General features: G+C 32.6%; 3 protein-coding genes and 3 long non-coding RNA genes across 7 annotated transcripts; 2 read left to right on the top strand and 4 right to left on the bottom strand.

Annotated features, from left to right (window-relative positions):
- Window positions 1-29,946: 29,946 nt before the first annotated feature.
- LOC127737493 (arylacetamide deacetylase-like) lies at window positions 29,947-50,365 on the bottom strand. The gene is made up of 7 exons (XM_052248225.1): window positions 50,337-50,365; window positions 45,243-45,381; window positions 42,448-42,558; window positions 38,501-38,621; window positions 33,290-33,353; window positions 32,517-32,638; window positions 29,947-31,200 (listed from the first exon to the last, which is right to left on the bottom strand). The coding sequence occupies exons 2-7, from the start codon at window positions 45,375-45,377 to the stop codon at window positions 30,548-30,550; spliced, it is 1,206 nt and encodes a 401-aa protein (XP_052104185.1). The 5' UTR covers window positions 45,378-45,381; window positions 50,337-50,365; the 3' UTR covers window positions 29,947-30,547.
- A 13,503-nt stretch (window positions 50,366-63,868) lies between these two features.
- LOC127737489 (uncharacterized) lies at window positions 63,869-73,937 on the bottom strand. The gene is made up of 3 exons (XM_052248223.1): window positions 73,579-73,937; window positions 69,238-70,051; window positions 63,869-64,225 (listed from the first exon to the last, which is right to left on the bottom strand). The coding sequence occupies exons 1-3, from the start codon at window positions 73,689-73,691 to the stop codon at window positions 64,034-64,036; spliced, it is 1,119 nt and encodes a 372-aa protein (XP_052104183.1). The 5' UTR covers window positions 73,692-73,937; the 3' UTR covers window positions 63,869-64,033.
- LOC127737492 (uncharacterized) lies at window positions 71,592-72,312 on the bottom strand. Its single transcript, XR_007999572.1, has 3 exons — window positions 72,168-72,312; window positions 71,748-71,999; window positions 71,592-71,663 (listed from the first exon to the last, which is right to left on the bottom strand). It is a non-coding gene; the product is annotated as an uncharacterized LOC127737492 (long non-coding RNA).
- LOC127737491 (uncharacterized) lies at window positions 71,992-85,087 on the top strand. Its single transcript, XR_007999571.1, has 4 exons — window positions 71,992-72,118; window positions 72,434-72,517; window positions 72,602-72,762; window positions 84,016-85,087. It is a non-coding gene; the product is annotated as an uncharacterized LOC127737491 (long non-coding RNA).
- LOC127737490 (uncharacterized) lies at window positions 77,982-92,827 on the bottom strand. 2 transcript variants are annotated; one of them, XR_007999570.1, is made up of 2 exons: window positions 92,397-92,827; window positions 77,982-81,587 (listed from the first exon to the last, which is right to left on the bottom strand). It is a non-coding gene; the product is annotated as an uncharacterized LOC127737490 (long non-coding RNA). The 2 variants fall into 2 exon arrangements; XR_007999569.1 differs by lacking the exon at window positions 92,397-92,827 and adding an exon at window positions 83,287-84,022.
- A 12,132-nt stretch (window positions 92,828-104,959) lies between these two features.
- Window positions 104,960-131,362, top strand: LOC127737488 (protein unc-93 homolog A-like). The gene is made up of 5 exons (XM_052248222.1): window positions 104,960-107,143; window positions 120,316-120,449; window positions 123,153-123,266; window positions 123,912-124,176; window positions 130,290-131,362. The coding sequence occupies exons 1-5, from the start codon at window positions 105,955-105,957 to the stop codon at window positions 130,520-130,522; spliced, it is 1,935 nt and encodes a 644-aa protein (XP_052104182.1). The 5' UTR covers window positions 104,960-105,954; the 3' UTR covers window positions 130,523-131,362.
- Window positions 131,363-144,179: the final 12,817 nt, after the last annotated feature.

Raw genomic sequence — 144,179 nt, 5'->3', positions numbered from 1 at the left:
TACACAACCTGTGTGTTTTGTTCATTTACAGATTTAATTTTGTCTAATCCAATTGAATTTTAATATTTAAAAAAGGTTTGCAGATAATATTTTTACAAATATCCATAACCATTATAAAGGGTCAAAGTACAGCCAAACTCAGACAAGAAATGAGAGCTGTGCATGAGGGGGATACATTCCTTAATTTCATGTGTTCTCAAAAGTTTGATATCTTAGCCTAAAATCAAACAATATTCTTATTTTCATTCCACTACCAAAGTATTAGCTAATGGGCGTACATACAACAGTTAGACTTTACAGCCATAGAAAACAAACAGGAGGAACACACATAAATTATGGAAATTAGCATAATGAATAGTATTAAAACTTTAACTTACCTTTTATCGTGGGTAAATTTAAATTCATAATTATTTGGCGTTCAAGTTATTTCATTTTAAATGCTTTTTATATTGCAGTGTGATCGATTACTTCATGGTTGATCAAGTTCTTGCAGCAAATATTACAATCACAATCAGAAAGATACCATATCACATGAGTTTTCTAAGTAGTCCCCCAAGACGCATTGGTATGACCTTAGCCGACCTCTCCTTAATACTGTCTGCTTGATAAAGCAACAAATTCAAATTTTAAAACTTTTGTTCCACTCCGCCAAGGAATGAACCGACGAACTCGCCTACTAGAGAGATGATTTATTATATTGCATTTTGAAGTTTCTAACAATTAACAAAAGAATGAAAATAAAAGAGAATTAAACATAAAACAGGAGTGTCAGTATATTTTTTCACTAATTTTATGTTTGACAAAATTCGATTCATAAATCCTCATAATTTAAAACCGCAATTATTCAGAAAATTACATGGTGTAAAATCAACAGGTTTAGTCAAATAGATTTGGAACATGATACATTGGTGGGAAGTGAAATAACTTAAACAGTAGTTTTTAATATCCCTTAACATGATTACTAAAGGGATACTTCGCAAAAAAATGAAAAATTGATATTATGTTGATTATGTATAAAAAAGCACAAATTCATAAATATTAAAGTTTAATTCTGCTAGATAAGAGATCACCATCGATTTTAAATTTAGAGTATCACTTCTCCGCGTGCGGCCATTTTGACATCATCCCCGAATAGAAACCACGATATATCTATAAACCACAAAGGACCAAAAAAAAGCAGTAACCTAACGTAGCCGTAATTGAGTGTCGATATCTTGTCAAGCGTACGGTTGTTTTACCCGACAAGGAAAGCATAAACAGAAAAAAGATTATAATAGACATGGTTGTGCATGCAACCTTTCCTAACTAACTTGATACGGAAAATTTAATTATATATAATTTTTTTTGAATAACTAGTACTATGGTCTGTCGTTTTGAAACTGTTTTTTTTTTTTTACTAAGTTTTTGAAACAAGAAATTTAAATGGAAATTAGTTAAAAAGTTCAAAGTGATAAATAAGTGTTCCGTGTAAAATTGTTTTCGAAAATCTAGTGTGTTCATAATTCTTTTATGTAATAATCTTATTTAAATAGATTCGGACCCTCCCTTATCTGGTCACCAGCATGGCTAAATGAATTGTTCCCAGAGGTATTGTAATTTGACACGTCCAGGTATTCAAGCGATTTCCTGTCGGGCTTTAAAACTCTTATTACACAATTACATAAAGCAAGTTCGTGCATCACTTCACCTCTGAGGGTATTGAGAAGTGTACACGGCCGATAACTTGTAACTTTCCATTTTGAAACTATCAGGTGAATATACATCATTGTCTTGCGTGTCCGATAGTGATATACTAGTCTTTACTAAACCATAGATATAATAGCCATATGGCTAAACTCTGATTGTCTCATACGCTGGTTTATAAATAACATTTATGGTGTAAAGAATATTTATGAAAATCTAAATAATTCCAAAAAAAAGATTTGATAAAAATAAAAATATATTTATATATTTTCCAAACGTAAATTGGGGCAAATGTAAGTAATTACTCGTTGTCAATAATTATGGACATTTTGAAAAATACAAATATTGATTTAACAAAATGTACGCACTTGTCGATCATTGGATTATACGCCTAGATAGAAGGTTATGGAACTATAGATAGTCGCAATTTAGAATATATACATGTATATTGAATATACGAGAGAAACATCCAAAACCAATCTGATTTAAATACAGGTCGATATCTAACTTGCTTTGGTTCATCGAAGTTATGCACATAGTAAAATCACAGATTTTTATTTCAATTAGATTATTTTGAACAGTTTGAGAAAGTCATCATCTCAATGGTTGTGTATTATGTATAATAATGTGAACATGGTTCTAATACCGGTAGTACCTCATGTCAATTTTCCTGTTCCGACATGCATGTAATATATATGCCACTGGACGTACACTAATGATCCCCAAAAAGCTTATTTGAAGAAATAAAGAAACTTCACTCCGAATAGACTGGTAGTAGTTGTATTAACGTCTGGTCAGCTAGAGGGTTGATTAATTTATTTAGTTAGCTTAAAAAAGGGGGGATAAACCATTCCTAATATTGCACTTATGCATAAAATATTAAATGAGAGTAATATAAGAGAAAATATAAATACGAAAAGTCGCGTATCTGGTAGAAAAAAGTCTTACCATGAACTATAATAGGATTTTACGTACGATTGCAATTCTTAATCGAAATAACGGACAGTCGTTTAAATACATGCATGTACGCTGTGATCAAAAGGGGTGTCGCGGTTGCATAGTATTCATCAAAAATCCTTTTCAATTTTACTTTATACTTTCCTGTTATTTTTATAAGTTAACAGAGACATGTATACATCTCTAGTTAACGACAATCAACTATATAAGTATCTGAATCTGATGTGACTTACCGTTCATCTCTTTCTTTTTTCTCGTTTAAAAAAAAATATTTTGGCAGGAATATCATATACATTGTAAGATATACTGTTCCCAGGTTGGGGAAGGGGGAGGAGGAGGGGTTGGAGGTCAAGTCTATCGAAAGTTACAAAATAAGAACGTTGTATTTATGAATTTACAAGAAGAATTCTGTTCTTGGACGTAGTTTTCTTTTTTTTCCCAGTTCAGTGATTTAAATTGAGAAAAAAAACCTAGTAAGAATTTAAATCGTTCCGGCAATATCCCACCTAAGACGCCTTTAAAATCATGAATGGTCAGGCTTCACAATCGTCAGAATTTTCTTTGCATTGCTACATTCTTTATCGGTAGTTCCGGGTATTACAGAGCTACTTGTATATTACCTGAATGTGGTTAGGTGAAGTCCCATGAGGTCTTACGTATACAGGTTTACATTTATAATGGTTTCTGATATAACAATTAGGTTTTATGACATTCACGCTTCTGCATGTTCTGTATACCAATTTCTTATTTTTTTTTCAGACCGAATGAGGATGTGCATATTTTCCAGGAAAAATATTGAGTATCAAAGCATCAAATTAATTTCGGGATTTTTTCCTTTCTTGGTATTTAATCACAAAAGTTTAAAGAATATACTGCTTGTCTGCTTTAGGAGTATCTTGTCAGTTAAAAAAGACGTATGTGTGTCTCTGGTTTAGAGTGGGTTTATGAATGAATGATAAGTCTTGCAAAGGTACAAGATAAAAGCATATTTAAAATTAATTCTGCCGGTCTGTCTCCATTTAAAAAAGGAAAGTTGACGTTAGATTGATTTTGTAAAATATTTTGAACATCGTTGGTCAAATAGCTAAAGAATTTCTACATTGTGAGATTTAGAATATTTTGATAAGGGCATTCCCGTATAGGTCAATGTAGATGACCCGTAGATCGCTTTGGACGGATCAAACTATATTAATGTAACTGGTAATTTTATCTGCACATTTAAATATCCAAGGTTACCGATGATAATATAAAATAGTACAGTTTTGATTTATACGCTCGTTTTCGTGGGCCATTTTTATTTATAAAAATATTAAATTTAAAGTAATTCAGAATTTCGATGTTACAACAAAAAACTCACCTATTAATTTAAAAACTGAGCTAACGTAAAATATTAAAAAGATATATAACGGCGATTCAGGTATTTTACCACCATATTCCTCCCAAAATGATTTTTAAAAAATCTGTCTCAAACCGCTGTACTTCTGTTTTATAGTTGTTTTTTTCTTCATGTTTTTCATACCTGCAACGGTGAACCCTTGAGGCCAAACAACACTCTAGTGAAGATCAAAGGATTAAAATTACATAATGCTAATCACGCCTTTACCAGGTGGTGTCAGTATAATACATATGCATTGTATTTACACAGTTCTAGACTGAAGCATGGATTTGTATAGTAAGACACCCTCGACTGAAGTAATATGTGAGAATACAAACATTACCAGGTGGTGTCAGTATAATACATATGCATTGTATTTACACAGTTCTAGACTGAAGCATGGATTTGTATAGTAAGACACCCTCGACTGAAGTAATAGGTGAGAATACAAACATGCATTTCTATTACACTATCAGTTATATGTGTTTGTTCGGCATATCCGTCGGAAAAAAATCATAAAAACATTCTATTGTATGATTTAATTTTATAACTATAATCATATCAGAAATCCTTAAAATATAAATCGTACATTTTAATTTTAAAAGATGCACGGCTGATCACTTTTCTTTCTGAATTATTAGTTGGTTAATAGCTACGCCAAAAGTCGTCGATGCGCTTTAAATCGCGTTATTATATGATTAGACGTTGCGCACGGTATCGGTGCTTCTTTGAAAAAATGCGTTAGATAGCGGGTTAATCCAATTCACGCTCTTTTCCTACACAATATATATCCATGATCAGTATATCATTCGAAAGGAAATAAACCACAGAAATCAATAAAATAGATGAATTTGTGCTATTTATATCATGTAAAGAAAACCTTTGCTCATTTCGACGGCTATAACGTCATTTTAAGGGTGTCCCGCTGTTACAATTTTGTTTTGTTTGTGTCTTTGAAATCACAATGCGGACTAGTTCGTAAGTTAAATGAGATAACATTTTACAACAGTATTGTATACAATTGATGAAAAATAGCGTCATAAACGTTTTTAACTGTGAGTGAAAGAAGATTGTCAGGAGCGTTGAGCTTAGGAAGAGAAAAAATGTCCCATTCAGCTGCTCAGCTCCTATGAAAACTTTCGGCCTCCACTATTACAAGATATAACAGATGAAAGTGGCTTTTAATATTATCAGAAAATTTATACATGTCCTAAAGAAGCTTTATGAAGTCATCACTATATAACTGCAGTCTTACTTTCAAAACATCGTCAGTTTTCCCGTGTCCAATAAAATGTCCCGATGGATAAAATGACGCATAGAGTAACCCAGAGGCTGTTTATTAAACGAAATTTTATTTGATCCCCAATTTTGAACACTCTTTAACCGATATGAACGGAAAATACATTTCATTTCTTCTAAAATGATGTGATATATATTTTTGTTTGAGCTGCAGGTATAAAATACGAAACGAACTTAGATGTCCAATAACATGTCCCCATAACTGTAATTTGACGTTCACGTCATGATAACGCTTAATATTTTGCATATTTGGCATACAATTAATCTTATGAAATGATCTGATCTATATTAAATAAAGTTCTTGTTTAAATATGCATCAAAGTAGATCTACATTGTATAAATAATTCAAATATGACGAAATATTTAACTCGGATGCTTGACAAAGACCAGGCTCCGAGGCCAAAAATGTGAGACAAGTTCACATACGATCCCAGTCTCACTTTTAGAAAAAGAACATACAGTAAAAATGAAAATGCATCCAAAAATGGGCTCACCTTATTGTTTTCCCTTAGCCAGATTATAAACGACTCAAACCCAAGCTTTACACCCTGACCTTAATTCCTAGCGTTGCAATTAAAGAATCGGAACTATATATGTGAATCAATTTTTCTAGTCAGTTTGCAGAGCCGGGATTTTGTTTTCGTACTTGTATTCTTAGCTCCATGTAGTAGTATAAATATAGAAATGTTTACTGTGAGTAGAACAATCTCTTATCATCTACCTAGCAACATATGTATGAAAAGGAAGGTCACAGTGTTACTTCTAGAAGTAATGTGTGGAATAATGGAGTTTGTTGTCTCGAATCTCCAACAGAATTTACTGCTACATAGGCATGCGATGGACGAGTATTAAAATGTTAATTGAAACTTGTCTTTTACATTAATTTGAGTGTTAGGGTAATAGTTGTCCGATAAATATGATGGATTGCACGCAACTATGTATGTAGCAGGTCCAGTGTAATAATTTAAAGACACTCCCAAGTACATTTTAACCTAGTTTAAGTTCCCTTTAGAAAAAAGTCACCATGCACTCTACCCCATATCTTCCAAAAAAAACAAACCTATCCATATTTCTTGAAAGTGTATATTTTGTGGGAAGTACAGCATTGTTTGCATGCATAACCAATTTATAGAAATACTAAAGAAAGAATATTAAATACAATAAATATACTGCATTGAACACGCTGTATGTGTAACAAATTGACACCATAGTTCCTTTTTTTATCACTAAATCAACTACAAAATGTCTGCTGTGTGTATCGGCGGTTCTCTCTGAGCACTTCGGCTTCCTTCAACAATAAAAATTGACCGCCACGAAATAGCCAATCGTGCTGAATTTGGCGTTAAACACAAATAAATCAATCAACCAATCTGCTGTGTGGAAAAGTTCATTTTTGTGTATAGTAGATTTATTTTTTCTCTTCGCAAAACGTCACAAAAATGGCTGGAATATTGCCTTTATACTTGTTAAAAAATCAAAATCACTCAAAACCGAAACCCGAAACCCGTAACTTGATAACCCGTTTGAAAACGGTCTAAAAATGTCAAAGAAAATTAAGTGTTAACCAATACCCAGTTATATTTTAAAATTGGAAGCGCTAAAAAACCCAATTCATAGTATAAAACGTACATGAAATGCACTCCTGGTCCATAGTACTTCCTTTCAGAAAACATTGATCCATGTATATTTACGAAAGCAGCTACTTAAATAATATATATCTTGTCACAACAAATTGAGTATATTTTTTTAAAATCGGTTTCACTCTGCTGTTGGTCAAATATCAGTTGATGTAGCTTTATTTGGGTCCATATAAAAAGGGGTAGAGTTTTTCATACTTTGCCAAAATGCTATAATTTCAAAAACATAGTAAAAAGTATGGATCGCCGACCTTTTTTTAGAGCTTTTAAAAGTTTGTGGAAAATGTTCAGATTTTGTAAGGATTATACACGGGAAATGTAAATTTATGCGAATATAAAGAAAACTAAAAGATAGAGTTTTAAATAATATATATATATGAGAAGACAGCTCTTATAATGTGCTCTCCGAAAGCAAAAAATAAAACACGGAATCCCCATATTCGTTTTCTTACTTCATCACAAAATAGGTAAATGTTTTGTAAATTCCTTTATAAAATAAATTATAAACATTCTGGATTATTTACCTGATAAAACAACCATGATTTAAAAATTTCAATCAATGAAACCTTTTTTTTTAAATGAAAAAGATGTAACCATAAAATAAGCTCATTATTTATTCTTTTCAAAGAAAATTTCACAAATTAATTTCATTTATTCATCATTCAATCTTGCTAACAATAATGGTAAAAATTTTAAATCGATTATTTGTAGTTTTCTGCAATAAAATAATTAATAATTTAAACCCCGTTCTACCTTCAAATATTGAAAATCAACAATGGCAGCACAAGTACACGTATTTCTATTTCATACGTGATGCATATTCCATAAAGTTTTTCCTAAGGGATTTATCAAAAAATATTGCCAATTTTAAACAATTTCCACAAAATTGTTATTGATGTCAAAATCGTGAACTAATACGCATATGATGATGATTCATCGAGTTAAACCGATAATATATGAAATATGAATTATAACACTAGTATAAGCGACTTTTATTTTTAGAAAAAAATGAATACAACGGACCTCTTAAAGTGGAGATAAAATGAGATTACAAAAAGAAAAATATCAGGCTATCGTCTATCAACATCTTTCAAATAATCAAATTAAGAAGCATTTGAATATTAGCTAAATTTTAAAAAGACAAATTGTGGGAGAGAAAATACCAACATCAACAACGTGACAAAAAGAAACTAATAATAAAAGGGAAGAAACAGAAACAAGAAACAAAGTATTAACAATTTTACTAGCCAAGATTGAAGAAGTTTTGCGGCACAAAGAACATTACTTAATTTTTAGAAAAAGAAGAAACTGAAAATACAGATATATATGCACATAATATTTTGGAAGCACACTCTTCATAAGTGAAAAACGGTAGTGTCAGTTTTTCCCTGCATTTGTTTCGCTTATTGTATCAAAATCAGTTTTGAAGTTTCAAAACATTCTGGATTTTGAAAATGAAAGACGCTAAATAATATACAAAAAAAGATGTTAAATCTTCTCACATACAAATGATTCAAAACGTCAAATTGTTATTCAGTGCTAAACATTGCTGTTAGGGGCAATTTTTCATGAGTGTTTAAAATATTTTTTTTAAATTTGGATATCAATGTTTGTATTTATTAATGAAAAATGAAAATACATAATGAATCGAAGCGACTACGAAAATCTCTGCAAAATAAAGACTTCTTAAAAGAATGTAAATTCTATGGTTACTTAAAGTGGCATTTTCACATAAGTAAAAAACTTGTATGCTTGAAACGTTCTTTGAAACAACGTCAGCATCCTTGTTTTATTGGGACGTCGTGTAACGCTCAGTGGTACCAATACCGTGCGCAACGTCTCAACGAACAAGACTTAAAATGAGATAAAACCACTCCCAGCATGCAAAAAGACTTAAACTACGTCACAGAAGACAGGAAGTTCGAATAAATAAAAATAATAATTCCCAATTTTCTTCTTTACTAATGTTCATATCCAAATAAAACTTGGGGAATATGTTTTTTATGGTATTATGAACATAATAAGATGATAAGTAAAAAATCGCGAATTTTCCCTTTTAACAGTTTTTAAAAGAGACAAAATGCATTTAAAAGTGTCATATTTGACTAATTTTGTCAATGATGTTTATGTCCATAGCTTTAATGTTTATTTCAATTTTAACTAATAGACAATATAATAATACAAACTATTTATTTGGACGACACTTGTACATTTACAATAAATGGTTATAACAATTTACTAAATGAACGAACTAATACGAATCATTATAAAATATAATGATAATAACAAATAATAATATGTGGTAGTACGCTAAAATGTAACAAAGTGTCCGCTTCAGCTTAGAGCTTTCTCGTATTGTAAAGAAATCATTAATATATTTTGCAGTTATTCCAGCATGTTATTTATTTTCTTGTTTTTCCCCACATAATCTAATAAACCGTAAAGTATCAAAACTTAAACTTACCGCTGCCATTGTGTTGCCTAAATTTGATAGAGTTGAAAAATATTAAAAAGAGAGCGCCAATCCGAACAAGCGAAGACAGGTTTGACTGTTTTCTGTAAATTGAATAACCTACTTATATCATCACGGCTAGTAATCTACACACGCAGAACAATCGGTTCTGCAATGAAAACCGTGAGAGGATTTTCCGGTTATGCTTGAGTGGAGTAATTGTCACCGCTTCGAAAGGTATGTACATTTCTAAATCGAAATTTTCTAGTTCAATTGATCAAAATATTGAAAATCGGAGAATGCTATGCTGTGGTGAATACTTTAACGAAGAGACACATGTATCATTTACTGTTGTGCATGGAGTAAAACTCCTATAAAATCAATCGTCCCACGAGTAATTGATGAAAAAAGTGACATTTCAATTTTGAGATGGTTCTATTAACAGACCTACAAGTTCAAATTTAGTTTTTTTTTCTGTCAACGGGATGGAATGTCGTTTTAGGCGGCGTGTACGCTGTCCGGAGTTGAAAGACGTCGTAATTGATCTAGAAACTACCAATTTTCATTATTTCATGCGTGAGGGGATCGGTTCTGATTAAGGACATCGTGAATGCGTGAGAGGAAGTGCAATTATAGTCAATCATAAATTTAAACCACTTATATTTACGTTGCAGCCATTTCCATATTCATTGTCAATTTATATTTAGTATGAACTTCAATAAAACTGTGCAAGTTACTTGCCTTTCTTTGAAAAAAGTAAAATCACAAAAATACTGAACTCCGAGGATAATTAAAAAAAGTCCCTAATCAAATGGCAGAATCAAATGATAAAATTGAGAATGGAAATGGGGAATGTGTCAAAGAGACAACAACCCGACCATAGAACAGACAACAGTAGAAGGTCACCAACAGGTCTTCAATGCAGCGAGAAATTCCCGCACCCGGAGGCGTCCTTCAGCTGGCCCCTAAACAAATATATATACTAGTTCAGTGATAATGAACGCCATACTAAACTCGAAATAAAACACATCAAACGAATGGACTACAACTGTCATATTTCTGACTTGGTACAGGTATTTTCAAATGTAGAAAATGGTGGATTGAACCTGGTTTTATAGCGCTAAACCTCTCACTTGTATGACAGTCGCATCAAATTCCATTATATTTACAACGATGCGTGAACAAAACAGACATAATAGGTAAAGTTGTCAAAATAGGGGTCAGCAGTCATCACCGTGTCACAATCTCAATTAGAACAAAAACAAACAAATATTTAACAAAGAAGCATAAAAAAGTATCTATCAAATTTAACAACCACATCCATTGCTTACTTATATATGTATTTTAAATCAACCAATAAAGGATTGAAATATTTGAAGGCCTGTGACTGAATGGCAAGGTTCACATCAACTCTAGTGTAGAGTCGCGTGTTTGACGTCAGAATGTAAACGTCACACAGTAAGAGATATAAAATAATTTTGTCGTTGAAGTGATTGTTGCATTTTTCGATATAAAGATATGTTTGCACTTCCCCTCACGCATTCACGATGTCCTCAATCAGAACCGATCCCCTCACACATGAAATAATGAAAATTGGCAGTTTTTAGATTTATTAAGACGCCTATCAACTTCAGACAGCGTACACGTCGCCCAAAACGACATTCAATCCTGTTAACAGATTAAAAACTAAATTTGAACTTGTAGGTCTGTTAATAGAACCATCTCAAAATTGAAATGTCACTTTTTTCATCAATTACTCGTGGGACGACTGATTTTGTAGGAGTTTTACTCCATGCACAACATTACATGATACATATGTCTCTTCGTTAAAGTATTCACCACAGCATAGCATTCTCCGATTTTCAATATTATGATCAATTGAACTAGAAAATTTCGATTTAGAAATGTACATACCTTTCGAAGCGGTGACAATTACTCCACTCAAGCATAACCGGAAAATCCTCTCACGGTTTTCATTGTAGAACCGATTGTTCTGCGTGTGTAGATTACCAGGCGTGATCATATAGTTTTCAGTTACACCGAGATTTCTATTCATAGAATCCCGATTATTACCTTTGAAATGTTATCAAATCTGAATGGAAAGGCGTGTCTATTCTATGTTTTTAATATTCATGTATGTGTAGGAGCATTTATCCAAACTTCAAGATTTATCATTATGTTATGCACTTCATGTTAACTGTGCAGATTGGTATAATCTTATAACTTTTTCATAACTTTATACTTCTTTTGTTCAGTTCTCTCTTTTTTACAACGTCAATGTGTAAAAAGGTGATTCTTTTAACGAGAGGCCTTTTGTCAAGTAGGACACTACAATTACACCACTACGAAACAACAAATTATATCTTCAGAAAATAAAATGGATTTTATACAAGTACATCATGAAAAAAGATATATGTTCAAACAAAAATTTCAAAAATAAGATAACTTATTCAAATTATTTTGCTGGTTATGCCAAACAGCCCTTTGAGTTCCCGTTTCTAACGTTTCGTAATTATTAAGTGACTGTCGATATTCCAACCCTTTATGGTCCTTTATCGCTTTATTGATACACTTAGCAGAACCTAACTATCTGGTCTTCGGTCTTATCCACTTTCTGAAGAAAGAACTTTATATTTTATTCTGATTATTTTTTTCTTCCTCCAATTTGGTTTCTTGGTCGCTTTTCATTTTGGTAAGATATTTGGATCAAATTATTGCATCGAACAGTAATTGCGCTTTTGAAAGGCATCCTGTTCGACCAAACACTTTTCCCTATGATCATAGTTTTTTCCTCGTACACTGATTTTTATTGTTATCGCTTCTCCTCAGAAAACATAAAAGATATCGGTGAATTTTTTTCTATAAAATGATCCTTACATCCTCAGGATGATCTGTCCAATTTTAACCAGAGCTACCCAGTTACATACCATTTTGTATGACAAAAGTGTGGTGTGGGTGTTATATATAGACCATAATCATTCAAGACCTATACGGTCTTCTAATGTGAGGTACTTGACCAGTCTTCTGGTATAATATTTAGGTAGAGGTCAAAGGCTAAGGTTGTGTTCAAAATTTTGAACTTTGCTTGTGATTGTATCTCCTCAGAAACCGTAAAAGTTTTCGATATAAGGTTTTAGTAAAATTGTTAGTGACGACACATGACGCAACACCAATACATTCGGGTCGAAGTGCTGAGAAGCTTCTTATAGGTGCGGAATTTTCTCCATTTAAATATAAAAAAAATGTTTGGTAGAATGACTTCTTAACTATACTGATAAAGACTTGTGAATCAATGCAAAACAGGCTGTCTTTGGACACTGACAGTTTTTTGTTGTATCTTTTTTTTTCGAAGGTTACTTTTTTACGACGTCATGTTATTAAAAAATTCGTAAGGGTTCGGCGGAACCCAGTGTCTCGCCTACTTTTGCTGTTAGTCGCAGGCTCAACAAAAATGGGGAAATAATTATTAAAAATTTTTCTCTAGATACTATCTTTTGAATGTAAGAAGCTTCTGTTCAAGTTTGGTAAGAATCCAGGATGATTTATGAATCTAATAAATGTTTTAAAAACTTTAACTGCAGACTGTATGTAATGTTAACTGGAAGAAAAACTAAGTCTTTTTATAAGTAATATACATAAAAACAGAAAATTTTTTTTTTTACAAAATTTCCTTCTAGATACTAGCTTTTGATCATAAACAAGCTTCTGTCCAAGTTTGGTACAAATCCAGGATATTTTAAGAAACTTATTAAAATTTTGAAAACTTTAACCACAGAGTGAATGTAATGTTAACTGGAAGAAAATCTAAGTCCATTTATAAGTAAAATACGGAAAACAGGATTTTTTTTTACAAAATTTACTTTTGAATACTATCTTATGATCATAAACAAGCTTCTGTCCAAGTATGGTACAAATCCAGGATAGTTTAAGAAAGTTATCAAAATTTGAAAAACATTAAGGAAAAACTAAGTCCATTTATGAGTAAAATACGGATAAACAGGATTTTTTCTTTTACAAAATTTACTTCTGGATACTATCTTATGATCATAAACAAGCTTCTGTCCAAGTATGGTAGAAATCCAGGATAGTTTAAGAAAGTTATTAAAATTTGAAAAACTTTAACCACAGAGTGAATATTTGTGGACGCCGCCGCCGCCGCCGCCGCCGCCGCCGACGACGACGACGGAATGTAGGATCGCTATGTCTCGCTTTTGCGACAAAAGTCGCAGGCTCGACAAAAAATGTTATGCATATATGTAACACTCAGAAACGTGTCCTTCCCCCCAAACGTGTCCAATTCCCCCAAACGTGTCCACATGACGTCACTGAACTGCAAAACAAGTCTTAATGTAAAAGGGCGCCAAAGCGTGTCATTTGTATGAACGCCCAAACGTGTCCATTTTTTAATAAACACCTAAACGTGTCCAATCCCCCAAACGTGTCCATATCAACCTTCATTTTTTTTCTTTAAATGAACTATCATTCGTGTCCATATTATAAATACGTACGTTATTTGGTTATTGCTTTTCATTAACGTAAACTCATTTTACTATTTCATTAAAAAAAAAAAAATTACTTTAGGTCTTTTTTTAACAGTATAACGGTTAAAGTGGGGCGTCTGCTCAGCTATGTAGGATGTAAATGTAAGCAGCCACGCTAAGTTAATTTGTGGATATTAAATCAGATACTTCGTGTAGGTAGAATGTCCCTTTCTCTGCAGATTAAAACCTTTCTGACAACTCTTTCATGGTGCCATCCGTTGTATTTCGGAAGGCAACAATTTTGTCCCTATTGATTTTTTTCTAGTGGCAGTTAAGATTTCCGCAACTTTTATTTAAAACGGCCTCTAATACAAAACTGAGATTGAAGAAATGTTTTACTGAAGTGATAAAAAAACGATCTTTACTCGCTCTTAAATATTATTAATATCCAAACTAGTGTTAATCCCGAATACCCGTAAAAATTTAGGCCCAATCATAAATTCCATGTATAATAATAGAACCTATCTACAGTATTAATTGATTGTTAATTGATTGATTGATTGATTGCTTAACGTCCAGTTGCAAATATTTCATGCATATTCAGGACGAGAACAAATTAACAATAAATAAAATAGGCAGGTTCTGTAATAGAGGCGTCCGGGATGAAGGTCGAAGAAATTTAAACTGCCACGGGAAATGAGGGTATATTGGATTGGGACAAAAATTTAGCCATGAAACAGGTCATCTACGGACCCCTCGAAGAGTTGCTGCAAGGGTTCTTAACGTGCAAAGAGCGAGGCATCGGATGTAACGTCCCCATTCTGACCGGACGTGGTTGCAAATTTGTATATCCCGCACAGCCTAACGGACGTCCCACTTTGGCAGGGTTTTACTGCCGGCCGGAGGAAGACCAATGGTGTTCATACTTCTATTCTTGGGGATCATTAATTGTTAACATGATGTCGTTCAAATAATGCATGAAATATTTGGCACTGGACGTTATGTCTCTCGTTTGTGTGTCTTTAGTAATGCTCGAAACCTAAAAAAAACCGAAAACCAGTTAATGATTTGGCCGAGAGCTTTTAAAATATCAGAACTGTTGAAAAAAGGGAAGTCAATTTTGCAAAAAGCCCGCCGTATAACACAGGATTATTATGAAAATGCATCGTCTTAGATTTTATTTGTACAAAATAATTCACTAAGTAAACGATTAATTCAACTGTACTAAAATGATTTGTATGTTCGCTTTAAATATGCATGAATTACTTGCAACTGGACAATAAACAATTACAGTCAAAAGTTAATTTATGTGTTACTGATTAAATTTGCAATTATGATAATCATTAACAAACGGCGTTGAACAAACTAATGCTAATAAATAAGCACTTCATCAAATGTGTCCCCCATCATGGAATTGCCGTTAACATGTACATACATGTATAAGCGCTAATAGACGTGAGACGTTCTGGCGTTTAACAGTGGACACGTTTTTTGGCGAATAACAATTATCGGACACGTTTTGGGGGTTATGAAATCGGACACGTTTGGGCAACATTTAATATTACGGACACGTATAAACCAATGAATTGCAATGTTTATGTTTTCTTTCTAATTACGCATGACATATTTGCCACTGGACATTAAGCAATCAACATTCAATAGTTAATTATGTGTTGCAATTATGCTTAATAAAAAATAACTTGCGTTGAACAAATTAATGCTAATAAATTAACACTTTATTAACAGTGAAGCACCGTGAAAATTTACGGACCGTGCGATGGCTGTATAGCCAGTCAAGGTCTTAAAAAACTCCCATCAACAAAATTTACAAGATGAAATGTATTAAATTTTTAATTGTGAAATTAAAATTATCTGAACTTTATATAAAAGATTATTAATTCCGCTGCAAGTAAAAAATAACTTTTTATTGTGGGATTCTTTTTTAACCTGATGTCTATTTATATGAAAGCAGAAATGACTGTGCACAGTGTAGCTTGTCTTGGACATTTATCGATACGGATTACTAAACTTTCCTCCAGATTTCTTTGGGTAGCTACTTTGATTTTTTAAGAATTCAACCGAACTCGACGTCTTTTATCGTATATAATTGCCGTTAACGTTTTTGACTTCACGGAGTTATATTGGCGCTAAGAGTTTTGAGACGTTGTGGCGTTTTTATCTGGACACGTTTTGACGAATAACAATTATCGGACACGTTTGGGCGATTTATGATTTGAAGGACACGTTTGGGGAGAATAGACACGTTTGGGGGAATCGGACACGTTTGGGGGGAAGGACACGTTTGGGAGTGTTACATATATGTTGAAAAATTCATTTAAACCTTATAATTATCAACCTCTGAATAATTAGTTTTTAATTGTTAATTTGTTATTGTCCTGAATATGGACTAAATTAGCGAATGGACGCTATACAACAACAATCAACCAATCTTGCATTCGCCTAAAGTTTGGTTATAGCTTTATGAATGTACTATCAAATAACCTTTTCTTGTCTTCATCAGACAGATCTCTTTGTGTGATATCTGAAATGTTAATATGTAAATTAGTTTAGTTTTTCTTGTTTCTTTGTTGTCTTGACGACGAATATCAACACTAATGATTTATCCCCTACAATAGAAAATTAGTGAGTTGTACTAGATAAAGATGAATAGATTTATATGCATAAATGTGTGCATATGCATGTAAAGGATAGCTTGACACATGTTTAATCACCCCTAAAGAAATAACTGATTTACGCATACCATTCTCGTTTCAACAAGTTGGCATTTAAATGATTTTATTGTATAAATCTAAAATGTGTTTAAATAAAATTCAATTTACAGTTATGATGAATTATCGGCTAGGTAAAAAATACTTTTAGCACTGTATATTTACCTACTGGTTTGGTGTTGAAAACGACAAACTCCGTTAATATTTTTTTTTATTCTACATGTATTGTCTTAGGTATAAGCAACGAGAGCAAGAGTCTGCAATTCAAACAAATGAATAAAGTATTTAGAATTAAAGCTTTCTTTCACACAATTTCAATTTTCTATTTGTTGTTGTTTTCTTCTTAATTTTATTGTGTCAAATGATTATTCTTCTGATAAAATCACAGAAGGTTTCATAATCTGAATCTTAATGCAAAAACCTTAATTGTATTATTATTTTTAAAGAATATGGTATGGTTTTTGTTCTGTACCCTTATAAATCATTTGAAACATATGCTTTTGCCAGCACAGTCGATTTTAAAAATGAATTTAATTTCTGTCGAATGTTTCCTTAAAACTGCCCCAGGGATTTAAAAGAGTTTATATAAAGTCATTTATTTTCCATGGTTTACATTCATTATTGATATGTATCAAATACTATGAAACCGACACGTGTTTTGGAATTACTTTCACCCTGTACAAAAAGGTTGAGAAGGCAAATACTAAAATAAACATTTGGAGTGTTAAAACCACAGAGACATCAAAATCATATATAAGGTCTACTTTGACGGAATTGCAAATTTGTTATAATTTAGAAATAAGACTAGAATTGTCCGCGAAGCAGGACAAACTTCATTTACTATTCCCAATCAGGATTGATGACGGATACTCTGGATGGTGGTGCTCCACCCTCTTTATGTTAACCACATATCTTCGTGTTCTTCCATAATTACCGACACGTTCATACCAAACACACCCTTTCAAAAATATTAACGCGTTAAAAAAAATGATCATCCCTTAAGCTTGTCTAGTTGTCAGTATAATATTTAGGAATGTTGTTTTTTTTAATTTTGTTTTTGTAAGTATTTTATATTTTTTCATATTTCAATAAATACATGTATTATAACGAGTCAATTGAACGATCATCTAAATCTCATCTCGATAAAGAAAATCTATGCCTACGAACGAACTTGTTCATTACTATTATTATAATCAACATTCAAATTCAACAACAATTACCGTTATCTTGATGATATATTTTCGTTAAATTATCAAGAATTCTCTATATATACTGCCGAAATTTGCTCAAAAGAACTTACTTTAAATAAATCAGATATTAACAGCAATAACTGTCTTTTCCTAGATTTAGATATTTCAGTTTTACACGAGAAACTCTACACAAAAATTTTCTACAAAAGGGACTATTTTTCTTTCCCTATTATTAATTTTCCTTTTATGGACGGTGATGTTCCTTTGACACCGTCTAAAATTTCTCAACTCGTTCGCTATGCCTGTGTCTGTATTGACGATTTGGATTTCAATGAGCGTAATCTATGCATCACTGGTAAATCATTAAGTCAGGGATTTTGTTACCACAAATTACATAAAACCTTTACTAAATTCTTCCATAGATTCAGAGATTTGGTTTGCAAGTACTTTCAGAAAACTTATTTCAAACGGAATAGCACATCCTAATGTTTACGGTGATGTTGTTTACCGAGCCCGGACATTTAGATACGATCCGGGTAAACTAATCAATCCTTTAAATAAACTTATTCTAAAAGGTTACCAATTCAGCACTGTAATTAGGAATAAACTCATCATAGATACCAGGATTGAAATTTTGGTCGCCAGACGCGCGTATCGTCTACAAAAGACTCATCAGTGACGCTCGAATAAAAAAAAAGTTAAAAAGACCAAATATAGTACGAAGTTGAAGAGCATTGAGGACCCAAAATTCTTGAAAGTTTTGCCAAATACAGTTAAAGTTTGTACGATCGCGGAAAATAATTGAATTAAATTGGATTAAAAAATTACAGACAGTCTACCCTCTCGGTCTTAATGATAATATCATGGGAATTGGTAATATATCAAGAACCGATTCTTTTAACATTTTGGATATAGTTTCTAAAACTGTTCGTAAAAACCGTTCTCATGGTCGTAGAAAAAATCGCAATCAAAGAAAATTTCGGACCAATCATACCAATATTTCGGACCTAATTTCTATTTCAAAAAACAACGGCAGACGTTATCTGTTAACAAAGCTCTGTTCATTACCGGTTGATAAGTTAAATAAAATTTTAGAGGATTGCGGCACGGTTTCATATGGCAGTCCTGGGTATGAAATCGTTCAAATTATAATGGCATATTGTTATTCTAAACTGTTTCCCAAAATTGATCGCCCTGAAGATCATAAAAAACAATTTATTAAAATAAAGTATGTCAATAAAGGTTTTGATTTTGTAAATATTGCCGGTATTTTTAACGACCATTCTGTTAAAGAACAAATTCCGGGATATTTTGATAATACTGAGCTCCCTCTTATTTGTTATATTTACTAGAAATCTACCCGGAAATTTGTGTTTAATTATAGCCAATTGTGTAAAGATGTTAATATCAGTGAAAATACACCTACTTCATGTAATTGCAGTAATTCCGAATACATTTATGGACCCATTTCCCATGTTATAACAGGAGATCTTAACATCGTTCATGACCGAGAGTTAAAATCATTCCTCAGTAAAGGACCTAAATATCGTCCCCCGTCAATTATTAATTGGAATGAGTGTCGTAATATCATCCACGACTCACTCCATACATACTGTTTGAAATGGATAAAACGGGAAAAAGCTGACAAAAAATCTTTGGACTCTTTTTTTAAATCAGTAATGAACATAGTTGATATACGTATTCAACATTTTAAAGAACATTTTACTCTTAACAATAACCACAATAAACCTATTTCTCGTATCAAACATGAACTAAAAGAACTAGCCAAGGAATTTGTTTTTGTCCCGGCCGATAAAGCTGCTAATAATATTATTATTGTTTGACGTAAATTTTACATTGAGGTTCTGAAAAAAGAAATCACCAATTCACCAACATTCCAACTGACTCCATTTTCAGAAAACGACATCTGTAACAAACATAAACTTTTAGCTACCGCTTTACAAGCAGAACCAAATACAATGAAAGTCCCAACTATGTATTGGCTTCCGAAGCTACACAAAACACCTTACAAATATAGATTCATTTCGTCTTCAAGCCATTGTTCCACTACTAAATTGTCTATTCTTCTTACCAGTACACTTGGTACAATCAAAAACCTGATAATAAATTGTTCAAATAAGGCCTTCGAAAATAGTGGAATTAATTACTTTTGGAGTGTCAAGAACTCGTTGGAAGTACTTGATAAATTGCATGCATATATTAGTGATTTTGAATCTGTTCAAAGTTTTGATTTTTCTACCCTATATACCACATTGCCTCATATTCTCATTAAGAAAAAATTCACACACCTAATTAAATGGGCATTTAAAAAGTCAGAATGTGAATATATATGTTCAAACTCTTTTAGGTCATTTTTTAGTAGCAATAAACAAAAAAACTATGTCAATTGGACATGCTTTGATACTATATATGCCCTTGAATTTTTACTAGATAACATTTTTGTTCGCTTTGGAGATTCCGTATATCGTCAGGTTATCGGAATTCCAATGGGGACTAACTGTGCACCACTTATTGCGGACCCTTTTTTTGTATTGTTATGAGTTACAATTTATGACAAAAATCAGTAAAGACCCATCGAAACAACATCTGATACACAAATTTAATAATACTTTGAGATATTTGGATGATATTTTGGCTCTCAATAATGACGACTTCAGTATGTATACTAAAGAAATTTATCCTGTTGAACTTACTTTAAATAAAGCTAATACTAACAATGACCACTGCCCTTTCCTCGATCTTGATATCTATATCATTAACGGAAAGCTTAATACTAAAATATATGATAAAAGAGATGATTTTTCATTTCCTATCGTTAATTATCCATTTTTAGATGGTGACGTTCCCTTGTCACCATCTTACGGTGTTTATATATCTCAACTTGTACGATTCGCTCGTGTATGTAACAATGTTTTAGATTTTAACGAGAGAAATTTATGTATTACTGAAAAATTATTACACAAGGGTTTTCGATATCACAAACTAGTCAAAACATTTACTAAATTTTATCATCGGTATAAGGACATCATCATTCGTAAATATAGCTCAACATGCAGACTTCTTATACGTTCAGGTATTTCACATCCAATTTTTTATGGAAATATTCTTTATAAAGCACAAAAATGTCAGTATTCACCTCTGAAACTAACAAAACCTTTAAATAGACTTATTAAGAAGGGATATAGTTACGATACTGTTGTCAGGTCATTAAAGATTGCATATTTTGGCGTTAATATTGATTCACTTATAGGGTCTTTGCATCGGCACTAAACACATTTATTTAAAAACCAGTTGTTGGCATGACACGGGTTATGCTCTTCTCATATATGTTATGATGGTATGATACTAAACCCCTAACGGGAAGGATTGTGCCTGATATTCATATGATGAAGACATAATCTTTCAATCAGTTTAATTGAAGTCTGGAGCTGGCATGTCAGTTAACTGCTAGTAGTCTGTTGTTATTTATGTATTACTGTCATTTTGTTTATTTTCTTTGGTTACATCTTCTGACATCAGACTCGGACTTCTCTTGAACTGAATTTTAATGTGCGTATTGTTATGCGTTTACTTTTCTACATTGGCTAGAGGTATAGGGGGAGGGTTGAGATCTCATAAACATGTTTAACCCCGCCGCATTTTTGCGCCTGTCCCAAGTCAGGAGCCTCTAGCCTTTGTTAGTCTTGTATTATTTTTAATTTTGTTTCTTGTGTACAATTTGGAGTTTAGTATGGCGTTCATTATCACTGAACTAGTATATATATTTGTTTAGGGGCCAGCTGAAGGACGCCTCCGGGTGCGGGAATTTCTCGCTGCATTGAAGACCTGTTGGTGGCCTTCTGCTGTTGTCTGTTCTGTGGTCGGGTTGTTGTCTCTTTGACACATTCCCCATTTCCATTCTCAATTTTAAGGTTATCTATTTACGAGGTAGAAAAGCTTTAATGTTACTTTGAATAGTGTTCTTATTGGTATTAATATTGATCTTGTTATCAGTAAATTAAAAAAATACCAAATATTATTGCTATAAACATATGCACTTTCACGGTACTATACCTGTCGATGCATATATTTTGGCATTGCACAAGGTCATGTTTTTCTCTGACTGTTAATGACGTCTTTACACTTAATCCATTGGATGTTGGAAGTGTACTGATTGATATTTAGTCTTAGATACATGATTTTTTTTATTAGCTGTCAGTAATTGCGAGTACTCTCAGATCTGTACTTTATGTCTTATTTGTTATTAGGGATGTATAAATACCCTGCAACGTCTGGTCTGTGTCTCTGTTAGATTTTTTTCTTCTTTTTATCGATCTAATGAGTTAAGCCCTTTTCAACTGATTTTTATAGTTTGTTCTTATTTTGTGCTGTAACACCACTGTCCAAGGTTAGGGGAGGGTTGAACGCTCACAAACATGTTTAACCCCGCTTATTCTTTATGTGCCTGTCCCAAGTCAGTAGCCTGTAGTTCAGTGGTTGTCGTTGGTTCATGTCTGTCATATTTGTTTTTTTTTCGTAAATTATTTTGTTATAAATTAGGCCGTTAGTTTTCTCAATTGAATTGTTTCCTATTTTTCATGTCGGGGCCGTTTATGGCCGACTATATACGGTATAGATCGAGTTTTCTCATTGTTGAAGGCCGTACAGCTGCCTATAATTGCTTACATCCATTTCATTTGAACTTTGGTGGATATTTGTCTCATTGGCAATCATACCACATCTCCTTATTTTTATATTGAATAATAATAATAAATATACAAAATTAATGGTAAGGATATATATATGGAAGATGATTCCTGTATATATCCCTGTACAGTACTTTCTACTGATATCGCTACCAGTTGTCAACATTTTAAGATATAAAGATAGAAAATTGTCTTCGCCAAAGTGAATTGGAACAAAAGAAACGAGACCTAGGATAGACATTGATACAAGCTAACACAAAACGCTTAAATTGGTTTCCTCATTTTGTTTGTTTATGTTTGCATAGGTAAGACTGTGCAACATTTGCATATTGCCAACAAATGGGTTCCAACCTATAACTTTTACAGAATTGTCCATTGTCACTAACAGACCTTCAAAGCCTTATAGTTTGACGACTTGGGTTTTTTTAAAGACAATTTCTATGTAAATGCCCCAATGTATAGAAATGTATATGGAAACGCACGTGAACCCTCACCCCTGAAATGTCTAGAAAACATGAAAAAATCCCTTTTGGGATGGTTATATTAGATACATTTTATCAATAGAAATTTAAATAAATCATATTTCAAAGTATCTAGACAACCATGTAGGTATACATTTTCTTGTTACAGTAATATGGTAGACAATGTACTATGTTAATCTATACTGTAATCTATAATGCATCAACCAGAAACATCTATTTTTGAACATGTGCTCTCTGGAACTTTGTTAGATATTAATCATAGTGAAAAGATATTAAAATTTCAATGCGAGTACAATTACTACATGTGTATGTTCACAAGTACATTACTAAATATCTTCACAATCATTATGTGAAATGTACATCTGATGAAGCAGGTATAAGTGGGATTGCGTTCACAAAGTGCTTGTATCACTGAACTTTGTATCAAAAATTTCTAATAGAATAAGAGCAATAAACCTTGGATTTATTAACGAACCAGAATGTCCAACTTAATGCCATATGCCCATCTCCATGCTTGTATCTTACAATATATAAAGTAATATAAACATCTGATGAGGATGCAGGAGGAGTTGTTTCTACAAAGTGCATACTTTTCTTGGTTCAAGGGTCATAGTTCAGATATACTCCCGTGTACTTCAAAGTTGACACATCATAATCTATACGTATTCCAAGTTTGTTTTAAATGAGGACAAGACATAAAAGCGAGATCGGAAAGACGGATGGACAAATAGACGGACATCCTAGCTGGTACTTATCTACCTCCAAGACTTACTTCGTTGGGGTAACAATAAAGGAGTAATAAAAATTTAAAAATAAAAATAACCAAACAAACTAAAAAAAACTCGTAAATTTCTTTAAATTAGACGCATATACCCAAGGTCAATAACTGTAAAACATAAAGGTTGAAATTCTTGTCCGACATATCCTGTTATTAAGGATGAATCTTTCACTGTGATGTGTTCATACTAAAAATATATTACTTAATTTTTTTTATTTATGATAAATAAACCGAAGAAATCGACACTCATTTCCCTGCGTTGTACATTTAACAATGTCGAACAACAGTATAACGAAGTTAACCAATATGGAGATTTTAAAGCACATGGATGATGGTCAAATTGAAAAATTGACACCGAGCTTAGTTTTTTTGTGTAGTACATTACTAGTTGGAATTCCCGGAAATTTGATTGTTTTAGTAATTTATCGACAAACCTACAGGGATTCAGTTTACAGAACACTTATTTGGAGTTTGGCATGGGCAGATATTCTGTTTTGTATTACTGGCACACCTTTTAATATAAGCAGAATTATCCGATATTTTACGTACACGGAAAGATGGGCTTGTCAATTATTTACCCTGATTTTCGTATTTCTTGTCATGGTTTCTTCAAGCCTTTTGATAGTGCTATCGATACATCGATATCGGCAAATCTGTATTCCTTTCGGTCGACAAATCACCTTAAAGAATATCAAATATTTCGTATTTGGATGTATTGTTATTGGATTATATTTTTCCATTCAAGATGTAATCTTACAACCTACCATGGAGTTAAAATTATCACCAAATCTCACCGCCTATCATTGCCCAGTGAACTCTCGTAAAACAACGTATGGATCTGTACACGACTATCTTCTTGTAGCATATTTTATAGCGTGCCTTTGTACACTCGTACTTCTGTACTCCTTGATAGCAAGAAAACTGTATCTTCAAAGAAAAAAGAAAGAATTGTATATTGGCATGAACAAAACTGTACAAGAATCAAAAGACCTTTCCGTTAAAATGACAAAAATAACATTTACTATCAGCGTTATCTTTGCAGTCAGCTATATTCCTATTATAGCAATAAAAGCCTTCGGAAAGCATTTGGACTGGACCAGTCTAACAAAGTCGGAAAGTTTGACAATTGAGTTGTTTTCTCGGACATACGTTTTAAATCATGTGACAAATCCATTCATTTACGCTTTTTTCGATCACAAATTTCGCAGACATATAATCGATTCTTTGGTTTGTCGAACATTTCCCAAAGATGATCCGAAGGAGTTCAAAACAGAGAGCAAAAGTGGAGCGAGTACATCTGTTGATACAAATACGAATAATACCTCTGTTTAATTGGAATCGAAAACATTTCATGTATTGGAACTTTCATAGCCGATAGACTATTTATAATATTATAGTACAGTTGACTTATTTTAATATATATTATATCAAAATATTGTTGCCAAGTGTTTTTTGTTTTTGTTTTTGGTGATTATATGACATATATAAAACAAGCAGATGTGGTATGATTGCCAATGAGACAACCATCCTCCATAGACCAGAGACGTAGATGCTCGCAATTACATGTCATCGTACAGCCTTCAACAATGAGCTAAACCCATACCACATAGCAAGCTATAAAAGTTCCTGACATGACAAACTAGATGCTCTAAAGAGCCTGTTTCGCTCGCCTAAGTCTATGCACATCTTCAGCAATGGTCACTCACCAATATTGTATATATAATGCATGACGAAAATCTCTTTTTTTGTAACTCATGTATTGCTGATATTTTTTTTCTGTTCATAGTTTCTCTCCATTTTCTTTAGTTTTTACCCAAAACACAAAAACGGTAAAATTAAAATAACAGTTTTAAAAACACTACTAGAAGTCAAAAACGCAAAAATAAAATGACAAAAATCCTCTTAAGGAATTTGCTATTTAAATTTCTATCTGTTAATTTTAAAGGTGTCAGACCACCAATTAAAAATCGCTATCTGTTCAACCAAATTATGCAATTTTCACAGCTTTCTAAATATTTTACCTTAAGTTTAACCTCATAGAAACCAGGTATATCCTGAATAGTACATGTATCACCTTTCTACATGCCAATTTTCAACCTACCTTCAAAGTCTTATAAGAAAAATCTGACCTTCGGAACACAGGTACTAGCAAACTATCCCCGGGTTTTCTGGAAATCTTAAATTAGTATACTATGGAGCGCATTAATCCTGAATTTTTAATGCCAACTCATAGACAAGTACATTTTGGCTCAAAATGGTTTAAATATATTTCTCTTTCACCAAAAGTTTCATTTCTGCAAATTTGTTGGTTAATTTAAGTAAACAATGACATCAAAAGCACTATTTTGTGTCAGAGTAGGGCTACTTTTACTTACGTTCTAAATTGGAGGGAGTAATTGGTGGTCTGACACCTAAAGTTTTCAAGATAAAAGGCAAAAACACAAAACATTAATAAAAATTGTCTATGAGGAGTCGACTGACGATTTCGGCCATTTAGATTATTTGTAGATCTTGTCTTACTGGTCATTTTTTTTTTTAAAGTTTTTCTCTATCTGGGATAACAAGAAAAGAGCTGTAACATTGACAGCCAACTGCGTTTACTGTATGTTGAAGCCACTGTCAGTCTTGTTTGGCCTGTCACATTCTGTGCCTATTTTCGAATCTATATAAATTCATTAATTTGAAATTGACCTCTGTTTTGTCATCAGTAACAACATATTAAAGTTTGAAAAGCCTTGATTGAACGATTCATTAACCCGAATAATTCAGTCCCTCCCCGTAATCGATCTCTCCTACTTACGAGGTTGATATAGCAATCGTAGAGCTGCGAAATATAACGACTGAAATATTCGGCTTTACTGTTCATAGACTATTAAACGGAAACAGCATAAAGTGCAATTTTCCAATCTATCAAGGACCATAACTCCTGAACGAAAAAAGTGAAAATCGCCAATATTGAACTTGACCTCCATTTTGTAATCACTAACAAAATGTTAAAATTTGAAAAGCAATGGTTGAACTGTTCATAGATTATTATACGGAATCTATATAAAGTGTCATTTTCCATTATATCAAGAACAATAACTCCTGAACGGTACAAATGAAAATCGTCAATATTGAATTTGACCTCAGTTTTATCACCCGAGTAACACCATGTGAAAATTTGAAAAGCATTGGTAGAAGCTGTTGACCGCCGCCCGCCGTAATATCCAAAATTATGAACTAGATTTTTTCCTTTGGAAAATCCAGTTAAAATGGTAAAGTTCGTCATTTTAAAGCATTTTAAAAGTAGTACTCGTATAAGAAGTTTTCTGACGGATTTGATTTGAATAGATAGTAGTTAGATATCAACATTTTGAACATTTCTGCCCAGTAAAATTTTCTCTATCTATAGCGGTTTTTAAGATAATAGACACAAATTGCATTTTAACCCTATGTTCTATTTAAGCCGTGTCGGTCATGCTGGTTTTCGGACAGGATCATCTTACATTTTTTCAAACTAGTTACATTAAGGATGATTGTTGCCAAGTTTGGTTCCAATTGGTCCTATAGTTTCAGAGAAGAAGATTTTTATAAAAGTTAACAGACGACGGACGCCAAATGTTAAGAATAGCTCACTTGGCGCTGTGATACCAAGGTGACATTTAAAACCCAGAAGTCGAAGAAAAACTGAAAACGCTATGTCAAAAAAAGGAAACAAAATGTAGAATTCATGAGAAAACCAACGGCCTGGTTTATTTACAAAACAACATACAAGAAACAACCACTGAAGAACAGGCTCCCGACTTACGCCGGGCACATACAGAAAGTGGCGAGGTTAAGAATGTTCACGGGCGCCCAAACAACACCTAACCTTAGACATAGGTGAAACACCACAGCATAAGAACAAACTATAAAAATCAGTGGAAAGGGACTTGACTCTTTAGATCGATAAAACGCACAACTAAACCAAATGACAATAGCACTAAAGACACAAAATACAGATCTAAGAGTACTCGGAGTTACTGAAAGCCGATGACAAAAAAAGAAAATCATGCATCTAGACAAAAAATCAATCTGTACACATCAAATGGATTTAGTGGAAAGACGTTATATACAGTCTAGATAAAAATGACCATGTGCAATGCCGAAATATAAGTATCGACAGGATGTGAACTGTAAGTGCTTATAACTGTGTATCAAAACATATTTAGTTATGTATTAATTTAATGATATGATAACCAAATCAATGTAAGTACCGATAAAAACAATACTGAAAAATCTTATTTCAGTGTTAAAGTGAAAACGGGCTCCAAAAACAACATAATCGGAATAATTTGGATGTGACATCCTTTTAGTAATTACTTTTCTATGAGCACAGCGAAACTTCTAACCCAAATCTTTGTATCTATAAAAGAATCTAGTAAAGGTTTAATGGATTTTGTGGTAACGAAATCCCTGACCTATCAATTTACTAGTGATACATAGATTACGTTCATTAAGCTCTATAACGTCACTACAGACACGGGCATAGCAAACGATTATATAAACACCGTATAAAGATGGGAACAAAGGAACATTACTGTCCAATATATATTCTCTCAACATATATATTACGAATGAATATATGTAAAACAGTGAAACGGGAGGAGATTAAGTAGAATATCTTTTAATAGGATTTAATGTTTTAATCGTCAAAATGTAATTATTCGGAATTAAAAGTATTTAGTGCATTTACAGCCTTTATTACTCTCCTCTCAAAAGATTTTTACTTTAACATGTTAATGAGTGTTATACAAATACTTCGAGCTTCGCTCTTACCCCATATGCAATTTACTGACCCCATATATGTATATCGTATTAGGTCATTAACACACTGTGTAACGAATTTATCTTACCGACTATCTTTACATCTGGCATTTAGACTACTGGACTATCAAAGTGATCAAGTCTTCAATATAAAAGAACCTTCTGCCAATAGTCTATACAAAAACAAATGCCAACAATAACAACTTGTTAGCTTTTAATGTGTTTTCTGCATTTATTTCAATCGTTCATCATCAATTTCTTCATCTGTTGTCCGGGTGAAACGTTTCAGATTTTTCCTCAATGCCATGTTGTTTTTTATAAAGGGACGTAACACCACTACTAACCGTGTATTAAAATAAACCACATCTGCTAACCCCATATTAAATATACATGGTCTACATGCGGTCGTTTTTAACCAATGATATTCATAGAAATGTATAGGCTCACACCACAAATTACATATACTCAGTCTGAAATGTAGTCCAACAATGTTAGATCTGCAAATTCTGTTTATTGAATATTGATACAACTGTATGGCAAGTATTTTCATCCTTGATATATTTTGATTGTCATTATTATGAACAACATATATTATTCATAACATGTAATATTTTTCAATGCAGTAGTAACTTCAAATTTAATTTGCCTTTAGTTGTTTACAGATAAGTTGCTTCTTACGCTCAGGGATAATGATTAATGTTTTCAACCTAAAACCTAGGCGTCATTATGTACCAGGTACAGTTTATGATTTCTCATTAAATTACCTACCTGCTATTATTAAATCAGAATGAGGGTATTCACAACATTTTTTTACCTGAATATTTACGACCACTCTCGGAACTGAGTTCTATGCATAATTTATGGTCGCAAAGCCCTGATGCATATCAAAATTCTAATCAGTTCTTGAAAGCTTTCATCTCGGATTTTGCCCTTACAAACATTTTAGACATGTCGGCTTAGAAAAAGATGACACAAAAGAAAGCTCATTCTAAAGCGTCCTTGTTCTAATAGCAGTCGTGATTCATCTGTAATAGCCAAAACCACGCAAAATAAATATTTTTCTTCTACAAAAACGTTTGGGGGATTCTAACATTCGCACTGGTGAAGCATTTAAGTAAGGAAAAAGTTGAACATTTTGATAGTATTTAGAATATTTGAAATTCTTCTAATCCACTTGTTGTTTTACAACTTTATTGACATAAAGCACACGGGTCGACAAAATTGAATTTTTACCGGCAAATATGCAAAACAGAAAACACACTTGTAATATCAATATCTTATTGGGTAAGGGTTGAATTCTATACTATTCCTCAGCCTGCATGTGTCAAGTAATTTTGAAATGTATTAAGTACATTGTCTTATTGACATGCATTAAGGAAATAATTGAAAACCAATATAAGTATATTTTATTAAAGTAGAATGTACAAGCGATAAAAAAAGTCTTTTTTAAATTTCGTGCATCCGAAGCGCTTTCCTGGATTTACCTTCACCTGTAACGCTCAATCATACAAATCTAAAAGCCAAGGATGAACAAAGACCTGAAAACGTGTGGAGCTTGTTATAAGACATGTCAGTACGGAGGCACAGATTATTTATTGGGCTGATGGTACATTTAATATATTGTAATTCAGCAAATTTGCAAAAAAAAAAAGCATTCGTCATTCCAGACTTATCTATACTAGTATGAGTATCAAATTGAATACACAAATACAAAACCTTCTAACCTCTCACCCAAAACACTTACACACACACATATATACACACACACATATATACACACACACACACACACACACACACACACACACACAAATACATTATTCGACGATTAATATAATAAATGAGAAATGAGAAAAGTTAAACGTTTACATATTTCCATGCATTTATTTTTCTATAGTATCACCATCATATGTGTATATTATATCACACGATTATAATTAGTTTGATTATTTCTAGCCAAATAGCGATACTGGTCATTCTTTAAACAAAGTTACATGTTATTCTTGACATATAAAGATAAGTTGGTATTTCCTTCTTTGAACGCCTCATAGTAAGAAAACCAAATAAATCCATGATCCATTCCTTTATAGTTTTCATGTTTCACATCATGACCGATGTTTCTCATCCTAGCTGCTAAAATATACCCCTCATCTCTTAATCCGTCAAGATCGCAGGTCATAATTAGAGTTTTTGGAAGCGTTTTCAGTTGCTTGTCCGTCATCATTAAAGGTGCATAATATGGATTAAGTAGTATTTTCTCAACTTCTTGCACATTTGGAATAGAACTTTCTACGTCATCATTTGGAACAGTTTGATATTTTTCTGGAAGTAGTTTCGGATCAACCAATTTTCTATACATTTTCTTTGATGCACTTGTCACGTGGCTATTGTTGACAAACGAAGCAGTGTAGTTTAAATGACCAAAGGCGTACATATTTAACCAAAATATCATCAACCCTTTTGTGACAAGGGTACATTCTTGTCTTTCATGAACATCAAATTCTTGGAATGATGATAAAGTTAAATCTAAAGCTTGTAATGTTGGGTAGATAAGAACTTGGAACCGTAAGGGAGGTAATTTCAATTGTTGTTCTCCTATCTTTAACGAGACAGCCATAGCTAAATTACCACCTGCACTGTCCCCTGTTCGGAAAAAAAATCATCACTTTAAAATTTTAACAACTCATCCATAGCTACACATTTCATTATTGATTAGATGAAAATCTTTGTTAACTATGTATATGTTCTAAAACATAGCTAAATGTCAAATTGGATTGCTAGGTTAGAGGCAACTGTAATTTAACGTTGTCCAAATCTCATAAATTTTATCAAGAAGATACACATTTAAATAAAAAAAACTGAGGGAATTGCATGAACTTTTTGTTTGTATTATCTATTCATCCTGTGTATTAGGACTTAGAGTTTCAAATATTTGGGCCTCGAAGATCATTTGATTGACATTAATTGTCAAATTACGCAACTGGTGCAGTAGATTAAGGACACTTCAGTTTACCGATGTTCAGATCTCGTAAATCGATTAATAAGATACAGTTTTTGTGTCTGGATCACATCCCTTCAAGTGAAGTCCATATAATTTGAACATTCACTAGCGTACATTTGTAACGCATTAATTGAGATAACACTTAGGGTTGATGAGAAAAGGGAAGTTGACAATTGGAAATCTGAAATCATCACATTAGTGGTGGGATTCGTGTTGCTCAGTCTTTAGTTTTCTATGATGTGTTTTATGTACTGTTTTGTGTACTGTTGTTTGTTGGTCTTTTTCGTTTTTAGCAACGGCGTTGTAGGTTTATTTTCGACTTATAAGTTTGAATGTCCCTTTGGTATCTATCGCCTCTCCTCTAGTCGTAGATTCTAGTATGAAATCTTCCATATGTGTCCATGTCAAGGACAAGATCAAGATACGAAACAAATCATCTAGTTTCGATAGTACCTTTAATCTCAAGTTCATATTACTCTTCACGAGTTTCTGTACACTTATACATCCATGGCTTTCAAGAAATTGATTTCTAGCGTTCTTGATGAAGGTAAACACAAAAAGCGCTTTTGAAATAAAATTGATAAAGTGTTTTTTTCATTTTTTTCTTTGGGATATATGACATGTAAGAGATGCAAGCACTCACTGAAATGATGATATTCAGTGACAGAATATCATCAGAATATCATCAATGTATCTTAATGAGAAATTACAGAACTTTGCTAGATTCTTCTCTTTTTGTCTTTAAGAAGGCTCTTTACGAAACAATTTTGCATACATGTATATTATTTATATTATATTCATGATATTGATGGAATCGAAAGAAAAAACATAATTAAAATAATATAAAAAAAAAAATAACGAACTGAACGGTACAGGTATCCTTTTCATGTAGTATTTTCTGAAATTTCTTAAATTTTGAAAGATGATAAAGACGCTGTCGGCTTTATCATTATTTTACCTGCCAGACCAATTCGTTTAGTATCAACTCCGTGGTCCTTGCCCTTTTGCAGTAAGTAAAGTGTTGCCTTTACACAGTCGTCAAAGGCAGCAGGGAAAATGTGTTCCGGCGCTTTTCTGTATCTACAAAAAAGGCTACATAAGTCCGTCATTAATACAAAATGAGAGTCGAAAGATACCAAAGGGATATTCAAAATTCTTCCTTGTAAGCAGCAACAGTCTATCAAGGAAATCATGAAAGGAAATGCAAGCTCTGAAATATCGTATCAACTGGGAGATATATACTCCATATGCAGGTGCTGCTGGAATGTTGCTACATAGAAATGGGAAGTTCACAATTGGGAAGCTGAAATCACCCCTTTTGTCTTAAAGCTTTGTTCTCAACCGACACCTCATTGTCAATTTCTAGATGTAAGTCAAGATATGGGGCAGACTTAACTGTATTTGTTACAACTTTCTTTTAACATTAACACTTACATTTCCTAAAAAAGGACTTAATATGTTCACATGTTTTTCTCATTAACCGTCTTTTTATCTGGTGATATTACCCCTGCCCTGTGTTGTAATTCCAAAGACATAGTGGGGTCGATTTACTTAAAGATCATTACCTGGTGCTTTTTTATTATTATTTTGATTATTTAAATTTTTTTCCTATTTGAAATGGAATGAAATACATAAAACAATTAACTTTTAAACTTTTGAATTCATACCAAAACACACGAGTAATTTATTATTGAATAATTACGTATTGTTAGATAATGATACTATACTTACTCAACAAATATTATGACAAAATCAGTGGTAGATGACAGTCTTTTCATTACATTGTCATATTTATCTGAAAGACATTGGACGTATTTTTATCATGTAAAAACAATTTGATGATTAACACAAAGAATCCCAAGATAAAATAAAAAAAAAAAAAAAAAAAAAAAAACAACCGTAAAATTTACAACTTTTTATTGATCATTTGGTAATGAGTCTGATCAATGAAGGTAATTAGAAAGTGGAGTCAGAACAATGGCTCGGTCGTCGTCTAGTATAAAAAGGCCAAATCCATGTAGATGCAAATATATTTTGTGCGTCCGAAGCGTTTTCTGGATTTACCATCATCAGGAACGCTCATACCTAAATATTTCAAAGCCAAGAATGTATAAATACGTAGAAACGTTTGGGGCTTCATGACCAAACGGGATCTATAAGATGTAATCAAATTAATCTAAGGTCATCTTTGCCCAAAGGAGATGGGGCCTAAGTTTCTTAATAGACCAAAGACAATTAATTCTATTTGAATTTATGATTGGAAACCCTTGTTACAAATCTATAATATATTCAAAACAAACTTTTAACTTTCATCTTGGATACCGCCAGTCAAAGTCTTTTCAGTCCTGTTGTAATTGAAAAAAAGATACCAAAGAGAAACTTTATCATCAATCAGTTAAATCTAAAACAAACTTCAAAATTATCTATCAATCATCATTTACACCTATACAAAATTGATTGTGACTACAATTTTTAACCATTAACACACTATGCAGGGTCTCATTATTGACAAACTCAACCTAGACGCCTTGATCTGATTTCACGCACCTGTGCAAGCGCTACAATCAAATACGCTGACCACATTATAACTAGTGGCCACAACATTGTCAACTATTCTTCTCCACGAAATGTGCTAACCAAGCAGCTAAAAACTAATAGCAAGAAAATCATAAATTGGCAATACAAGTCACAGAAATCGCCCTTACAAGTAACACTTTTGACTATAATTTAAATTATTATACCTTACATATTTGATAATTATTCTATTGGGAACACATTATCACGTGACATGGAATAGATCATTTAATTTCATTTGAATGCAAGGAAGGACGAATAACCCTACAAATTTACACCCAGTTGGGAATAACCCTATTATTTATCGGCCGATGGATTACCCTATTATCCACCGACCGGTGAATAACTGTTTAAGCATCCTGATTTGTATACGAGTTATCTCCCCTCACAATGACGTCACAGACGTATAGCAAAATGACAACGCCAATGGCCAGGTTAGAAGCCCAACGTGTGAAGGCATTGCATATAAATAAAGAAGATGTGGTATGAGTGCCAATAAGGCATTGAAATTCATCTAAGGCCGAGGATATTCCTCATAAACGGTCCTTTTCCAGGCCATCACTATTTTGCAGAAAGGATCAGAAAGAGTAAACGTTTGTTGTACATACGAGAAATTAGACACTCTTAAACACAAAATAATTTTCTTACGCGAGTATTTTAGCAATCTGTTACTGCATTACAGGCCATATTTGTATATTATAGATATTGACTTTAAAGTCCAAAATATTCTATTGTTTTTTCTTATGTTGTGCTGTTACACCACTGTCCCAGGTTAGGGGAGGGTTGGCGCGCCCGCAAACTTGTTTAACCTCATCACATTCTGTATATGCCTGTCCCAAGTCAGGAGGCTGAAATTCAGTGATTGTCGTGTTTTGCTCTATATCATTTATATGTTTTTTCTTGTTAATTTTTTCGTACACAAATCACGTCGTTAATTTTTCGTTTGAATTGTTTTACATTTGTCATTTCGGGATCTTTTATAGCCTGCTATGCGGTATGTGTTTTGATCATTGCCAAGAGACGTACGGTTACCTGTAGCTGCTAGCCTTCTACGTGCACATACTTAAAGGGAAATGGTAGTTTTACATTTCAACCAAAGAGCAAGAACTCGATCTTCCCTCACTAACAGGGTACTTAAATATAATAGTATGTGGAAAATAAAATTATTTTGTAATCTGTTGAGAGAAAATACAATGCAAGTCCCGCTATTCATGTTGTAGTATGTAAAGATCTGTTGAGAGAACATGCAATGTAAGTCCACTATTCATGTTGTAGTAAGTAAAGATGATCCGTTGAGAGAACATGCAATATTAGTCCCTTTTATTCATGTTGTAGTATTCAAAGATCTATTGAGAGAACCTGCAAAGTAAGTCCCTTTATTAATGCTATAATATTAGATGATCTGGTGCAATGTACGTCCCTCTTTTCATCCTATAGAATTTAATGATCTGTGGAGAGAAAATACAACCGTAAGTCCATCTTTTCAAGCTATAGTATGTAATGATCTGTTGAGAGAACATGCAATGTAAGTCTCTCTATTTATACTATATTAAAGATGTGTTGAGAAAACACGAAATGTAAGTTTCTCTATTCATGTTGTAGTATTGAAAGATCTGTAAAGAGAACATTCACATTCAATGTAAGTCCACTATTCATGCCATTGTATTTCAAGGTCTATTTAGAGAACATGCTAAGTAAATCTCTCTATCAATGCTATAGTATTTGATGATCTGTTGAAAGAATATGCAATGTGAGTCCCCCTATTCTTGTTATATTATTAGTATTTAAAGATCTGTTGAGAGAGCATGCTATATAAGACCATCTATTCATTCTGTAGTATTAAAAGATCTATTGAGAGAACCTGCAATGTAAATCCCTCTTTTCATGCTATAGTTTTTAAAGATCTGTCGAGAGAACATGTAATGTAAGTTCTTTTATTTTTGTGATAGTATTGGTATTTAAAGATTTGTTGAGGGAAAACGCAATGAAAATCCCTCTATTTATGCTATCGAATTAAAAATATTTGTTGAGAGAATCTTCAAATATCAGAAAGGTAGAAGTGCTGCCTAATCCAAAATCTTCTGGATGCATGTTGCTTCTTTGTTCGTTATTTCTCCTGGTTTGTACGTCTGTTTGACACAAACAGAATTATCCATGAACTGTGGGAATGCTGCTACATAAATATGTAAACTCACATTTTAAAAATATCCTTTGTCATAAAGTTCATGTTTTAATTGTTTAATTGTTTAATTGTTTTTTATTGACCATCACTGTAAGAATCTTGATGGAAGTTCCATTATGTTGAGCAGCCTTTACTGTATCTCCAGTATCCTTTATTTCACGTTCATTAAAAAGGACACGATCTACATAGTCACCAAACTTTGAATTTATTCAGTGAATGGACAGGCATCATCAATTTAGAAGAACTTGAAGTTAAAGGGCAATGCTAGCTTAACGGAACTTGCAGTCAAAGGACAAAGGTAGCTTCAATTCGTTTTTTTTTTGATAAGCGCTGTATTTATTTCTCATGTGACATTTGAATGCGGACTGTCAGAGAACGTTTTGTTTATATCAGAATTTTCATGTACCTTCCGTTTATTTATTAAAGTTGTACCGATTGTCTCAACATCTCTTCGTGTTTAGAATGATGAATACCGACGTGAAGGTAGAGAAGCCTTAATTTAAGTACTACAAAATGAATAGAAGGACTTCATACATTTTCTATCAACAGATCTTTACATGCTACAGCATGAATAGGGGACTCACATTGCATGTTCTCTCGAAAGATTTTTAAATACAACAGCATGAAATGACTTCATACATTGCATTTTCTCTCAACAGATCTTTACATATTACAGCACGAATAGTGGACTCACATTGCATGTTCTCTCAAAAGATCTTTAAATACTACATCATGAAATGACTTCATACATTGCATGTTCTATCAACAGATCTTTATATACTACAACATGAATAGTAGACTTACATTGCAGGTTCTCTCGACAGATCCTTAAATACCACAGCAAGAAATGACTTCATACATTGCATGTTCTATCAACAGATCTTTTACATGCTACAGCACGAACAGTGGACTCACATTGCATGTTCTCTCGAAAGATCTTTAAATACTACAGCATGAAATGACTTCATACATTGCATGTTCTATCAACATATCTTTACATACTACAGCATTCATTGTCTCTCGACAGATCGTTAAATACTATAGCATGGAGAAGAGAGGTGAAAGCTACCAAAGGAAAATAAAATGATAACGCCATGGCTGAAAAAGAAACAGACATACAAACAAACAACAGTACACCAAACACAGCATAGAAAACTAAAGACTGAGCAAAAAAAACTGGGGGTGATCTCAGGTGCTCCGGAAGGGCAAGCAGATCTTGCGCCACATGCGGCACCCGTCGTGTTGTTCATGTAAGTACAAAGTCTAATTCGGTAGGTCACATTCGGGGAAAAGGGGACGGGATTGTAGTTACGACAATTGGAACATATCCGTCGTCATCTGTAAAACGGATATTCCATAACGGTCAACCAACTCGTGATGGCGTCCGTAAAATTTACGAAGGGATGATTTCAACATCACTACTTGGAACTCTTGGTTTAGAAGCTTCCTTGTGAGCTGCAACACTCTATCAAGGAAATCATGAAAGGAAATACAAGCCCTGGAATATCGTATCAACTAGGAGATATATACTCCATATGCAGGCGTTGCTGGAATATTGCTACATAGAAATGGAAAGTTCACAATTTGGAAGCTGAAATCATCTTTTTTGTCATAAAGTTTTGTTTTCAACCGACCCTCATTGTCGATTTCTAGATGTAAGTCAAGACATGAGGCAGACTTAACTGTATCTGTTGTATCCTTTATCTCAAGTTCGATGGGATAGATGCGTTTAACATAGCCACCAAATTTTGAATTTTTTAGTGAGAGAACATTTTCTATATAGCTGAAAGTGAAGTTAAAGGATACTGCTAACTTCTTGTCTTTCTTCCTAAGAAGTTCCTGTATGAAGTCAGTCTCATATGAATAAAGGAACATGAATAGAGGGACTTAAATCTTTCAAAACCATTAACCAGAAGTGTGCAATCTCTCGTTTTTTATATAGATTAGACCGTTGGTTTTCCCGTTTGAATGGTTTTACACTAGTAATTTTTAGGGGCCCTTTATAGCTTACTGTTCGGTGTGAGCCAAGGCTCCGTGTTGAAGACCGTACTGTGACCTATAATGGTTTACTTTTATAAATTTTGACTTGGATGGAGAGTTGTCTCATTGGCACTCATACCACATCTTCTTATATCTAATCATACTATTTCTGATTAGGTATTTTATGTTAAGAACGATTAACAAACCTGCGTCTAAAAACACCCAGCCACCACCATGGAAATATACAACAGCGGGTATCATTTTTTCTTCAGATGTTGTTGGATAGTATAAACGAACTTTAACTCCATCAAATACATTATCTACTATCTATTACAAATAAAAATAAATATATCTTTCATTACGCATATAATACTGAATGCTACAGTTCGCAAAATGTTTCGAGTAATTACCACGTCTTTTTAATAAAATTTGGAGGTTTTTGCAAATATGTACATAGAGTTAAATTAAAAAGTCTGAATACATCTAGTTTTGGCCTTTCACAGCGACCCCCAAAACGTTTTAGAATTCATATTTGTGTAGTTTTTCCTTTCTTGAAGAAGATTGTAAAATAACTGAACAATGCTTGAATCGACTTTTATTGTGCAGATATTTATTGCCCGTTTATTGTCCAAATCAATCAAAAATTGTTACCGGAGGGGAACACTGCATAAAGATTTTACCAAACTATTCAATACCAATATAAAAATAAGGAGATGTGGTATGATTGCCAATGAGACAACTATCTACCAAAGTTCAAATGAAGTGGATGTAAGCGATTATAGGCAGCCGTACGGCCTCCATCAATGAGAAAACCCATACCGTATAGTCGGCTATAAAAGGCCCCATATAAAAAAAAATATGAGAAAATTAACGGCCTAATGTATAACAAAATAATTTACGAAAAACAAAACAAAGTACAGAACTGAGAGTACTCGCAGTTACTGACAGCTAGTTCAAAGCCAATAACAACTAATAAAAAAACATTCACCTAATACTAAAATATCAATCAGTACACATCCAACACTCAATGGATTTAGTGTAAAGACGTCATTAACAGTCAGACAAAAACATGACAATGTGCAATGCCAAAATAAAGGTACCGACAGATTGAAGTACCGTGAAAGTGTATAAAAATTATGTGTATATCAATAATATTTTAGTTTTGTTTTAATTTACTGATAACAAAATCAATATTTACACCAATAAAAACAATAATCAAAGATATAATTACCCAGTTGAATTGGTAACCTTTTAGAATAAGTTTATTTAAATGATTGATAGATTTACCCGGATCATATCTAAATTTCCGGGCTCGGTAAACAACATCACCGTAAAATTTAGGCCTTACGGTTGCCTATAATGCTAACTTCCACTTTATTTGAACTTTGGTGGATAGTTGTCTCATTAGCAATCATACCACATCTCCTTATTTTTATATTCCGCTTGAAAGAGCTTTTCTACATGCATAGCCAAACTTGCAAACCAAATCTTTTTATCTATGGAAGAATTTAGTAAACTTTTTAAGGTTTTTAGTAACGAAATCCCTGACTTAATAATTTACCAGTAATACATAGATTACGCTTTTGAATTCCAAAACGTCACTACAGACACGGGCATAGCGGTGGAGTTGTGATTCCAAAAAAGGAAAATTAACAATAAGGAAAATAAAATCATCCCTTTTGTCGTAAATTTTTGTGTAGAGTTATTGCTGTTAATATTTGATTTATTTAAATTAAGTTCCTTTGGGTAAATTTCGGCAGTATATTTAGAGAATTCTTGATTATTCAACGAAAAAATATCATCAAGATAACGGTAAGTGTTGTTGAATTTATCAAGTAAATGGAATTTAGACGGGTCTTTACTGAGTTTGGCCATAAACTGTGATTCATAATAGTACAGGAATAAGTCTGCTATTGAAGGGGCACAATTGGTGCCCATAGGAATACCTACAATCTGTCGAAAACTTTATTGCCGAAACGTGCATCAATGTTATCAGGAGAAAATTAACGGCTTCAATCGTATCATCAAACCTCCAGTAAGTATATCTAGCACATTAATCTTTCTCATTTGAGAAAAGGGCTTTATATCACTTGCAGTATATTTATCAAACGACCATTTATTAAAATAGAGAAACTTTTGTCTGATAAGATTGTGTGGAAGTGTAGTATAAAGAGTGGAAAAGTCAAAACTATCAACAGAATCTAAAAGACCATCAAAAGCACATAATTTATCTTAAACATCCAAAGAATTTTTTACACTCCAAAAATGGTTAATTCCACTGTTTTCATGTTTTATTACAAAAATTATTGATAAGTTCTTTGATAGTACTGTAGTTAAGGAACTAGTTAAAAGCACGGAGAGATTGGTAATATAACATTTCCTAGAGGCCGAGATGAAACGATAGTTTACTTGTTTTTTTGTGTAGTTTAGGTAACCAATACATAGTGGGGACCTTCAAATGTTCAGAGGAGGCATTAAGCTGAGCTGTGGTAGATACACGATTATTTAGAAACGAAACAAATGCGCTTCAAAATACAGGAAAGTATTTAATTTTCAAATGCATAAAAATATCTACGTCCTGCCAGGCTTTTTAACGTTCCTCGTTGCATAGGTATGCCTGTTCTCCGAGTAAAAGAGAGGCGAAAGATACAAAAGAAACATTCGAACGCATTAGTCGAAAATAAACTGACAACGCCATGGCAAAAAAAGAAAAAGACCAAAAGACAACAACAGTACACAAAACACAACATAGAAAACTAAACACTGAGGAACACGAACCCCACTAAAAACTGTGGGTGATCTCTAAATGGCTCAACTGTAATATACGGTAGAAGTAGTTCCTAACCCAATTACATATTCATACATCTGCAATGATATGAATGTTGTATCAAATATTATATCGATTCCTGAAACGTAGTTACTATGATTATGCAATTGTAACGTCATAAAATAGGCTGATGTGTCTGTTAACGTCTCACAGAAAGAATGCATTATTTTGGCAAATCTGGAATTGTTTGCATAAATGTCGAGTGGAATCGTCAGAATAACAGTGATTACCTCTGTATCTTGTGCAGTACGATAGTTTTCACTCTCAACAGGTTAATTCTGAATGTTTGATTTGTCTCGACAATAGAAATATCATATACAAGTCGATGTAGTGGTATAATCTATACGTAAGGTTGGCAATACATGGCCGTTTTTACACAACAACATTTACTCAGCTACCGAGGTAGACTTATCACCGGGTGTGTACATACAAGCACCTGAAATCACCCCCAGTTCCAAATGGAAGAATATTCTGTTGTAATATTTCCTCTGGAACAAATATTACAGTATTTGTTCCGGACGGAATAAAGATTATAGAATATGTGTTCCAACAGGAACAGATATTTTGGCATTGTTTATAACATTGTTCCCAGTGGAATTTAAGCGGAGTAAATATACGTTTACATGTGAACAGACCAATTTGATGATGAATAATGTATTGACTTAATTGATTGACTTATTGTTGTTTTGAGAATAATACATGCATATTCTTCCCTTAGTTTATTTATTTTGTATTTACATTGTATCATAGATCAAATTTATCTGTCCTGTGTATGTTCACTGATGTTAATAGGTCTTTTGATTGAGTTAAGCCATTTCTATTTATATTTTATAGTGTGTCTTTCTATGTTGTGATGTTACACTATTGTTTCAGATAAGGGTGAAGGTTTGGTACCATTAAAACGTTTAAAACCCGATGCAATTGTTTGCACCTGTCCTAAGTCAGGAATCTGATGTTCAGTAGTTGTCGTTTGTTGATGTGGTTCATGAGTGTTTCTCGTTTCTCGTTTTTTATATAGATTAGACCGTTGGTTTTCCCGTTTGAATGGTTTTACACTAGTAATTTTTGGGGCCCTTTATAGCTTGCTGTTCGGTGTGAGCCAAGGCTCCGTGTTGAAGACCGTACTTTGACCTATAATGGTTTACTTTTATAAATTTTGACTTGGATGGAGAGTTGTCTCATTGGCACTCATACCACATCTTCTTATATCTATTGGGTTGCTGTCAGGTTGACGTTCACCCCACATCTCATATTATTGATATGCGAAATAAAAAAAAAACAACATTGTATTTTTTTAAAATATTTGTTTGTTTTTAAATAACCCACCTTGATATCATTAATTGGCTTTGAAATTAACCAGTCTACTAATGGATAAAATCCTAAACCGCTCCGTGTTACATTAATTTTGGAAAATCCAAATATACCAGCAATCCTTGCCTGAAATAGATTATTCTTTAAGATGTAGCTAAAGCTGTTTGGAATTTGATTCCAGCTTAATCGATTGATACATGGATATCTGAACTAAATGTTTTTTAAGTACTTTTATTTATGAATTATATTGTTGTAAAACAATGAATCTGTACTGGTACGTTGTGATAAGTTACATTTACCCACTTTTATCGTGTTTATGGGACCTAACTTATCATGTTCAAAAACACAAAAGTGGGTGGGGGAGTTTTAAATATTTTTTTCAAGTTAGCGTTGGTAGAAAAAAACTCGTCAAAGATACAAAGCTGATTATTTGGTACTGGCCTATCATCTTTCAATCTATCATGTGGCATTGTCTAGCTGTCTTCTACCTACAGAATGGCCAATGGCTTACTTATAATAAGGTCTTTTTTTGTCATATAGTTCCTTATGTTGTAGCTTATTATTGGATCCCTTCCTTACAGATTTTGGATTTGAACTTCTCTGGTGCAGGTGAATCCAGAAAGTGCTTCGGACTCACGACCTTTATATAGTGTTTATTTCATTAACCATCTCTGGTTCAATACAGCTGATGGTGGACCCCGAGAGTATCATCAGCTCCGTAATCACTGCTTCGGTATTGACATGATTTATAACTTATTCTTATTAAAAAGTCTCCGTTCACAAATCAAGAAATTCTTATGAAACAAAGGTTCTATCTTCCTTCGTTGATTTATTTTGTTTAGGTCCTTTTGGTCTCATAGCTCCTAACATTAACGTTGCAGTATTCACGTACCTCTGGCTTTCAAATGTTTAGGTTGAGCGTTCCTGATGAAAATGAATCCAGAAAAGAGTTATATACAAATTTTATGTAGGTGGCGTTGTTTAGCTGTTTGTCACGTACACAGTGTTGGTGCCTAACTAGCTTTCAATCGTACAGTTGGCGTAGTTTAGCCGTTTGTCACTTTCAGAATAGGTGGTGTCTTACTAACTTTAAACCTATCACGTGGTATTGTCTAAACGTTTGGCACTTCCAAATTGGTTGTTGTATTGATATCATTCTACCACGTGGCATTTTCCAGCTGTTTGCCATTTACATGATGGTTGTAGTCTTACTTATTTCAATCAATCATGTGACATTATCATTCTAAACATCCGTCACAGCTGTTATTAAAACCTTTTGGCATTTTGGGTCCTCATTGCCATTCAACTTTGTACTTGATTTGGCATTTTAACTTTTTTTATTCGAGCGTCACTGATTAGTGTTTCGTAGACGAAACGCGCATCTGGCGTACACCATTTTAAGGCTGGTATCTTTTAAAAAAAAAAATTCTAGAATCGTTGGTGACTTAATAAATTTCAAACAATCATTAGGCAGTGTGTAGCCGTTTGTCACTTATAGAATGGAAGGTGACTTACTAACTTTCAATCTATTACGTGACATTGTCTTGCCGCCTGTCACGTATACAGTGCAGTTGCTTACTTCTATAATTTGAAATATTCAAGATAATCTAAGAAAAAAATCACTGAAAAACGAGAACTTGAATGACGCCATAAATCCACATCATTTACGTTACATAGGAATAACTATATTTAGGTCCACGATAGCTTTACCAAATCTTATATTAACCTCTCATGATTTTTCCCGCGGTGAATATAATGTTTTACACAAGAAAATTCCGTATGCTTTAAGCCAATGAGAAATTAGAAAATTTATAGTCATATAATAAATCAATATATCAAGTGGCATTGTCTAACTGTCTGTCCCTTATAGAAAGGTTGGTGCTTTTATTTCAATATATCATGTGGCATTGTCTAACTTATAGAATGGTTGGTGCATTTATATCAATATATCATGTGACATTGTCTAACCGTCTGTCACTTTTAGAATGGTTGGTGCTTTTATATCAATATAATTATCATATGACATTGTCTCACCGTCTGTCACTTATCTATAGAATGGTTTGTGTCTTATTGCCTATCAAGGAATCACGTGGTATTATCTTGCAGAATGGTTGATGCCCGGATATAATTCTATCATATGACATTGTCAGCCACCGTCTGTCCCTTACATAATGGCTTGTGACCTATAATATTTAATTTTATCAGTTGGCATTGTCTACCCGTCTGCCACTTACAAAATGGCTAGTGTCTTACTATAGTTATTGTCTAGCTGACTGTCCCTACAGATCTTCCAAATTTGTATTTAATTTGGCCTTCCAACTGTTTTGATACGAGCACTATGATGAGTCTTTTGTATACGAAACACGCGTCTGGCGTACAAAATTAAAAGCCTGGTGATTTTTTACATGGTTGGTACCTTACTTTCATGTAATATTCTGAAAATTAAAATGTATTATTTAAGAGAATTCTGTATTTGTATCTCCCAGTTCTGTTTTTGCCATGGTGTTGTTGATTAGTTTCAGTCTTCGACTTGTGGGTTTTGAATATCCCCTTGGTATCTTTTTTCTCTTTTTCCAAAGTCTTTTAAATGCGCACATCAACATTAAACTATAACAGAGTTCTCATTACGAATTAATCCTTATTTGCTATACTATTCTAGCTGGCTCCGGTGTCCTTTCCCGTGCTGTACCTCGAGGTCACCTGGCTGTTTTAAGAGCATACGTGATTGTGTTATTATAGACCTTCCTTCTTTTACAAAACTCTACTATGGAATTTTTTTTTTTTATTCGGAAAGCTGAACTATATCTTACCACATCATTTATGATTTTAAATGTAGAATATGTAAATCGTTGTTTCCATGGTTCCGCTGCATTTTCCGGGAGTGGTATGTATAAATAGTAAGCAATGCAAACTATTATAACTGTACATGTCAACCAAGATGGCATTGTTCTGTCAAATAAAACAAAAATTAAACAAAAACATATCCTAATAAAAACATTTTATCTGTACGAGGTATTGAGCCTTGAGTATTAAAAATCTTCAAAAATAATTTCCTTAACACGAACAATCAATGTTTAAAACATGTTTACGACATATTTATGAAGCGGTCAATTGCTATTTCATTGTACGATTACATATAACTATGTTCATTAGAAATTATGCTAAGTAGTTTGTTCGTTTCATATAATCGTGTATATAATTGTAATGTTTTGGTGGATACATGAGGTCATTTAACACATTACACATTTAACACATTACGACGGTTGTTAATCTGGTTTGCTTGTTTTCCTGTTTGTATTAATATGTGAACATTATACACCTATTAACTGTTTATGAGATGAGGGTAACTAGCAAGTTTGTTGTCCCTGAGATACCAACTATTGCTCGAGGCGAAGCCGAGGTCAATAGTTAGAATCGTTTTCATAACAGCGTAGACAACCGTAAAACTTTTGTTGGTAATAATACTGAATCATTTACCTCTAACTTGTTTGCCATCGGCTATCGATAACAATGATTTTATGCTCACTCAGTCTATCAGAGGCCTTCCAGTGGGGATTTAAATAATGATCACTTGTTGCACATTTCGATACATAAAATGAAACTTTCATTCACAAAACTTTAAAGATTGTTTTAAATATTTTTATACCATCACATACAACAGTTTCATTTCAAAGAATAATAATGTTCAGAGCTGATATCATTAGATAATCCAAAAATACGTTTATTCATTGAAAACACTTAAAAATTAAGTTGATGGGGTTAATTCGCAAAATATCTTATTGATTACGAGAATAAGTACTTCTACGTTGTAATCATTTTAAAAGAGTGGCCTACTATCTATTCAATGCATACATGTAGGTTTTGTTTGTGAAGAGTTCCGGATAATTAAAAAATCATTTTATTTTTTTGTTTAATACCTTGATTTTTTTTACATAAATCGTTACATTCATTCAGATGTTTATCAGTTTGCCTTGGCTATTCAAGTCCTACACAACGTCTCACGAATTTGGTCTTTTTCTTACAAAACGTATATTCTTGTGATGTATTCTTTTGTTGAAGAAAGAATGTTTCCCCTTTTTTTATTTTTGTCGTTTTTTTTTTGTCTCATTGACGTATTAGACAACCGGACTACCCCTTTCTTCATATTTAAAAACAGAAGAAAGATAATGAACATCGCTTTTATGGTCTACTTAATATCGAAGTCAGAATGTGGTATTTTTAAAGATGTTGTTAATTAATCAAAAACAACAAAAAACAAAATAATTTGAATGTTTATATTGGAAAAAGTAACGTTTTGTAAATCATTACAATTATTTCATTTCAAATGAATATCAAGGCTGTTGCATTTTTCCGCTGCGAGCAAATTTTTACTTTTGACCGCATTTTTAAAATTAATTTTCTTGTTGTAATCCTGTTGGACGCTGCGCTGTGTAGTTTATTTTTCTTGTATTGTTTAATGCCAAATATAGTCAAGACAGACAAAAAAAGTTGGAAGGTTACATGTTAAAATAGAGAATGGAAATGGGGAATGTGTCAAAGAGACAATAACCCGACCAAAGAGTAAACAAAACAGCCGAAGACTACCAATTGGTCTTCAACACAGCGAGAAAATCCCGCACCCGAAGGCGCACTTCAGCTAGCCCCTTAACAAAAATGTGTACTAGTTCAGTGAAAATGGTCGTCATACTGAACTCCTAAACAAATAGATGAACTAAAATTAAAAAAACATACAACCTGAAGACTAACAAAGGCTTCTGACTTGGGACAGGAGAAAAAATGCGGCGGGGTTAAACATGTTTAGTGAGATCTCAACCCTCCCCCTATACCTCTAGCCAGTGTAGATTAAACAAACACACAGCAATACACCGCTACATATTGTACCAAAGTCGGGCTGGGGAGGGTGCATGTTATACTGATTTAACCCACTGGATTGTGTGCCTGCACCAAGTCTGGCCAGGGAGGGATTGCATGTTAAACTGCATGGATTAGCCCCACTAAATTTTGAGCCAAACGTCCGGCTATCCGGGTTTTGTGTTGTTCATTGTTTATTTAAACGTCTATTTTTACTATTTATGGACAGAACTCGATGGTCTTTGTTGTTGTGGTCTCTTTTAATTTTCCTACCTTTCATCTTTTTATGTATTATTGTCGTATAACAGATCTAAAGCCGTTTAATTACGAAACTATCTGCAATATATTTAATAGTCCTAAACATACATGACAAATTTGACACTAGACGTAACGCAAACAAAAATCAATACACCAATGTATCTAAAGTCACAATTGATACAACTTTATATAAAAATAAGGAGATGTGGTATGATTGCTAATAAGACAACTATCCACCAAAGTTCAAATGAAGTGGATGTAAGCAAGTATAGGCAACCGTACGGCCTTCAACAATGAGAAAAAACCCATACCGTATAGTCGGCTACAACAGTCCCCGACATGAAAAATATGAAACAATTCAATTGAGAAAACCAACGGCCTAATCTACAACAAAAGAATTAACGAAAAACAAATTTCTGCTCTTTGGTCGGGTTGTTGTCTCTTTGACACATTCCCCGTTTCAATTCTCAATTTTATGATAGATATAACTGCATATAAAAATAAGAATATGTGGTGTGATAGACAATCAGACTAATCCCTTCCAGTGACCAACAGACGTAAGCAATATAGGTCACCGTACGACCTTCAACAATAAGCAAAACACATACTGTATAGCATGAAAGCTTCAAATGGCCTTGTCATAACAAACACGAAAGTTGAGTGGATGCAGAACAGAGCGAGAGAAAAAACACGGATACCGCATGGAAACTGGCAAATGGTCCGCAATATTACCAAGTCTTGGTTTTAAATTATTTGCAAGTAAGCTTAAGGTGTCAATAACAAATAATCACTCACAGAAAGACGGGCAAATCCCGCATTAAAAAAAGAAAAAAAGAATATACGAACTACAGTGCGCAGTATATTATATACATATTTTATTTGCGATCATAAAATGTACGAAGTCGTCCATTACTATATAAATTGGGTCGATTAAAAAAAAAACTGAATACGTTTCTGTTGCCAAGAGTTTTCACAAGTATAGTAGTTAGCAGAAAAGTTCCCCAAACTATACATTTTACCTATCCAATAACGGGTAAATGCAAATTTCACAAGGCTTGATCCAAATAGCTTTTTTACTGTCTAATAACTTGCAAGTACGAAAAAGACAGGACAGAAGTATATTTTGTCTATATGTTTTGTATTTGCACACTTTTTAAAGTTGATCATGCATTCGTTCTAAAATAAAATTTTGACCAGATAAAAGTTAAAAGATGACATAATTGGACAACCGCAATTGTTAAATCGCTTTGACGTCCGAAAAAAGATAATAATCAACACATACATTGTAACTTTTAAAGCCAGTTAAATCCTTTTTTTTTTTGCTGAAAGAACGTGCGATATCATAAAAATTGATTATCAAAACATAACAAAAACACAAGTAAAGAACTTTTAAGTATTCAATATAAATCAAAACACAAAGTCTTTCGAATTATTTTTATTTAGTCGTTGAGACCCTTTGGTGACCCCACAGTTTAAATGTCTATAATAAGTACGTCGTGAGCAGTGTGCGTTACAGACGAACGTTCACCTAATCTGGCCCAGTCAATGGGATATTTTAGCGCGCCAATCAATGGTCTCGTCTACACTGTTTTGCACATGATTCTAGTATCAAAGGGACAACAAACTTGCTATTACAATCATAACCAGTCATTAAATGTTTTATTATACCGAGCAAAACAACTTTCTAAAAAGTCTATATACACCACATGGAGAAAAAAATAGTCACATAAACATGCACCAGATGAACCATCGGGTTTTTTTTTGCCCGTGTGGTATTTGTGAATATTTTATTCACGGTAATCAAGACCAGGAATCCTTGTGTAAAATTTCCCGTGCATATAATAATCGCTAGCTAAAATATATTACCGTACACCAAAGCAATCACAGATTGTGAAGACGACGACAGACCCATACCATACTTTGTTATGTTTTAGTTCTTCAAATGTGTAGCGTAGATTTCTTTTTCTTTTTTAATTGCTTCTTTTGTAAGTAATATAATAATTTGAAATTACGACGACCGACACATACAGATTATACCGTTTGTGATATTTTAGAGCTTTTAACGTTGCAAAGCGCACAAATCCAAGCAGAATAGTCGATGACGTCATTGTTGTTCAATGAAAAATTAGTATGAAAAAGTACAAGAAATATGTTGATCAAACTATTGACCGGGGTAATAGTCTTTGAAACTATTGACTGGCAAATAGTCTGTGGAATGAAATAGCACAAATATTTCATTCTTTTTTATAAAGAAAAAACATACTGTCAGAGGTATAATAAAATCCGTTATGCCGTTTCGTGTATAAGTTAAAGTGTATGCATTATCAATTTCAACACACTGCAAAAGAAAAAGGTACACTGAAATTTTTTGTTATAAAACGTACTTACCAAAACGATATTAGCTTTTTCCAATACTTTACTTGAAGCATACATGTGCTGCGACATACTTGTGTACGTTACGAGTTCAATAGTTCAATGAACTGCATTAAGTAATGATCAAAATGCAATCGGAACTACTCGGCCTTTCTGGTTGCACGAAGAAATAACTTATTGTACTGCATAGCGAGAATGGCCGAGTAGTAACGATTGGATCAAAATGGATTTTAGCAAAATTAACCCCAAAAAGATGATATTCCGGTCAAGGTTAGAAACGAATTGTTTATGTGCAACTGCCAAGTCGCATCCAGAGCAGCGAAATTACAGGTATCAATGACATGATCTTTATACATATATACAATGTATACATGTAGATGCATTAAATACATAGTATAGTGCTTTGATATAAACAAACTAACCTTGTTATTGACAAAAAACAATATGAATGTTCCTATATCATGAGGTATATATGGCAAGCAAAAGTGGACAAAAAGAGCTATTTTCTAATATTAAAAAATGATTTTCTAATATTAAAAAAGGGATTTTCTAATATTAAAAAAGGATTTTCTAATATTAGAAAAGGATTTTCTAATATAAGAAAAGGATTTTCTAATATTAGAAATTGATTTTCTAATATTAGAAATTGATTTTCTAATATTAAAAATTCATTTCTTAATATAAGAAATTCATTTTCTAATATTAGAAATTCATTTTTTAATATTAAGAAATCGTGTTTTTCTTTTTTAATTTTCTAATATTAAAAAATGATTTTCTTATATTAGAAAATGATTTTCTTATATTAGAAAATGATTTTTTAATATTAGAAAATGATTTTCTAATATAAGAAAACGATTTTTTAATATTAGAAAATAGATCTTTTTGTCCACTTTGGCTTGCCATAGGTATAACGTTATACGGTACGATAAGATGAATGCAATGTATATTCTGTTTACAGGAAAAAACTAGGACATATCTAAATTAAGACATTTTGTTATCTGCCCCTGTCATGGCGGCACCCACGAAATTTATTAGCTAAAGAAAAAAAGTAGTATGTCCACTAGGAAAAAGTAATTTGTCGGGAAAAAACAATGTAAACAGTAAACAACTTAAAAATTACTTCTACTTTAATTCAGAATGTTGAGTAAATAACAATAATTATATGATTACATAATCAACGTGATTTGTGAGAATAGTGATTGTTTACATCGGGACTTGTCAGGTACGTACTCGATAATATGGCGACTTTAGAAGCTATTGTCGATCTTAAGTCTGTTGTCATGGGTATTGATTCAAAGGTAACACTCTTTACATCAAGGCTAGACTCTGTTGAACAAAATTTAACGCATCTAATTACCGAGGTCAGGTCAGAAGTTGTGCAAGTAAAGTCAGATCTTAGTACTACACAAACTGAGGTGGAAAAGCTTAGACTAGATCACAATGAGCTAGAGAGAGGTATAGGGTACATAGAGTCACAACTCAATACTCTAGAAATGGAAAAAATGGAATGTCTGAAAAAAAACATTGACGACAAACTTTTCGCATTGAACAGTCAGGGGTACTACTTAAACAAGTGATTTCAGAATCACTTCTTCAAGTGATTTAGGCTGTGAAATATTAAAAATTTTCACAAAAATGGACACAGACTTTTTAAAATCACTGAAACAAGTAATTTGAGAAGTTGAAATGTAATCACTTCAACACGTGTTTATAACATTTTCTTGATATTTTTCCCGCAAGCTTGCCTTTTTTATTGGTAAAAAGACAAGAATTCCATTGAAAAAACAACTATGTACATGCAGAAATTGTCTTTTGCTTGATTAGCCTGTCAGTTTTACAGTTTATCTAAAATATGCAAAAACTGGAATAATTTGTAGATCAGGACATAACCTTGAAGTAGATCATTATAACTCTTAAGAAAACCAATCAGGTTACCTAATATTGTTGACCTTTGTCTGATAGTAAGAGTAGTTAATGAATATTTGATTATAGAAAAAATCCCAAGGGTACTTTTAAAAGCTTTAGCGCACTAACTTACTGTCCAAGCGCACTGGTGAAATTGATATACAAAAGAAAGGGATAATTAGTTCTATGTAGGAAAATTATAGAAAAGTTTGTCAAAATATGGAAAATCAACGAAATTAGCATTTGAAGATCAAAGGAAACACCAAAATCACTTAAATAGGTGATAACTGAATTTATCAAATCACTGAAATAGGTGATAATGAAATCACTTGTTTAAGTAGTACCCCTGACTGTTGAAAGAAAATCAACTTTTTCTAGAGAAACATGAGCGTAAATACAATATTCTTATTTACGGTATAAAACAAAAACAAGATGAGAACATATGGGAAGTAGTAGACAATTTCTTTGTGAAGGAGCTGGGGATAGAAAAGTTTAAAGCAGAAAGTTTCCCCCTTGCAAATGCCCACAGGATCCCATCAAGAGCCCCAGTTGTTGGCCAAAAAAGACCAGATGCTATAATTGTGAGGTTTATGCACTACTCAGACAAACAATTAATAATAGAAAATGCATACAAAGTTGCAAATAAAAAAATCAGAGTAGTAGACGATTTACCCGTTATAATGAAAGAGGCACGAAATGATCTGGCAAAAGTTGCATATAAAATAAGAAATGACGAGAAATTACAAACCAGAATAAAAGTAAGAGGCATAATCCTGGTTCTAGAAACACGACTTAACTCAAAGGATGTGTGGAATACGCGCAAAACAATTAATTGTGTCAGATGATACTAGTACATGTATGACTGTGACTACAGAAATTGTAAATACAGGCTGATGCGATCTTGTGCTTTTCTTTGTTGTTTCTATGACTGAAAAACTTATCATACAACTTTAACATATTAAAATGTTCAATCTTTTGTAGGACTTGCTTGTCAGTAAGTATATTGCTGTGTTAAATTTGTTTTTGCTTGTGTGTTTTTTCCATTATGCTTTTGTTGAATTCGCAATCATATAGTATATACATAGGCTGCATGTTAGTTCATAGTCTTGTTATTTAAGCTTTACTTTTTTCTTTAGTTTTGGCCCAAAAAATATGTGTATTTTTTATCATCATTCTTTGGTACATACAGGAAGAACCTAATATTATAAAAAGAAAATGTTTTATTTAAGGAATCGTTTATAAAAACAGATTTTTTAATCTGTAAATGAAAAGGAAAAATTAAAAAAATGATGTAAAAATTATCTACCAGTAAACAAATAAACTCCATTCTTAATATTTTAACATTCTAATAAAGTGCTTTCATATGATCAATCCTGTGAGATTTGTATTAATGGGACAACAACCCAACAACACCCCGTAAGTCAAAGGAACATATAGTGTTAAACATGTGGTGTTGGGCTCTCAAAGGTTTATATTCTTTGTACTAAATTGTTGATATTTCAAACTTTAAATCACAAACTATAATGAATACGTTATAGATATTTCATATCTTTTGAATAGTTTTGTGGTGTTTCGTAAATTATACCATAGCTTTTGTTGAAACCCCCGGCAATAACCTCACGAGACGAAGTCGAGTGAGGTTGCCGAGGGGTTTCAACAAAAAACTATGGTATAATTTACGAAACACCACAAAACTAACCAAAATATATGAAATATCTGTTTTAACCTATTGCATATGTTGTTGTTTAAAAATGTATATTTCATATATTTTTGTTTATTAACTTCAAAAATAATTTTGATAAGAATCGGTCAAATTACCCTTTTAGGACCTTACACATTAAGCTCCGCCTACTTTATAAAATACGCACGGGCTTCTGAAACAGCGCGGAAATCAGTTGGACAAGATTTTTCGACAGCGATGGATGCACATCTACATTGGTGACGGGTAACGTTACAGACTAAAAACTGTTGAAGGAATTATATGTTCTGTATGTATATGGACGCAAGATATAGTTTGAAAGATTTCTGGAACCCAGATTTAAAGTTGAACTGCAAAGGGTTAGTTTTTTATTTTATTTTATCAAAATATTTGAAATGTTTTTAAGTTTTTGGTATTAATTTATAATTCTGTGGAAATTTAATTCACAAGATTCTTTCTGAGAGTTTGGATGAATCATTCCATGTTTTAATTTGTACCAGAAGCCCAAGTTGTTCATTTAATTTAATCTAATTAAAAAGGATTTCAAAATGATCACGATTAAAGATCATTAAAATCACATGTAGACTATAGATAATTTAAACAAAAGTTCACCTTTATTTAGAGTAACCAGACGCTTTCTATTCTTAACGGCCCAACATTATAGTTATTACTTAAGCAAATCGTTAAATTAAGATGTATATAAAATCGGATACGGATCCTGGATTTTGAAAAGGAGGGGGGGTCTAGCCATCCAATATTTGGAGTAATAAAACGAAATATCTATGCATTTACCATATATAAAGCTTCTTGAAAGGGGCATGCCTTCCCCCTTCCTCCCCCTTAAAAAGCCGCCACGGCAAATTTCAACCTTTACATGTAGCTATACAGTTGATCCTAAGGGACTACAATCCAAGTATACATCTCAATAACCGAAAATCGAATTATATTTTCAAGTATAATATAATAATATATTTATATATACTTTTTTTTTTAAACTTTGTTCTTGAATCGAATTTTCGTTCATTTAAAAATATAGGACAACGGAGTTGGTGTATGTGGGTTCGATTCCCACCCTAGGCATTCATTTATATCGGCTGGTGCAAAGCGGGCGGTTTAGCTTAGTGGCCCCTACACTGACTCTGTTGTTCCTATTTAAAAAAAATCAGGCGGCCTCGAATAGGCCTTGCTATCTTCCTTTTTTTCTTTTCGAATACCAAATACAACAAAACCATGGTATAATTGTGAAAATTATACCATAGATAGCTATGGTATAATTTTCGGTTATTGAGATTTATACTCTTGTTGCATTCCCATAGGTTACATTGTACAGCTATAGGTTAACTTTCTTTACCTAGTATGTTTTACATCAGCATCTGCATTTTTTTATCAAAATGAAGATTACATAGTACTTGAAACCCTGTATGTACCAACCATGTTTCTCCATCTAAATACTAAAATATACTGTTAGAATTATTAGTTTTAACATGATTTTTGAAACGCTATTCATTGCTCTAACATAATTTAATGCTTCTTTTTGCTGTTTGTTTAGCTTTCACTCTAATTGTTATTGCTTTTTTTCTATACTCATGTTTAACATGTGCATTACAAGAGCCACTACTTTGCAAGTTTATTAACCTACATATATACTATTTATAATCAGGTCAAGATCAAATTATATACTGTTTTGTGGAGAAATATTTTCCTGTGACATGAATGCTATATCTTAAATTGCAAAATAGCATAAATGCTTACATGAAGATTTGTAGTATTAAGTAGAAGAACTAGAAGCTAAGAAATAACTCAACAAACTATGAAACCCGAATGCATAAAGTACCATACATGTACTTTTTTCTTTCTTTCTAAAAACATACAGCTGGGCAAAAGAGTGAAATCTGTGTACACACATATCATGCATATACAACTAACTTTGATATAAAAAAAAAATAAATAAATTGTTTTTTCATTATCTCTACCTTTTTGAATAAACCTAACTATTTGTGTATATTTGGATGAGTAATTATAAGATAACTTAAAACAAAAAAAACAAAAAACAAAAAAATATATATAAATAACTTTAATGAAATTAATGACTAAGCTAACTGTCATCTCAATCATTGACTCTCAAGAATCATCCTATTGATTGATGATGTAAGGGAGATAACTGTCTTTAATTTTTATGATAAAGATATCACCCAAAGAGCACATCATTTCTGTACTTGAAAAAAAAATAGAACAGCAGTGGATATATTACTTTTTGAACAGCATAATTTGTTTTTAATTATTTGATTTTCTTGCTTTGTCTTTTTTTTTTATTATTTATGATCTCATTTTTCTCTTCTTTCTATTTTTACATTTTACAAATTGTATGTCTTTTTCTCTATTTCATGTTATTGGCACAGTACTTTATATTATATTATACAGCATCGTTGGTGTATTCTGGTTCAATTAGATTCCACACAGACATGGCAGGTGAGATCAGACATCTGAAGGATATTTTGACATTCACACACTTAAAAGTACACAGTTGTATGGGTCATTCAGTTTTTTATGCATTCATCAAAATTACATATTATTGTTTTGTTATAAAATAGAAATATCACTTGAAAATGAGTAATAATAATGTAAAAATTTTCTCATACAACTGTCAAGGTCTTAATTCAAAAGAGAAGCGAAGAGATGTTTTTGATTATCTTAAATCAAAAAACTGTAATATATATTGCTTACAAGATACACATTTTTCAGACTGATGAAATATCAATAAAAAATCTATGGGAAGGAGAGTGCATTTTTAATTCATTTGCAACAAATCAAAGAGGGGTAGCAATTTTATTGACAACAAACTTTGAATATAAGATACATAAAGTAAAAAAAGACGATTAAGGAAATTTGTTAGGAATTGATATGGAAATAGAAGGAAAAGAATGACCCTAATAACCTTATATGGTCCAAACAAAGATACACCAGAATTTTATATAAAACTAAGTGAAATGATAGAAACTTTAAACAATCAGTCAGTTGTTATAACTGGAGACTATAATTTAGTACAAAACCAAAGTCTTGATACATATAATTACCAAAATATTAATAACCCAAAAGCTAAGGAGAAAGTTCTAGACTTAATAGAATTTTATAATTTAACAGACCCATTTAGGGAAATTAATCCAGACTTAAAAAAATTCACATGGAGAAAAGCTAATCCCATAAAACAAGCAAGATTAGATTTCTTTTTAATAACCCAAGACCTTAATCAAAATGTATATGATGTACAAATTCACAACAGCTATAGATCAGATCACTCCCCAATAATATTAAATTTGAAGATGAATGATTTCATAATTGGAAGAGGATTATGGAAATTTAACCATTCTCTTTTACATGATATTGAATATTCCAATACTATAAAAGACATTATACATAAAGTAAAAGACCAATATGCATCACTAGTATATAATAAAGAAACTTTAGAACAAATAAATGATTTAGATATTCACTTTACAATAAATGACCAACTCTGTTTAGAAATATTACTTACTGAAATCAGAGGGAAAACTATTTCCTATGCATCTTATAAAAAGAAGGAAAGAGATAAACAGGAAAAAATGTTATCAGAAAAAATTCAGAAATTAGAGGAAAGCATCTTAACAGAGGAAATATTAACAGAAATTGAACACCATAAATCTGATCTTAGAATAATAAGGAAAGAAAAAATGAGGGGGTACTATATCAGATCAAAAATGCAATGGATTGAAGAAGGAGAAAAGCCATCTAGTTTCTTTTTGAATATGGAAACTAAACATTTTATAAATAAAACCATCCCCAAACTAGTTAACGAAAAAGGGGACATAGTTTGTAAACAAGATAAAATATTAGAAGAGGCCAAAAATTACTATAAAAAAACTTTATACTAAAACAGAGAGCTTGAGTAGTGTAAATCTTAATAACGAAATTCCTGATTCTGATATTGAAAAATTAACTGATACTTTAAAAGAATCTTTAGAGGGGGAGATAACTTATAATGAATTGACAACAGCTTTGCGTAGAATGAAAAATGAGAAAAGTCCTGGGTCAGATGGCTTTACAAATAAATTTTTTAAATTCTTTTGGACAAATGAAGGAAAATTTGTTTTCAGATCTATAATTTGTGGTTACAAAAGGGGGGAATTGTCAATAACTCAAAAGCAGGGTATTATTACTTGTTTACCAAAAGGTGATAAACCTAGACAGTTCATGAAAAATTGGCGACCAATAAGTCTTTTGAATACAACATATAAACTAGCATCAAGCTGTATAGCAGAGCGTATAAAATCTGTCCTACCCATTATTATTAACAATGATCAGACAGGTTTCATTCCTGGAAGATATATTGGAGAAAACACTCGTCTCATATATGATATTTTATTCTATACAGAAGTAAATGATTTACCAGGTCTTCTCCTTCTCATAGATTTTGAAAAAGCTTTTGATTCCGTATCATGGAAATTCATAAATGAAGTATTAGACTTTTTCAACTTTGGACCCTCTATAAAACATTGGATAAGGACCTTTTACACAAATATAAGCTCATCAGTATCCCAAAACTGTTTTCTGTCAGATTTCTTTGAGATCCAAAGAGGCTGTAGACAAGGGGATCCTTTATCACCTTACATTTTTCTCTTATGTGCTGAAATTCTAGGAATTTTAATCAGAAAGAACAAAGAAATTAAAGGAATTAAAATTGATGACACAGAATATCTTATCTCTCAATACGCCAATGACACATCAATAATACTTGACGGTACTCCTAAATCTCTAGATGCATCTCTTCGCTTACTACAAAAATATGCTGACATGTCTGGTCTCCATATAAACTTGGACAAAACAAAGGTGGTGTGGATAGGCAAACAAAAATATAGTCAAGACACCATGTGTGTAAAATGGGGATTGGAATGGGGTTCCAGTAGGTTTACATTACTAGGAATAAATTTTTCTGTCAATTTGCATGAAATGGAATTGTTAAACTATGGTCCAAGAATTAAGGAAATTGAGAATATAATAAAAATTTGGTCTAAACAAACATTATTACCGGTTGGAAAAATAACAATCATCAAGACACTAATTATCTCAAAATTGAACCATCTGTTTTTAACATTACAAGCACCATGCAAAAATACTTTAAAACAACTAACTGACAAAATTTATTCATTTATTTGGGAAAACAAACCTGACTAGATAAAAAGAGAAATATTATGTTCTGAACACAAATTAGGAGGGCTGAAAATTATAAATATTGACAAATATATAAAAGGATTGAAACTAACATGGATTAGACGGTTGTTGAAAAACAACCCAAAACTAAATAAGCTACTAGAAAGTACTGAAAAAAATCAGTATTGAAAACCTAGTTTATTTAGGCCCAACAAAAAGATGTAAAAACCCTTTTTGGGAAGAGGTCTTTAAAGCTTGGACAGATTTACAAAATAAATTTATACCAAAAAATGAAGACGAGTTTGTATCAGATCCACTCTGGAATAATGAAAATATTGAAATAGGAACAACATCTATTTTCTATAAAGACTGGGCAGATAAAGGGATCTTTTTGATAAATGATCTATTAAATGATGAGGGAAAACTAATGACTTTTCAACAATTCCAAGACATTTATAAAATTAAGTCTTACTTATAATGGGGTAATTTCATCAATAAAATCATATAAAAAAGCTTATCAAAAAAAGGCTCGAAAGATATGTATAATGTTCTATTAGAAAAAAACAGTACTAAACTTAACTGTGAAGACAAATGGTCCTTAACACTGAACAAAAATTTTGATTGGAAAACCGTGCATAGTATGTCTTTTTACTCCACAAAAAGCTCAAAACTTCAATGGTTCCAGTATAGAATAATACACAGAATCTTGGGCACAAATAAATTTTTATTTAATATAAAAATAAAATAAAGCGATAAATGTACTTTCTGCAATGAATTTACCGAAGATATTGAACACATATTTTGGACATGCCACAAAATAGCAGATCTGTGGATAAGACTCGGTGACTGGATTTATAACCAAGCACAAATAATTATTCCGTTTAACATGGATATAATTTAATTTGGAAATTTAGGAAAAATAGAAAATAATAAAATAAAAAATTTAATAATACTATTATCAAAATTCTTTATTTATAGGACAAAACTGTGTGAAAATCAATTCAGTTTTGCAGGGCTGAAAAATTATCTAAAAGAAAATCTAATACTAGAAAAGAACATATTTTTTAAAACAAAGCCTCTTCACATTGCCAACCTCTACTGGGACCCCTGGCTTCCATTACTGAATAATTTACACTTAACAAATTAGCATTACCCTATGTAATGTTACTGTGTATATTGTTTTAGCCTTCTCCACACCACCATATATGTTTTATTTAATATATTGTTATATGTTTGTTTATTGTTTTTTGTTCTTGTATTGTGCCTAAAACCACATGTACATTTTTTAATACCTATTTTGTGTTTGTATGAATTTTTTACAATGGAAAACCAACTTTGCCAAACTTATTTAATGTTATATCTTATGACACATGCTAGTTTTGACCAAAATACTGCTGCCAAAAATCCAAATTTCAGTGATTTTTTGTTTTTGTTTTTGTTTTTTTTTTCTTTGTTTTTTTATATATTTATTACTTTCTCTTCTCTTTTTTCTTTCTTTAGGAAATAAAATTCTCTCTTTATTGAACAATATGGAAATAATGGATACATAATAATATAATGTATATATTTTATAATTCAGAATACTAACAATTACTAACTATTTTTTATCTAAATATACAATCTAATGTTTAACGAGGCTGGGATAAGGTACCGGTACTTTCTGTATCCAACTAAAAAATGTGAAAGTTTTCAATAAAGTATGTAAAGTCTGAAAAAAAAAAAAAAAAATTAAGACATTAAACTATCCAATGTCTCTCACCTTTCTCGTCATATCTGTTTTAGAGATAATTTTCAATGTTAAGTAAATAAACCTAGTTGTAAATTTATTGTAGAGTCTGACAACACATATTTAGATCTTTGTCCACAAGCGACATAACTGACTTCTGTTTAACGCAGCTGACTTGTACAATTATAAAGTCGTACCGTATGTATATGCATCTGGTTTTAAAATGTTCTGGGTTGAGCGTTCCTGGTTCCCTTGAAATAACACTTTCTCAAAATTGTCAATTAAAATCAATTCTCATGATGATGTCCGTATCAGAGAACTTTTTATTTTATGTGCACCATCAAAAGATGGCGAAATTTGGGAATGCATATTTCTCACTGAAATATGTCCTGGAACTACCGAGTGCCCTTATCAGACAGTGGATACATGTTCGTCATTGATGTTTATTAACTCACAAACGTCTGATAGCTTAGCAAAAACTAAAACTCACGAACATCTGGGAGCTTAGCAACGATGAACATATTAAACTCCCGACCATCTGAGACCATAGCAAAGATCAACATATTTAACTCACAGAAATATTAGAGTTTATCAACGATGAACATATAAAACTCACGACCATCTTAGACCATAGAAACGATGAACGTATTGAACTTACGACTATTTGCGATCTTAAAAACGATTGACATATCAAACTCATAAACATCTGAGAGCTTAGCAACGATGCACATATTAAACTCACGAACAACTTAGACCATAGAAACGATGAACATAATGAACTAACGACCATTTGCGATCTTAAAAACGATTGACATATCAAACTCATAAACATCTGAGAGCTTAACAACAATGAACATATAAAACTCAGACAGTTTCAGATCTTAGGAACGGTGGATATATTAATCTCATGATCATTCCAGAACTAAGCAACGATTAACATATAAATCTCACGACAATCTTAAACCATAGCATCGATAAACATATTGAACTTACGACCGTTTGCTATCTTAGGAACGATGGACATATTAAAGTCACGACCACCTGATAGCTTAGCAACGATTCAACATATTAAACTTACGGAAATCTGAGAGCTTAACAACAATGAACATATAAAACTCACGACAGTTTGAGATCTTAGGAACGATGGATATATTAATCTCATGATCATTCGAGAACTAAGCAAGAATTAACATATAAATCTCACGACAATCTTAGACCATAGCAACGATAAACATATTGAACTAACGACCATTTGAGATCTTAGGAACGATGGACATATTAAAGTCACGACCACCTAAGAGCTTAGCAACGATGAACATATTAAACTCACGAACATCTGAGAGCTTAACAACAATGAACATATAAAACTCACGACAGTTTGAAATCTTAGGAACAGAAGATATACTAATCTCATAATCATTCGAAAACTTAGCAACGATGACCATATAAAACTCACGACCATCTGAGACCATTCCAACGATGAACATATTTAACTCACAGACATACGAGAGCTTATCAACGATGAACATATAAAACTCACGACAATCTTAGACCATAGCAAAGATGAACATATAAAACTTACGACCATTTGAGATCTTAGGAACGATGGACATATTAAACTCACGAACATCTGAGAGATTAACAACAATGAACATATAAAACTCACGACAGTTTGAGATCTTAGGAACGATGGATATATAAATCTCATGATCATTCGAGAGCTTAGTAAGAATTAACATATAAATCTCACGACTATCAAAGACCATAACAACAATGCACATATTGAACTAAGTTGAAACGACCATTTGAGATCTTAGGAACGATGGACATATAAAACTCACGACCATCTGAGAGCTTAGCAACGATGAACATATTATACTCACGAATATCTGAGAGCTTAACAACAATGAACATTTAAAACTCACGACAGTTTGAAATCTAAGAAACGATTAATATATTAATCTCATGATCATTCGAGAACTTACCAACGATGAAAATATAAAACTCACGACATTCTGAGACCATAGAAACGATGAACATATTGAACTTACGACCATTTGAGATTTTAGGAACGATGGACATATTAAACTCAGGACCATCTGAGCGCTTAGCAACGTTGAACATATTTAACTCACGAACATCTGAGAGCTAAACAACAATGAACATATAAAATTCACGACAGTTTGAGATCTTAGGAATGATGGATATATAAATCTCATGATCATTTGAGAGCTTAGCAACGATTGACATATAAATCTCACGACCATCTTAGACCATAGCGGCGATAAACATATTGAACTTACGACCATTTGAAATCTTAGGACCGATGGACATATTAAACTCACGAACATCTGAGAGCTTAACAACAATGAACATATAAAACTCACTACAGTTTGAGATCTTAGGGACGATGGATATACTAATCTCATGATCATTCGAGAACTTAGCAACGATGAACATATAAAACTCACGACCATCTTAGACCATTCCAACGATTAACATATTAAACACTCAAACATATCAGAGCTAATCAACGATGAACATAACCTCAGAAACGTCTGATAGCTTAGCAGCGATAAATATGTAAAACTAACAACCTTCTGATAGCTTAGCAAAATATTAATCACACGAACATCTGGGAGCTTAGCAACGATGACTATATTAAACTCCAAACCATCTGAGAGCTTTGAGACGATAAACATATTGATCTCACGACCATCTGAGAGCTTGGTAACGATGAACTTATTGAACTCACGACTATTTGAGATCTTAAGAACGATGCACATATTAAACTCACGAACAACAGCTTGGCAACGACGAACATATTAAACTAACGATCATCTGAGAACTTGGCAACGATGAACATATTAAACTAACGATCATCTGAGAGCTTGGCAACGATGAATATATTAAACTCATGGACATTTAATAGAGCTTAGCAACGATAACCATATAAAACTCACGACAGTTTCGGAACTTAGGAACGATGGATATATTATTCACAGGATCATTCGAGAACTTAGCAACGATGAATCTATAAACTCACGACTATCTGAGACCATTGCAAGATGAACATATTAAACTCACAAACATATGAGAGCTTATCAACGATCAACATTTGAGAGCTTAGCAACGATGAATATATGAAACTCACAAACATTTGAAAGCTTAGCAACTATGTGCATACTCGAACGACCATCTGAGATCCCAGACACAATTTACATATTAAAACACACGAACATCTCACAGCTTAGCAGCGATGAACATATTAACCTATGAACATCTGAGACATTTAAGTCAGAGCTATCATAATGACAATGACGATACCTCCTTCAAAAAAACATAACTAAGATATCCCACGAAACGTTCAAATAAAGACTTTCGAAAAGTACATTTAGTTTGGGATTAAAAGATCTGGTGGAATATTTGATATATCTAGATCATTTTAGATTATTATTTATCATAATCGAGTACACATGCTATTATTGGTTTTAAAATATTTATGTATATTAGCACATGCAAAATAAAAGTATTCAGATTGTTTGGACAAATGTGATAATTTCCATTTATTTTCTGCATGGGTATAAAACATTCTCATTGTTCCTTTATACGTCTATGATTGAAATCCCGGATGGTTCCTCAATTCGCAGCCCTACAGATCCGTCCATAAAGTAGTGTATAAATGGATTATCAATGGTAATAAAACATCCTGGTCTTATACCGGACCAGCTGAAGAACGGAAATGGATTATCATAGTCCAGGTAAAATGCGACATATATTTCCTCTCCATATTTGTCCTGAAAAAATCATATATAAGAAATAATAGATATTGTACACTATGGATATAAATAGCAAACTATATGGTTCAAAATTAGTACCTTAAAAGTTGCTGAACTTATATATAAAAGGGAAAAAGAGAAGATTAATCGGAAATGACGTTCTCGTTTTTGTCATTTCTGAATACGATATATCACCAAATGTTTACTTGTAAGGAGTAACACGATGAGTGCCACCAGTTTAGCAGGAACATCCATTACTAAAGTAAGGTAGGCTTATTGGTTTTTCCGTTTGAATGGTTTTACACTAGTAATTTTTTGGGGCCCTTTATAGCTTGCTGTTCGGTGTGAGCCAATGCTCCGTGTTGAAGGCCGCTCCTTGACCTATAAGGGGACGACCATTTGATATTCTGGGGGGGGGGGGGGGGGTGGGGCAGGAGGATTTTGAAAATAAATAACCCAGCCTTGATAAACACAAAAATAAATGGTTTGTTCTGTGGTAGTTCGAAAATAAATAACCTGACTTACAATGTATTGAAAATGAATAACTTGGTAGGTCTTTGAGCCATTTTATAAATGCTATTCGAAAGTATGAGGTGGCACCAGATTCTTCATAAAATTCATCTGTTTAAAAAAAAAAATCGGGAAACACTTCCCAAATCTTTTAATAATAAAGGTATAAATATTATTTAAATATACTTGAAATGTCTGAAAATGGGTTTCATTTAACTTGAGGTATATTGGCTCAGGAACACTTACCTCACTTTTATTACAGGGCTGTAACTACATTGAGGCAAATGCCTTTATGTAGGAAATTTTAAAACCAAAAGCTTGTCTTCATATCAAATTGTTTTCACAGCGAGTGTTTGCAAGAAGCAAGTTCTGTTCTATCTTGGACGTAGCACCTGTTTTTTCGGGATCAATGTTTCTTTAAATTTGTCTTTTGTTCATTGATTGCCCTTCTGTATTCTCTTAGTGTTGCATTCCTTTTGTGATTTAGTAATTTTGTTTTCAACTTGATCATGAGTTTTATTTTATTTAAGACTTTTCAGCTAATTTTACAACTTTACTACTTTAAATTGTATCCCAGTTAAGAGCTACATCAAGTTGTAATTGAAATGTGTTATTAAAAATTACTTGACATAGTTATATCACTGATAATCAACCCCCTCTTAACTTAATTTGAATAAAACCCCATATAATTTACAGGTATAAAAGATTTAAATTCTGCATACCGAAACAACAAAAAAAAAACAAAAAAAAAAAAAACAAGCAGCCACATACTTAACATATTGGTCTTTTGATGTTGTCCATAAAAACTTAAGTCTTATGCTGAATCTATACATTTTGCTTTGAGACCAAAATATTGTCAAAAAATTATTTAAACAGAACTTGCGTTTTCAGAATAAGAAAAGGTCTGGGAACGCACAGAAAGCACGATTTTGCATCATTTGTTCTATAGTTTCTTTGGGCCTTCAGGGGCTTCAAAACCCTTCAAAATTTTTTTGCCTCGCTCCACTCGGGGTAAATATATTTGGCAATACTTTTAAAAGAGGCTAGTCACAGCCCAAACCCTAATACCGTGTATGTATGCAATACATGTATATGCAGTTTGGAATCCAGAAGATTCATTTCCGCAGAGGATGATGATTAATTTTGATTAAATGGTACATTAATGACTTGACTGTACATGTATTATTTATAATAAAAAATGAATTTAAAAATTGTATGTTTTCAAATATTATTAATATAGTTATGAAAATAAATAATCAGTCCCTTGTTTTAATGAAAATGAAAAATCTTGCTTCAACAGTGCAGAACATAAATAATCTGTCCTCTTAGTTTACAAAAATAAATAACCGATCCAAAACAAGTCCTCCTGCCCACCCCACCCCGCCTCCCCAAGAATATCAAATGGTCGTCCCCTATTATGGTTTACTTTTATAAATTGTAACTTGGATGGAGAGTTGTCTCATTGGCACTCATACCACATCTTCCTATATCTAAATAATTAGAGTTGATTTATCTTTACTTTTATTATATTGATTCTTGGACTTTGGTCTTTTTTGAAACATGATATTGTCACTGTTTATTCTGTCTATTGTTATTGATTGTCATTTTGTAGGTATCTGCTTACCTTTTTATAACAACTGCAAAGGTTAATGAATGAGAAACAGAGACGGAAGATATCAAAGGGATATTCAAACTCATAAAACGACGACAAACTGACGACGCAATGACAAAAAACGAAAAATGACCAAACGACAAACGGCCTTATATAAAACACAACATAGAAAATTAAAGACTGAGAAAAAAACAAACCCCGTCGGGGGTAATTTCTGGTGCTCCGGAAGAGTAGGTAGATCCTGCTTCATATGTGACACCAGTAGTATTGCTCAGGCAAGTACAAACTCGGTGATAAGTCTAATTCGGGGATGTCACATTCGAAGAAAAGAGGAAGGGATCATTGTGGTTACGACAATCGGAATATATCCGTCCGTCATCTGTGAAGCAGATATTCTATAACGGTCAACTAACTAGTGAGGCGTTTGTAAATTTTTCGACGGGATGATTTAAATTTAGAACCTTTCTTTACTAGCTTATTTGTAAGTCAGTAGAGCAATTTTTAAATTGGTATTTACGAAAAAAATCTTATCGTTGATTAAACATTTTTATGAGCACGTGTTTATGGATGGGTCCTCATCAGGTGAACTTTTAAGTTACATCAAAAGTTAAGAAATATTAAATATTCCACCAGCAGCGGTAGCAACCACGTGATACTTTTTTTTATACACGTGAACCATTTTTCGTGCGCATTCCAGGTGTTTCTGGAATAAACCTCCTCGTGTGCACTTAAAACATAAAGATTGAAAGCCTTAAGAGCCTGAAACCCAAAAGCCAAACAGAATAGTAAATAGCTACAAAGGTCAGCTTTGCCTTAGAATGTTTAAACCTAAGTTTTAGTGCAACGACACAGCAGCAGAAACTGACAAACAATTAAATCATGTCAGTACAGCAAAGTATCGGCTAATGGAGGGATTGTATCAACGAGCACTGAAAGTCATCCAACAATTGTTCGTCACTCAACAACAGAACCAACTCGATGTCAGAAAAACAAACCCGTATAATACCCTCCAAAAAAGTGCGTTCATAAATAAACGTTATGTACAAAATGTATGCTCGAAATCTAAATATTTGGATGAATGTTTTAAATGGTGAATAATGTTCTTTTTAAATGTATAAATATATACCCTTTATATCACCTTTTTTGAATTGAAAAAAATAGTCATTGAATTGGCATAAACAGTTTATGTTTTCTGTTGATTTACTGTTATCTGATGAAAAAAGTAAAATAACAAAAATACCGAACTCCAAGGAAAATTCAAAACGGAAAGTCCCTTATCAAATGGCAAAAGCTCAAACACATTAAACGAATGGAAAACAACTGTCATATTCCTGACTTGGTACAGGCATTTCTTTATGTAGAAAATGGTGGATTAAACCTGGTTTTAATTTATAGCTTGCTAAACCTCTCAATTGTATGACAGTCGCATAAAATTCCATTATATTGACAACAATGTGTGAACAAAACAAACAGCTTACAAAAATGTTGATCACCACATAAACTTTTCTTAATGGCAGACTACTAAAATATACTCATATTTTTTTTGAGTTCTGAAATAGTCAAATCCATGGTGTACGGGAGGCAAGTTGAACTCTTGATATTCAAATCATTATACACGTAAGTAAAACTTCCGTTTTAAAGAATAAAACTGTCGCACGGTAACGCACAAAATGAAAAATTTAAGAATATCCCATGTTTTGACATTTTCCCTAATCATTTAAGCTATGTTTCAGCTAGTTACCGTGTGTAAAAAAGGTCATTTTTTTTTATATTCTGTGATAAATAACTCCATCTTGAAAAATTGATTTTAAAGGCAAAGTGTAACTCAGTGATATGTATGAAGCTTAACTCAGTGATATGTATTAAGCTTAACTCAGTGATATGCATTTAGCTTAACTCAGTGATATGTATTAAGCTTAACTCAGTGATATGTGTTAAGCTTAACTCAGTGATATGCATTAAGCTTAACTCAGTGATATGTGTTAAGCTTAACTCAGTGATATGCATTAAGCTTAACTCAGTGATATGCATTAAGCTTAACTCAATGATATATATTAAGCTTAACTCAGTGATATACTTAAGCTTAACTCAGTGATATGTATTAAGCTTAACTCAGTGATATGTATTTATACATTTTCATTGACATTAATCATTTATTTTACTATTTTCCGTTTTATAATCCAATTTTCAAACTGTATTTCCGTACTCAGGGGCACTGATATTAGTGATAACCAACATGTGATGAGAAAGCATGACAATCCGGAATTGTCCGTCACTGTTTAATACAAAACAAAACCATTATTGTCCCCCTAATGCCGCCAAGCAATATGTCTGCATACTAAAATATGATCTGAACACATTGCCATTCAATTTTTCCTTTGCTAAAACTGCACTGAAATTGTAACCTATCTTAATGTGTGATGCTAACTCAATATTCTACTCCTTAAAACTGATATATTATGTCGTGTCGAATTATAAATGAAACGTGTATCATGGTTTCATCGAGTTCTTTAAAAAAATGTCTATACCTAGTCAGAACATTGCCCTAAAAAACATATTCAGTCCAAAGATTTTTTCCATAAAAGTGGCCGGAAAATATGGCAATTTACTCTTTTGAATATACATTGCATTGAAGTTTTGAACATTTGGTGTTCCCTTTTCATATGGCTGACAACCCACTTATTTTATTCTAAGATTAATGTACCAAGTCCTGAAAAAAATGAAAAAAATATTCGAATGAAGTCAGCTGGGAGATATACTTCTAGAAGGTAGTCAAGTATATATAGACATTGATTCACTGAAAAAAAATGTAAAATTATTCTAATGAAGTCAGCTTGGAGATATACTTCTAGAAGGTATAGACATTGATTCCATTCGTATTAGTACATTTTTATACCGTTTTTCCTACCTGTATATAGATACAATGTCGTTGTCGGTAATGATGATATCTGGTTATAAAAGCAACCAGGACATCGTGCGTTTGTGGGCGAAAGAAAATGTTTTCAGTTTGAACTTCTTCTAGCAAACACACAATCTTTTGGAATGGAAACCGATTCTGTGCCAGTTTAATAGCTCTCTGGAATTTTTCTTCAGTAGTAATTGCAGTCATGGATAGATTTTCTTGCTGTAAAAATGACGAGAACGGACTAAATGTTGAAAACCCTGCACCAAAAGACGAATGTTGTTCGGTGTTGCCTTCCCGATTTAGACAGGTTAATTTATGATTTCTCCAATCATTCCTCTGGCATACCTTGGAACAATAAAATACCTTTTTGCACTTTGAGCATTTCTTATCGGTACTTTCCTCGCAAACAGAGCATACGGTTTGATCATTTTTAGTTTCACTTTTGATTATTGTTTTGATCGTTGGCTGCAATTTCTGGTTTTCACTTTGTGGCTTCATAATTTGTATTTTTGGTTTTGTTTGACACTCATTTTTCCCAATTTCTATCTTTTCGCCATCCATCGATGTATTAAAGCCTTCGGATTGTTCATTTGGTACATTTTCTGTAGATTTGTTAAAAGTTTCCCTTTTGCTACTGATCGTTTGTATATTTGTTTTATTGCATGTCAATTTATGTTCAACCCAACCTGCTCTTTGACAAATCTTAGAGCAATAAGAAACCATGTAACACCCAGTGCATCGCTTTAAAGTTATTCCTGATCTCTGACACCTGGCACACTCCATTTGCAAAGACAGGTGAATGTTCATTGTATGTATACTGTAATAGAAAAAAAACTATTCTTTTAACTTCTGTTCTGTCCAATAAACATAGTGCTTTAAAACTACTTCGTCTGTTCGTTTTTGTTTGGTATATGTAAATTTTTTTTTTTGGGAAGGTAAGTTTAGTAATATTCATTCACGGTATAAATGCTTTGGTTGGGTCGATACCACAGCTGGCGGAGGTTCCTCCCCGCGGGTATCACCAGCCCAGTAGTCAGCACTTCTGTGTTGACGTGAAATATGATCAAATATCACAATATGGTCATAATTATAATTTAAGTTAACAGTTTACAAAGCATTGAATTTTTCGAAATACTAAGGATTTGCTATACCAGGAATAGATTGCCTTAGCTGTATTTGGCAAAACCTTTCGGAATGTTGGGTCCTCAATGCTCTTCAACTTTATTTTGCCTTTAATATTTTTATTCGAGCGTCACTGATGAGTATTTTGTAGTTAAAGCGCGCCTCTGGTATACACAATTTTAATCCTGGTAGTTGTACGACATATGGTTTAGATAGGCTAAAGGAATGTTTGTGTGCACTTCAAGCTGGTTTATAGATTCAGATTCAATATTTTATTATATATTATTTACACTATGTACCTTTACCAAGTCAGGGTGGTTTAGACAGGCTAAAGTAATGCTTGTGTGCACTTCAAGCTGGTTTATACCCGCCACATTATGTACCTTTACCAAGTCAGGCTGGTTTAGACAGGCCAAAGGAATGCTTGAGTGCACTTCAAGCTGGTTTATACCAACCACACTATGTACCTTTACCAAGTCAGGCTGGTTTAGACAGGCTAAAGGAATGCTTGAGTGCACTTCAAGCTGGTTTATACCAACCACACTATGTACCTTTACCAAGTCAGGCTGGTTTAGACAGGCTAAAGGAATGCTTGAGTGCACTTCAAGCTGGTTTATACCAACCACACTATGTACCTTTACCAAGTCAGGCTGGTTTAGACAGGCTAAAGGAATGCTTGTGTGCACTTCAAGCTGGTTTATACCCACCATATTATGTACCTTTACCAAGTCAGGCTGGTTTAGACAGGCTAAAGGAATGCTTGTGTGCACTTCAAGCTGGTTTATACCCACCATATTATACACCTTTACCAAGTCAGGGTGGTTTAGACAGGCTAAAGTAATGCTTGTGTGCACTTCAAGCTGGTTTATACCCGCCACATTATGTACCTTTACCAAGTCAGGCTGGTTTAGACAGGCCAAAGGAATGCTTGAGTGCACTTCAAGCTGGTTTATACCAACCACACTATGTACCTTTACCAAGTCAGGCTGGTTTAGACAGGCTAAAGGAATGCTTGAGTGCACTTCAAGCTGGTTTATACCAACCACACTATGTACCTTTACCAAGTCAGGCTGGTTTAGACAGGCTAAAGGAATGCTTGTGTGCACTTCAAGCTGGTTTATACCCACCATATTATGTACCTTTACCAAGTCAGGCTGGTTTAGACAGGCTAAAGGAATGCTTGTGTGCACTTCAAGCTGGTTTATACCCACCATATTATACACCTTTACCAAGTCAGGGTGGTTTAGACAGGCTAAAGTAATGCTTGTGTGCACTTCAAGCTGGTTTATACCCGCCACATTATGTACCTTTACCAAGTCAGGCTGGTTTAGACAGGCCAAAGGAATGCTTGAGTGCACTTCAAGCTGGTTTATACCAACCACACTATGTACCTTTACCAAGTCAGGCTGGTTTAGACAGGCTAAAGGAATGCTTGAGTGCACTTCAAGCTGGTTTATACCAACCACACTATGTACCTTTACCAAGTCAGGCTGGTTTAGACAGGCTAAAGGAATGCTTGTGTGCACTTCAAGCTGGTTTATACCCACCATATTATGTACCTTTACCAAGTCAGGCTGGTTTAGACAGGCTAAAGGAATGCTTGTGTGCACTTCAAGCTGGTTTATACCCACCATATTATGTACCTTTACCAAGTCAGGCTGGTTTAGACAGGCTAAAGGAATGCTTGAGTGCACTTCAAGCTGGTTTATACCCACCATATTATGTACCTTTACCAAGTCAGGCTGGTTTAGACAGGCTAAAGGTATGCTTGTGTGCACTTCAAGCTGGTTTATAGCCGCCACATTATGTACCTTTACCAAGTCAGGCTGGTTTAGACAGGCTAAAGGAATGCTTGTGTGCACTTCAAGCTGGTTTATACCCGCGACATTATGTACCTTTACCAAGTCAGGCTGGTTTAGACAGGCTAAAGGAATGCTTGTGTGCACCACATTATGTATCTTTACCAAGCCAGGCTGGTTTAGATAGGCTAAAGGAATGCGTGTGTGCACTTCAAGCTGGTTTATACCCGCCACATTATGTACCTTTACCAAGTCAGGCTGGTTTAGACAGGTTAAAGGAATGCTTGTGTGCACTTCAAGCTGGTTTATACCCGCCACATTATGTACCTTTACCAAGTCAGGCTGGTTTAGATAGGCTAAAGGTATGCTTGTGTGCACTTCAAGCTGGTTTATACCAACCACATTATGTACCTTTACCAAGTCAGGTTGGTTTAGATAGGTTAAAGGAATGCTTGTGTGCACTTCAAGCTGGTTTATACCCGCCACATTATGTACCTTTACCAACTCAGGCTGGTTTAGACAGGCTAAAGGAATGCTTGTGTGCACTTCAAGCTGGTTTATACCCGCCACATTATGTACCTTTACCAAGTCAGGCTGGTTTAGAAAGGTTAAAGGAATGCTTGTGTGCACTTCAAGCTGGTTTATACCCGCCACATTATGTACCTTTATCAAGTCAGGCTGGTTTAGATAGGCTAAAGGTATGCTTGTGTGCACTTCAAGCTGGTTTATACCAACCACATTATGTACCTTTAGCAACTTAGGCTATCCTGGTCGTGTGGTAGATGTGGTCTGTCGTACCAATTGGTATTTTTGATGATTTCTGTTCTCTTTGTTTATGTATCGACTCAGATACATATAACCCATATCTCTGTTATTTATTTTTATGTAGATAAGGTTCTGTGGGTATATTTTCGGTGATTTAAGCATTCGTTGTTAATTGGTTGGCGTAGACACAGTTTGTTTTTCACATACAGGTAAAACAGAGTGTGATCTTTTAATTTTTGTTTGTGATTTACGAACAGTATTGACATTTGGCTGCCGTTGGAGTTGTATTTTTTAATTTTTTGATATACGAGTAGTTGATCTAATACACAAAATTAGTCGCGCGCATGCAAATAATCAAAATTATTAGAAGAGTACTTTCATTGCTGTTCTTCATCCTAAAGTCATAGTTAACTCTATTTGGTATTGACAATGTATTGTTGTTTCTTGTGAATGAAGTTCATATAGTGTCTATCTGAGTTAAATATTTCCTGATAATATAACTGCTAGTAAAACAGTTGGTGAATACGTCAGAAAAAGCTCACAAAGGCACAACAAAACCAAAAGTACATTTTATATCTTGTATTTCATATTGAATTATTAGTTAATCGTCCAAATATTGTCCTATGTATTTTTACAAATATGATTATGAATGACTTACCTTATAACTGTCAATGTTTGACGACCGGAAGGACCAGCAATAACACTAGCAGGCAAATTAATTTCCAGAAAATATGTAAAAGCGAAAGTAAAAGTTGATAAGGGAGCTACCATTTGATTTTCATGGGGGGGCTAGGATGAAATTTGAAAAAAATAGGCAGGACAGGAGTTTTGAGTAAAAAAAAAGGCAGGATGAGATTATTTGCAAAAAAAAAGGCAGGATGACAATTTATGTAAAAAAAAAAGTCAGGATAAATAAAAAAAAAAAAAGGCAGGACCGAATAGAGTGAAAAATAAAAAGGCAGGACCGAATAGAGGGAAAAATAAAAAGGCAGGACAAAATTTTTCATCCTAGCCCCCCCCCCCCCCCCCCCCCCATAAAAATCAAATGGTAGCTCCCTAATTGATAAGTTTTCAAGTATTTCATTTTTTATTTACAAGTGACTATTATTGTTGTTGTTACCAATTATTTTAATCAATTGTATCTGATTTTATGCCCTTTATGGACCCTGAAATTTGAAAAAAATAGGCAGGACAGGAGTTTTGAGCAAAAAATAGGCAGGATGAGATTATTTGCAAAAAAAAAAAAGGCAGGATGACAATTTATGTAAAAAAAAAAGTCAGGATAAACTAAAAAAAAAAAAAAGGCAGGACCGAATAGAGAGAAAAATAAAAAGGCAGGACCGAATAGAGGGAAAAATAAAAAGGCAGGACAAAATTTTTCATCCTACCCCCCCCCCCCCCCCCCCCCCCCCCATAAAAATCAAATGGTAGCTCCCTTATACAGTTGTATTTAAATGTAGATCTTTCCATATATCCGTATTTTGTGAGACTATTTTTATCTTCATAACTAGACTCTGAACAGTGTTGTTATCGTCACATTAATCTTAAAACATATACCAGTTATTCCTTCTCTTATTATAATAGTTCCTAATCTTTTAATGCAGAATTGGATTTTCTTTTCGTCCGACTGAAAAGTGCGCATAAAAAGAGGGCAATTTATTCTCATTAACAGACATTGGGTGCGGGATTTTCTCGCTGTGTTGAAGACCCATTGGTGACCTTCGGCTGTTTTCTGCTCTTTGGTCGGGTTGTTATCTCTTTGACACATTCTCCATTTCCATTCTCAATTATATTGAACTTATATTTAGTATAAAGTATGATGATAAATAGCAACTAAATGTTTCTTCAATTTGCGTTTAAGTCTTGACATTAAATGCATGTGGAGGTGCATGGTCGTGTCAAGACGCGATGAGAAGGACTCCTTTTTCATACATAAAATAAACACTTGATATTAACAATGCCTTTGGTATCCTTTATAAAAGTAAAAAGCATAGAAAGCTGTCTTGGACACAGATGAAAATATTACATATGCGTGGAACAGTGATTAATTAAAATGAAATCTAAAATGGTTTTATAATAAGGATGTTGTAAAAGAGAAGGCAGAAGAGGGTTACACTAATGACTGGACCGAATGACAGGACTTAATGACAGGACCAAATGAAAAATGCTAATAACTTTTTCATTTCTCAAAGGATTAATCTCAAATTTGAAAGATGATAAGATTTCATCATTTAATATATAGATTAAAGAAAAAAAATGAGATTTTTATTTTAGAAGTTTAGAAAACTTGACCTGACCAACGCTGATAATGACAGGACATTTTTCATTTGGTCCTGTTATTCGGTCCTGTCATTCGGTCCAGTCATTAATGTAACCCGGCAGAAGATAGCACGTGGGCAATCTAAATTCATAAAGACAGGCAACACATTGAACAAAAATTTAAAGACGACCAGAAAAACAATAGTCCACACAACTGTAAACATTAAATTGAGCAACACGAACCCGGCCAAAAAAATCCGCTGATGAACTCAGATGCCTCAGAAGGGCCAACAGTTCCTGTTCTACTAGTGATATCCGTCGTGTTGTTCCTGTATAATTCGTTGATGAGTCATTACCGGTGATAAGTCATTAAACAATAGCGTAGATGTCTCTTGTCTTAATATCCTCAAGAAATAAAAAAAAAAACAACAACAAAAAAACATCGGTACTACACTGACTTGGCGCTTGTTTGTGAATAAAACATTACCTATATACTTTTATATTTCAATTCCGCGGTTGTCTGTCCCACCAACTGAAACTTTTAATAAGAGTTTAATGACGTGGGTGTAAGCAATTATAGGCAACCTATGGCCTTCATTAATGAGAAAACCCCATACCGTATAGTCAGCTATGAAAGGCCCCGACATGCAAAATGTGAAACAATTCAAAAGAGATCACTAACGGCCTAATTTATAACAAAACAATTTACGAAAAACAAATATGACAGAACAAACGACAACCACTAAACTAAAGGCTCCTGACTTGGGACAGGCACATAAAAAAGAAATGTGGCGTGTTTCTTAAAACCAGATTCAACCCACCATTTTTTTTTATAATGTCCTGTACCAAGTCAGGAATATGGCAGTTGTTATCAGACATTCCCTTTCTATGTATGTTGGCGTTTGCTTTGTTGTACTTCAGTGTTTCTGTTGTTCCGTTGTTTTCCTCTTATAGTTGATGTGTTTCCCTCGGGTTTAGTTTGTTACCCGGATTTGTTTTTGCTTAATCGAATTATTACTATTGAACAGCGGTATACTACTGTTGCCTTTGTCTGTGAGCGCTCAACCTTCCCCTAACCTGAGACATTGGTGTAACAACAAACTGTAAAAATCAGTTGCAATTGGCTTAACTCAAAAGATCGGTACGAGGCACACAAAAAAACTAACATAAAACAATAGACACAAAACACTGAAATAAGAATACTCGCACTTAATGAACGCTAGTTGAAAGCCAATTACAAATAATGAATAGATCATTATTTCTCTGACTAAAACCTACTGTAAGATTGATTCGTAGCTGGCATTCCAAATTTTATTGACTTTAAAAAATTGATAAAACTCTATAGAACATTTGCTTTTAGCAAGATGATTAACCAATCGAAAACCGAGATATATATAATAAACCATTCACTGCAAGTTTAACATTGTCATTTTCCTGTGAGAAGACGAAATAACTTACCATTTACCTACTTTGAAGGCCTGCTACGAATGATTCCGACAACAGAAATAAGTGTGTCATACACTATTTTGTTGATAAATTAATACTTATTTACGAATTTACAAGTTTCAGTGGGATAGACAACTGCGTAATCGAAATATAACGGAAGTTCGCGACTGAGTGTCATGTCTCAAAAATACGAGGTGGGTACCTTGACATGTTATATTGTATATTGGTATTTTTCCCCCCGAAGCTAATGCCTGTGTACTATGATCCTTAGAAAAGTAGAATGCTTGTTATAAAATACAATCTTTATAGATAAAGGATAGACAAAGGCCTGTTGCCACAAGAGAAAACAAGAGAAAGCAGGTACATCGACGATTAAAATATCACAATTGACAACAAAGAAAACTAACACTTAAAGCAGCAGGGATTCCTTTAATAAGTGTTGGGAAACAAAGACGCCGTAACGATCGAGCTATTTATGATGGCGACTACTGAAGGGGTTGTGACATAGATTACCACTCTAGATCTATAACCGCCGAGATACATAAACGATTTTGGATGAACGAGTCGAATGGTATATTATACAAAAGAAGGGTCAGTTGAGAATAGGAAAACTGACATCAATGCGTTTAACGTATATCCTAGTTTTCCATAACATAAACAAATAAATAATATTTTAGATATGAAGCAGACCTTTGTCTGATTAGTATTCTTAAACCCATGTTTAAATTACAGATGTAAGAACTCAAAAAACATAGTGAGAAAAAAATGTAAAATTCTATATAATTTTATTTGAAATGTACATTTTTTAGAGATACATAAAGTACCGGTACCTTATCCATGCCTCGTTAACGTTAGTATATAGCATTTCAGTGATAAGTTAGTACTTGTTGGTACACAATATACAGTTTTGATAATAAATAATGTGTAACAGAATAAAAAAAAATTAATATGATATATTCTTAGTTTAAGAAGATAGATTAATTTTTTCTGCAACCAAATTTGTAGAAGTTTTTATATTTGCCTTGTTTATTTGTCAATATTTCATAATGTTGGAGAAGGTCATTTTTAAAAATTTCAAACACATTAATTTGTTTTATTTTCTGCTCGGATATATAATATAGTTTATATATAGTAAAAAGTATGATTGTTAGAAAATCGTTAATATTGTAAGAATTTATATCGTTTATCTTGTATCCATACAATTTTACAAAAGTGATGCAAGTGATATTATATGATGTCCTATTTTAAGTTTGTCTAGTATTAGTTTCATTTGATCCCAAAATGATTTCAGATATTTGCATGTCAAAAAGTAATGTTCATAAATTTTTCAATGACATTACATATATTACATAAAGGAGTTTTAGTTATTTTCCAAGAGAAAAGTAATTGTTTGGTTGGCAAAATGCAATGTAGAAATTTCCATCTTAACATTCTCAATTTATTATCTTGGATAAAGTTAAAGATAAAGTACAACATTTGTTCTCTTTTCCTTGTATTGTTATCTAAATTAAGAATTCTGTCCCATTTTTGAAATCCTATTGCTTTCTCATAATATCTTTTTAAAAGGGAGATGTAGATATCTTTTGAGGAAAATGCTTTTATTGGTATCATTTATCCTTCTCTATCTATGAATTTAAATTCGGAGTCGGTAGCGACTTTTGTTTTAACTGATTCTTCTTTTATTTGCTCTTGAAACCACTGTTTTGGTATTGCTTTCATCAATTTAGTATATTCCGAAAACCAATTAGCATGGCAAATTAAGATAGTTTAACTAAAATCTTATTTTGATCAATTTTTCCTTTATCATCAATTATGTCATTTACAAATAAAATTTTACTGTCTATCCAATATTTGAAAATAAGATATTTATCTTTTAATTTGATATGCTTATTGTCCCATATTAGTTGCTGTCTGATATGTTTATATGTTAGTCGATCTGATTCTTTTTCAGATTTTGAATTTATCCATGATATGATTATTTTTAAGTAAAATTCTGGAACAATTAAGTTTATTAATCAAATTAATATTGTTAAAGTCCATTTTAAATATAAGGAATTCTTGTCCAAATTTGTCTAGGTAAAATTTTGGTAAGACTTTCCAATTGGGTGATGAGTCTTCATTATCAATGAGTCTTTTTATCTAAATAATATTAATGGATTGTATATATTTATCTATGTCTATCATTATAAGCCCGCCAGCATAAATTTTTTTACTTATTATAGCTCTTTGAACTATTCCATATAAAACTATATATTATTTTTTTAAATTTTGCGAGGTATTCTTATCAATTTCTGTTAGTGATGCAACATAGGTAATATTTGGTAGGATTAGTGATTTAACAAGAGTTATTTTACCTAACATAGTTAATTTTCTTTTATTCCAATCTTTAATTATTTTTTCCGATTTTTCGTATTGTTTTTGCAAGTTTAATTTTTTACACTCATTTTTATTATGTTGAAAATATATTCCTAATACTTTTATCGGTTCTTGTGTCCACTTAATGTCTTTAAAGGACTTTAAATTTCCGAGCCATATCCCCTCTGTTTTATTTCGATTAAGCTTTAAGCCTGAAAGTGATCCGAAAATTTCGATATTGTTCAAAGTTAATGAAACTTCTTGTTTTGAATTTTAAAATAAAGTGGTGTCATCTGCAAGCCGGCTTAACTTTAGAGTATGGGTTTTATTATCTAGTTTGATTTGAAAACCTTTAAAAAATTTTTATCTTTTCTTAATCTACAGGCTAGAATTTCAACAGCAAAAACGAAAATTATAGAACTCGCGGGACACCCTTGACGGATCCCGCGCTCAATGCGGAAGGGTATTGAAATCCACCCATTATTTAATATGCAACCCTTTATATATGTATATAAAGTATTTATCCACTTCAGTAAAGATTTCTGAAAGCCAAATTTCTTTAATGAACAATACATAAATTCCAATTCTTATGAGTCAAATGCCTTTGAAAAATCTAAAAAAAGTCTACGTTGAATTTTTCTGAATAGTCTATAATATCTTGGATTTGTCTAATATTAAACCCAATATATCTTTTTTTTACATACCCGTTTTGATCACTGTGAATGATTTTATGCAATACTGGTTTAAGTCTTTGTGCAAGAGAATATGCTTTAATTTTGGTATCTACATTTAATAAAGTAATTGGTCTATAATTGTCTAATTTTAACGGGTCATTTTTCTTGTAAATAAGGGTAATTAATCCTAGTTTCTGTGAATTTGTCTATTCTTGTTTCTCATAACAATGATTAAAGACATCTACAACAAAATATTGTAAGTTGGACCAGAAAGATCTATAAAATTCAATTGGAAGACCATCAATACCCGGTGTTTTGTTAAGTTTCATTTTGAAAACAGAATTTGTACATTCCTCTATTGTCAGCTTTCCTTCAATTTCATTACTTTCGAGTGTAGTTTGTTTACAGTTTATTTTTGTATTTTCAATATATTTCTCAATTTCTCCTAAATCTGGCTTAGTTGAAGTATATAAATTTACATAATAATTCCTCCCCGTTTCTAATATTTTACCTTCAGTTATTTCCCCTTGACTGTCTCTAATAGCAATAATATTTTTTCTTGTCTGTCTCGATTTCTTTAATCCCAAAAAATATTTTGTATTTTTTTCGCCTTCTTCTATCCACTTAACTCTTGATCTAATTTGTGCCCCTTTTATTTTATCAGAATATAGAGTTTGTAGCATTTCTTCGGTTTTCTTTATTGAATCTATTATGTTCGGCATTTTTTTTTTTTTTTCAGCAAGGTTGTTATCCTGAATTTCATTCAAAAGTTTTAGTTCTTGTTCTAATTCTTTAATTTCATCTCGTTTATTTACAGCTTTAAATTTACAATATTCAATAGTAGTCTCCTTTACCTCTATTTTAAACAGATCCCACACAATTGCTAAGCTTTTTCGGTTTCTTAATTTTTCATATTTATCTATTAAAGTGTTTATCTTCATTTTGATTCGACTTTAATAATACTATTGTTTAATTTGAAATAACCCTTTCCTTTCTCCCCCTGACAATGATTTATCTTAAGTGAAATCGCTAGATGGTTTGTATATTGAATTGTGGTGGGTCTTATATCAGTGTGGAGTACCCTAGGTCTCATGTCTTGACTCACGAGAAAATAATCAATTCTACTAGCTACTTCATTTTTTTTTCTTATCAAGGTAATTTTTTTTTTTTTTTTTTTGAATTTATTACTCTCCAAATGTCTATAACCTTTAGTTTTTTTATTAAACTTTTCAACGCATTTGTCTTATTTTTTATTTTTTATTTTTTGTTTATCTTTTCTATTACTTCTTTTAACTTTTATATTAAGCGTTTCATTCATATCTCCCCCTATAATAATTATACCAAGTTTATATTTTTCAATGACACTTAAAGCTTTTTTGAAGAATGTATTTCTATCTTTATTTTTGGCGTAAATGTTTACAAAAGTAAATATATTTTTATCAATTTGAAAAAAAATGTTGATGTATGTTTTGGGTTCTCCTTTTATAATCTGTTACTATTCTCAAATATCATATATTTTATGAGTTTCCAAAAATTTGAACTTAAATATAACATTAAAATGACAAGATTACAGGATAGGACTACAATACAAATAAACGGGAGAACATACAGGACAGAGACACACACAAATTAAGTGATGTTTTTTTTCCAGAAACAAATGTCGTGAGATGAGTACTTTTTATTCACCACAACATTTTACAAAATATGAAAACATCAAAACACAAATAATTGTGACAAAAATTATACATGCAGTACTGAAGTAACCTCCATCCACGTCAATATAAGGAACACTTCCTGTTTCATTTGTACGAAATCCAAACTCGCCATCTTGAAATACTGTAAGTGTTGGGTTTTTGAGTGCGACGAAGCGTCCCGGTCTTGTTATACCAGACAAACAGAGTAGCTCCAAGCACAGTTCTTCGTCGTTAATATCCTAGAAATGTAAAAAAAAAAAATATGACACCGATTACAGAGTGTCCGATTAGTGTGTCTAGATTAATCTACACCAGTCACGCAGTCACACGATACAAAGGAATACAAATGATACATTTGATATAAACGAAACGAAATGTAAATGTAATGTTTTCGATCTATGAGTTTGACTGTCCCTCTGGTATCTTTCGTCCCTCTTTTAGACAATCTTCGATGTTCAAGTAATGACAGATGTTTTGAATGTTTCGGACTCATTCACAACTTCTATAGACTTGGGACGTTTTAGAGTTTATCATATTCGTAGACACATGTCTACTGTTGAGGACCATATGTTTTTGGATGTCTTTTTATGTTTTTGTCGTAGCGTTGCTGTCTGATTGACATTCCACGTCTCTTTTTATTACAATTCATCCATTTAGTCTGTGAAAACAAGGTCAATATTCAATATTGATATTGGGCTTTGAAATTGAGAACTTTGTTGTCAAAAAGGTCTTTGATGGATGTCAAATGTAGATGTTCTTGACTGTAACACTGTTGTTGGAACGTCAGGAACATGAAAATGAAGGAATGAATAGAAAACATTTCTGTAACTTTAAGTTCATCATGGATTTTTCAAAATTAAAAAAAAATGTTAAATTCAAATGAAAATATAATTTGCAGCTTTTATATATTTACATTTAAAAAAGTCATTTGCTCCTTTTTTTCATTTTCGGTATATTTAATGAACCACAGCATCGGTTTGCATGTAGACATTTATAATTGCTAAATTTAACAAATAACTTTTTAATAACATATGTGAGGTTAAAAATAGTGTTTTTATCACTTTGTTTGGGTAAGCGAAATATTGACCCCTTCACCTTCACCAGAAAAAGATTTTTTTTAGGTAGCTGGGGTGTCTAAATATTCGACGATATTTCTGAAACTTCAGTGAGACTTCTGGGTCAATGTGCTTCCAAATTTTAATATAAAAACTGGGGGTCACGGACCTTGTTTTCTCGTTAAAATACATTGAAATTAACAAAATCACATTTATTTTATATGGGTTATATAGCTAAGGGGAAACTTAATTTTTCTTTATCGAAGAGTCATTAAACGATAAAATTTGTTAAACTTTATTGAGAGAATTGCTTTTCATCAATACATCCGAAATATCAAATACAAATAGGGGTCATGAGCCTTAATTTCTTGAAAAATTAAAAAACACAAATTGTTCTATCAAATACAATTTAATTATCATATCTGCTCTTGAATTTAAAGGATTTTTACGAAAATTTTAAATACACTTAATTTTTTTATAGTCTAATCTTTAAATTTCAAGTTTTAATTGTTTCTGTTATATATTGAATGATACTTGGTAAAACAAATTACACCAAAAAAGTAATTTTATAACATGCCCAGAAGGAATCCACATAAAATACACCCGATCTACCTCAAGAACGTTTGCAACAACTCTAACGGGTTTGTAGCCGGCTTGTGTTCTTACCCTATTCAACATCCCCCATGAATCCAGGCTGACCAACTCTCAGGACTTAAACAGAAAAACTGGACGAGCCTGGTATTTTAACGTGTTTATGGGAAGTTATTAAATACACCTATGCATAAACATTGCTGAATAAGACGCATTACCAACGAAACCCTGTCGATATTCTCTCAGTAATAGACACATATTACCACACATAACACAACCTATATATACTTACCCGAACATAAACCTTCTTATTCACTTCAGAAACCCTGTGTATTTTGCCAAGCAATATCGAATCATCTTCCACTGTTCTCAGTAAAATAAGTTCTGGTAACAAGTGTGGATAGTGTGGTATTAAATGCATTATTTCAAATGTAATATTGGAGAAGCACGTGATAATTTTGCACCCGGGAAAGACAGAAGACACTTTTACTCTTGCCTTTTCAAACAAACTTTTGTTGAGATCCCTTCTTTCAATTATACTTTCCCTAAAAAGATTCCGCCTGAAGTGATCTTCTGGACATAGTATGCTCTCTAGATGTAGTTGTTGGTTCTCTTTTCGGACATTGTTTCTGTTTTGACTGGATGTCTTGTTTTGTGCAGGCTTTGGCCATTGAAGTTGTTTTCGATTTCGCTTTCGAACCATTTTCAATCGAAAATCCGTTGGTATCACCAGCTCAGTAGTCAGCACATGAAATATCATAATGTGGTCATAATTATAATTTAACAGTTTACAAAGCTTTGAATTTTTTGAAATACTTAGGGTTTGCTATACCAGGAATAAATTACCTTAGCTGTATTTGGCAACAACTTTCGGAATGTTGGGTCCTCATTGTTCGTCAACTTTATTTTGCCTTTTAACATTTTTTAGTCGAGCGTCACTGATGAGTCTTTTGTGGACAAAACGCGCCTCTGGCATACACAATTTTAATCCTGGTAGCTTTACATCATATGGTTTAGATAGGCTAAAGGAATGCTTGTGTGCACTTCAAGCTGGTTTATACCCGCCACATTATGTACCTTTACCAAGTCAGGCTATCTTGTTCGTGTGGTAGATGTGGTCTATTGTACCAATTAGTATTTTTGACGATTTCTATTCTCCTTTTTTATGTATCGGCTCAGATACACATAACCCATATCTCTTTTATTTCTTTTTATGTAGATAAGATTCTGTGGGTATATTTTCGGTGATTTAAGCATTCGTTGTTAATTGGTTGGCGTAGACAAAGTTTGTTTTTCACATACAGGTAAAACAGAGTGTGATCTTTTAATTTTTGTTAGTATTGACATTTGGCTGCCGTTTGAGTTGTATTTTTAAATGGTTTGTCATATTATTAATTCAACAACATGAAACATATTGGATATAGTTGATCAATCTAATATACAAAATTAGGCGTGCGCATGCAATAATCAAAATTATTAGAAGAGTACTTTCATTGCTGTTCTTCATCCCAAAGTCATAGTTAACTCTATTTGGTATTGACATTATCTTGTTGTATCTTGTGAATGAAGTTCATATAGTTTCTATCTGAGTCAAATATTTCCTGGTAAAATAACAGCTAATAAAACAGTTGGTGAATACGTCAGAAAAAAACAAAAGTACATCTTATATTTTATATCTTGTATTTCATATTGAATTATTAGTTAATCGTCCAAATATTGTCCTATGTATTTTTACAAATATGATTATGAATGACTTACCTTATAATTGTCGATATTTGACGACCGGAAGTACCAGCAAATTAATTTCCGGAAAATATGTAAAAGCGAAAGTAAAAGTTTTCAAGTATTTGATTTTTTATTTTCTTTAATATTTGCATATTTGTTCCTCGGTTAGTCCCAATTGCATCGTTTAGTCGCTTAGGCATAAAGTTTGAATTTTACCAAAGAAGAAGACTTGAAGTTTATTTCTACTAGCATGGTATTAACATACGGTAGATACTTCTTATACAGTTGTATTTAAATGTAGATCTTTCCATATACCTGTGTTTTGTGAGACTATTTTTATCTTCATAACTATACTCTGAACAGTGTTGTTATCGTCACGTCAATCTTAAAACATGTACTAGTTATTCCTTCTCTTGTTATAATAGTTCCTAATCTTTAATTGGAAAAGTGCGCTTAAAAAGAGGGCAATTTATTCTCATTAACAGACATTTGGTGCGGGATTTTCTCGTTGTGTTGAAGACCCATTGGTGACCTTCGGCTGTTTTCTGCTCTTTTTCACACATAAAATAAACACTTAATAATAACATTTGCCTTTGGTATCCTTTATAAAAGTAAAAAGCGTAGAAAGCTCTCTTGGACACAGATGAAAATATTACATATGCGTGGAACAGTGATTAATATAAATGAAATCTATGATGGTTTTAGAATAAGGATTTTGTAAAAGAGAAGACAGCACGTGAGCAATCTAAATTCAAGAAGACAGGCAAAACATTGAACAAAAATTTAAAGACGACCAGAAAAAGAATTGGCCACACAACTGTAATCATTAAATTGAGCATCACAAACCCCGCCAAAAAAAAAAAAAAAAAAAAAAAAAAAAAAAAAAAAATCAGTACTACACTGACATAGGCGCTTGTCTGTGAAAAACATTACCTATATTCTTTTATATTTCAATTCCGCGGTTGTCTGTCCCACCAACTGAAACTTTTAATAAGAGTTCAATGATGTGGGTGTAAGCAATTATAGACAACCTATGGCCTTCATTAATGAGAAAACCCCATACCGTATAGTCGGCTATGAAAGGCCCCGACATATAAAATGTGAAACAATTCAAACGAAAAACTAACGGCCTAATTTATAACAAAACAATTTACGAAAAAACAAATATGACAGAACCAACGACAACCACTAAACTAAAGGCTCCTGACTTGGGACAGGCACATAAAAAAAAATGTGGCGTGTTTTTTAAAACCAGATTCAACCCACCATGTTTTCTTAAAATGTCCAATACCAAGTCAGGAATATAGCAGTTGTTATCAGACATTCCCTTTCTATGTATGTTGGCGTTTGCTTTGTTATAGTTCAGTGTTTCTGTTGTTCCGTTGTTTTCCTCTTATAGGTGATGTGTTTCCCTCGGTTTTAGTTTGTTACCCGGATTTGTTTTTGCTTAATCGAATTATGACTATTGAACAGCGGTATACTACTATTGCCTTTTTTTAACGTCTGTGAGCGCTAACCTTCCCCTTACCTGAGACAATAGTGTAACAGGTCAACATTAGAACAAACTTTAAAAATCAGTTGCAATTGTCTTAACTCAAAAGATCGGTACGAGACACACAAAAAAACTAACATAAAACAATAGACACATAGCACCGAAATAAGAATACTCGCACTTAATGAACGCTAGTTGAAAGCCAATTACAAATAATGAATAGATCATTATCTCTCTGACTAAAGACTACTGTAAGATTGATTCGTAGCTGGTATTCAAAATTTTATAGACTTTACAAAATTGATGTAACTCTATAGAACATTTATTTTAAGCAAGAGGATTTACCAATCGGAAACCGAGATATATATAATCAATCATTCACTGCGAGTTTAACATTGTCATTTTGCTGTGAGAAGACGAAATAACTTACCATTTACCTACTTTGAAGGCCTGCTACGAATGATTCCGACAACAGAAATAAGCGTGGCATACACTGTTTTGTTGATAAATTAAACAAACAAACAACGGTAAATTGCCGGCTCATCTGCATGTTCCACTAAAGAATTGTCCATTAGATTGACTAAAATTCTGTCCGCAGTGAAAGAGGGTCTTCAGAAATGCTGTGAAACTGTTTACTCGCGTAGTGGTATTAACCATATGTGGATTCTTAAAAACTCTAAAGAACTTCTGGATAGTTTTAAATCCCGGTCTTTTTCTGAAATTAGTTCTATCAAAACTTTTGATTTTTCAACCTTGTATACCACCATTCCCCAATGTGAAATTGAAAAACCGTCTAAAAGAAATAATCCACAATGCTTTTCATCATAAAAATGGTAGCATACGCTATAAATTTATTACTTTGGGATACCATAAGGCATATTTTGTTAATAGTGAACAAAAGGGTAAAACATGCTACACAGAGGAACAAGTGATCAGTATGCTGGAGTTTCTTATTGACAACATATTTGTTGAATTCGGAGGTAGACTTTTTCAACAAATTATCGGCAATTCTATGGGAACGAACTGTGCGCCTCTCCTTGCCGACCTCTTCTTATTTTCAGATGAATCGGAGTTCCTTCAGACACTTGTCAAAAACAAGAAGATCAAAGAAGCCAGGTTATTTAATTTCACTTTCAGATATATTGATGATGTTCTTTCCATTAACAATCCGAACTTTTCTGATTGGGTTATATTAATATATCCACCAGAACTAGAAATTAAAGAAACAACAGACACGGCTTCCTCCGCCTCATTTTTAGACTTATACCTCGAATTTGACATGCACAGTCATCTCAGTCCCAGAATCTATGACAAACGAGACGATTTTAATTTTGAAATTATCAATTTCCCCCACCTTAGTAGCAATATACCAACTTCACCTGCATATGGGATATACATTTCCCAACTTATTCAGTATTCAAGAGCTTGCAGCTCCTACTCAGACTTTGTAAAACGTCACCAGTGTCTGAGCAGAAAGTTGATAAACCAGGGGTATGTCAAAGAACGTCTCGTCCTTTTTCTAAAAAAGTTCATCGGAAGGTACCAAGAACTTGTTGATAAATATTCCGTATCAACTTCACAAATAATACACGATGGTCTTGAATTATAGATGTTGCGTACTGACGTTGTTTATCATCTTAATAACGTGTTATAGTATTCTTTTATTTATCTTTATTATTATTACTTTTACTGTTAAGTCTGTTTTTTTGAGATATCCATTTGTCGTGACTCTGTGCTTATGTATCCCGTCATACTTTGAACGACAAAATTATTTTATTTATTAATATTACTTTTACTGTTGAGTCTGTTTTTTGTGATATACATTTGACGTGACTCTGTACTTATGTATATCGTCATACTTTGTACCACACAATTATTTTATTTTATTTATTAATATTACTTTTACTGTTAAGTCTGTTTTTGTTATATCCATTTTACGTGACTCTGTATTTATGTATCCCCTCATACTTTGAACGACAAAATTATTTTATGTCTACCTGTGCGAATTTCAAACGCGCGATTTTACGCCAGTACTTCAAACCTTCCATCCTTTATGGGTGGATTTTACATAGATACATAAAATCGTATAATATAAGCAAAATGAGGATTTTAAATTTGATGTATGCATTTTTGTGCTTCTTCGTTATATTTATTTGTTTTTATAATGATTAAGATGATAACACAATGTTGACCTCTGTACCCCTATTTTTGACATTTTTACCTATTGTGTCTCTTTGTTTTGTTCACGCATCGTTGTCAATATAATGGAATTTGATGCGACTGTCATACAAGTGAGAGGTTTAGCTAGCTATAAAACCAGGTGCAATCCACCATTTTCTACATAAGAAAATGCCTGTACCAAGTCTGGAATATGACAGTTGTTATCCATTCGTTTGATGTGTTTGTTTTTTTTTATTTGCCATTTGATTGGGGACTTTCCTTTTTGAATTTTTCTCGGAGTTCAGTATTTTTGTGATTTTACTTTTTAATACTTATTTAAGAATTAACAAGTTTCAGTGGGATAGACAACCGCGTAATCGAAATATAACGGAAGTTCGCGACTGAGTGTCATGTCTCAAAAATACGAGGTGGTTACCTTGACGTGTTATATAGTATATTGGTATTTTTCCCCCCGAAGCTAAATTAAATGCCTGTTTACTATGATCCTTAGAAAGGTAAAATGTAATAAAATACAATCTTTATAGATAAAGGATAGACAATAGCCTGTTGCTGCAAGATAAAACAGGTACATCGACGATTAAAATATCACAATTGACAACAAAGAAAACTAACACTTAAAGCAGCAGGGATCCCTTTAAGGTAGATATGGTGTCTTCCTCCATCTTGGATTTTGAAATACCAGAAAACAATCGGTCTAGATCTTTAAGAAAATGTGCAAGCTTTGAGAGTAGTAGGTAATTCATGTGTAAGAATTTTCATTTCAATATAGAAAATGACATGTTTTATCATATTTATGGTTGTATTTTACAAAAAACAGAATACTTTTGTTCGATTCAATTTTTTCCAACTTTGCCACATAAGGGGAGGCAACTCAAATGTAAGGGCAGATAATTCAGATAAAGTTATTTTTACAATAGAATGTGTTAGGAATTTACCTTTTTTATTATGTAGCAAGAAAACGGGTCCCGTGACCCCATTTTTTCTTTTTCTTATCTGAAAGCATAATATTTAAACTATCTTCTCATATTTTATCTCAAAATTCTATGGTGTAGTTTTCGTTTTATTGCAGAAAATTGGGTTTTCAATGCATAATCTATACAAAATCTGTCAATTTTGCGCAACCTGTAGCGTGAAAATAAGCCCCGTGACCCATTTTTTTTATTATTTTTAAAAAAAAAGCATGATATAAACTACATTTTGGCAAATTATTAAAAAATTCTATGAATTATAATTTAGACACCCCATCTACCTTAATAAGTGTTGGGAAACATAGACACTGTAACGATCGAGCTATTTATGCTGGCGACGACTGAAGAGATTGTGACATAGATTACCGCTCTAGTTCTATAACCGCCAAGATACATAAACGATTTTGGGTGAACGAGTCGAATGGTATATTACACAATAGAAGGGTCAGTTGAGAATAGGAAAACTGACATCAATGCGTTTATCGTAGATCCTAGTTTTCCATAACATAAACAAATAAAATAATATTTTAGATATGAAGCAGACCTTTGTCTCATTAGTATTCTTAAACCCATGTTCAAATTACAGATGTAAGCACTCACAAAACAAAGGGGTCATTGAGTTAACAAATATATCTGAAAGTAAGAAAAAAATGTTGATGTATGTTTTGGGTTCTCCTTTTATAATCTATTCTCAAATATCATATATTTTATGAGTTTCCAAAAATTTGAACTTACGCATTATATTAAATAAAGGCAACAGTAGTATACCGCTGTTCGAAATTCATAAATCGATTGAGAAAAAAAGAAATCCGGGTTACAAACTAAAACTGAGGAAACACATCAAATATGAGAGGAGAACAACGACACAACAGAAACACAACACTAAAATGCAACACACACAGAAACAATTTATAATATAACAATGGCCATTTTCCTGACTTGGTACAGGACATTTTAAGAAAAAATGGTGGGTTGAACCTGGTTGTGTGGCTAGCCAAACCTCCCGCTTTTATGGCAATGTTAAATATAACATTAAAATGACAAGATTACATGATAGGACTACAATACAAATAAACGGGAGAACATACAGGACAGAGACACACACAAATTAAGTGATGTTTTTTTTTCCCAGAAACAAATGTCGTGAGATGAGTACTTTTTATTCACCACAACATTTTACAAAATATGAAAAAAATCAAAACACAAATAATTGTGACAAAAATTATACATGCAGTACTGAAGTAACCTCCATCCACGTCAATATAATGAACACTTCCTGTTTCATTTGTACGAAATCCAAACTCGCCATCTTGAAATACTGTAAGTGTTGGGTTTTTGAGTGCGACGAAGCGTCCCGGCCTTGTTATACCAGACAAACAGAGAAGCTCCAAGCACAGTTCTTCGTCGTAAATATCCTAGAAATGTAAAAAAATATATGATACCGAATACAGAGTGTCCGATTAGTGTGTCTAGATTAATCTACACCAGTCACACGATAAAAAGGAATACAAATGATATATTAGATCTAAACGAAACAAAATGTAAGTTAGACAATCCTCAATGTTCAAGTAATGACAGATGTTTTGAATGTTTCTGACTCATTCACAACTTCTATAGACTTGGGACGTTTTAGAGTTTATAATATTCGTAGACACATGCCTACTGTTGAGGACCATATGTTTTTGGATGTCTTTTTTATGTTTTTGTCGTAGGTTTGCTGTCTGATTGACATTCCACGTCTCCTTTTATTACGATTCATCCATTTAGTCTGTGAAAACAAGGTCAATATTCAATATTGATATTGAGCTTTGAAATTGAGAACTTTGTTGTCAAAAAGGTCTTTGATGGATGTTAAATGTAGATGTTCTGGACTGTAACATTGTTGTTGGAACGGCAGGAACATGAAAATGAAGGAATGAACAAAAAACATTTTTGTAACTTTAAATTCATCACGGATTTTTCACAATTAAATTAACTGTTAAAGTCAAATGAAAATATAATTTGCAGCTTTTATATATTTGCATTTAAAAAAGTCATTTGCTCTTTTTTCCCATTTTCTGTATATGTAATGACCCACAGCATCGGTTTGCATGTAGATATTTATAATTTCTAATTTTAACAAATAACTTTTTAAAAATTAACATATGTGAGGTTTAAAATAGTGTTTTTATCACTTTGTTTGGGTAAGCGAAATATTGACCCCTTCACCTTCACCAGAAAAAGAATTTGTTTTTAGGTAGCTGGGGTGTCTAAATATTCGACGATAAATATTTCTTAAACTTCAGTGACAGACTTGTGGGTCAATGTGCTTTCAAATTTTAATATAAAAACTGTGGGGTCGCGGACCTTGTTTATTCGTTAAAATACATCGAAATTAACGAAATCACAGTTATTTTATATGGGTTATATAGTTAAGGGGAAACTTAATTTTTTCCTTATTAAGAGTCATTAAACGAATTTGTTAAAATTTAATGAGAGAATTGCTTTTCATCAGTGCATCCGAAATATCAAATACAAATAGGGGTCATGAGTCTTAATTCCTTGAAAAATTAAAAAAAAACCAAATTGTTCTATCAAATACAATTTAATTATCATATCTGCTCTAGATCTTGATTTTAAAAGGATTTTTAAGAAAATTTTAAATACACTTAATTTTTTAATTGTTTCTGTTATATATTGAATGATACTTGGTAAAACAAATTAAACAAAAAAAGTATTTTTATAACATGCCCAGAAGGGATCCACATAAAATACACCCGATCTAACTCAAGAACGCTTGCAACAACTCTAATGGGTATGAAGCCGGCTTGTTTCTATCCCTATTCAACATCCCCCATGAATCCAGGCTGACCAACTCACAGAACCTAAACAGAAAAAACTGGACGAGCCCAGTATTTAAATGTGTTTATGGGTAGTTATTTAATTCACCTATGCATAAACATTGCTGAATAAGACGCATTACCAACGAAACCCTGTCGATATTCTCTCAGTAATAGACACATATAACCACACATAACACAACCTATATATACTTACCCGAACATAAACCTTCTTATTCACTTCAGAAACCCTGTGTATTTTGCCAAGCAATATCGAATCATCTTCCACTGTTCTCAGTAAAATAAGTTCTGGTAACAAGTGTGGATAGTGTGGTATTAAATGCATTATTTCAAATGTAATATTGGAGAAGCACGTGATTATTTTGCACCCGGGAAAGACAGAAGACACTTTTACTCTTGCCTTTTCAAACAAACTTTTGTTGAGATCTCTTCTATCAATTATACTTTCCCTTAAAAGATTCTGTCTGAAGCGATCTTGTGGACATGGTATGCTCTCCAGATGCAGTTGTTGGTTCTCTTTTCGGACATTGTTTCTGTTTTGACTGGATGTCTTGTTTTGTGCAGGCTTTGGCCATTGAAGTTGTTTCCGATTTCGCTTTCGAACCATTTTCAATCGAAATATGAAATTTATCTACCAAAAAATTAAATGTTATTACTTAAAAGCAGCGGGCAGTTATATGTTTATGTTTAGTTCAGATAGTGGGGTGTCATTAAACACACAAACAGAATATGTTTACAACCCGCTAACGATACCTTAATTGTTGAAAATGAAGATGTAGTTGTATCCACTCGATACTTAATATATATGTTTATTATGGAGTGGTATTTTAAAAATATATGCATAATATTAACGTTTTGTTTTTATGTAGTTCACAATTACTTCATGGCGATATCGACTTGAATTGTTTATAATGATGTGAACTTTTAACAAGAGGTCTGTATAGCTCACCTTCGACTCTTTTAACAAAAATATCTTACGACAAAAATATACTCGTAAATCATGGACATTTCAGTATAACTTACGATCAATGTTTATCGTAAGATATTTTGTGAAAAAATATTCCCTGACTTTTATAAAGAGCCTTCCAATTGTTTCGGTTGTTTGGAATATTTGTAGATCTTTTATGTCTGATTATTTTTGCTGTCTACAGTTTCTACCTATATATATTATAGTTTTCAAGACAATAGGCAAAACACTAAAATTAGTCAAAAACCGTCATTTAAGGTGGTACATAACACTACTCGGAGATAACTCTGTAAAAATCAGCTGAACGTTTTAATCACGTTCTGTTGTTAAGGAAATATTAAGCTTCTCAATGATCAAAATTAGTGTTTGTCAAACTGCTATATATCCAATGAAATTTTTCTGAGAAAGTGTGTGGTTCAAGTTTTTTGAACTTTTTATATTTTTGTTAAAGGGTCAAAATAAATATTTTGTCAAAATTTTATGAAAATTAAACGAGCCAAATTAATTTTAGTCGAAGTGTTTGGTACCACCTTAAGGTACAAACCACATCTCCTTATATAATATAAAAATAAGAAGATGTAGTATGTTTGCCAATGAGACAGCTCTCCACCAGAGACCAAATGACGTAGAAGCTAGCAACTATAGGTCATCGTACGCCTTCAACAAAGAGCAAACCATACCACATAGCACGCTATAAATGGCACCTATATGACCAATGTAAAACAATTCAAACGAAAAAAACTAACGGCTTGATTTATGTATAAAACAATAAACGAAAAACAAATAGGACAACAGCAACAAACAACAACTACTGAGTTACAGGCCCATAACTTTGGACAGGCACACACGGAATGTGGCGGGGTCAAACATGTTAGCTTGCAACTCTCCACTAGTGACAATACATGCATTTTACCCGTATTATCTATGTTTATCTAACCGAGGGAAAGAACACTTATACTAGTTACCCTAATGATTATTCTCTCCAATGTTCCTTGTAATTGGCTTAGTAGTTCCAGAGGAGAAAATCTTAGAAAAACTTAACGACGACGGACGATGGACGCCGACAGACGACAATATCTGGCCTTATGGCCAGTGAGCTAAAATGCATACCAAATTAGGGTTTTGATCCAGTTTTCGCGGTTCTGTTATTGACACATATTATTTTTCTTACTGTTTTTATTTTATAATTTCAGATATAAATTGAAGAAAGATCATGGATTTGACACACTCCTATAGTTCTTTTTTATAGCAAAATTCACCAGAGATAGCGAACATCTTTTAAAGATAGACTAATATTGCATTCTGAAATATTGAATTTTATACTAATTTAGTATTTACAAAAAAAAAAGATGTATGTCGTTCCAAAATCTGGGAATACAGTATTTGTTTTCAAATCAGACATTTTTGTTCCAACAACCCTTGCAAGAGCATGCTGACGGAGAGCAGGAAAATTAGAAGATACAGTTAGGATTAGTTCTAAACTCTCTTTAGAACTGTCAGAATAATCTGTCATACATGTGTAGAACAGTTCTAAACAGATCCACCTTGAAACTGTTATACCCTAGGCAATACACTTCTTGACTTATATTTCAGTAATTCTTATAAAGAAATACTTATAATATTGAAAAATAATTAATAAAAATACCGAACTCCAAGGTAAATAAAAAAGGGGATGATCATAAAACCTGACAAAACAAAAGCTCGACTATATGAACCAACGGAGAGAATAAAATATGCCTGTCATATTCCTGACTTGGTACAGACATTTTCTGAAGTAGAACGGTGGGATAAACCAAGTTTTAGTTTTAGTTTTAGATATCACAAACTAGTCAAAACATTTACTAAATTTTATCATCGGTACAAGGACATCATTCGTAAATAATAATCAACATGCAGACATCTTATACGTTCAGGTATTTCACATCCAATCTGTTATGATAATATTCTATACAAAGCACAAAAATGTCGACACTCACCTCAAAAGCTAAACAAACCTTTAAACAGACTTATTCAGAAGGGATATAGTTACGATATTGTTTTCAGGTCATTAAAGATGGCATATTTTGGTATTAATATTGATTCACTCATAGGGGAAAGGAAATAAACACATTTATTCTAAAACCAGTTGTTGGCATGATACGGGTTATGTTCTTCTCATATATTTTATGACGTTATGATACTAAACCCCTAACGGGAGGGATTGTGCTTGATTTTTATATGATGAAGATATAATCTTTCAATCAGTTTAATTGAGGTCTGGAGCTGGCATGTCAGTAACTGCTAGTAGTCCTTTGTTAATTTATGTATCATTGTCATTTTGCTTAGTTTCTTTTGTTACCTATTCTGACATCGGACTCAGACTTCTTTTAAACTGAGTTTTACTGTGCGTATTGCTGTGTGTCTGTTTAGTCTACATTGGCTAGAGGTATAGGGGAGGGTTGAGATCTCACAAAACATGTTTAACCCCGCCGCATTTTTGCGCCTGTCCCAAGTCAGGAGCCTCTGGCCTTTGTTAGTCTTGTATGTTTTTTAATTTTAGTTCATTTATATTTTTTGGAGTTTAGTGTGACGTCCATTTTCATTGAACTAGTACACATTTTTGTTTAGGGGCCAGCTGAAGCCAGCCTCCGGGTGTGGGATTTTCTCGCTGTATTGAAGACCCATTGGTGGTCTTCAGCTTTTTTCTGCTCTTTGGTCGGGATGTTGTCTCTTTAACACATTCCCCATTTCCACTCTCAATTTTATTATAGCTAGCTGAACCTCCAGCATGTATGACAGTTGCTTGTAGTTCCGTCATATGGACATAATTGTGTGAGCAAACCAATTTCAAAATGTAGTAGTTCGTGTAAATATATAAAAATTAATAACAGACGAACACCTTTGTCAACGAAAACTGCTAGTACTTCCTGTTAATGCCATTTGAATAAAGTATATTTATTTCTTTTATCCAGAAGCTTTCCCAACCTCTCGCTGGCCATCATTCCAGTGAATGTTTTGTTCAATCAATAGTACTTTAGTGCGGTTAAAGTCGTCAAGTATGTCTGCCGACTATCTGAAATGTTGGCTAACTGGAAGAGGTGGCATCTTATTAATATCCCTCTTATGGCTATTGAGACGTTTGTTGGATGGTTGCTTTGACTCTCGATCATATTGGAGGCTCTACTCTTTATACTGTAGAAAATCCATCTTGGATGATATTGTTTACACTTGAGAAGCCTCTGTCAATGTCTGTTTTTATCTCGCCTGGTAATGTGGCAACAAGTTATTATAAACGCTTTTGACTGTATTATTGTAAATTAATACGCTAATTCTGAGAACCTGGCTATAGGGAATGCTTTAAAAAAAGTGTTTTGAATGAAATTCTGGAGACAAAGATATTGACTTATGTTTGTTGGCAGTTCAGATCTGTTAACATGATTCCTCTCTTGTGTGGTATTGCCAAGGACAGATGCAGAGATGGCTCCAACTTATGCCAATATCATTGGACAAATTAGTACAGCACACTCTCAAAACTTCTCTTCTCACACATTTTGTTATTTGGAATTTTGAAAGGACGTTACCATGAGTGTTGTTTTACGTGAAAAAAACCTTTAGATCTGTTTAATGTACGAGGAAAACTGAAATTTTGTATTGTGATTTTTATTTACACTCTGATAAATCTTTTTTTGTGTTCTTTAAATGTTAGATTGTAGTATGAAAGATGTTGAAGTAATAATACTATTTGTAAGTCGATACAAAAATTTAAAGAATAAGATTTTAAGCAAGCGATCATTAATTATTCATAATTACCTTACTTGGCAGATCTAGTATGATTAGTTATATCAAAATATATCTATCAGTGCTACGTGTAGTAAACTACATTGATAACATTATGTTTACATACAAAGGTTTTATACGAATGATTTTCTGAAAACCGGCTCAAGTATTTAAACAAAATCCCGATCTTGAGACGTTGACAGTAAAATATAATAAATCAAACGCTTTAAAGGAGCACTTGCTATCAAATTCATGTTCACCGATTTGACTCAAATTCTCATTTTTGATTTAAAACATACTAACACGTATATCCAAATTGCAAAAAGTCTAAAATAATTAATTCACAATGCATGGAATCATCATTTTTACCTGTATAAGTATGATTTTTTTTTGATCGAATTAGTCAATTAAATGGTTCATCCTTCTTTCAATTTCCATGTTGACATTCTTTTGCATTTAATAGCTGAATACATGCGTAACCCATGTCCAGCTAAAGGGTTAAATTGAAGGTCACATGCATACGGATTCAGTGAGGTCGAATTATTCACTTGTAAGTGAATAATTCATCAGCGATGTTCCTTAGCTTATTTTGACAAAATTGAACCAAATTGGCTGCTAAAAGCGAATTATCATTTCACTATTGTACTTTCATTAATGATTGAACAAATAAAAATCATATTTTATTTTTTTTTATATCTCGTAGCTAATGCCCCTTTAAACTGAACTTTTAATGGTGATTTTGCTTCTAGTAAAGCTTTGGTCATTTTCGATTTAAAAAAAAAATCATCTTCAATGTTACAAACTATATTGGAAAAAGAATGACGAAGGAGTGATGAGATTCAGACAACGAGACAGCAAACCAACAACAAAAACTATTATATAAACTTTCATACGACCTGTATTTAAGTTTTATGCGCAGATAATTCATAATGGATGAGGTAAAACATGACTAAAACAATGTTGAAGATTATGAGTGACCTCTGTTTTTCAGCTTCTGTATCAAGATATTGTTGATTTTCTTGAATTGTCTCTCTTTTGAGATCTTTATGAAGTATACTACACAACTATATCTACTACATTTATCTGTCTTTGGCGAATATGTTCAATTGCAATTTAAACTTGCAAAAGCAAAACGATTTATATTTGTGATTTTATTTGATGCAGATTAGACATTTATTTTGGTGATTTGTGTTGTTGGGTTGCTCATTAATTGTCTAATAGTAGATACAATAAAAGATAAATATCAAGGATACATATACTGGGCAGACCAACAAACCACACCAACCACGAAAAACTAACCCTCTGATAAAAGACGTACAAACAGAGTCAAACGACATAGTACAACACACATGGTCTAAATAGTATGACTAGATATTGACACCGAATATGGTGGGAAACTTCCTCGTTGTCTATCTAGATCATATATCTTAACAGTAAAAAATAAAACGCAATACATAACATGCATAGTACAAGGAAATATAGACAGTACATAATTAAGGAAGCAATGTAAAATAAAGCATGCTACTACAAGTAGGAAGCTAAAATAACCACAGCAGTTAGTTGAATACTACCACTCGAGAAATCAAAATAAAACAGAAAAAAACCAAACAGGTTTCGTGAAGCTCATCATAAAATTTGATTTTGGTCGACAGTATTGGTGAGACACAATTAATACTTTAGCAGTATCATAAATATTTGTCTACTCGTAGTCGTAATAAATGTGTTCGGGTGTATGATCTGTCTTCTTATAGACTGTATGGTGACATGCCTTCCTGCAGATTGTTACCTTGTCAGCTTATGTGGTGACATGTCTTTCTGTAGATTGTTACTTTGTCAGCGTTTTTGGTGAAATGTCTTCCTAAAGACTGTTACCGTGTCATCATGTATGGTGACATGCTTTCCTGAAGATTGTTTAAATTACCTTGTCGGTGTGCGTGGTGACGCGTGTTCTGTAGACCTTGTCAGCGTGTTTGGTGTCATGTCTTCCTGCAGACTGTTAACATGTGTAGATGTGTAGTGACAAGTCTTCTTGTACACTGTTACCTTGTGAGAATGTGTGATGACATACTTTCCTGAAGATTGTTACATTGTCAGCGTGTTTGGCAACCTTCCTTTCTGTAGACTTGTTCCTTATGAGCGGATGTGGTGTCATGTCTTCCTGGAAACTGTTGCCTTGTCAGCGTATATGGGGAAAAGTCATTCTGAAGACTGTTATCTTGTCAGTGTGTGTTGTGACATGTTTTCCTGCAGAATCATCTTGTGAGCCTGTGTGGTGTTATGCGTTTCTGTAGATTGGTACCTTGTCATTATGTGTGGTGACATGTCTTCTTGTATACGGTTACCTTGGCTGTATCTGTGGTGATATGTCGTCCTGTAGACTGTTATCTTTTCAGTGTGTGTGGAGATATGTCTTTCTATAGACTATTACCATGTCAGTGTGTGTGATGACCTGTTACCTGGTAAGCTTGTGTGGAAACATGTCTTCCGTAGACTCTTTCCTTTTGAGCGTGTGTGTTGACATGTCATCCTGTAGACTGTTACCTTGCCAGTGTGCCTGATGACTTGTAAATTTGCAGACTGTTACCTTGTCAGTGTGTGTTTTGTCAGCGTGTGAAGTGAAATATAATTATGTAAACTGTTACTTTTTGCCAGCGTGTATGGTTATATACCTTCCTGTAGACTGTTACCTGGTCAGCGTATGTCGTGACATGTAATCCTCTAAACTGTTACCTTGATAGCAGGTATGGTGGCATGTCTTTCTGCAGATTGTTTTCATATCAGAGTGTTTGTTGAAATGTCTTTCTGTAGACTGTAACCTTGTCAGCGGGTGTGGTGACGTATCTTCCTGCAGAATGTTACCTTATCAGCAGGTGTGGTGACATGCATGTGTTCCTTCAGATTGTTTCAATTTGAGTGTGTGGGTGGAGCATAGACCAGGTTTAAATTCCCTAAACTATTATTTCCTCTCTGAATAATTCAAAGTAAGGTGACTTTGTTTATCGAATCTATCCCCTTGCATTTGAAATAAGGGACAGCACATGAACAGTAACGTCTTTTTCATATCATGATTTACATCTAAACAATGACTTTTGGGGGTAATTTAAGAATTACACTTCAAGACAACAGAGATGATTTGATTTTTCTACATGGAACTTTCCATATATATGTATATGTTGAAACAGTTCAGCAGCATTTGTAAGTTGAGTATATATCTCCCAGTCTGATACGATATTCCAAAGTTTTTATTTTATTTTATGATTCCCTAAAAGAGGTTGCTACGTATAAAAAAGCTCTACTAAATTAATCGTTTAAAAAGTCACAACGCGAATGACAAGATTTATCAAAAATATTTTTTTAAAAACCATATAATAAAAGAGAAATGAGTTACGATTTCCAATGAGAACTATCAATTATTGACCAACACCAAAGGGCGAAAATATGAACAATTGCAGGTCACCGTACCAATTTTAGCAATGAATAAAACCTAAAACGTAGTGTAAGCTATAAAAGACCCCGGTATGACAAAGTGAAAAACAGTACAACTTAGAAAGCAGATGTTCTGACAGTACAACCTAGAAAGCGGATGGTACGACAGTGCAACCTAGAAAGCGGATGTTCTGATTTATATTACCACAATGAACAATAAACAACTATGACAGACAGCAACCAACGACAACCATTGGATTACATGTTTCTGGCTTGGGTCAATTCACCTCGATCTGAGAAAATCTTGACCATCTGCAATGCCAAAATAACCGTATTGAGAGGATGTAGGACCATAAGTGTTTAGTTATTATACTGTTTAATATACAAATAACCGTATTGAGAGGATGTAGGACCATAAGTGTTTAGTTATTATACTGTTTAATATACAAATAACCGTATTGAGAGGATGTAGGACCATAAGTATGGAACGCCATGACTGTCTTCTGATGTTGATTGTTTAATATGTTCGGTGCTTTATGCATTATGTTCAGTAGTATTTATATTAGGTTCAGTAGTTTTCATATTATGTTCAGTAGTTTTGACATTATGTTCAGTAGTTTTGACATTATGTTCAGTAGTTTTGACATTATGTTCGGTGCTTTGGTTATTATGTTCAGTAGTTTCATTGTTATATGTAGTGGTATTTAAATTATGTTCGGTGCTTCTGACGTTATATTCAGTGCATTTTGCATTATGTTCAGTACTTTCGACATTATGTTCAGTAGATTCAATATTATTTGCAGTACATTATGTATTACATTCAGTGGTCCCGGTTTCTTTTTATTCGGTGGATTATTCATTATGTTCAGTAAAAGCATCAGTATTATACTCGGTTAAATGGACTATATGTTCAGTAGTTGTATCATTATGATGATGCAGTAAAAATTGGGAAATCGATAACGGAAATCATCGGGAAAAAAAACGAACGCGGACATTTTTGACGGACATTTTCTTCATGGACACTTTTACGGGATGGAATGAAAATGGAAGAAATGGAAGCAGTATTAAATTGGATTGTTTTACGTTCCCACGTTGGCAATTTTCACAAGGAAAAAATTACTCCTGACTTAATTTGTAAGATGTCATGATTGATTGATTGTTGTTTTCTGAACGTATAGTGGCAAATATTTCACGCATATTTATGACGGAGAGAAGAATTTTTAAACAAAAAATAAGAAGTTGCATGCATTGTCGTTGATACACTATGACTATAGAGAGACGACAAAAAGACAAACAGCAAAAAATATATAAAAACATATTCTATAGCTTTTGTATTCCTAGTAGGTAACCCTTTTTATTGGTTGGTTGTAGCATACTAATCTCATGCACCGACTTACCGACTTTTAAGAGACCACGAAAAATCTCCTTCTGGATATTCTTATTGTATTCTGCATCCTACCCCGCTAATAGGCGCTTAAATATCAGATATTTATTTGAAATTACCCAAGATATATGAGGTTGTGGATGAGGTTTACAGAATAGAGAATAATGCCTCTACCCACCAAAAAAGAGAAGGTGGGCAAAAAATAAAGAATAGAGAATAAAGGGGTGCTTTAAAAAAATGTTTAAAACTTTGGAAAAAGGTAAAAAAAAAAGTGATTACAGAATTAAATGATTAACAGAATAACTAAACTTTTTCTGCATACCGAATTTATTATTGATATGGAATGAAATGTTGAACTGGTCGTAATCAGAACTGGTTAATTGATGTTACCATGCAAATTATGTACATTCGATATTTTCCTCGAAAATCACGATCTTGCACGAGAAAACAAATCTTGACGTACTATTTCGTCCACTATTGCAGACAAAGATAATCTTACATTCTTCTCCTGCATTGTGTCAGAAATTATTACAACAAAGATAAAACAGTTCGTGATAAGAGTTCAGACAAAAATGACAGCAAAAAGCTCTGCAATAGCAGAAAAACCAGAAAACAACTAGTCATAAATTTCATACATTCAAAGAGCTACATTGAAATTTATGCTGGTATGCAAGGGTATAGAATGAAATATTGTACAAAGTGCTACAAAAAATGAACATTGAGTATCAGTATGATTGTCATTTTAAAATCATTTATTAAGATTTTTAATCTTCCAAATTCAAGCTGTATACACAAAAACTAACTAGGTCTAAGTGTAAATATGATTACCATAGACTGTCTATTAGACAGGTAATGAATATCAAAATACAAAGTGCAAAACTTTAATTATGTGCAAATTTTCACCATTTCTGTACAGTTATGGTTCTTATTATTTTAAAGTAATGCATAAAACATGACCCGTTTTGTTTAATAAGAGACTAGTAACTTCCCAAACCAATAACTTATTATCTGTTCTTGAACAGAGCGTTTAAAAACATATTTCTGGATTTAGTCTCTAGATCCACCAAAGATAGCCAGAATGAAGAGGAATAGATTGACAATATCCAGATACAGGTTCGAGGCTAATCCGTGTTACCATGAATTATCATTGATATGGTCATATTTATGAAGCAACTTTCTCTATTCTGCGAACAGGGGCGGGTCCAAGTGAGGGCGTAATGGGCGTACGCCCCCCTTTTCCAATAAAAAAACTATCGTAATCTGCTTATATTGTTACATCAGTGCATTTCACAATTATTTTATGTTTCTTAGCAAAAAAAAGGTCAAAAAATTTTTTCGCCTCGCTCCCATCGGCAAAAGATTTGATTCTACGCCCCATCTTTCAAATATCCTAGAAACGCCCGTGGCGAACCTCATCCACAACCTCATTTATCTTGGGTTATTTCAAATAAATATCTGATATTTAAGCGCGGGGTAGGATGCAGAATACTACAGGAGTATCTGCAAGGAGATTTTTCGTGGTCTCTTAAAAGTCGGTGCATGAGGTTAATATGTTACAACCAACCAACAAAAAGGGTTACCTACTAGGAATACAAAAGCTATAGAATATGTTTTTATATTTTATTTTTTGCTGTTTGTCTTTTTGTCGTCTCTCTAAGGTCATGGTGTATCAACGATAACGCATGCAACTTCTTATTTCTTGTTTGAAAATTCTTCTCTCCGTCATAAATATGCGTGAAATATTTGCCACTGTACGTTCAGAAAACAATAAACAATCAATCAATCATGACATCTTACAAATTAAGTCAGGGGTATTTTTTTCCTTGTGAAAATTGCCAACGTGTCAACGTAAACCAAACCAATTTAATACTGCTTCCATTTTTTCCATTTTCATTCCTGATCCCGTAAAAGTGTCCATGAAGAAAACGTCCGTCGAAAATATCCGCGTTCGTTTTTTTCTGAAAATTTCCGTTATTGATTTCCCGACTTTCACTGCATCATCATAATGATACAACTACTGAACATATAGTTCATTGAACCGAGTATAATACTGATGCTTTTACTGAACATAATGAATAATCTACCGAATATAAAGAAACGGGCACCACTGAAGGTAATACATAATGTACTGCAAATAATATTGAATCTACTAAACATAATTTCGATGGTACGGAACATAATGAAAAATGCACTGAATATAACGTCAGAAGTACCGAACATAATTTAAATACCACTGCATATAATAATAAAGCTACTGAACATAATAACCAAAGCACCGAACATAATGTCAAAACTACTGAACATAATGTCAAAACTACTGAACATAATGTCAAAACTACTGAACATAATATGAAAACTACTGAACCTAATATAAATACTACTGAACATAATGCATAAAGCACCGAACATATTAAACAATCAACATCAGAAGACAGTCATGGCGTTCCATACATAAGTGTTTAGTTATTGAGAGGATGTAGGACCATAAGTGTTTAGTTATTGAGAGGATGTAGGACCATAAGTGTTTAGTTATTATACTGTTTAATATACAAACTACAATACTAAATTGATTATCGTTTAGTTTATAAATCAATTTATTCAAAGGAAAAATACATCTAAATGGATTAAATTCTGATTTACAAAACAAAATCACCATTAAAGAAGATGGTGTATCCAATATGTTGTATATAGATACAGTTAAACTTCAAAACCAAATCTTTGTAACTAGGTGCTAAGAACTTTAGTCGAATAAAGTCAAATTGAGGAAATTGTTGAAAATTAATTCCATGAAAAAGTTTTCATTACGCGTTTGTTTTTACCTTTTAAGGCGTTTTGATTTTTTTGCGTTTTGTTTGGTTTCCCTCTGATAATTAGGAAGAGACCCATTGATTTGAACATTTAATCATGATAGATAAGTCTGTGTAGTAGATTGAATTAGAAGTAAAATTGGCACAAAAGTCTTGTACGATTAGAAAAATATAAAAAGGCATTACGTTAAAAATGGTCACCTCATATTATATACACAGAAACGTCATTTAGCTAAATGAATTACCAATTATTTGAGTTATTGGATGGATAACATGTGTTAAGATATGTATATTAGCCCTGCTAGACTTAATATTGTATTCCACAGTGGATATAAAATGTCTTATCGATTGTTTGAGATTTTCCCCTGCAATAGTTTATTTTAAATATTGTCTCAGTTTCAATGAAATATGAAGTTTGCGAAGTGACATTTCTTACGTAATGAATCAGTAACCTGGAGGAAAGAAAAAAAAGACTTTTAAATGAAGTAAGGCCTACGGCATGATAAGTGAATAACAACTCAGACTATGAGGCTGACTTTTTGTGTCAATCAGACATTCATTTATTGTAAAGACTGAATAAAAATGCCATTTATCTATCCGTTTTTAGGATTTCATGTATACACATGTAAACAGTTGTGTAACGGACATGTTTTAAGAACAGTTGTGTAACGGACATGTTTTAAGAACAGTTGTGAAACGGACATGTTTTTAAGAACACTTTGAGAAGAGTTGTGTAATAGACATTCTTTAGCGCGTTTTAAAAATAGTTATGTTTTGTGTTCATTGCATGTATTAAGGAATGCTATACAACTTAATTTAATGTGTTTTCTGTTGAAGTTTGTATGTTTATCTGTTGAAAACTATTTTTAATCGAGAAGTTAAAGCTCCTGAAGACAATATAAAATATAGAAGGATTATTTAATGAGTGTGTTTACGGCATCAAATAGATAATGAAATAAAAAACGACCATATCTGGAATACTGTCTGTAGCTACAGTAAAGTATTGACATCTTGTAGAGTGAGGTTATTGATATTTCTGTTGAACGATTAACATCAACCATTCTAACAACATTATAACAGACCATATTTAAAATCATTTGCTGATGTTATACATAGTATGATTGTCTCTTCTATGGTAATCCTTTTCAATGTCGATATCACCATCGCCTGTCATTTGAAATTTCACATGGTGATGACTCTATTGGGAGTAATGGAGGAATTGTTGTTGTATTCGTCTGCAGAATGATTCATTCTTAAAATTAGAAGTAATTGCTGAGTAAAAACATCATTTGCTACTCATATGTATGTTCGGTCTACATGATATTTATAAAATGCAATTGCCTTTACTGTGATTTGTAATTGCGTGTCAAATTAAATGTCGGTAGAAATAGTTTTGAGGATTCAATAACGTAAAATGTCGACTTTATCGCCATTTGATATTAGTGGGCTTGGCAAAGGGTTTGGATTATTTAGGCCAAGGCGGCCTAGTTATACATATGCAACACAGACTGAACTAGCATACTTAGGTCAATATGGCCGACAAAGAACAGAAAGTTACAGATATGCTGTTCGAAAAAGTACAAGTGACCCAGAGGAGCAGTCGGATTTTATTGAAGGATTAGTAACAAACAGAAGAAATCGAAAAGAAAGTTACTTAAATGCACTAAAAAGTGATGAAAATTCGGTAACACTACAACAAGTTAGGGAACCTATCATAGGAAATAACATTCCAAAAGTAAATGTTGATATTGTACCCAGACATTCAAAAGAGCATATCAGTGAACTTAAAACAGTTATTGCTGAGAGAACATCGAAATGCGAACCACTTTCGGTATGCGTTTCAGAAGCACCAAAGAACGACGAAAAAGCGAATGAAATTATTACTTCCGGTACACCCATGAACATGCATGGTAACAATGTTAACGAATTACAACGAGAAACTGAAACACCCGTGTCTGAGCTAAGTAGCAATGTGCCATCTGTAGTGGTGTTTACATTTAGAAAGAATTTAGTGTTTTTATGTATTAGTTTTATAATGCTATTTTCAGCATTCAGAGCAATCCAAAACTTACAGTCTTCCATTAATACAAAGAATCACCTAGGCATTATATCAATGGCATGTTTACACGGGACCATGTTCTTGACCTGTTTGTGGGCTCCTAGCATGATCAACAAAGTATCTGCTAAATGGGCCATTGTTTGTGGTATGTGTAGTTTTCTGATTTGGACCGGTGCTAATATCTATCCAAAGTTTTACACACTGATTCCCTCTGCAGTATTCTGTGGTTGCGGACAAGGAATACTATGGACGGCTGAGGTTTCTTATGTTCTAAAATTAGCTTTTGATTCCTCGAAAATTACGCGTAACGGTTTAGATAAACAAGTGTTTAGATTTCATGGCATATTTTTAGCTTGTTTTCAGACAACACATATTTGGGGGAACCTATTGTCGTCATTGATATTTCAGTATTTTGAAGTACCGGCGACACTGGACCTAGATTACGGTCAGATGACAGATTCAAACTATTCTGACGTCACTATTGACACTAAACCATGTGGAGTTCTTTATCCTTGTATCATAATAGAATCAGAACAGAAGACTGGTAAGTATTTTTCTAACACTCCTTTATTCTTTTATTTCACGTATGAAAATACGTATTAATATATCATTAAATTGTATGTATGGCATGAATATATTATTTGACCAAGCGCACAAAAAAAACCGAATCTTCTTAAGAACAAATAAAATTGAGAATGGAAATGGGGAATGTGTCAAAGAGACAACAACCCGACCATAGAGCAGACAACAGCTGAAGGCCACCAATGGGTCTTTTTTACCGCTATTCAGTCCAATTCGGATAAAACAGTTTCTTAGACAACTTCCTGCTGGGGTCAAGTGTTCCAAAAACAAAGGTCATCAGTAGTGAGCTGAGGGAGGAAAAGTTTAGAAAACAAACATTTTGAAATTTTTATAGTTAATAAACCAAGTTTTGTAAAGACCAATTAAAGTCATAAGAATGTTTTTTTGAAGTGTTTACGATGTCTCTTTGGAAAGTTTTGTGCACTATATACGTCCTAGTTAGCTTCAACTGCTTTGTGACGTCATGAAAAAGTTATTTTAATTTCAGAACTTATCCGGATTGGAATAAATAGCAATAAGGTCTATGCTACATGTGTTTTTACTGTAACTGTTGGGTACATATATTTTTTATTTAGGTGTTTAACGGATCCGATAAATTTAGATGTGTTTGAAATTTCAATGTGTTGTTTTAATAACCAAAAAATAATTTTCTCTTATCGGTATGCTTGCATAATAAAAGTAAACTTCATTGTATTAGGCGAGTTTTTTTTCCACTCTCATTTAATTGTGTAGAAAATAATGTCTCATACACCGGCCTATGAAATAATAGTCACTACTTCTTTAATATCACTGTCGATTGTAGAGTTGCCCGACCACGATCCTTTTGCTAGTAAATGCATTTTTGACTAAATAATGTCTTTATCATCTGAACTGGACTTAAAAATACTGAAATATTGAAAAGTCAGATTTTTTAAAATAAAATTATAATTTTTTAGACATTTTCAATGTACAAAATTCATCAATGTTCAGATATTTTGTTTGCAGTCGATTTACATAATATCATCATATAGAGATTTCCGTATAAGGCCAATTCAGAAATTATTATGTTTTTCTTACACACACATTCTTTGCATTCTGGTTTAGCCCTAATGTTTTTGTGGGTTGGTTACATGAAAACTAGCTGAGGCACATGTTAACCAGGTAACGATTTCCTGACTTTAGGAAGTTGCCCTATACAATCAAGATACCTTCTTAAAAAAAAGCCAACCAAGAGCTTAAATAAGCTGGAGTAGTGCAACAGGAAATTTCTTATCTAGTTGATCTAGTTGATAATTATTTTGAATTAGTGACAGCTCGTTAAATAAAAGCAACGTGCTACCTGATTTTTTGTTTATCAAAATGCTCAAAAAATTTTGTTTTGATATTTTTAGATCTAAGTTACCAACAATAAGAAACTTATGAGCCACACCAATAACTTCTTTCCGGAACAATGATCGAATTCAAAATTCTTTCTTCTCTTCAATTGAAAATATCAAATAATCATCACTTGCACATTAAAATTACAGATCACTTAAAATAACAGACCCGGAACTTTTTTGTCTCTATCTTAGCCAGTGCTTTCAACTTAGATCTCTTCCCCTATTATATGACGATTGAGAGGTAACAGTAGGGTACCAATGTTCAAAACTCGCAGATCCATTTTTTATAATATACCAGAGAAAAAACCCGAGGGACAAGCATGAACGACAAAACGGAACAAGACCGGGTTTTTCGACAGGCTATGCATGCATCTATGATGCGCCTCGCCAAACGAACACTCGGCCGACTATTGGACTTGGGTTATAATTAAATAAATGACCAATTTTGCCAGGAAGAGTTATATAAAAAATCTTGTATTTCAAGTATCCTCGTAAATTCAAGGCAAATTAAAAACTATTGAATGCACAACAACTTTAAATTATCAGATGTTTAATAACAAAGAAATTTCCTCAACAGGAAAAGTATATCGAAAACCTGCAATGATGCAAACACGCGCATACTGATTCAATTGAATCAATATATGGAAACAAAACTTTTAAATTGGATGTGATTACATGCAAACTCAGTCCGTCTCATGATGGACATTTTTCCAATATTCTTCATTCTCAACTTAAAGGTAGGTCGAAGATTAGTCCAACTCTCTTCGTACAAAATAGTAGCAAATTAATATACAAATACAAATACAGTAATTGTTATGTTTTAGGAAGGGACAAATTATATTTAAAAAAAGAATGATTCAAACACAAACCTTTTTTTATTATAGTATATTTCTTATATTTCTTAAAGTAGTTTTCAACAGAAAATTCCTATGGGAATGTGTTTGCTCATTTTTTTGTGTTTTTTCATTTATGTGTTTTTCTTCGACATGTTTTTATTGCCCCATGATGTTTGTTCTAAATTTATCAAAAAATCTTTTCTGGTGTAATTGTTAAGCTAAGCTGTGGTCTTATTTGGGTTAACATGATAAATATGGAAACACAACACATATGATATTCCAAATATCGAAGGCCCGATTGCAGCCGAAAATATATGTAAAAATGTAAATATAAGTTTTGTTTGGCTTTTTGGTCATTTGTTTGGTTTATAAGCTTTTCAACGTTTGTTTGTATTAGGTTTATAGACCTGTAATCGTCGAAATTCGCATCTGGTGCAATACAATTTGTACCGTTAATGTTATTATGGTCTATGGTATAATTTGTTTCTGGTTTCATTACGAAACTTTTTCCTGTTTTTGCCATCAACGGCTAGTTTCAAAAAAATTCTGGCAATATTAACTTTTACTTTACATTTAACATGTTTACCTTTTTAAAAAGTAAAATAACAACAATACCGAACTCCAAGGAAAATTTAGAACGGAAAGTCCTTATTAAATGGCAAAATAAAAAGCTCAAACACATCAAACGAATGGAAAACACTTGTCATATTCCTGACTTGGTACATGCATTTCCTTATGTAGAAGAATATCTTAAATACTACAATATTTGCGAATTAATTTCAGAGTTGCTTTGAACGTATAATCCAACATCAATGAATCATAATTGTGTAACTATTTCTCTTTTGACTGAATTTATGCCTTATGAGAAAACAAAACAATGTTCTTAACAAAATATCTATGTTTGAATTTAAAGTATATAAAAGCAAGAAACAATAATAGGTAAAGAATATTTAAAAACTATAGTATGTATATTTAAAGAATGATAAATTCGCCAACATATTAGCGTTAACATGACAGTGTGTTATGATTTCTGCTACAGCTGACAGTAACATAATATGTCTGTTTCAACTGTATATTTTATTGATTTTATTCTATGATTTAAATTACTCTGTAGTACGAGAAAATCTATATCATTCTTGGAGAACATCGCTAGACGGAATACTGGATAATTCATGTGGTTAAATTGTTCTGAATGTTTGTTCAAATCTACGAAAAGCGGAAGAGAAAAAATAATTAGTAGATAAAGTTATGTAACTTAAATTGAGGTAGCTGATTAGAAAAAAAGAGATCTGACATAGCTGATATGCCAGATCACATTTTAGAATCAATGTACTTTTAAGTATAAGGGGGAAATCACTTATGAAAGAGTACCATAATTCACTTATACTTGGAAGAGTATTAATACTAAAGTTTGAATAAAGAACACCTACTAAAAATGATCAAGAAGATAATTGGTATCCAAATCAAGCTGATGCAAAACACAGAACATAAATTGGCAGAAGCAGAGGACCTTTTCCATTTAAATCGTGGTCATCCTTTAAATAAGTCATTTATATCAAATAAAGCTTTGACTTTCATATTTTACATATTTAGTTTTGTTAAGTCTCCTTTTTGAGAAGTAGTCGATGGTTTAAGTTGTTGAGTCACTAAGGTTGAACATGATAAAAAGAAAAGGACAGAAAGAGATAAGACCAGCAAGATCACGACAGGATCAGTGTTGTAGGTCTGAATGAATTAGATGCCTTTAATTTTTTAACACTAAATAATTTCTATCATTGTGACCATTTGCGACATTCTTGATTTTTTTTTTTTTTTTTTTTGGGGTGAGGGGGTATCCTCTCAAGAGTTCTCTTCCGACAGTACTTTTGGTTATTTGATTATTGTTATTGTCATCTTCTATAAAATATAACCTCTACACCATTCTAACTGCAAATGTTTTGTATTGAATTGATTTTTCAAGTTTAGTAGATTTTAATATATCTGTTACATAATTTGAATTGTTAAATTTTGGCATTGCATTAGAATTTATTCGACATCTTGGTATTGATTTTTCATTTGGGTATTCTTGTACTTCAAACTTAATAGATCTGTCCGCATTCCAAGGAATATGATATTTGAAGTCACTAGCAAGAGCTTCACTATCTGTAGATAATCAATTTAAGAGCTGATTTAAGTTATATTAAAATTTTATATGAACAAAAAAGATCTATAAAAATGTATTTACAATGAAAACTGACGGCCGCAGAAACGCAATTTAATCCTACGGTTGAATAATGTTGTTTAACAAGATGGTATCTGGTGACGATAGTTTTGTATAACTTTATACCCTGGAGTATAGTTTCGTATCCAATTGATAGTTTTCCATTATTGAGAAACAGTTCCATATCCTTTGAGGATTAATTAGGAAACAAAGCCAGCATCTTCCTATAATCAACTTGAAAGATCTACAGTCTTACTAGAAAGCCGGGGATGGTGTAAATACAAAATTATCGCTATATCAACATATGGTTACCACAAATCTTCACTTATACTTAATGATAGAAATTGAAATTTACCCCCAAAAACTTGAATCTCATGTGTCATAAAAGAAAACAAGTAGAATTTCTAAGAGATATGGATGTCACCTACTTAATAACCGTGTGTGAGCCTCTCACTGTTAATGTATATCTTGTAAATGTTGTTTCAGAACTACACCACCTTCTTTATTAATCCGTGTGAAGAATTTTGTTGTTAGCCGAACTGTAAATGACACCTATGTTATGGTTACTTAATGAATTATTGATCGTTTACACTATATCGAAGCGCCTCTGGGAAATCCTTCGATGACCATAACACTTTCTTTCTTTGTACATTTACCTCAAAACTCACCTTTCTTTAATGTAAAATTACACCTTAATAACGCTCATATTTAACCTGATGAAATTCCCAAATGTTATTAATTCTCCGTCTATATTTCTGACTGAGGCAACTACAAATGTTCATCTTTCAATTCAGTGATCAGCTATCATTTATCTAAAATCACCTCAAATAATTGGAATTATTTGTTATTTTTGTCGTTTTTCGTTTGTGTTTTTTTGTAATGGCGTTGTAAGTTTTTCATCGATTTGTGGGTTTTCAATGTCCCCTTTTGTATTTATCGCTTCTTTATTTCGGAATTAAATACTACTAGTTTAATTCAACAGTTTTATTTTCTGTCTAAAACTGACATTTTATGTGATACTTTTTATTAAACGAATAAAAAAAGAAGGGATATGGGTTTTTAAGTCGTCATAAGAATCAAAACATTGTACTTTTCCAAATCCTTTAGTCTGGGAAAACATGATTTATTTATAAGTTGGAATTGGCTTTGAACTAGCTTTCAATAACTTCGAGTACGCTCATATCGATGCTTTGTGTATATTGGTTTATTTGTGCTTAGTACCGATTTATTGAGTTAAGCCATTTCCAACTGATTTGTACAGTTTGTTTGTATGTTGTGCTGTAACACCACTGTCACAGGTTAAGGGTCTAAAGTCCTGTTTCTAAAGTTCGTACAAATAAATTTTATGATTTCCGGCAATGTACTCATATTGTATATTTGTCTTCGTCATTTAAACTAAGGTGGATAATTGTCTCATTGGCAATCATACAACATCTCCTTATTTTTATATTAATAGACAAATTGAAAGAATTGGTCCTGCTTTGTTTCAAAATAAAGAAAGAATAACGTAAACACAAGTATCATGTTTTAGGGGGATAACGTTTAATAGTACTTTGTAAAAAAATCCCTCTGACATTATCTAGATGCTTGATTTCTTGACTGACGACATATTTGTTACGTTTGGAGGACAAACAATCGGCATTCCCATAGGAAGAACTGTGTTCATCTTCTTGCCAACCTTTTGCTTTATTCATATGAAGCTGACTTCTAACAGGAGCTTCTTAGGAAGAATGAAAAGAAACTAGTGATGTCCTTGGCCTTTATTTTTCACTATATAGATGATGTCTTCTCACTAAATAATTCAAAATTTGGTAAATGATTTGAACGTATCTATTCCATCGAACTTGAAATAAAGGATACAACGGATACAGTTAAGTCGCACTCATATCTCGACTTACATCTAGAAATTAACAATGAGCGTCGGGTGAGAACAAAACTGTACGACAAAAGAGCTTTCCAATTATGAACTTTTCATTTCTATGCAGAAACATTTCAGCAGAGCCTGCATATGGAGTATTTATCTCCCAGTTGATACGATATTCCTGAATGTGCATTTCCTATCATGATTTCCTTGATAGAGGGTTGCTGCTCACAAGGAAACTATTAAACCAAGAGTTACAAGATATGAACTTGAAATCATCACTTCGAAAATTTTAGTTTGAGAGTTGGTTGATCGTTATGGAATATCTATTTCATAGATGCCGACGGATATGTTCTAATTGTCGTTACCACAATCGCGTCTTCCTTTCTTCGAATGAGACCTACCGAATCAAACTCATCACCGGTTTTGTACTGATACAAGCAACACGATGGGTGTCATATGTGGAGCAGGATCTGCTTACCTTCCGGAGCACCTGAGATTATCCCCGGTTTTTGGTCGGGTTCGTGTTGCTCAGTCTCTAGTTTTCTATGTTGTATTCTGTTGTTTGTTTTTTGGTCGTTTTTCGTAATTTTGCCATGGCGTTGTCCCTTAAATTTCAACTTATGAGTTTGAATGTCGCTCTTGTATCTTTCGCCTCTCTTTTAAAAATCAAAAACTTATTTAACAAAATAAAAAAGCAAAGGAACAGCGCTTCTATAATTGGATGCATATTTTAGCTCTAAATTCAAGAATGTATTTGGTAAGTGTTGGAATATAAAACAGTTATTCCAAGTGTTATGTTGATGCAGAATCTGATATTTTGAAATTGTCTTTTATTATGATGAAGCTAATCATTCTGTATTTAACGAAATAAAAAAGCAAAGGAACAGCGCTTCTATAATTGGATACATAATTTAGCTCTAAATTCAAGAATGTATTTGGTAAGTGTTGGAATATAAAACAGTTATTCCAAGTGTTATGTTGATGCAGAATCTGATATTTTAAAATTGTCTTTGATTATGTTGAAGTTGATCATTCTGTATCTTACGAAGAAAACAAATTATCAAGTTTTACCCCAAATTTGGACTACACATCTGGGCAATATTAAAACATAGACTACCAAAGCAGATGGAAACCTACTTTTAAACTAATTACATGTATATAACTTCTCCTAAGATATTGTATTATCATGTATTGTTGGATCAACTCATTTTCAAATATTTTGTTTATTACCTTGAGGTTTTTAATCGATTTACGAGATTTGAGCATCGTTGAACTAATGTCGCCTTAATTTACGGACGCCAGCATGATTCAGTTGATCGTTATGGAATATATTTACCACAGGTGACCATGGATATGTTCCACTTGTCATAAACTAAACTTGTTCTCTTTTCTGGATTGTGACATCACTGATATAAACTTTACGACGGTTGCACTAATGAAACCCTAGTTTTATTTAAAAGGGATTTTTCGGGTTTCTTTTGCTTCAGTTTAAGATGTTGTATTTTGTGCTCTTTCTTTTATTTATCCTTTGTCCTGGAAAACTGTTTCGTTTTTTTATTTTGATGATTTTTTCGGACAAGGAGGCATTCATCCATCCTCTAGTCTAATGTAGCATTTCCATTAGATAACGCTAAAGTTTCAGTGCATCAATTCCACGAATATGATCTGAAAATTTGCAAGACAGCGTAGCAGTCGCGGTACTGATTTTAGCGGTGTTTTCTCTCAGTTGCATTAGAATAGTATTTTTTTATTTGAAGATAAAATATCATCAGGTTTAGATTGGATGGCTGCATATCCGTTAATGGCTGAGCTAAGGTGTTCTAAGCGTCAAAAGGAAACTTAATTTTTCTACCAAGATATCAATAATTGACCCTTGCACATCTTTGAACACGATATTGTTATCTCCTGATTGTAAAGTTTTGAAAAATTGGATTTGACACACCAATGTATTTTAACAAGAGAAACACCCTAGGTGTCACAGGTAAAGCGGGAATTGCGGACTTTTCCGGAACACCTGAGTCTGTTCCGTTTTTTGATTGGGTTCTATTTGCTCAATTTGTAGATTTCTATATAGTGTTTTCTTGACTGTTGTTTGTCTTTTCATCGTTTTTCTTTTTGGTCATGGTATAATCTGTTTTATCAGGCTTATTACCTAGGTCTCTATCTTCTTCATATATTCCGTACCCCTCTATAAGAACTGAATTATCAAGACTTAGTATTAATTATACTTATATACGTATCTGTACACATTTCTAAAACATTCTGTTAATTAAAAAGGGACTGTAGCGCATCTAGTTAAATGATGGATTTGGCTTTACCTAGGACTGCACAACTTTACAGCTTTACAGCTTATGTGTTTGTCACATTTTGGTTGTACGTGATTTTTGGCTTTACAGCTTATATGTATTATCACACTTTGGTTGTCCTTTATTTTTGGCTCTACAGCTTATATGTATCATCACACTTTGGTTGTACTTGATTTTTGGCTTTACAGCTTATATGTATTAAAATACTTTGGTTGTCCTTGATTTTTTGGCCTTACAGCTTACGTATTTATCACATTTTGGTGTCCCTGATTTTTTGCTTTACAGCTTATGTGTATTAATTATATTCACACTTTGGTTCCCTTGATTTTTGGCTCTACAGCTTTTTTATATTATCACATTTGGATGTCATTGATTTTTGGCTTTACAGCTTATATGTATAATCATACTTTGGTTGTCCTTGCATTGGTTTTTGACCTTACAGCTTCTTATGTATTATCATACTTTAGCTCTCCTAGGTTTTGGCTCCACATCTTCTTATGTATTAGCATACTTTGTTTCCCCTAGGTTTTGGCTTTACAGTTCATCGTGTATTATCGCACATTGTCTCTCCTATATTAAGCTTTACAGCCCTATGCATATTTTAGCTCTTCGGCTCTTCTATGTTAAGCTTAATAGCCCCGTGTATATTTTATCACTTTGGCTCTTCTTGTTTTGGATTTACAACTCCGCATTTATTATTGAATTTCTTTATGTTTCGTCATTACAGCTCCATATGATTTATCACAATTTGATTCTTTTAGATTTTAACTCTACAGCTTCTTATGCATTACAAAACTTTGGCTCTCCTAGTTTTTGGCTCCACAACTCCTTATGTATTAACCTACTTTGTTTCCCTTAGTTTTTGGCTTTACAGTACATCACATCATGTATTATCGCACTTTGGCGCTCCCAGGTTAAGCTTTACATCCCTATGTGTATTTTATAACTTTGGCTCTTTTAAGTTAAGCTTTGCAGCAACATGTGTATTTCAGTACTTTGGCTTTTGTAGGTAAAGCTTTACAGCGTCATGTGTATTTTAGTCCTTTGGCTCTTCTAGGTTAAGCTTTACAGCTTCATGTGTATTTTAGTACTTTGGCTCTCCCATGTTAAGCTTAACAGCCCCATGTGTATTTTAGTACTTTGGTTCTTCTTTGTTTTGGATTGACAGTTCATCATGTATTATAATATTTTGGTTGTCCTCGATTTTTGGCTTTTCAGCTTCTTGTGTAATATCACACTTTGGTTCCCTTGATATTTTGCTTTTGAGCTTATTTGTATTATCACATTTTGGTTGTCTTTGATTTCTGGCTTTACAGCTTATATGTATTATCATACTTTGGTTGTCCTTGATTTGGTTTTTAACTTTACAACTTCTTATCTATTATCACACTTTGGCTCCGCATCTCTTATGTATTATCACACGTTGGCTTTCCACGGTTTTGGCTCCACAACTCCTTATGTATTATCACACTTTGGCTGTCCACGGTTTTCTTATGGATTCAGGTTAAACATCCTTGGCTATCAAATTTTTGTGTTTGGATGAACCTTATTATGGTACATCAAGATGTTTCGGATGCATCAAAGTCTGAAGAGGAAATTTGACTTTTCTAGCACTGGGTCGATTCCACTGCTGGTGGACTGTTTGTCCTTGAGAGTATCAATAGTTCAGTAGACGGTACTGGTATGATTTATAACAAACTATTCTAAAATGCTCTGTTGGTTAACTGAGAAATTCATTAGAAACGAAGGTTCCAACTACGACAGGCAAAGTTGACTTTGAGTGCATTTGTCTATTCTCTTTAGTTTCTTTTGGTAACATTTTCCTCACGTATTGAGGTTTTTGCACATTCTTTGTTTTCAAATTTTTCGGTTTGAATGTTCGTGATGACGGTAAATTCAGGAAAGCGCTTCTAGTGCACCAAATTTATAAAGTGTAATTTTCAATTTTTCGACATTACAGCTCTAAGTGTATTTATCCCACTTGGGCTCTCTTAGGTTAGACATTACATCTCTTGATGTTTTATCCATATTTGGCTGTCTTGGCATTTTCGTTATGGACATTACGTTTTACTTTCATTTGAAGATAACGATAACAGTTTAATTTGAAGTTAAGAATGGAAAAGGTAACTCCTTGTGTTATCAAAAAACTCAATCTTTAATGAAAATATTTTTTTTCAAGAATCAAGAAGCCAGCAATTACAGAATGAATAAAAGGCATAGCTCATATATCTTAGAACTAGAATGTGAAAATACTATGAATCATTGATAAAGGTTATAAAAGGAGGGCACTTTAAAATCATCTCCAAGGAATAATAAAGTTATTAAATTTGATTAAGATGTAGTTTTTAAAGAATCGTGATGTTTCAGATCATTCATACTCCCACCTAAATTGAAACAATTCACATGATTTGATATAAGAGTTTGTTATCGTTCTGAAAATGTCACATGGTTATAATGGTGTTAAGCATACTTAGACAGATTTTAGAAAAAAGCGTTATACATGTATATCATAAATAGGGCAACCGTTTGACTTCGGCACCTACAGTCTGATGGACATTAGTATTAAGTTCTTAATGATTTGATACTTCTAGCAGACGACACTTTCAAATCGATTGTCTGACAGCGCGTGATTTGATTTAGTTTCTTGTGGTGTGAAATTTTTCCATTTTGCCAATCGCCTCATTTCTCAGACGTGATAAAACCTATTCGACATTTCGATAACGGCTCTTTACATTACAAAAGAAGAAAAAAATATGTTCTATATATACAATAAAAAGAAAAACTAAATCCATTGATTATACACAAACGAAATGTTGATTGGAGTGTTAATCGATATACGTTAGTGTCTATTTGGAGACATAAGATAAAGATTTCGCTGTCGAAAGCATTATTACTGTCGATATTTAATGAAGTGTTTCTCTTCAGAATACAATAGACAGATTAATCTATAATAAACAATATGGTCATGCTGGGTATTCAGACGATGCCACTGCTCAGACATGACACACAAAAAAGACAAAAACATATACTTTTAAGAAACAATATGGGCATACCGGGTAATTTCCGCGATGCCATTCCTCGTTAACGACATTATCAATACCAATAATTCTTTAGAACAATATAGCCAATATAGACAAATTCATTGCACAGAAATCATTGTTTAGTCGACTTATTCTTTCTGAAACAAAGCCATGCGTTTTTAAATATATCAATGAAATTCGTCCACATGAAACATCTGTAACTAAATCCGATGTTCAAATTGTACACCTTGTTATTAGAATTCCTGATGCTGATCTTCAGAGTAAACTCGATATCTTTCTTTCCTTTTATTTGCCTTTTTTATGATGATAATACTCCATTTGATTTTCTAAAGGTATTTACATTTCTCGGTTGGTTGTATATGTCTGGATGCGTGCATGTTTGCATTCGCGTCTCAGATTTTTAGAAATGTACTTTTTGATCAGTAGAAATATTTTACACCATATACTCGTGTATGATAAAATAATCCTTTACCTTAAAATATCACAAATATACGACTTTATTGTGGAAATATGGAGAATTTAATAAACAGTGATGTTTTACCGATCTAGACCAATATGGCCTGAGTTGAGTATAACAACTAGTTGAAACCGTTTCAATTAAGCCTGCCTATCTAACTTTAAGAACTACGTCTGCAGTTGTCTTACTTATATCTAAACTGTGTCCTTATAAAGAAAGAAACGTGGAACGACTCATGGGCAATTTATAGACATTAACATCAGGTTATGATACTTACACTGGAAGCCCGTATTTTGATCTCTAAGTGTCTTTTGTTTTTTATGCCTCCGCCGGGGAGGGGCATTAAGTGTTTCCCTTGTCCGTCTGTTCGTCCTTCCATACGTCCCGAAATTGATTTCCGTTTTCTTACTTTAGTTTGCCTCAACCAAATGTTATGAAACTTAACTTTATTATTCCTTGGAGATGATTTATAATGTTTATTACCTCAAACATGCTGAATTTTTCGTGTTACTTTCTCTAACTTAAGTTTGCCTCAACAAAATGTTGAAACTGATACACAATGCTCATTACCACAAAACTCAGTTCAAATCCATATTTGGTTGGCGTCACTTTTACTGTCTTGAGTTATGTCCCTTTATACGTTATACGCAAGCGGGGACATCATTTGTGTCCCATGGACACATTCTTCATTTATTATATGATGGGTTGCTGTGTCATTGATACCATAAATTATAATATTAGACTAAACAGAAAAAAAAGCAAACATAAACAAACCAACATAGTTGGCGATTCGTGTGACGTCATTGATCATGAACATTTACATGTATGACATCGTATTTTGCAAAAATTCATCAGAAATTGCAATATAAAAAAATCAAAAGAATTAATGCAGTCATTATGTGTATGCGTAATAGCAACGGTTTGCCTGTCTAAATAATATAGGTTTTTGTTTTTGTTTCGTTTTAGTAATAAATGAAATGTGAAAAATGTTACTCTTTGGATAACTGATCTTATATTTGAAGGTATTTATAGTTATATGTTTCTCTTTGTATAAATGCTCTTCTATTTGAAGGTCTGGATAGTTTTCCGGTGATATGGAAGCTGATGTGTGCCTATTTAGTAATTGCTTTTATGGGATTTTGCCTTATTTTCTTCTGCTTGGATAGAATTGGTGCTAGAATAGATCCAGAAAAAACAGGACGTCAGGTAATGAATAGACCTAAGTGTTCATTTCTAATATAACTTTAGATTAAATCTATACAATTTCATTAATTGTTTAATCTAGAATGTGTATTTACCAAACATATGGAAATTACAAGACGCCAAACCTAACGATGCGAGAAAATTATGTGTTCTCAATCAACAATCCAAGGAAACAAATATGGTTTTTAAATTGTATTTATGAAATAAGGCAATACAATTCTATTTGCAGAAAACTTAAAAAGACAACCGATAACCATTAAAAAAGTATAAAGTATAAAGATGTGGTAAAGCAAACCAATAGTAAATTTAGGGTCCATGCAATTGAAGCAATGTCAGTGAATTATTAGAATATTACTTGAGTTATATAATTCGTGTAAATAATATTTGCCACTTATGTAAGCGAACAACAATTAATATTATTCGTGCAATTATACTAAGAGCTTCTTTTCAATTGAAAGTTTGAATAATCTACTTATTCAGCTTGGCTATAGTATCCCTAGCATATATTATTCATTTTTTAAATCAAATATTTTTTTTCTTCCGAAAAATGAAACGCCGCAAATGTTGCATAATCATCTCCACTGTCAATATACATAATGGCGCAATATCCAATATACATAATTCTAACACAACGCTTCAAAGTAAATTACCATGAACAGAGTAGAGATCAAAAAGTGTTTACAAACATATCCAATTACAATGTAATACTATGTTTTTCAAATAATCCTATTGATAATCAGTTAGTTAAACCCATAAATTCTATAACATGGAACTGTATATAAAACATATGGCGGTCATGTTGATATGATGAGTGACGCCTACCAATAATTAGGGAAGACTCCATCATATAAGAATAGAAAAAGTGCACCATATCTTCTGATATAATTGACTTGAGAGAAAAGTTCCAAAGTGATGAAGGGTTGTTACTATCTATACCTAAATAAATCCTAGATGTGACCAAAGCACCTTTACTTGAATAACGAAAGAACTAACTGACGATTTTGAACTTGGTAATCTATTTCAAACTTTGAGCGCCAGAATATTAAAAAATATTTGAAGAAATTTCAAAATAAAATATTTTTTGACAATCCAAAACTTGATACAAACTTTAAAGAGAAAAAAAAGTATGCATTCGACCGGATTACTATTTCAATAGATATAAGAAGATGTGATATGAATGCCAATGAGACAACTCTTCATCCAAGGCACAATTTGTAAAATTAAACCATTATAGGTCAAAGTACGGCATTCAACACAGAGCCTTGGCTCACACCGAACAGCAAGATATAAAGGGCCCCAAAAATGACTAGTGTAAAACCATTCAAACAGGAAAACCAACGGTCTAATCTATATAAAAAAAGGAGAAACACTTATGAACCACATCAACAAACGACAACCACTGAACATCAGGTTCATGATGTATCGCCTTGATTGATAAATATATTGTTGTTTAATTGGTATTAACATTTTTTCATAGGTTAAGATTGGTATAAGTTGTTGTTAAACATGATGTACTAATTAGTTATTTTTTTTAAATAGAAATTTCTATATTTCTATGATAGAAAAGTATGAATGATTCAACTGTTTTTGATTGATATTACTCCTCATGTTTGCTTCAAAAACATATCAAATAACGTCAAACGTTGATTGTAGTTTATCTTATCATTCAATATATTCTCCCCATCACTCGACTGATACTTAGATCAAATTTATGCATTTTATTGACACCTTCCATCGATGTTACATGCTTAAGTTTTGTTTTTAAAAAAAGAAATTAAACTTTATACATTTGATGCGTCGGAAGCTCTTTTCCGGGTTAACCTTCATTACGAACACTCTTAAATCTAAAGCACGGGATGTATAAATACTCCAATACAGGAGGGGCTATATGATCAAAAGGGAAATAAAAAGATACTTAAGGTATACTTTGCAAGTTTTTTAATAATTTTTATATATTTCATTTGAAAATTTGAGAAAGTTATGTTATGAATCATGTCATTTCGACAAAATGACTACTAGGCCGATGATATTCTCGGGGACTAGCATTACACTAGCACAGGTATCGACCCTGTGAATAGCACTTTATAAATTTGGTGCGTCCGAAGTGCAATTTTAGATTTCCTTCATCAGGAATGATCAAACCTAACAATGTGAACGCTGATGGTGTATTACACGAACAAAATGTAGGAGCTGTATTATCAGAAAGGACATTAAAAAAATAGCCATTACATCAGGTTCAACTTGGCTTGAAGGAATTGTAACCTTTAGCTTTACTATTTGTTCTGTTTGGTTTTATCAGGTCTTCAACAATTAAGGTTTTGGATTTTCAAAAAAATGTGCCATGAGCATCACTGAAGAGACATTGATTGTCGAAATGTGCATCTGGTGCTTTAACATTTGTACCGTTAATGTTATCAATATCGGAACAGTTTCTTAATTTTCAAACAGAGACTTTAAGAAAGGTATGATAATATTATAAATCATATCAGTACCAAAACACTGACTACGGAGCTGGTCTTACTCAATTAGTTAAAAATACATTCAGCAATTTTTGGAGTCGTTATAGTTCATCAGATCAGGCAATTCATGTTGTTGAAATAACAGAAATTAAAAAAAAGGACAGGCTTTTTAATAAACTGTCTAAATTAAACTTGGTTTACAATTAAGAGAAGCTTTCTTCAAATTCCGCGATATTTTTATTTTTAGATTTTTGTCCAGCACGTGACTTTGCTGACAACACACAAAACATTTCGTCTGCTGATTCCACTTCTTATTTTTAGTGGCTTGCAGCAAGGATTTGTGTTTGCTGATTTCAATCAGGTAAATCGTTAAAAGTGGAATTGATTGTCTTACTTACCAATGCAGCGCATAACATTATCTCACCAATATAGTTCAATCAAAAACATTGCCATCTGTACTATAGTTTCTCGATACATTTTACAAAGGTTGACGGTAACACAAGATAAACCTCTACTCTCTTAAAGCTTTCAGTTTATCTACACACCTAGTCAATATATATCCTTCCAGATAGATGGTGAAAAAACTGGTTTCTATCATGGAAAACACAGAAAATGTTTTGATAAATCGATTGTCAGATTTTCATCAGGTTGATTTAGTAAAATACCATACTACTCGACACAACATGAAGCCTTTTGGACTTGTTCTTTGCTTGCTGCACCATCTTACAAAAACCTTTATATTGTGACTCGCAGCTATCCGTATCAAAATGTAAAATACCTAATTAACGGTTCTTTACATTGTAGCCGCTATATATGATTCTTTCCACGTCATTAAATGTTTGTACTTGAAATTTTGAGGGTATTGGGATTTTCAGATATTGATTTGTGTTCCAGTTGAAAGGGAACGTAGACTAGTCCTTGTTTATATTATTTTTGTTTTGTATGTTTTGCATGCTTCTATCGATGTGTTTTAAAATTTTAAATACTTATGCACATATCTTTGCAGGCATATGTGACGTGTGCACTAGGAGAGAAGTATGTTGGCTACTCAATGATTGTAATGGGTGCTGCCAACGTGCTCGGAGCAATAGTTGTTGCTATCTGTGCCAAACATATACCGAGAGAGGTTGTGTTTGCCATCGGTGGAATTATTCATATGGGTATAATGATAGGTTTTCTTATATGGATTCCAGATCAATCGAAGCACATTCACTTTCTATTAGCAGCCTCGTGGGGAGTATGTGACGCTGTATGGCAAACTCAATGCAACAGTAAGTTTGTACAAGTAGAAATGTAAGCCTTTTTAGGATATGCACACAAACAAAACTGAAATATGATTACAGGACATAACAAAAGAAAACCCCAAAACCTAACGAAAAGAATCGTACTGTCATATATTAGTAGATTAATCATTTTCCTTGCGTCAAGGTCCAAATGTATATTCTATAAAATAATCCGTATTAACCAGCTACTTTTATGGAAAATCTCTAAAAATATCCCATTGAGAACATATGTATTCTGAACCGTTGGCACAGTTACGTTCAAATGAAAGTTATGTTATAGCGCGTCAAACTTCCCATGGTATTCAGTCATTTTAGTTCTAGTAGCCTGAACTTGGAATTAGCAACCAAACGGATGTGTCTGTTTATTTATTCAAACTGATTCGGCTGAAAGGTTAGTACATACAGATTTTTATGAATTCTGTCTTTAAATTGCTTGTGTGCATTGTTTCACATTTTCCATGTCTGGGCCTTTTAGAGCTGTATGGGTTTTTTTTCATTGTTGAATGCCGTGCGGTGACCTATAATTGCTTATATCTTCCAAATTAAAACCCAGGTAGATAGTTGTCTCGTGGGCATTCATACCACATCTCCTCATTATGATATAGAAATATACAAAACAGACACATGTTCCTTTGCTGTGAGCTGTATCATCAAATATATGATATACTACCTTGGAGTTGTGATATCGACATTACATTAAGCGAAGAAATCACTCATACTCGACTTTCTTAAAATTTTTGTTGGTGTTATATTTTGTTGAAGTCCTCATTGTGAATAGCAATTAAAATATTATTCCATTGATTTTGTTTATCATGTGCAAGTCAGGATTTGGTATAGAAAGCAATGAGATGATGTATGATCGCTGATCAGACATCAATCTTACAGAATCCAAATTACGTTGATTTTTGCATTCATAGCTCACAGTACGGCCTTCAACAATGAGCAAAACCATAATGATAGTCTGCGATAAAAGGCTCCGACATGACATAATGTGAAACAATTCAAACAAAATACCATCAGCCTAATTTATGACAGAACAATAAAAAATAGACAGTAACCAACGACAAACAGTGCATTGTAGGCTCCTGTGTGCCATCAATAATGTCTTGTCATTTATTTATATAAAGCCATGTGAAAAACAACAATGTGAAATTTAGTTAATTCGAAAACAAAAAACAAACACACAAAAAAAATAGAAGACCAACAGACAAACAATAGTACACAAAACACAACATAGAAAACTAAAGACTGAGCAACACGAACCCCACCAAAAACTGGGGGTGATCTCAGGTGCTCCGGAAGGGCAAACAGATCCCGCTCCACAAATATCCCCAATATGACATAATTATATGTCAACTCCTTCAGGCAAAGTTGACCTTATTTGGATTTGGTTATCAAATAAGGCCCTTTTTTGGTTATATAGCTCGTCACCTGTTTCGGTTCTTATACATACTTGGCTTTCAACATATTTGGTTTTTAGCGTTCCTGATGTAGGTAAATCCAGAAAAGCGCCTTCGGACGCTTTAAATTTATAAAGTGTTGTTTTCATTTTTTACACCACTGGGTCGATGGTGGACTATCAGTTTCCGAGGGTATCATAATCTCTATGGTCACTACTTCTGTTTTGATATAATTTACAATAAACCTTTCATAAATTGTCCATTTGAAAATTTAGAAATTGTTAAGAAACTAAGGTTTCAACTCCCTCAAAAGAAGTTGACCCTAGTTTGGCTATTAGTTTATGTCCTTTTATTCATAAGCTCTTTAATTGTTTCTGTTCTTATGCATCCTTGCCTTTCAAATACTCGGATTTGATTGTTGTTGATGAAGTTTAATTTAGAAAAAACATTTCGGACGCATTAAATATAAAGTGTTGTTGTCGTGGTTTTATATGGCATGTATGTATATCAATCTTCAAATTGTTTTTTAATGTTAAATTCATCATTCTGAAATCTAGAATGGTTCAGAAGTGATTCTCAAATAGCCACTTGTCTTTTTTTTTATTATATCATAGTGGTATATTTTTGAAAATGCTGATATCGGAAAACTGTATAGTCTCTATAATACTAAGTCTCAGCTGGTCAAAAACAGGTATAATTTAGAGCTTGACATATAACACTTTTCATATATTTTTTTTGTGTTAATGGGTCTTACGGTTCTTATATTGATACCCTTAGTACACAGTTTTTGTACATTTCATTTAAAAAAGTATAAAAAAAACTTACAACAAAACTTCATATTATTTATGGAATAATATATATTTGTTTCCTTATTTCATATCGAAATTATTTGGAAAATGTATAAAATTGATTTTCTTCATAATGTAACAAAAGATTCTCAAAAATGCTACATTGGAAGACTGTGCAATGTATTATGAGCTTTTATTGTTCAACTTTTATTGTTCATTGTTGACTACAATGCATCGTGGTATACTGTCATTCATGCCCTTGAACTAAATACATGCATCATATATAACCGTCTTTATTCATGACAGTAGAAACAAATGAAATAAATGTTACCATCCTACAGCGGAGATATCATAATCTGTTTATTGCAAAATTACGTCATTTGTTCACAAAAATATAATTACTTTCAAAATCAGTCTGTTCCTATTGTATCCTACAGTTACACCAAAACCATTGCACCTAAAGTATTTAACTATAAACAAGCATTGCAGGACCTTGACTTAGAACAATACCTCAAAAACCCACCGACATGTGACTGTTCCCACTCGCCTTATAATTACAGCCCCTCTGGTCATGTTATAACTGGGGATCTAAACATAATTCAACATGAAAATCTCCGAAAGGTGATTTCTCATGGCCCTAAGTTTAGAGAACCCCAACACATCAATTGGAACCATAACTTCAAAATAATTATGGATTCCATTGAGGACTACGCCAGAGCATGGGCTAAACGAGAAGAAGTTGAACTGGACACTTTGTCAGAATGGGTCAAAACTATCAGGTCTCTGATAAAACGTCGCATTCATAAGTTGAAAAACTGTGTGAATGATCGACCTAAGTCCGTTTTCAGAGACAAAGAGGCCGTGAAATGTCTATCATCTCTTCATGATAAGTATGTTGTTGTTCCTGCGGACAAAGCTTCAAATAATATTGTCTTTATATGTAAATCGTATTACTACGAATGTCTTGTAAAAGAATTAGGAATAAATGAGCACTCAGGTAATCCCACATACAAAGACATATCATTTGACAAGGATGAGATTTTAGCAAATCATAAGTCCTTCATGGCTTCAATGAACATTACATTGAACACCAAATCGGAGGACTTACCTTTTTTGTATTGGATACCTAAGCTCCACAAAATTCCTTACAAACAACGGTACATTGCCGGCTCATCTGCATGTTCCACTAAAGAATTGTCCATTAGATTGACTAAAATTCTGTCCGCAGTGAAAGAGGGTCTTCAGAAATACTGTGAAACTGTTTACTCGCGTAGTGGTATTAACCATATGTGGATTCTTAAAAATTCTAAAGAACTTCTAGATAATTTTAAATCTCGGTCTTTTTCTGAGATTAGTTCTATCAAAACTTTTGATTTTTCAACCCTGTATACCACCATTCCCCATGTGAAATTGAAAAATCGCTTGAAAGAAATAATCCACAATGCCTTTCATCATAAAAATGGTAGCATACGCTATAAATTTATTACTTTGGGATATCATAAGGCATATTTTGTTAATAGTGAACAAAAGGGTAAAACATGCTACACAGAAGAACAAGTGATCAGTATGCTGGAGTTTCTTATCGACAACATATTTGTTGAATTTGGAGGTAGACTTTTTCAACAAATTGTCGGCATTCCTATGGGAACGAACTGTGCGCCTCTCCTTGCCGACCTCTTCTTATTTTCATATGAATCGGAGTTCCTTCAGACACTTGTCAAAAACAAGAAGATCAAAGAAGCCAGATTATTTAATTTCACTTTTAGATATATTGATGATGTTCTTTCCATTAACAATCCGAACTTTTCTGATTGGGTTCCATTAATATATCCCCCAGAACTAGAAATTAAAGAAACAACAGACACGGCTTCCTCCGCCTCATTTTTAGACTTATATCTCGAATTTGACATACACAGTCATCTCAGTACCAGAATCTATGACAAACGAGACGATTTTAATTTTAAAATTATAAATTTCCCCCACCTTAGTAGCAATATACCAACTTCACCTGCATATGGGATATACATTTCCCAACTTATTCGATATTCAAGAGCTTGCAGCTCTTACTCAGACTTTGTAAAACGTCACCAGTGTCTGAGCAGAAAGTTGATGAACCAGGGGTATGTCAAAGAACGTCTCGTCCTTTTTCTAAAAAAGTTCATCGGAAGGTACCAAGACCTTGTTGATAAATATTCCGTATCAACTTCACAAACAATACATGATGGTCTTGAAGTATAGATTCTGCATACTGACGTTGTTTATCATCTTAACAACGTGTAATATTGTTCTTTCATTTGTCTTTGTTCTATTATTAATATTACTTTTACTGTTTGGTTTGTTTTCTGTGATATCCATTTGACGTGGCTAGGTACTTATACATCCCGTCTATGTGTTTGTATTATCCTTAATTTTTACTGGTGTGTTTTGTATATGCGACTTTTTGTGTTTCTGTGGTTCTTATAACGTGACTCTGTACTTTAAAAGATCCCGTCATTATGTTATTGTTCTATTATATGTCATTATGTTATTGTTCTATTATAAATTTGAAAATACTTTGAACGACAAACGACAAATTTATTTTACTCGCGTAGTGGTATTTACCATATGTGGATTCTTAAGGGTTCTGAATAACTTCTGGACAATTATAAATCTCGGTCTATTTCTGAAATTAATTCTAACATAACTTTTGATTTTTTAACCCAGTATACCAACATTCCCCATGTGAAATTATAAAATTGTTTTGAATAGACATTGAATGACAAACTTTTTTCTTATGTGACGTTTACATTTTCTGACGTCAGACACGCGAAGCAATGAATGTGGGTCTTAATTTGATAGATGCTTTTGTGCTTTTTTTGTAAATAATTGTTTGTTTTGATATTGTAACACAGTGATGACTGCTGTACCCATATTTTGACTATTTTATTTATAATGTCTGTTTTGTTCACGCATCGTTGTAAATATAACGAAATTTGATAAGACTGTCCTACAAGTGAGAGGTTTAGCGCTATAAAACCAGGTTCAATCCACCATTTTCTACATTTGAAAATGCCTGTACCAAGTCAGGAATATGACAGTTGTTGTCCATTCGTTTGATGTGTTTTGTCATTTGATTTTGCCATGTGATTAGGGACTTTCCGATTGAATTTTCCTCGGAGTTCAGTATTTTTGTGATTTTACTTTTTATCATAGAATCGAAAATCTGTGGAAACACAATTAAAAAACAACATTGTGATACAAAAAGCCGATGGTTTCAAGTAATACTTTAGAAAAACGATCCAATGGAAATATAATTGAATCAGTTTGTAATCTTTTTCGTTTTAACACAGCTCATCAGCGATACGTGGGTCAATAATAAAAACCATTGTATGATGTTTCAAAAGCATTAGTTGAAATGATACTCTTTTCTTAATTGTTCAAAGGCAACATCAAATAGATAAATTCGTTTATAAAAATGTACATGACGCCGACTTTTAGTTGTCATGGAAACATGTTGCATGTCCAATTGAACATATTTTATTCCTGAATAAATCAATTCACATTACAATTATTGCTGTTTATATTTCGTCAATAATGAATCACAATACATGTTTTGTATCATTTTTATCAATTTAAAGGCATATTTAGACAAATTCATTTTACAACAGATGTATCTAATATGGTTTGTTTTATCTGTCTTTGGAGTCAATACATTTATACAAAACACAAAATATTGAAAACAACAGTCGTTTACTTTAAACGATTATCATCAATTTACTATACAAAAAAATCAGTACTGACATGATTTGGAATTTACTGCATCTTTGTAAATGTTTAAACCTGGTATGAATAAAAAATATAGATGGTTTTCATGTTATAATCTTTTACACAATAAAACTGATACATTATATATTATTACAATGTTTATTTGCAGCTTTGATTTGTATCACATGTGTTGAAGAAGCGGACATAGCGTTTGCTAATTACAGGATGCTTCAGGCGTTTGGATTGATGTTTGCCTTCTTGTCAGGAACTTTCATGTGTGTAGAAGGAAAACTCTACATGCTTATGATTGTCCTTGTAATTGCTATCATGTTCTATGTGCTAGCCGAGTATAAAGTTAGACAAGTAGAAAATGACGTTTTTGATGAACCTGCGAACGAATAAGAATTGATTATAGCAATTATACTCTGTAAATAACGGTAGTCAACGTTGTCTGTTTGTTCATTTGATGAACCAAAAATGTAATGAATACCTAACACTGACAGTGTTTCGATATCAGCGTATCAAGTTGTTGGCAAATAATAATGTTTTGATAGGATTAGCTATTCAGTAACATCAGTGAAAAATGTACTGATCGGTTCAATATATACCCAGAGAGCAAACATTTGAATATAGGATAACGTACAGTATATGGAAAAACGAATTCGACGAGAAAAATAGTGATATTTGCTTAAAATGACACAATTATATAAGTTATCTGTATATCTATATGATATAAAAACAATTGTACTCCACGTGATTTAAATTTGATATCAATCAAGTATGATAAACGACCAGCAGTATTATAAACAGTGTACATTTTTTTCATCATTTGTGCAGTCATTGCCATCAACTTTATTGCTTTAAAATGTTTTTTTTTTATTATAAATCAACAAACCATAATTTTAGCACAACTTTAATAGCGTTATTGTATCGATATTTTCAATCAGTAGTCTGCGAAAATGAAAGCTGTAATATTTCCTAATTTGTGGGTTTACAATATTTTATATACATTTAAGAGTATTCGCTATAGTTTCTTATTTTTGGCATGGCCCTTTACAAGTACACATCATATTCAATTTCAATTCTATACATAACTCATAGCCTTTATCATACATTATATGAAAATAATATATACAACATATGTAATTCTGTAGTCTATATAACTTACATATACCCATTTAAAGTTTGAATATTTAGTTCACATTCTGTACGCTTTGTATTTCTTAATAAAAAAAAATGTAATAACAACTACGGCTTTTTTATAAGTATTTTTAACGGAAATCAATCATGTTATCAAATAACAATATATGATTCTGTAAAAGAGGTAATGTCGATTTCCCTACTTTTTCAACAAGTTCACATATTTTAATAACATCAAATGTTATTCAACGCTACTCAATGCTACTATAGCTATTTTGATACGAACATTACACAATTTACATGTTTTTATATGAATTTCATCGACACACGTCGCTATGCAAAAGAATTAAGTTATATCCGAAAGAAATTAAATAGTTTCCATCAAAGAGGATTTGTTTTTCGTAAATAATGTCTTTCTTATACATTATTAAATGCTTACACTATGCAAAATCTGTCAATATTGCGATTTTTAGCAACTTTACCCATCTATATGTTAGTCTTCTGTTTAGAAACAAGCTTTAATAAAATGTTAGAACCTAAATCTAACAAAATATATTTGAAAATGGCTCGTATGAGAAACAAATTCAAGGTAAGCGCTTTCTCTTTCCAAATACGTAAGACGAATTTTTCACGAAGAACTTTGCCAAATCATTCAGTTTTAAAAATACACTCACAAACACATACACACACACACACACACACACACATATATATATATATATATATATATATATATATATATATATATATATATATATATATATATATATATATAAACAAGTCTAAATTGAAAACAACGTTCAAACCTATATTTGCGTTAGATAAAAACCGCAATTTTTATACGTGTGCATGCAAAAAATATGCAACATTTTCCAAAAGACCAAAATAGTGCAAAAATATATTTTAACAAAACGCATTTGACTAGCAGGTCGAACAACGGATGTTCTTAAACCCTGCTGACTGCCATTGGCGATTGCCAAATAAACGGATCACCAGATGTAACAAAATGGATCTTAACTAATAATTAAATACCAAACAGAAAACAATAAACTTGCGGAAAAGATGGTATACCGCAAACAAAAGGTGCAAAAATTAGTACACCATATCCGGATTTCGACAATTAATGTCTCTTCAGTGATGTTAGGAATCGAAAGGGTATTTCGATATATTTTGAATTGTTAAAATTATTGACACTGAGGAAGGCTATTTGTTTAGCCGAAATATTTGTCAACACGATTTAATAACAACATCTTCGCATAATACCATCTTATATTAGTATCGTCTAGACTTATATATATATATATATATATATAGATATATATATATATATATATATATATGTATTAAATTAATATTAAGATCCATTTCGTTAGACCTGGTGATCAATTTATTTGGCAATCGCCAATGGCAGTCAGCAGGGGTTCGACCTGTTAGTCAAATGCGTTTTGTTAAAATAGACTTTTTCACTTTTATTGGTCTTTTGGAAATTGTTGTTTGTGCTGTAATTAGACCCCTCTACCAAGAAATTTGTTTTACATGCACACGTATAAAAATTGCGGTTTTTATCCAACGCAATCATATAGGTTTGAACGTTGTTTTCAATTTAGACTTTTATATATTTTTTCGTTTGGACTTGTATTATATTTTCCTTCGGGTTTATATGATCCGTTCATCCTATTTCGACTCTTTAAAATTTAAGAGTCTATCCTAAATTCAGGTAAATTATATGGCCTTCCAAATACCGTTTCGATCCCTAACATCACTGAAGAGACATTACTTGTCGAAATCCGGATATGGTGTACAAATTTTTGCCCCTCATGTTTGTGGTATACCATCTTTTCCACAAGTTTATTGTTTTCTGATTGGTATTAAATAAATATTAAGATCCATTCCGTTAGATCTGGTGATCAATTTATTTGGCAATCGCCAATGGCAGTCAGCAGGGTTTAAGAACATCAGTCGTTCGACCTGTTAGTCAAATGCGTTTTGTTAAAATAGACTTTTTCACTTTTTTTGGTCTTTTGAAAATTGTTGTTTGTGCTGTATTTAGACCCCTCTACCAAGAAATTTGTTTTACATGCACACGTATAAAAATTGCGCTTTTTTATCCAACGCAATCATATAGGTTTGAACGTTGTTTTCAATTTAGACCTTTATATACAAGTATAAATTGAAAACAACGTTCAAACCTATGATTGCGTTGGATAAAAACCGCAATTTGTATACGTGTGCATGCAAAACAAATTTCTTGGTAGAGGGGTCTAAATAAAGCACAAACAACGTTTTCCAAAAGACCAAAAAAAGTGAAAATGTATATTTTAACAAAACACATTTGACTAGCAGGTCGAACAACGGATGTTCTTAAACCCTGCTGACTGCCATTGGCGATTGCCAAATAAACGAATCACCAGATGTAACAAAATGGATCTTAGTTGTTAATTTAATACCAAACAGAAAACAATGAATGTATATCATGATAACTATTTAAGATTAAACGCTTTTTATAAAGGCATCATTTCATACTAATGATAAAGTATTATGAGAATGTTTTCAATATTTGAGAGAATTCTTTGATACTGTATTATAAATGTATAGTATTATTTATATTTTGTTGTGTTTTGGTATTCTGTAATACTGAAATGATTAGATTAAACAGCTCTTCCTCGATTATATTTTCTATTGTGAGTTTTTAATGTTTTAATGTTTTTTTTATTCGTCTTATTATGATAGAGAGAAATATAGTATAAGTGGCGAGTATCCTTTTCGTAGCCTGTAGCCGTTTCCGTTGGCATCTAGAAGAAGTATAGGAGAGGCGAAAGATACCAAAGGGGTGTCCAAACTGACGATGCTAACAAAAAACGAAAACGACCTATTTCGATAAACAAACATTTTAGTTAGTTTGCTGTCCGATTGCTGTTTGTCACAAGTTACATTCAAGTAATCCATTGTAATAAAAAGACGAAGGATACCAATGGTATATTCAAATCCAATAGTGGAAAAAAAACTGACAATCCCATGGCAAAAAATGAAAAACGATCAAAAGACAAATAACGGTATACAAGACACAACGTAGAAAACCAAAGGCTGAGCAACACAAGCCAAGCATATAACAGGGTGTGATCCTAGGTGCTGCGGAAGGGTAATCAGATCCTGCTTAATATGTGGTACAATGGCTGCTTTTCATAGTACAAGTGTGTACAGGGGATTATCTATTTTACTTTGTAATACACATAAGTATACGTAACTTTAAATAGTCAATATCAAACTTGTTTTAAATATCGAACATGTTTTAATAAGTTTTGAATTTTCAAATATTAAGGCATCGATCATCACTGAAGATACATCTTTTTGTCAAAATGCGCTTCTGGTACTGTTAATGTTATTGGTCTCCAATTTTCACTAGTAACAAAAAATTTGAAAAGCATTAACGAATGTTTCATAAGTTCATGAAGACGACATATATTGCGATTTTCTAATCTATAAAGGACCATAACTCCTGAACAATATAAGGGAAAATTGTCAATATTGAACTTGCCCTTTCTCTTGTTATCAGTAACAACATATTTAAATTTGAAAAGCATTGGTTGAACGGTTCATTAGAAATTGCACAGAAACCACATAAAGGGATATTTTTCAATCCATCAACTCCTGAACGGTAAAAGCGAAAATCGTCAATAATGACGTTTACTTCCTTTTTGTGATCAGTAACCGCACATCAAAATTTGAAAAGCATTGGTTCAACTGTTCTTGAACGTAAACTGTTGCGTCTGCCCTCCCAATCAACCGTACAGCGGCCACCAATTTTTACCATTTTAATAACCGTTTTTTTTCCTTTGGAAAACCCTATTAAAAAACCTCACAAATAACAATAGCAAAGAAATCGTAATGGTGTAAAGCATTTTCCTAAACAACTTTGAAGCCTATTGAATCTTCCGATCTAACTGTATGAAAATACACTAAAGGTAAATGTAGTAATGATGGAAGAGGAATAACTCAAATGAACTTACGTGACTATGTGTTATCATTCAAAATCGAAGTACTTTTAATAAAGCAATATTTTCTAACGGACATACAACAAACAAATTTATAGTTAGTTATTAGAATCATGTAAAATACCAAGCACAAGACTTAGTTTACCATGAAACATAAGAATATATATGCAAACTTCTTTTTCCTGTCGACAGTAAACTTAGGCAACAGTAATTAACAGATGTTCAGCCTCATAAATTGAAGAAGAAAAATCAAGAAAATAAACAAAAAACTGAGTGTATTACATCATCTCTATTAGGACCGAGACCGGTGCGTAGACATTAACAGTAACAATTTTACAGTAAGTTACTTCTGGTCATTTGATCCATAGTATTGTAAATGGGGAGTAAATATTACTGTTATTCACGATGTTATGTTTAAAAGAGGCGCAAAAAGGACTATTCATATACACAAATAGAAAACATACTATTAAAATCGTTGAAAAAAAAAACCCGAAAAACGTAGAAAGTCAAGCAACAGTCTACAAAACACTACATTAAAAATTAAAAGCCATGCAACAGGAACACCTCGTATGAGTGCTTATGTTTAATTGTTGTACCGAAATATTTGTCAATACGATTTCATTTTATCTAAGTTGTACATGTTCTACTAGTATCGTTGCACAAATCTAAATCTTTAGTCTTGATTACATATATAAAACACAGTAATATTTGAATAATACAAAATGGCAAATCACAAATTTAACAAATAGTAACGTTCATAAATTGTCTGATGAGCAGAAACGACGGATGAACGCCCTAGCAGATTTTACCATTTAATTCTTTGGTTTTTTTTTTCGTTTTTTACTGTGGAAGACTCTATAAAAAACAACCAACCAGGGAGTTTGATAATTTTAAAGGGATCAAAAACCAAGATTGACTCGTATATTGAAGAACTCTTTGCGGGTTAAACGTCGATGAGACAACATTAAAACAACGACAAAACAAAATTTTATAATAAAATACAATCGGTGATAAAGTTCTTGGCTTGTGACAGGCTCATTGACAAATCTAGGCAACAGAAGTTTACAGATGTTAAATTCGCATATATATCTAATTAGCAAAAAAAACCAAGGTCACAAAACAGCTACGGGAATCGTATGCACCCCAAAAGAAGCGAGACCGGGTGCGTCGACAGGGTAATGTCTCCTGTTATGCATCATCCACCATTCCAATCGCATGGCGGGATTCAAACCTTTTCCGGGATCTTACCTTCCCCCTTTTTCACTTAATCGATTAAATTACAGTTACTACTTTATAAAAGAACGTACATAAAAAATCAGTACCAGGAAAGCAATCACATCTATTTAGTATAACATCAAAAACAAAAAACCTGCTCATATGAAATCATACCGACGGTCACTGTTTCAATTAAGAGAGAACAATTAAGATGGAAACAAAACGGCTTTTCAAAAATAAAATATAACGAAACATAACACACAAAAAAAAAGTAACACGAACTACGCTCAAGAAAAAAACTTATCATGAAGTCTTGTGCTTCGAAAGGGTACTCAGTTATTGCTCTAAAAATGGAACACCCCCGTGTAACATATGTAAGAAAACATTTCAAATTTGAAAGCTGGAAAATATGTTTTACTTTTTGGCATATTTGTTTCAAAGTTCTTCAACTTCAAATGTTAAACCTAGTACTTTTGATGAGTTTTCACAAACTTGTTATTTCCATATGTTTTATTCAATCAGGATTTGTCTCTCTTTGTCACGAAACATACAGTGAATTATATATTTTATTCATTTATTCAGCAAACAAGATAAGTTTGATGTCAGAAGAGACAATCACGCTTTACAAGAAGGTAAACACTACAAGAAATAATTTTTGTAGATATTTGTTCAAAAGCTTCAAAAAAAGTTTGATGTCTTCAAAATTCAAGATCATATCTTAGGCAATAATCGCCTTTATTGTTGAAGAATACCGAATAATACCAGTCTTACGTGTATTAACGCATTTTCATATCAGAAAAAATTATTCTAGCTTTAAGTACTGACTTTCTGTTTGAAGCTAACAGGACATTATTTTCTCAGTCTATAAAAACTCGTACTTTGATATTTTTACCAAGTCCGCTCCGTTAATTTTTAAATGCATTAAACATAATGACACATTCATATAACAAAGAGAGAGAGAGAGAGAGAGAGAGAGAGAGAGAGAGAGAGAGAGCAAAAGCTAAAAAAATTAAAAGCAAGGGTACATGTATGAATATGGATAAACAAAAACAAAAGAATGAAGACAATAAAAACTAAATAGCAATTTGATATACTGCAGTATTTTCCCATTTGTTCCAGAGCTGATATCACTAATGTAAGGAGTTTTCAACAATACTTTTACTTTTAATGCAATAGAAACATAAGTAAAGAGCTCATATATTTCCTGGGAATCAAATATGTAGATTTACTCCATTAACATAAGTGAAAAATGTGGGATATACGTAATATGAGGCAGCAATTCAATGACACATATAACCAAATAATATATGGAACTCCACATATAGGAGTTTTTTGTAGAGAATATATCGTAAACATATCTGCAGTACTAAAAGAAGTATGTATAAAGTGGTATAGTGGTGATTCATTAAGTTCTTACTACGTTTAGCCATGTATTGTGATTCATCAACTGTAAAAGATTAAATTTGGTTAAATAGGGACACATTTTGTGTCAATTGGAAATAACAATCATTTGGCGCAATACTTTATATCCTAACATACAGCCTTTTCAATTTTATGAGTTAAAGTTCAAAACGCTCATTTCAATTTTAGCATCATCGTGAATATCAGACATAAAATGATAGGTCTTGGTCTTTTTTCATGCAATTGAAAAAGAACTTCGTATAATGTGAACATTAACGCACGTAACGTATAAATTACGATATGTAAACACAAAACGATGGGACAGAGAGATCCTTAATACTGAGGAATGGGAAGTTCACATAGATCCTTGTTTTAAGTCGTCCATTTATGTAAATTTCACATTAAAAAAGATGATTCAGACCTTTTTAGTATTAGTTTATCCTTAATATCAAGCTTACTGGGATATATGAGATGGAAGAACTTACTGAAATGTGTGTGGGTTAATGTATGACATGATATTTTCAATATATTCTTAATTGTAATGAATGAACTTGGCAAGATGCTTTTTATTGTGTCTGTGTGTCTTCGGAAAAGTTTGAATAAGTTCTGCTTTATATATATGAATAAAAAACAAATAGTCCAGTAGGTAATCATTTTGTACCAAATGGAGTCCGCCTGTTTGTTGAAATTGCAACCCATAATCTATAATACCACAAGAATTCGGGAGATTTGAGTGCTTTTATACATGGTAAACGTCTTCACATTCTTTATGTACATGTCCTAAGCAAGGTAATGAAAATAACACTCAATACATTTCCAGCGTCCGAATTGCTTTTCTGAATGTACCTATCACAAAAACGCTTAAACCAAAAAAAAAAGGTCAGTAAAATAACAAAAATACCGAACTCGAAGGGAAATTCAAAACGGAAAGTACTTAAAATGGCAAAATCAAAAGCTCAAAAACATCAAACGAATGGAAAACAATTGTCATACTCCTGACTTTGTTCAGGCATTTCCTAATGTAGAAAATGGTAGATTAAACCTGGTTTTATAGCTAGCTAAACCTCTCACTTGTATGACAGTCGCATAGGATTCCATTATTTTGACAACAATGTGTGAGCAAAACAAACAGACGTAATAGGTAAAATGTCAAAAATTGGGATACAGCAGTCAACATTGTAATATAATCTTAATCACTATAAAAACAAATAACTATTTCAACAAAGAAAACAAAATGGCATATAAACATTTTATAGACAAAGTACATAAGCAAACATGAAGGACATGAATACAAAATTGACCATAGCACAACAAATGGCGTCTTCGTACTTGTTTTTTGTTCATTGTTGTAGTATACATAAAGCATTTGTTATCGTTTTGACTCATTGTTTCCACATGTTGTCGTTCTAGGGCCTTTAATAGTAACCGTAAGGTATGTGTATTGCTCATTGCAAAGGGAAAACGGTAGTATTTTTTCATTCATAGTCGACCTTACTAGCATTTGCTACTTTATATATTAAAATTCAGGACAAAACAGTTATGTGTGAAACTTGTAATTTATCATTTTGTGTTTAAATTTAAATCAAATGGTGGTATGACTATCTTCCAAAACAGCTTTTTATAGAATCCATGGCAACTGTCATTTTACACCAAAGTTTTATGAAAATTTGAAAGCCTTTCGAAAAATTCCCCAGAAACATTTCGATATGTTTCAAAGTTTATATTGTAAAAATACACACTGCATTTATTCATAAATGAATTTTAAAAATACATACCTAACAACAAATTAACCCATAATTTCTTTGGAGTAAATTTTTTAATTGCAGTTAACTTTTTTTAAATTGATTGAAATGAATCAAAATGTGTACACAACGTTTCTGAAGTCATAAACACCAAATTCATTCCAAAGCGGACACGTAAATATTCTAGCTTTCAAGAATTATCTTAAAGAAATTTTTTTAATTGAAAATATCATATTTAAAAAAAATAAAGCATTGCAAAGAGCGTACTCCTGCTGGAACCACTGGCTCCAGCTAATATAATAATCATAAAAGTAAACTTTAAAGTAATAAAAATATCCTCCCAATCCAGACTGCCTCGGTTTTTTAACATTATTATTTATTCATAAGTTTTGTCAAATGATTCAAAGAACCAACTATATGTATTTGTCTTGATTTGCCGATATAACAATGGACTAATCACCGTAATTATAACATATATAAATATTGATACATGTATTCAGTCAAAAACCACATTGCAAAAAACGTCTGTGAAAATGAGAATTTTTATTAATTTCAATTATTACTGACACCCCAAAAAACTTTTTTTAACCAAAAAACAAAACAAAATGTTGACAAATTCGTGTGTACCTTTTCACATGAAAAACGAAAATTTTTGATTTTCAGTTTAATAATCTCAATATTTCCGAATGACCAATTTGAAATTCACTTATGTCAGACGCTTGTGGTTGAAATCTTTATTGTCGCTATTAAATGAAAACTTCTCTGTAATCTCAATTTCAAAATTACGTTTGAAATATACCAAAATTCTACCAATTTGTAGCAAAAACAAGAAATTGTGAAACTACTATAGATGGTATGATGTGGTGCGTTATTTATCTTGTTATGTATATTATGCTAATACAGCCAATCACAGCCCTTCAAAGTTGACTTCCTTTACCTGAGTTAGGAAAAAAAACCAACTTAATGCCTGGAAAATAAAACACTACTTTTTCCCTAAAGGCCGTATGTAGACCTGTAAAAGAGAGGCGGAGGATACCAAAGGGATGTTTAAACTCATGACAAACTGACAACACCATGGCAAAAAAAAAGACGAAAATGGCCAAAAGACAAACAAAAGTTTATAAAACATAACATAGAAAACTAAAGACTGAGCAACACGTACCCACCAAATACCGGGAAATCTCATGTGCTCCGGAATTGTTTACATCTTTGTGTTGTTGTCTTTATGAAGTATATCGTTTTTATAGATTCTTTTGATGTTTTGTTTCTAGAATAAACTAGGAAGATGGTAATCATAATGCAAGATCTATAAAAATGCTAATAATAAACAGAAAATATTTTAACTTACCTTCTAACAAGGTGTTGAACAGTAATAATCAACTACAGTGAATATTTATATAAGTTATCCAAAGTACTGACTATGTCTTAATTATTATTATTTATTCTAATTTTTTTTAAGTCAATTCAGATCAAATAAGAGACAACAATTCAATTTGAATATACAAACTAAGATAATAAAAAAACACTGAGGAAATTCAGGAATCAAAACGGAGTGGATCCTTTGAAAGGGCTACCAGGCCTACTATACATACATCATCCGGCATAATGAATCCAGACTGGGGGTATACATATATGAAATTATATACAGATTGCGGGGATGGGTTTCTTTTCTAATACGTAAAACATATTAATTGATTGCAATTTCATCAAGGTAAAATGTCAATGGGTCAGTAAGTTTCATCTTTTGATTAGATATTTACATAAATAATGTTTTATCGTTTAAATCAAATTAAGATGTTAAAAATTGTATATGTGATAACTGAGAAAAATATATGAATGAGTTATGATCTTGTTATGAAATATATATATATATGGGTTGTGTGATTTTCACAAGACTTCCATATATGAAAAGGGGTGTTTTTGAAGTTTGAAGTTCCAGCTGCACGTCTGCACCAAAATCCCATGTTGAGCACCCAGAGAGTTTAGTTTTAATGCCAGTCGTTCTTCCTCATAACCTTGTTAGAGCAGTTATGAGTTAAGAGTATAAACTTCTTTATTACGTTCATTTCATGTAAACATTTATGCACACGCGTAACGAATCAATTGAGATATGTAAACGTGGACATATATTAGCGGTTGTTTTGTTTTTCGTTTTCTTCACTACAAATCTTCACCTGATAAATCAGAATTTTTCAATTATCTTGTTTTTAACTAACTTTATACAAAGTAATATGATTAACAATACGGCATTAAATTCTAATGTCATATTCATTATTTGAGTACATTCACATTCGTTTCAGACTTTAAAGGGAAGTAACAAGTCAAATGTATGCCTTCACAATATCATCCTCAATTAGTACAAATGTATTGATATCAAAACGAACAGCAATTAATGCAAGCAATAATTGTAATGAATACTTGCATTTGAAATTCAGTATTTTTTTTATAATCAGCATTATATCTCTATTCAGTCCATATGCAATATAAATTAAAAGAGAAAGCGCAATATCCGTCAATGAGACAACTAATCAATATAATGAAATAAAAGAGGCAGATGCTGTTCAGTAATAACTGGGTGGTTTACATTCGCCGTAAATCAAACGACAAGTATCTCCCGTGACCAAATAATTATTCACATATCAAAACACAACTCCCTCAGGCAAAGTTGACCTTAGATGGATTTGGCCTATTTTTAAGGTCCGTTTTGGTCATATAACTCTTCAACTGTTTCGGTTCTTATGCATACTTGGCTTTAAAATATTCGACTTTGACCGTTCCTGCTGAAGGAAAATTTAGAAAAGTGTCTCGTACGAAATTCCTAAAGGTTTTTATTTTTAAACAGATAAATTAGGAACGTTAACTCCTATAGTCATAGCAATTTGTAATTTTAGTTTTCAAAGCTAAAAGCAATGAAATACACATTTACAATATCCAATGATAATTGCAACTAACTGACTCTTTTAATAATGGTTCTAGAAAACAATCATCGCTGTTTGTTTCGTTGCCAACGAGTATACTCCCCAGTGTGAATATTGTATTTCTTTTCCATACATCTTCGCAGATTTTTTAAGTACCCTATGTTTCATGCATATCATAGCAATTACGAGATGGAATAAGACTGTAAAAGATTATGGTCCCTAGAGTGGTTAGGGCTTTTCTGTCCTTATTTTTCATACATCTTCCAAATTTATTATTAAATGTTATATGCATAACATCAATTAGGAAATGAAAAATGTCTGTGAGAAATTTTGTTGTGAATTTTACGTTTCAAAATTAATCACTATGTAAATCTTAAGTTGTCACGCTGTTTGAACATTCCTAACACATGAATATGTCCATGAATTGTTTTTACCGGCCGACAGAGGTTTGGCACTTCAGAAAGCCTTGTTAATCCGATCTTGGCACTTCGGAAAGCCTTGTTAATCCGATCTTGGCACTTCGGAAAGCCTTGTTAATCCGATCGCTTTTTTTTCAAAGTGTCTGTTTAAGGTCAGGATATAACTACCAGCTGTTCCAATTGTTGAGGGATATAACAAAACCATAACTACAAATGAAAAATTCTTAACATTGCCGTATCAAGACTAATTTGCAGTTACATGATGTTACTTGTAATGACAGGTGTCCCTTTATCACCAGTTATGACGAATACTTCGAATACGACACATTCAGATCATCATACTGATGTTTTTTTGTATAACTCAGTGTACTTAATCTAGTTACACTAACCCCTGTCCTTCTTACTGATATCGGCTGTTGTACTACCGAGCAGGTTTGCTACAGCATGATATAGTCACGAATATTAAATTTCGTGTACTTTTTTACGATACCTATACATGTAAAGTAGTATCACAATTAACAAGAGAAACCATCCTATTTGTAGCTGAACTGTGCATATTTTTTAATGTGTTAAAGAATCAAAATTATTATTCTGTCGGCGATGTAGATTGACAGACATTTGGGAATAAATAGTATGCCCTACTTCTACTCGTGTGGAATATTTTATGAATCAGATAATGAAATGTCTTCACTTCACTTTGATAAAGTATCAAATAATTGTGTAAATAAGTAGTGTACATTTAATTTAACAATTATTGCTATTATTTGTTCAATAATTCAAACACACGCAACGAGGATACATAACTCAGGTATTTTTCATGACCAGTATGTTTGATTCTTGCCATAATATGAGTTTTGCTTTAAACATATTTTATTGTTAATACAAGAAAAATTACAATGGATAAGACTATTTTTTTTACTTAAGATGTCTTATCCAAATCAATATAATCTTTACATTAGACAATAGATAACATATCGCACTACATTTTGAAGTTACTAGATGAAGAGTGAGGACTCGCACTTCGGGGTATGCATACATAGCAGGAGACGCTTACACATTCGACGCATGCAGTCTTGTTCCTTTTTTACTTCATACGATTCCCTCAGTTTTTGTTTCTCTCCTTAATCGATTTAAGAGATTTGAACATATGTAAAGTACTGTCGCCTTAATTCAAAACATGGACCTAAAGGTATATACAAACTCATAAATCGAAAACAAACTCACAATATCAT

Source organism: Mytilus californianus, unplaced genomic scaffold (assembly GCF_021869535.1).
Source record: "Mytilus californianus isolate M0D057914Y unplaced genomic scaffold, xbMytCali1.0.p SCAF_4, whole genome shotgun sequence".
NCBI classification, from domain to species: Eukaryota; Metazoa; Mollusca; class Bivalvia; order Mytilida; family Mytilidae; genus Mytilus; species Mytilus californianus.
The sequence above is the reverse complement of the archived record's forward strand: the minus strand, read 5'-3'. Positions and strand labels throughout refer to the sequence as shown.

Excerpts from the sequence above, each read along its gene's own strand:
- LOC127737493 (XM_052248225.1), bottom strand. The coding sequence starts at position 45,377 with ATGCCATCTTGGTTGACATGTACAGTTATAATAGTTTGCATTGCTTAC. Across the intron at positions 38,622-42,447 it reads AGCCAATTAATGATATCAAG|ATAGTAGATAATGTATTTGA; the intron begins GTGGGTTATTTA and ends TATTTGTAATAG. Across the intron at positions 31,201-32,516 it reads TAAACGAATTGGTCTGGCAG|GGGACAGTGCAGGTGGTAAT; the intron begins GTAAAATAATGA and ends TTTTCCGAACAG.
- LOC127737488 (XM_052248222.1), top strand. The coding sequence starts at position 105,955 with ATGTCGACTTTATCGCCATTTGATATTAGTGGGCTTGGCAAAGGGTTT. Across the intron at positions 120,450-123,152 it reads CAGAAAAAACAGGACGTCAG|ATTTTTGTCCAGCACGTGAC; the intron begins GTAATGAATAGA and ends TTTTATTTTTAG. Across the intron at positions 123,267-123,911 it reads TGTTTGCTGATTTCAATCAG|GCATATGTGACGTGTGCACT; the intron begins GTAAATCGTTAA and ends ATATCTTTGCAG.
- LOC127737489 (XM_052248223.1), bottom strand. The coding sequence starts at position 73,691 with ATGGTAGCTCCCTTATCAACTTTTACTTTCGCTTTTACATATTTTCTG. Across the intron at positions 70,052-73,578 it reads CAAACATTGACAGTTATAAG|TATACATACAATGAACATTC; the intron begins GTAAGTCATTCA and ends TTTCTATTACAG. Across the intron at positions 64,226-69,237 it reads GACATTGTATCTATATACAG|GACAAATATGGAGAGGAAAT; the intron begins GTAGGAAAAACG and ends TGATTTTTTCAG.